This window comes from Synchiropus splendidus, chromosome 12, assembly GCF_027744825.2.
Source record: "Synchiropus splendidus isolate RoL2022-P1 chromosome 12, RoL_Sspl_1.0, whole genome shotgun sequence".
Lineage (NCBI taxonomy): Eukaryota > Metazoa > Chordata > Actinopteri > Syngnathiformes > Callionymidae > Synchiropus > Synchiropus splendidus.
The window spans coordinates 9,097,545-9,220,776 of record NC_071345.1 but is presented as its reverse complement, the minus strand read 5'-3'; the positions used below and the strand labels follow the sequence as shown (position 1 = coordinate 9,220,776).

Below are 123,232 nucleotides of genomic sequence, written 5' to 3'. Positions count from 1 at the left end.
GCTCCGCCAGCTTCAGATGGGGGTGGACACCCTATAAAAGAATATGGTCAAGATGGTAGACCAGGATCAGGAGGCCAAGTGTTTTGGATAATAGAGACAGACTTGGGCCAAGAATAGACCGGACCCTGCGTTTACTCCATCAGTGCACTTTGAGTGAATCTGAAACATGACCACGTAAAGACCAAATTGGAGTGAATCTGCTTAGAAGGTGATGGGTTGCAGCCTGCCACCTCTTCAGGACCTGTTGGTCTCCAAGACCCAGAGACGTGCAGGTCAGATCAGAGCCGATCCTTCTCACCCTGGACATGGACTTTTATTTTGTTGTCAGCACTTGATTCCAAAGCACTTTCCTAGTTGGCGGGCTCTCCACTGACCATGGCAATAAATCTGATTCTGGTTCTGATAGAACCTCAAACCTAGATGCTGGCGTTGATGTGGCTGGAAGAGCGGCTGGTCAAGCGCTTAACACGATCAAGGTCAAGTCGTCCATCAATGTCCGACCGATAAATCCTAGCACCCCGGAGGTAGAAGGCTCAGTGATCCATTGAGGAACCAAGGTTCATGACATTATAGTAACATCTGACCGACAGCAACGTTGTGTCAAGCTGCACTAAAGTGCTGAATGTATGGAACAGATGGGGAAGAGAAAGTCACTTTTGTTTTCTAAGAATTTGAAAAGGAAGAAAAGAGTACTTTTTTCAGGCAGGGAACACGCCTCAGCCAGGGTTTACCAATTCAACCTGTACCCACCTAAACGGCGCAAGTAAACTGCTTGCTAGCGGGACACCCTGGACAGGAAGCCAGTCCATCGCACCCTAGCATGATAGGGCTGTTTATATGGGAGCAAACCGGAGTGCTCAAGCAGAGGGCGAAACCCCACAGCAATTTCTAAAACTCACCAACCCAGAGAAGGAAACATGACTCTACTATGTCTCTCTCTCTCACTGATGGCTTTAAACCTGAGTCATCGCCGTCAACAATGATTAACTTCTTCGTCGACTTCCTCAGCTGGAAATCAAACAATAAAGTCCTTCATGATTCACAGCAGGACTTTCTGGGGACTTCTTTCTGTTTCAGGATGACAGCGACGCGCCTTAACTCGGCACGTTGTCATGAGGACTTGCGCCGGTCGAGGCGGAGGCGGGACGTTTGTGTGCTGCCCGCTGTGATGTAAAGTCACAAGTGAGCACTCGACTTAGTCAGAGGCGACCTGGTGAAAGAGCCGCACATAAAAGGATAAAAAAAAAAAGGCTTCAGGTGTGGCGCCGGCACTTGGGTGTATTTACACTTGCATTAGGGCGCTGGCACGGTCTCAGACACAAGTCTGATATCACTGTCGGAACAAAACAGATCGGTATCTGTCAGCGTCGCCGCGGTTTATATCATGTGTTTTACCTCCTCGTCAAACTTGTCAGTGCACTTCGATCTCATTTCCACCTCTTGTTTGTCACATTACCAGACAGGAGAGGTTTCCAGACACGTAGGAGACTTTCTGCTGCTTATTAGTCGGACCAGAGCGACTGAGTAGGCTGCAATCGAATTACACTTTGACTCACGCAGACCACAGGAGCGGGCGACTTTACAGTCAAGCTCACTGTGAGAGTGGTGGATAAGGTGGAAGCTGGCGCTGTCGCCAGCAGCTCCTCATCTCTGTTGCGCCCCGACTGTAATTCTCGTTTGCCGGTTCTGTTCAAATGTTCATCCCGGTGGTGTGTTATCATGTGACCTCTCGCTGGATGAAACGCTCGGCTCTGGAATATAAAAAGAGCCGGACGTACTGAGAGGATAAGTTGTGACTCATCAGAGTGGACGGCAGGCTGAGAGCTCTATGGGAAAGAGGGGAGCTATTTTGAGGCGCTACGACTCAGCGATGTTAGCTTCACACCCCGGGTACCTGGGACAGTAGCTGAAGTAGTAGTAGCTGATATCAATCGCAACTCTTAATCCTGAAGTTCCTGAGTAACATCATGCCAAGCGCTACCTGTTGTGTGCTTGCACCCGAGGGATTGTTGGTTGCTGGCGGCTGAGGCGACTTCCCTCCGCCTCTCTAGCTGCCTCAGAAAAAGCTAGTGAAGGAGCAGGTCTTAAATTAGAGGAGCGCCAACATGGCAGGTCAGAGCCCTTTATCTACAGATAAACGGATGTTGCTGTCCATGGGTGGCGAATTCTAGCGACCGCGTCGACCAACTCAGAATCAGAATCAGAATAGAATAAACTGCCATGGTCAGTGGGGTCCCACCAACTAGGAAAGTGCTTGCTCTGAATGGTTGATTCCCCAGAGGTCTGACACTGCAGATGCTGTTTGTTCCACCCTCAAGCCTTTGAACTTGAGCGGCAGACAGCTCCGCTCTGTGGGTTATGCGTTGCCCAGCTGACGTAGATGCGAGGTTGGGGATGCTGCCACAGGAAACCTCATGAGGTCGGCCCCAGAAGCTACAGCGAGTGTGGAGATGCACAGCAGTCAGGCGCACTTGAAAGGCAGTGGTGCGTCAAGATGAGCCCACATCTGGAATGAAGACGTAGTCTTTAAGGGCTCTGACCTTTTAAGTTCAAACTGGGAGCGAGAGCAGTCGAGTCCTCTGGATGAGGTCTGACCTGAATGAGATCAGAGCAAGAACTAGAGGTGTCTACAAGCTCATGACTGCTTCCTTTACGTATGAAATTCTGCCCTGTTCTATTCAATGTTTCCGTCACCGATGCATGATTCCACTCTTTCTTTACGTTGGTATTGCTGTTCCCCATATAACCACCCAGAGTCAAAAGTTCATGACAACAACAAACATGGCGACTGTGGCAGAAGTATCGATAACATACCTCTTGCACGAAAGATGAAACGGAGGCAGCGTTGTGGGAGGCGGTTGTCGGTGAGGCCCTTAAATATACTGCGACTGGAGTATGGAGAATTTCCGCCATTGCTATGTCATCTTCCTGTCTCATTAGAGCGACGTATCGGGTAGTAACAGCAACACTGCCCCCCATGGTTTCCGGTGGTACTGCGCCGTTTGGTCCATATCTGTATGCTTGTGCAGAAATACGGAGTACAGAAGGCCCCGTCCGTATCCGTATCCGTACGTAACGTTGAGCATAAATGGGCCTTAAAGTTGTCTTGAAGATACAGAACTGGTGGACAGATGTGTGCACACGCAAGCAAGTCAAAATCGAGGCCCGGGGCCAAATGCGGTCTGTCACGTCGTTTTCAGTGGCCCATGAGTAGAAATTAGAAATCAGGTCCAACAAAATTCTTAGATTATACATGTCAACAATGAATCTGAAAATAAAACAGATGGGTGGAGTGACACTAACCACAGATCAGCTTCATGCTAACATTAGCCTCTAACAACACTGTGTTTCAACTCTTCTTCTCCGTTCAAGACTCAACAAACATAAAGACCAGGCAGCCTGAACCTTGCGACCGCCGATGGCAACATCTCCAGACCGAGGCGACCCAGGACCCCCTCCCACCCCACCCCCGCCTTTTAGACAGAAACCTCCTCGCTGTCTCACAGCAGCACTAATTTCATTGCATTATTTACGGTCCTCCTTGCGACATCAGCAGAGCCATTTCCAGGCAGCGACGCCACGGAGACTTTCTGCTCCTGATTAGTCGGAGCAGAGCGAGTCACAGTTACAGCGCTCAGCCGCCTAATCACACTTTGACTCACAGTTAGAAATCACTCTCAAAGTCCACTCAGAAAATCCCCCTCGAAAAAAACATTAGTTTGTCCTTGTCATTACTCGCACAAACACAGCCACCCCGTGTCTGTCACCCTCCTCTCTGAAGGTCTTTGAATGTCACCTACGTTTCCTGCCCAGGAAAACAAAAGAAGGTGGGGGGGTTGAAAATGAATGTAACGCTTGCGTGCAGACGGATATTAGCCTTTTAAAAGCAAAACAAATATGTGTGTGTGGACGTGCCCTGTAATTTGCCTGTTGACATGTGCACTTACAGTGGGGCTCCGGGACCCTGCTAATGACTAGGGCAGGTAAGACTGGAGACAGGTGGAGGACAGTGCCGTCTGACTGGTCCTGAGAGAGAGTGTGTGTGTGTGTGTGTGTGCGTGTAAAAGTGTCAAACACATACTGAGACGTGCAGACAGACACAGTGGCACCTGGTGATGTCACCGATGTTGTCACCCAGCTCTTCCATAATGGACGCCATTCCTTGGCAGACGACTCAAAAGTGAATCACGCAGACTCGCGCTTGCATTGTGCTCTTGCTCAACAAAGGAAATCACCGCGCTGCGTGACACGGGTCCATTCACACTCATGAATGCCGCGGACATTTGCACGCTGTACTTATTTATCTTACACACCACAATTACAAACAAAAACTCCCCGACGTGTTTGTCAATCTGTAAACTGGTCTGGAGACTGTGGAGGCCTGTGAAAACAAGTGGCCCAAAATAGCATGATGGAGGGGAAATGACTCGCAAAAATGAGGCAATAAATCCCAGCAGATTTATAAACATGGGGAAGAGAGGAGTCAAGGGATGGTCTTGGGATGGGAGCCATTTTCGCGACATCATTTCAGCACGCTGTTTATCGTGCTAAAGATGTTAAGATAACCTGTTCTTCCATTTATTAGACTGGATTGGACCAGATGGCCTTTACTACTCCCACAGTCTTGTCTTTTTCTATTTTATATATATATATTTCATGTATATTTGGTTTATTCAGGCTGATTTAACATTGTTTTTAGATAAATAAACAGGAAATTATAGATTGTCTTTTTCTATAAATTTATTGTTTCAAATTATTGCTTGTATAAGCTACAACACAAGAAAATGTTTAATTTTAATGTTATTTTGCGGATAGCAGATAAATAACACAAAAAATATATTTCTTATTGTCAATCAAATAATAATTTCAAAATGCGCATCAATCTTTAATTTTATTTTGAGTCGATGACTTTGATGTGACTTTATTTTAAATTATATTTGACACTTTTTTCTGCCTTTTTCTTCATTTTTTTGCAATGCTGTGCTGATAGAAATTTCATATATTTTCGTGAATCAGTAAATGTTCATTGTTGTCAATTGAAATATTAAATGACAATACATTTCCACATTAATATATATATATAATTTTATATTTAATTTTCTTCAATTCACGGAGAGTAGTTCCTCCTGAACAGAAGCACGCAGCACTTTGTCTCATTCAGTGTCTTGCTCAAGAGCACATCAGTGGTCAAGCCAAGCAGATCTGAGTCACTCTGCCAGCTGGTTAATCACAATGAGGTTAGAAGAAGAGCAGATATGAAAGAGTTGGGAAACAGGAAACTGAGAATCTTGTTTTGGTGCGACAGACGTGAGTGGTTGTCCGGGGAGCGATTCCCTGCAGGACATGAGAAAGAGACTGTGCTGCGTGTCCTTCCTGAATGACGTGGCCTGCCATGGGTCACTATTGCTGGGGAATCAGGAGGAAGACGAAACAATGCAGGAGTCTTTTCATACGGTCAGGTGTGGCTCCTGGGGGGCCACACTTCCTACTCCCACCCACCCACATTTTTATGACTATTAGTTTCGTAGTTACTTTCTGTTCATTTATTTATACTTTTTTTTTAAAACCAAAAATTGTAGCAAGAGGCAAAAATAAATATTTAAATTCTAAATTTATGTATAAACAGTTTAGAAATATTCGGAAACTTTTGGATGAAGAACGGACCAGGCAACGAAACAAGACGTCTCTTATTGAGTGCAGATGTCAAAATTAATATAATATATATTCATGCTTCACGATCACAATAATATAAATGTTTTTCTTTTAGATTTTCCATAAATCAGATTTTTTTTTTTTTAATGTAACAAATTTTGACTGAGACGTATATTTCTTTTTTATGATGAATCCACCACACAGTGAAATGGAAGTGGTGCCCTGAATGCATTAATGCTGAGTAGCATAAAAACAGGTTGTGTAATACGGAACAACCTGGTGAAGTTGCGCATGAAAGCGAATGTCAAATCACACTAAATTCGACAGTGAGCTCCACCAACTCTTTCACACATCCTCCGATAAATTGATGATCAAACAGAATGTGTGTGTCAGATTTGAAATTCGAGGGTAAGGAAAGAGCGCGGGTGACGCATCGCCACGGAAACCCAAACCTGTCGCTGCTGATAAGGAGGCCAGGAAGCAGAGACTCGAGTGAAACGCAGACTGATGTGTCAAAACATGAAAATTGGCAGGTAGGTGAAGAATTCCGCTTCGCCACTCAGGCACCAACGCTGAGGCGCTTTCTGGTTTCAAAATTGTAAACTTTGTCATTTGCATATATCACTCATGTCGTCATGGCGAGTCATGCTCTTCTGAACGGCTTTGAAATTCTATTTTTTCCCCCCTGTGATTACTTCAGCTGAGTTATTCTATGACGTTCAGTTCATTAAAAAATACTGAGTGGCTTTTCTTCATGTGCCACATTTGTGTATTCATTCTACTGTATGTACTACTATATTTATAACAATGTTGTCGTTTAAGTTGCACTTTTCATTTTGAATATTTTTTTTCTCTTTTCCTCACAAACTACCTAATTTTTTAAAACAGAAAAATCACAAATTTTTATTCATCTCGTTTTTTTTTTTACTTGAGGTTTTACTCTGTGATTTTTTTACCTAACATTCCTCATTTTTTAATGTTTTTCTTTATCATTTTAACAATTTCAAAAAATATTTCTACAACTTTTACCTCAATTTCTCTTATTCAATTATTTTATTTTATCTATTTACTTAACTTTTTGTTGTTTCATTGTCTGTTTTTTCATCATTAACATTATTTCCTTGGGTGCACATTATATTACCTTTGATATTATTCTTTTTCATTGACAATTTTATTTCTAATTAAAGTTAATGCAATTTAAATTCTAATGTACACATTCTTATTATTATCTTTTTTTTTTTACTAACAAATAACCATGTACTACACTGGTTGCTATGCTTCCTAAATGTCTGGAGTTTTAGTTATTTTACTGTGAAATATTATATTTATTTATTTTTAATCTCAGTTTGCTTTATGTCCATAAATGTATCTCAGTCATGGTCACGTTCAGAGTCAGTGTTTGTGTTTCACTCCTGCTATCAATGTCTTGTTTTGCCGTCTGAAAGTTGAATCACTATTTATATTGAACTTCTTACTACAAATTACAACTTGGTTGTGAAGTAAATCCTCAGACAAGTGACAGCACTTTGGGTAGCACGAGAGATGAAACCAAAAATAAAGAAGGAATCCAGCTCTCTACTGGCATCACACCAGACTCATAAATGTCAACAGAGTGGCTCATAACTGATTTCAACAACACAGAAGAGACTCGACCAGTTGAGCTGGCGACGGTTTTTGTTGTGTCTATTAGCTGACTGACATATCCACCGCTGTCCAGCACAAGTACAGTGTTTTTGTCTTTATCTCAGTGGGTGGCTTGTCAGTATTCCACCAGACATCTGCAGAGATGTGCAGTAGCATTCCTCTGGGCCCTGAAACTATGATAATAACCCTCGGCCTGTCAACAGGAGATCATGCACCAGCGGGGAGAGGAGGAAAGATGGTCGGTGGGTGGTGGCTTCAGCACCTGAAAGAAGGTAAAACCAACCTCTGATGTTGCTGTCCTGTTATGAATAAAGATATGACAGGGTGGAGGTGTCGCTCGACGTGTTCCTGAGGTGGGAGCTGGGAGCAGCGCGCCTGTCAGGAAGTCCTGCGGCTGACAGGGCGACGGCTGGGAAAAAGCGAGAGTGACATTGATGAGATTAGGAGGCTGTGAAGAAGATCGTTGTGATAGAATGTGAAATATTCCTCCCCGAGTCGGCCGTAAAGGCCAAAACAAAGGCGGAGGTGAGGCTGTGTTAAACATTTTCAGCTGTAATGGGCTATAAACCGAGCGTCCTCCGTTGAGATCATTGTTCTCGTCACGGGGGAGGTGACGGTGAGGCCACGATCGGCTTTAGTCTCGATGCGAGAAATGACCCAAGGCAGGTACAGAGTCATGGGTGGAAATTACAGGGCTACTGCTACCTAGACAATTAGCATAGAGCCCAAAGGCATCTTTAGCCAAAAACACAAGCAGCTCTCCTTCCAGGAATGGACAGCTAAAAACTGTCTTCTGGGGTTTACAGTAAAGACGCGAAAACAACTTTTTTTTCTAGTTTCTAGAGCTTGTGCCGGTCCAGTGATCACAGGGGAAGAGATGACTTGTCATGTTATTCATGAGAGACCTTTAGAGGCGACCCAACGTGTGCGTCCTGCCAAGTTCAAGACAAGTTCGGGGCTCAAAACCGGGGTTGGGTTTTTCCACGGGATTTTGTTGCCTGCATCTGGATCCTCGGTATGAGTCGGACGTAAAAGTACAAACTCATTTGCTTGTTTAAAACGTGTTTGTAGCAGCGTCACCCCTGAATATCACTCTGAGCACCTGGGGCGGGGTTGTGTATTGGCAGGAATCAGGCGATACGACACCAATCCTGATACAGGAGGGACGATATCATGCATTGCTAAATATGACGTATACAAGAAAAGGAAGGGAAAGAAATCTCAAGCAAATGGTTCCAAACAATCGACATTACCCGTTAGCTATAAGCTACATTGGTGCACTGGGTTCGTCGGTTTATTGTGTTCAATGCTATTTGATTTACAGACAGATGTGCTGCCCTTTGAATGCCATCTTCTCCCAGACTGAACCATCGTATTGGTCAGCTGATGCTAACGTTTCAACCCAGGCTAAAACAGAGATCTCGCTATCTATTACAAGCAGCTGAAGGGGGCTGACAAACTACTCGCTGCCAACCAGTGGTCAGAAGCTTCAATATACTAAAAAAATAGTATTTATTTCCTAAATATATGTATAGTGGACGTCAAATATTCATACAGTATTGGGGCATCATGTACAGTGAACCCTTGCTAAAACACGGTTCACCTTTCCCGGCTTTGCTGTTTCACAGATTTTTTTTTGTGCAGTTTTTTTAATTTTTTTTATAGTTTTTTTAGTGCATTGTGTTCTGCATCCTGATTGGCTAAGGGACTAACCAACGTGAACAGTCTCCGCGCCTCGTCTCTGTACAGCTTGCCAAATTTACGTTTGCAATTTTACCCCACGATAAAACCCACAATGTCAACGAAACGTTCTGCACCGGCGAAGGCACCTGAGGACGCGCCCAAAAGGAAGAGAAAGATGCTAAATATCGCAGAAGAAGTTACACTTCTGGACATGCTGAAGGAAGATTGTTGAGCGCCGTTACGGACTAAATGAATTTTCGGTTTTTCCATAAAGAAGGAGGAAAATAACAGTTTTAACAAGGATGCAAAAAGGGTTGTAACTGTCTGCAACAAGGCCATTGTAAGGATGGCGTCTGCTTTAGCTTTGTGGATCAACGACTGCAGGAAAAAGAACACTCCGCTGGATACGTTATCCGCACAAAAGCTAAAAAACGAAAGCACAAAAGCTAAAAAATCAAAACCTGTTTTGGTCTTTGGTTTCGTTGTATATGTAGTTCAGTATTGTATAATAACTGTAAAAAATAAAGCTGACTGTTTCACGGATTTCGCCTATCACGGGTTCTTTTTGGAACGTAACCCTGTGATAAATGAGGGTTCGTTGTATTGCGATATTTGAGTGCATCAATACTTTCCCACTGCTCATCTAGAGCGTCACTAACATTATGGCAGCGTCTGAACGCCACTTGTTGAACACCGCTCAAGTTTGTGTCGACCCTGCTGCGGTATGGAATCTAATTTGCCTTTGAAGAAGCTAATAGCAATGCTCTGTTTCAGTGAATACTTTTTGTGTCCTCCTGACAGTGCTCCAGTCCGTGGCTAAATTTGTTGACCACCAGACTGTTGTCGGTCGGCATCACATGCTCAAGGTCGCGAAGGCTGTGTGTGGTTCAGGTCCGAGTAACGCACGCGCCTCGGGGGGGCTGAATCATACGGACATCCTGTCGGACGGTTGAGCCAGACGCTTCCTTCGCTAATGTTCAAGAATTGAGCCCGAGGCGTCGTCTTGAGGAATATTACTGATGTTACTCTCACTCCTGTCTCAGTGGAGACACGGTCGGGGAATTGTCTGCCTCAAAGCTTGTTCTTCTCGTCCGGCTAACAAGTGAGTTTACATGCACTTTCCACCTCTGGGACGGCGAGTGTCATGCGTGCGGAGACCCAGTCATCAGCCTGCTATTCTAAGAATGTCCTGTCAAATATGAGGGTGTCCAAGGCGGCGATCCAGCCCGGTTCATAGAGACATACACCCACGCCTCATCCAGGTCCATGTTGCCACATGCGAGTCCCTCACACAACACCAGAGAGGAGCAGAAGAAGTGTTCAGATACAGAGGCATTAGAGAGGAAGGAGGCGGAGAGCACGGCTGAATAGAAGGTGATGAATGACATGACTAAAGGCAAGGGAAAAAAAGCGAAACAGTGACAGAGAAGTGGATTTTAAATTACACGGTGGCTCATGTCAGCAGCCATAATTAGTAGCTTAGTCAGGTGTGGTGAGCGGGACAGGAAGACGGACCAAGCACGACAGAAACGGAGAGGGGTCTGCGAGGAAGCCAGTCGCATACGGGCCACTGACAAACACGCAGCGACATACGAGGCCGTCGCGTGTCGAGCACGTGCACGAGCCGTCTGAAAATTCCGACAATTCACCAGCGAGGTGGCAGCCTGCCAACTCAAATGTTGACGGTGGATGAAAGAGCGGAGGGGAGTGGGGTGAACGGCGGGGCTACATGACCTACATGACAAGAATCCGCACACTCCGGAGCTCGTCCCCACTGTGCAACAGAGAGAAACAGCTGGAAACAAGCAGCCGTCTGACTTCAAACACCAGCCGCCACGGTTTTACATGCACTTTCATTTGGAGTAATGGCAGTGAGAACACAAGGAAGCATTTGTTGCTTGTCTATAAAGATCCCTGAACTCTTTCCGTGCTTTGAATGTCCACGTAGAAGATCCCCAATCATCTGTAACTTTGGAGGATGTTTGGCTCCATAACCAGACGTACGTGGCCAAACAAATAAAAGCCTTGATACGGCGCACAAAACACTTCATGGCCTTCCCTAAACTTCCCTCTTCTTCAAGTTTCCAAATAAAAAGCAGCTGTTTTTAAAGCAAAAATAAGCCATTGTTTTGTTGAAGGCACTGTGGTACCAGTTCCTCCAACTTTCTTCAGTGAGTATACAAGCTAGTCCCGAAACACTACTGCCACCTGCTGACCCATCTAGATCAACTGAAATTGACTTTTAATTCTATAGTTAAAGTTGAATAAAAGTATGACAATAAAATGAGCAAGAAAAAAATCCCTATCTGGGAGCAACGAGCAGCTTGCTGGAGGTCTGCGCCCTCTGAGTGCTTTTCCAGTCAGACTTGCCTTGCTATGAAGGCGGATATAATGTGTCCATTTCCAATCAAGGTACAATCAGAATTCCAACGTGCTCCGCGTGCTTCACTCATTTAGGGTGTGGCGCACTCTCGCAACCTGTTTAACATCCAAGTAACGGGCAGTACAGTTCCTCAAACATTTCCTTGAAGTGTCACAACAACAAGTGAGTAGCACATTTCACATCCACATGCACTTGAATGGATGGCAACCTGGGGTCGAACACAGTGTTTCGTACAGTATAAAAACTGTTGTCACTTCACAGGCCAAAGAAACTTTAGAGCTACTTGAGCCAGCGACGCAAGCAGCCGAACAGAAACCAAAACAGACAATAAACTTTCATCGCAGACATAAACAACGAAATGACTCGACTTCCGGTCGACGTGTGTTCTCGACAAACATTTTGTTCGTTACAGCGGCTTGCCGACGTCAAAAAGCAGATGTTTTTGGACAGACTGTGTCATCGGTGGTGATCGGTATTTGTCGCATCTATTTATGATGCAGCTTGATCTCGATAAGACAAGTTTCACTTTGAGTCACAGATCGAAAGTGAGTTAAGTGTGACTGACTGATTGTGCGATTGTTTTCAAAGGGCGAACACAATAACGTTCCAGCGCACCTGATCGAGGTGATATTCATCTTCTGTTTATTTGTAACCATCAAAATGTTTTCGACAAAACAAGACATTTTCCGTGTTTCTTTGAGGGAAAACCACACGGACAGTGTGACTGAAAGTTCATGAGCGGAATTAAGGGGAGAAAATGTTCTTTTCACCATCCGAAATGACGCTTCGGTCAGGATTTGTGTGCGACTCCTGACAGTCCAGACAAGCCGTGGCACTGTGGAGCACCAAGCTTCCCTGTAAACTTGAACATGGCCCTCTCAGCCCGGTGCACCTTGGACTCTTGAGGATCTACATGACTACTGGAAAAACTCCCGCTAAAATGAAAAACCCAAACATACTGAGTCTTGCTTTTATGTAAAAGGAAAACAGATTACATGTTTACCACTATTTACGAGCCCCCCCCCCGCTCCCCTATAAGCACATCATCCTGAAGGTATGTCCATGTAGTGAGTTCTCCACAATGATGTCACTGCTATCACCTGTGCCGAGCTTTCCACCAACCGCACAGGTAAGTCTTTCCCCAGTCAGAATGACGGATGAAGAGACTGTCAGAAAACGAAGATGTATTCGTCTGATCCGGACATAGCTGTGTGACACCTCCCTTGGAGAAAGCCTCATGGCCTGGGGGGGAACAGCGCGACACACACAAACACACACTCCAAGGAGGAGTCATGGGGCAAAGAAGAGCAGGGGGAGGGAGTACCAGAGAAAAAAAAGGAGTGCAGCTCGCTCTCAAACACACACCTTCACGACTCCTGAGTAAGAGTGACACACACTCAGTTGAGCAGTCACTCACACACACACAGGATATTGAGGTTCGCTGAGAGACCGTGCGAAGAGCGAGGGACTGGACGAAACCGCGCACAGCCACTGGTTGCTTTCACTCAAGCTGCCTTATGTGTGGCTCCTCTCAAGGCTTAACAGTAAGTGTCCATCATCCTATACAACTTCTCCGGACTTGTTGGTGCTTTAAATCGTTGCGGGGTCTAGATGCATCATTCTGAGACTGAAAAGTCAAACCACCTGGAGTTGCATTTGTAAAACGCCCCGGTGACTTGACTCATGACTAGATTTGGAAGATGTGTTCTGCTGTGTCACTGGGTTCAGCGGTTTCGAACTGAGCTGTCACACTTGTGACACTCATTCTGTGGTGACACACTCTTGAGAACAATATCAGGGAAAATTGACTGCATCAAATCTCCAAAATCCACAGATGTGTTTTCAGTTATCAGCCGGCGCTATTAGGAGTCAGCACTTTTTCAAACGTAAGCCGTTTATTTCAAGTGAAGATCTTATCTTTTGCTATCTTAAACAGACAGGAAAAAAAGTTCTGTGAAGAGATACCAGAGCATTGTATTTGATAATCACATTGTTTCGTTCTGACTGACAGTTTCATGTGGTCACCTCATGACTCAGGTGGCGGTGAAGCTGACCGACATGTTCTCGAGTGAGGGAGAAATAACAGAGAAGAAGGGGTTGTGCGCAGTGTGAGAGCCAAACCTCTTTCAGTTCAGAGGAAGTCTGGTTGATTCAATGGAAGTGCTGGTTTCCTTGTGAAAGTGGTTCTGCTGCACACAGGAACCCCCCTTATAGCTACAGGGTAGCGACAGGATGTGTGGGACAGTGGGGGCGAGCGAGCATGAGGGTCCTACTTTGAAGTTTGTTTGTCCGGTCCGGTGATATCATTACGTGCTGACTTGTCTTTCGGTTCTTCTCCAGGCCACCTCTTCTCCGTGCAGCTCTGTCATGTTGACATCTGAGGCATCCCCGCAAAGCACAGGGGTCATTGTGGCAGTGGAGCCCGAGACCCTGGATTCTAATATGACCTCGTGGACTGAGGTGGACTTTGAGGAGAAGTGCACCTACATCGTAAAGGACCAACCTCAGGAGGAAGAGTCTGAAAACAAGACCAGGGCAGAGAGATCCTTACCCAGAAACCTGTCCCTGAAGCGCGGCGTGAACTCAGAGGTACAGTGTTTTTGCTGGTTCTTTTTAGAGGCAGAGCTAATTCCGATTATTTCCTGACATGTTTTGCGTCACGCCGACATCCTCTCGTCCCCTCATCCATCGTCAGGCGGGAAATACTTGACTTGTTGTTGTCTAATTTCAGCCTTTCCTCTTACTTTGTATTTGCTGAGGCAAACGGAGACAATGGCCGAGCCCCTTCAGCACACAGCCTCGGGTCTTCATGATTAGTAGCTACCACAGATTCCCAAGCCTTTGTCCCGGCACACAATTACGCCGTAAAGTCAACCGCTGGCACCCCACCTTATGGATAATCTGGATTAAGTTTGCGACATTTTATTTGCACACTAGTGGTTTATGGTTAACCTGACGGGGGGGGGTCACAGATAGCGAGATAGACCAGCTTGTCTTCAAGCGAGGAAGGCTTCCTTTATGCGTGAGGGTTTAGTGTCGAGGGTAGTAGTCAAACAAGATCAGAGGAAATAGCCCGGCCGGGCGTCTGCCGCAAAATACCTGCGCAACAGCATTGACCTTCTAATAAAGACCGTCTGCAGACTGGTTGACACCAAAGAGGATATGTTACAGTGAGGCGCCTTAAAGGGACCCGCGAGGCAAAGGCACCTCCGACACAAATTAAATATCCGGATAAATTGTGGATGAATTCAAGAGAAAGACCCTCCACTTGCAGCCCGAAATCCTTATCATTGCTTAAAGGGATTTATTCTCGGAGCTCAAGGTGTATTCGGCTTAGTCGGGGGATGCCCGTGACACCTTATCCTCTGATCCCCGCCCTGAGGGTGTGAGACACGGGGGTGAGTTTCACACCTGGAGGTAGCAGAACAAGAGTAGTGGTGAAATTTTAATATGGCAGAGAAACTTGAAGAGTGATTGGCTTATGAAATATGCAGCATGTGAAGGAGAGGCCGCGGTTCTCCCAAAGCCGAAGAGAAACACTGTTGAGAAGATTTGTGACGTGATCGTCACACTCTTATTAGAACCAATTGTTTTATTGCTCATTTCCTCTTGCTCAGTGAACTGACCCTCTTTTCCTTTGTAAGATAAGCAACGTTATTCCTAGAATCTTCCTCTTTATACGCACTTCTGATCCTTTCCAACGAACAAAACGTTTCATGATTCCGTGCCTTCTGTTTCCAATAGGTGCTTGGAGTGTCCAGCAAGGAGTTGATACCTAAAGGGACGAGATTCGGGCCACTAGTAGGGGAACGATACACGGACGAAACGCTGCCACGAGATGCCAACAGAAAGTATTTCTGGAGGGTAAGTGAGTTTAAATGCCAGCTAACCGTGCGGTGGGCCTGAAAGTGAGTTGCATAGATATACATCTGTTTGCTGGTTCACACACACACACACACACAGAGACAGCTGTTTCGTTTCAGTGACGTAGCGATTCTCGCTGAGCTTCTCACTGCCAGTAAACACACAGTGCTCATGTCTGCGCTTCCCCAGGCCGACTCTGACTAAGCAAGGAAGTGGGTTTGAGCCTGAGAACTGTTTTTGCAGCATCAGGCCAGGCGTCATTTCACGTGCGGTCGGGTTCGCACATTTAAATAATCACGTTGGCAGCAATGTGTTAGCAATCAGGAGATGAGCTGCCACGTCTTGATGGAGTTACGTGGCTCCAAAGGCTCGATCACTCCAGCGGTCCCTGCATCACTTATCACAAAAGTCTCCTCCAAACGTTTGCTATACTTTCAGTTTTGGTAGCGGCGCTCAAATTTCAGACGAATGACCATCCTACTTTCATGGTTTCATATTAAAAGGCCTGTTTTCTCATAAGAGAAAGGTTTCAGATCTAACCACTGCGCCTTTGTCGTTGCACCACAGTTGAGGTTTGAGGTTCCTTGTGTCTTATCTAAACTTTTTTTTCTCTTATCAACATGTCTCCTGAGGTTGAGCCAGACTCACAAAATTCTGTGTGCCGTGCAGCATTAGGCGCATATAATATCTGTTGTACCAGCACATGAAACCTCTTGCTGTCACACACATTCCAGTAAAGCCTCAATTCTCTGACTCACTCAGGTCTTTTCTGAGGGGCACCTTAACCACATCCTGGATGGTTTAAATGAAGAGCAGAGCAACTGGATGCGGTACGTCAACCCGGCTTGCACGGTGGAGGAGCAGAACCTGGTTGCCTGCCAGAATGGTTTGGAAATTTACTTCTACACCATCAAACCTCTTCGGCCTGGCCAGGAGCTCCTGGTGTGGTACTGCAGTGAGTTCGCCCAGCGCTGCAACTACCCACCCCTGGGACAGCTGGCGATGGACTCCAGCGGTAAGTGTTTGCCGCACTTAAACAGCCTTTCCTGTGCCCAAACTTGTCATTGTAAAGCAAAGTCCCAATCAAATACCTGGCCCGATGACAAACTCTTTGTGTGGGTGTTTAAGAAGTTACTCAGTTACGCCCACTGCCTTTTGTTCGAGCGCAACACAATGGAGGAGAGTTGAGTCCTGAAAGCAGAGAGGAGCAGTCTCCAGGTGTAGGCACAGTGCATCTGTAAGGTGACACCAATTTTAGGACTTGGGGCAGTGTTTCAGTTTCCCTTTTTTACTTCACATTGAAACACAGCTGGCATCCCAGTGACACACGGAACCTTTGCAGACAATTAAAAACAAGGCTGCAAGCTGACAGTCAGCGCCCACCAAAACATTCATTTAAATTGATGTTCACACACTCCCACACGCACACACACAAAGGAGTGTCTCCATTGCTGACAGCTTTCTGACGGCTCTTATTTATTTGGCTCTTAAGGAGGAAGTGCTCCAGTGACTACTTGAACTTCCTGACAAGGCGATCTGCTGACAGATTGATATCTCACTGAGTGTCTGCTGTTTGTTTGCTGAGAGTTGGCTAAGAACAGGGGGAGGGTAGCAGGGAGGACGTAGTAGATAAGAGCTGTCTTTGTGAGTCAATTTGAGGAGTAAAGTTTAGGCCTTTTTAACCGTCTTCACCTGTCCCGGAACTAGCTCGAGTGCTCACACCTCGAGTTTAGAGATACTTAAAGTCAATTTGTTTCGCAGCTCAGGCGAAAGGTAGTGAATCTGTGTATTGTGGCCCCTTGTGGTTGGAAATAGCTGCAGGTCTAAATATATCCAACCTATTCACCTCTGCTCACCGCTCTATCTGCATCATGATCGGACACAGACGTTGCTTCTCTTCAGGCATCTGCTTTCATAATAGAGGCGGGTGCCAGAGCTCAGGTAGACACACCTGATTTAAACCCGAGTTGATCTCGCTTAAGCCCACAGCTAAAGAGGGTGAAATGAAAACCATTATTTCCCCGACACTACTGGCATCTCTGGGCTCCTACATCCCAAGATATTTCAGCCTGAGGCACTACACCTTCTTAATTTGTTAAGAACAGGTGCCTCACAATTTTATCCCCCTTTGTGACTTTGAATCGGTCTACTGCACACTAGACCTTCAGGACCTCTACTTCTCCCAGTTATTGTGCTTATGATTTATGGTAACAGAACTAGACTTGAAGCACCAAAATACTAGTCAAAATGTCTCTACAGAAATCCAACTTCTATTAATAAAGCGTGCCCTTCGAACCTGCAAAGTTAGAGTCTTGCTGATCAGCCTTACTAAATTGAAATTAATGTGCTCCCTATTTCGACCCACAGAACAAAGCCAAACCCGGAAGACGGGAGGGAAGCGAGGACACAGTGTTACAGAAATACTCAGAGAAGAGCCAACAAAGACCCACCACAAACCTATGGATAGTCCTCTGTCACAGAGAAACACCTCTGTTTTCCCATTTTGCCCTCAAGTGGTTTACCCAATCCAGTCTCACTCAGATTCTTTCCACGGTCACCTGTACGCACCGTTGCCATCACTGCCGCCCTGTGGCCCTTCTCCTAAAAGGCCCGCCTGGAGAAGTCCTGTACCATCGAGCTTGCACTTCAGCTTTCAACAGAGTCCTGTTATAGTTAAACCTTTCCATGACCAGACTCTGCCTGAGCGCATCTATCCCGATCTGAGACAGGCACCCTTTCTGCTGCCTCACTATTCCCTTGGTCTTAACAGCATCCTACCTCAGCCTTATACCTCTTATAGTGATCGCCATAAACCGTACTTATCTATGCCTTCTCACTTGCTGCCTTTTGACGGATACTCACAACTTTTAAATCCTTTATCTCATGGACATAAAGACTGCAGAGTTGCACTGTCAAACACAAAGCAAGACCTCATTCTTTCACCAACTGGTGAACAGAAAGACAACAAGAACCTCATGTTGAAGACAAACTACCTCAAGAATTCTACTGATAATCTGCCAGTGCATGGAGACTCCCCCAGTACGTCCACATCCAACGCCAAAACAATGGCCACTTCACTCTGCAGGGCGCAGCCCTCTCTAACATCAGGGGGGCGCTCGCCACCGGCAGGCACTGCCGCCTCTTCGGACTGCCTTCCTTCAAAGCCTACTTCTGCCATCCAGAGCAACACGGAGGATGCGATGGATCTCAGAAAAAACAGACAAGTGGGGCAAATCATTGGATACAAGACACTGTCCTACCCTCTCACCAGGCAAAATGGAAAGATACGATACGAGTGCAACGTCTGTGGAAAGGTCTTTGGGCAGCTGTCAAACCTTAAGGTTGGTACAGAACTTTCATTCAGTTTAAAGGTTGTAGAGTGTATGTCCCTGTCAGTTCAAAATACTAACTTATACAATGTGTTCCTCAGGTCCATCTGCGGGTACATAGTGGAGAACGTCCCTTCAGATGCCAGACCTGCAACAAGAACTTTACTCAGTTGGCGCACCTACAAAAGCATTACCTGGTACACACGGGAGAAAAGCCTCATGAATGCAAGGTAGTGGCACTTCTCTCCTCTCCCAAGCTTGTAAAACAAGTGGAGAACTGATGTAGCTTCCTTCCGTTTCCTTTCAGGTTTGCCATAAACGATTCAGCAGCACAAGCAACTTGAAGACACATCAGCGACTGCACTCAGGCGAAAGGCCTTACCAGTGCAAGCTCTGCCCAGCCCGCTTCACTCAGTTCGTACACCTGAAGCTCCACAAGCGCCTTCACACTGGAGAGCGGCCTCACCGGTGTCCTCGTTGCCCCTGTGCCTACCTCCACTACTGCAGCCTGCAAGTGCACCTCCAAGGCTTTTGTCCTCTGTCCCCAAACGCCTCGCACAGACACTCCCCGGAGGAGCTGCATCGTGTCAACTCCGAAATTGAGAGGTTTGACTTGAGCGAGGCAGCAGAGCAGCTCGAGGCCATGACTCCGGAGACCAAGATGGACAAGGTTGATGTCATCGAACTAATACAGAACATGGAGGAGCAAACTTCTGGACTTTGGGACGGTGCCCGGGGTACGAATGATCTGGGCACTTTCAAGCCAGGAAAGAAGGGCTCCCTACCTTTGCATCCGACAAGCATCAAGCTGGAGTCAGGCTGCATGTCAGAGCCCAAACACAGCCTTGCTAATCCAGCTATATAATCCTCACAGGTCAAGTCAGCAGCTGTCTGTTACTGCCCCATTTGAAGTAAAGCCTTCTCTCAATCATAGATTGCCTTGTCCATACCGAGCAGAAAATGTAGCGTGTGAAGAATCAAATGTTGACCAGCGAGGCCTGGAAGACAGATCTTTATCATTAATTTATTCTATTCTTAATATGAAAAACTGCTCTGTGTTTTAATCTGTGTTGAATAAATGGAACATATTTCATAAGGCTGAGAGACCTTTTATTTCATGGCGTCATCATTCGAGATGCATGACTGGGTAGTTTCGGCTGTAGTTGACTTTCCCTCAAGCAAATGAGCGTTCGTAACGGAAACATCCTGTAATACGGTTTGAACGCCAATTACGACCGAGCCCAGTTCACACGAAAAACACAAACAAAAGCTGCTGAGGCATTTCCTCATAGCTTAATCAAAATCTTTGCATGTAGTTTCATTCTTCATCATCGGTGCAATGACAAATGATGCTTGTGGCTTTTCTTAAGAAAACCTCTCATCTCTGACTGAAACAGCGGCAGAGAGCTACTGACACTTTCATTCCTGGAGTACCTGCCCACTGCTGCTCTCTGGTCCTCAAATGACTACTTAAAAGGGTGTCGGGTGGCGTATTGTTCAGAGTGGTCATGTGATGATGCGCGACCATCCTGGGTGACGCTGATCGGCTGGCATGGGTCGCTTACTCAACCCATAAAACTTAGCAGTCATTGTTCAGCAGAGACGAATGACAACGCACTTCTAGGGTTTTTCATTTTGACGCAGTCGGTTTGCTGACCAAATATGATTCCATTTGCACACACAGGTGCAAAGGGGGTGTGTGTGTGAGATGAATGTCATCAAGAGTGGAAGATTGTTCGCATGTATTTCTATTTTAAAATATCACTCTCCCCTGTCACAGGCGAGTCAAACAGTGCAACAAGTTCATGTTGATATTAAACCTGACGTTCATGACAGCGAATTGTTTTTGGCCAACGCAGTACAATCCTATCATTGTTATTCCAAACGTGTTTTCAGCAGATAATTGGGTGTTGAACAACGTAAGAACCCACCAAAGCACTCAACAACCAGACGTATTCATCCCTTTAATCACAGTAAATACGGCCCTTGAACCAGACATCACTCGTTTATTGTTCATTTCCAAATAAGAGCTTTTTCGGCCGACAGATGACCCGACAAAAAGCATTTAATCCCATGAAGTAAGGGCGTTACAGAGAATTTAGGACTTGCTGAAGCCTTCGTGCCGCTAGTCACATGATGTTTCTTTTCACGAGAAAAACTAGATTCTGATTTACTGCTCTTGTTTTTACAGTGAAATGGCTGAACTATCATTGACTCAACAGAAATAACATCTCTTAAGCTCTACTTTTGAAGTATGATGTCTGTTTTAATGTCATTATATTTATGGAACGTTCTCCGTTTCCCCCACGTGAAGAACAGTCTGGTTTCCACCCACAGTCCTAAAATACGAGTAGGTTAATTGATGGCCCTGGACCTGGGCAAAGTCCCACAATCGTCACAAGGCCAGAGTGATGAAACAGCTCATTTGGAAATACTCCAATATTTTGTCTGCTTTTCTGCACGTAGCGCTTGTTCCACCAGTCTATACCACTTACATCTTCCAGGATAAGAATACATTTGAATGTTATTGTGAGTTCTTAAATCTGATAGTTTTTATCATACTCTCTTGATCATTGTTGCACAAAAAAAGCAAACTTGAAACAAATGTATTGCATTATTTCTATATATTTTAAGCCTTTAAAACACTCTTCAGGCTCTTTCTCACACTCTCCCGTCCTTAAGTATATCAAGGACTTTCACAGTCCAGCAAGCATCGTCCTCAGCTGCTGAGCTTCTGGGCCAGTGCTCTTTGAACTTTAACCAGTCACTGTCGGCCTTGGAACGGAGTCACAGTTTTACACTTTAAAACACTGCACAGAAAGACTATGAGCTGCCATTACACAGGGATGAAAATAGCGTGACGTGATTTTACACATGCTAGCAATAAAAACTATTTACTGTAGGGAGATGCCAAAATAAAAACGACTTTTGCTTGTCCTAATTTACTGCATTTATTTTCCATTTATAGAGGAATCACTCTGCAAAAAAAAAAAAAAAAAAAAAAAAAAAAAAAAAAATATATATATATATATATATATATATTTTTTTTTTCCATTTATTTCTTTATTTCTTTTGAAGAAATGAAGCGAGGCTGATTTACTCGGTGGTTCCTAAACATAACCCAGCCATCTTTTTTTGAAGGCTGACCTGTCCAGGATGCCATGCCTCCTGCCCTGGACAGCTGGGATTGGCAATGAGAAATAGGAGGTTTTACCACATGTAAGACATTTTAAATCGCACAAATCCTTGGTAAACACAACAATAAATAAGTAACCGCCACATCCAGCTGATATGATGTTGAATTATTGACATCGAAATATCGGGATACATGTGAGAGATGCATTATTCAGGCGAGGGGAAACCAGAGCGTTGACGGTGGACGATGGCCCTTTAAGTGACGTCACGTCTTTTTGACAGGGGGCAGGCAGCGGGAGAGGAGAGGATGCGGAGAGAGGCTGAAGGATGCCCCCAATAATGTCAGCGGCGTGTTCCCTCTCCCGCAGATCATGATAAACAGCTCCGGGCCGCTCGCCCGCAGGATGCCGTCGGCGACTCGACGCAGCAGCTGCTGGATCGCCTGGTGTCAGGCGGGGCTGTTCGGCGTGTCGGCTCTGGTGATCGCGGCCGAACGGATCGCTCGTAAGTGTCGGACCCCACGGCGCTGGCTGCCTGCTCGCATGTTGTATGAGGGCGAACCGCGTCTCCTGGCGCTTAACACCGCAGGTGTACTTGAAACGCGCGTCTGTCGTGCGGCCGCGCGGGATTAAGACTGCGATCAGCCGACATGCTTCGTGCTTGAAAACCGCCAGGTCAGATGATGCTTAGCTCAGATGTGAACAATGAGCGCGCTGGCTGAACGCTCCGTTTCATGAGGCCAATGTACTTGGGGTGACCCGGTGGAGTCCAGGGGTCAACCGCGAGGATCCAGACTAATGCTGTTAGAATCCACCTCCGCGGTGAAGCCTGCCCTTGCGTCATATCGTGCAGTCCCCATTAGCAGGTTGTTAATAGAACACATTACAGTCCCAGCACATCTGCATCAGTGCGAGCTTGAAAGAATCCCTGACTAAGCAGATCAATGGGCCTGGGACAGGAGAGATGATGCTGGAGGTGTGATCTTTGGACCTGCACGGCCCAAACACTCTGGTCTCTGTTCAGTTCTCACGATGAGAGCGGATTGGTTCCAGACTGGCCTCAGAAAACTTGGATGGAAAGTGTTGTCAAACATCCCACGTGTCTAGAGGAGCGGTCAAACTCATGGCCCGTGGACTGAATCCGACCCACCCAGTCATGGTCAGCTTTGAACACATGCACAAATTCAACCACTAAAACTTGAACTAGAAGCAGGCCGAAACGATGCGCTCAGGTTTTTGTATTCTGACTGGATGTTATGTTGCAAGCCAACATTATAACTGTTGACACTTCATGCAGAAGGAGGCGAATAATTGATGTATCCTGAAACCACACTGTGCTAAAATTAGCATCCAACAATAAAACAGGAGAGTGACGTCTGTTTTGACTTTTGCACACTACTAGAACAACAAAGCGGTTGAGACGAGGCTACGCAGCTAGATGTTTGATGTTGGGAATGCACGCTGCTGAACTGTGAACACACCGCGAGGCGACACTCATTGATTCAGAAGTGCTGATTTGGACTGAGGGTTAAAGTTCACCTTTTGATTGAGTTGATTTATCTTACACACAAAATATTTAAGGCGCGAACTACGTGTACTGACAGTCCCTGGCTGCGTCGCGCTTCACTTTTGGTGGCGCATCATGATTTCTCCTGAAGCGTGTGTAAAAATGATCAGTGGACTTTCTTGTTCAGAATATTGTCCAGTTCTGTGCCCTTCAGGTGTTTATTGTTTTTTAGATGAGTGAGACACAATAATCGAAGCGTAGCGTTCGATATCCTCTGTGCTAAGTGGCTTTGCAAAGTAGCATCAGTGAGACACCCGGCATGTTCAGTTTGCCTGTGATTTGTAGAATGAATTCCTTACATTAATATCTTCTAGAAGCCCCAGAGAAAGATGGTACATTAATGTTACAGCCGATGAACCCCTTCGATATGCTAACGAAAGGTGGAGCCTGAACATGGGGAGGGTTTAAAAGTCTGAAAGATATGAATCAATAAATGTCTAGATGCTAGGAGGTTCTGTACACTAACCCTGATACTACGCAAGGGAGTTCAGGACTAACTTCCCCTGCAGAAGACCAGCGTTCCTTATCGTCTTTGCTGAGGGAAACTGGCCTTAGTCGGATCCAACAAACCCTGCACTTCCTGACCACTGTTATTTTGCGTCTTCTGCACAGTCCAACTATCTGTCAAATTGTCCTTCCGGGATGTCGGCACAACTGTTTGCGAACACATCCATTCCAGCTTCTTCCAACCACCCCACCCTCTCGTTCGCTGTCCTTTACTTTGACACATGGATGAATAGATCCATCAATCCTCTCCGCCACAACTCCTACACAACGCTTCTCCGTTCTCCACTTGAACAAAGTAAGCGTCACTTCTGACCGCCGTGGAGAATGACGTGCGTGTCCCTTCCCTGTGTTTAAAGCAGCTTATATAACTAAAGTGAAACAATTATAGCCGCTCCAGTGCCAAAGGTCAGCTCATCATTTCATTGGAGTTGCCTCCTCTCAAGGGGAAAGGCAGTTCACAAGGACTTTGCTGGCCTTTGCAGTTTTCACTAGTTTCCTGCTCTCAGTTTCCGTTTCTGACGGTGGAATGTATTGGTGTGCTTGCAGTGATCTACTGTTTAGGGTTCTATCTGTGGAATGAAGAGACGCAGTGGGCTGGCCTCACTCTGGGACTCTTCCTGCCGGGCACAGCGGTGCAGCTCTTAAGCGTGAAGTGGTACTACGATGACGGCGACGACAGACGGTGTTACCTCTCAGTCATACACATCCTGCACTTGGGTATCTTCAAAAGGTGAACTCTATAACTTACCTGCGTTCAGATGTCATTTTTGTCCTCATGCCTCCCTCCGTTGGCAGGTTATGGGACTGCATGAAGTCCGTGTTGAAGTCCCAGGGCTCGGTGGCCGAGCTGGGTGCAGCTGTCATGCAGCAGGCAGATGTTGCTGCCCTTTGGCTGCTGGAAGCGCTCATCCTCACGCTGCCTCAGAGCCTGTTACAAGCATATGTCGTGGTGTCTACAGACGTGGGCATCGATTCTCCAGGTGGATTCTAGCATGTTCTAACTCCCTTCTTGGTGTCTCAAACCAACCATTCCCATTTTCTCCTCCTACAGTGGCCTATTGTTGTGGTCTTTGTGTGCTTTCCATATCCTGGGCTTTGGTTCTGTACAGCCGAGCTTGCTGCCTGATCCGACCGGGCCATCTTGCCATGCCTCCGGCCGCGCTGCTGTGCCAGCTGGTGTGGCGTGCCGGGATGCTTGGGGCCAGAGTGACCTGCCTCATGTTCTTCGCCAGGGTTTTCAACTGGTGGGTCTGCGGAGTCGTAGGTGAGCAAGTCTCCTGACATGGGTGGATCACTTGCAACCACTGCGTTGATATCTATGGCTATTGATCTGCAGGTTTCCATTGGCTGACCGCCTCCTTCTGGCTGGTGTCCCAGCAACCTGACATCTGCACCGGACCCTGGTGTTGGCGAGCGTTCAACGGCCTCATGGGTCTAGTCCACGTCTTCCTCTTTCTAAACGTCAAGGATGGACCGTCGCGGTTCCGCATGGCCAGCTTTTATGCGGTAAGATAAGAGCCGTTTTTGCACACTCACGTCTTACACAAACAGACTTGCGCACGTGTGCTGCCTGCATTGTCATCCTCACCTTGACTCCTCAGCTTTCAGTAAAGCTGTCTGCAAATGATGGATGGTGTCACCTTCTGTCCCCCTTCAGTTTATGTTCATCGAGAACGCCACGCTGCTGCTGGCAGCCTCTGACTTCCTCAGCGAAGTGTCCCGGGACAACCTGACATTGCCCGCGACTGTGCTGTGTAGCTTTCTAGCTGGTGAGTCGTCTTCCTTCGCAAATGAATTTCATTTTATTGCCTGTGATACAGGGGCTGTGGAACGACCATCTGGCTTTTCATTGTAGGCTGTGACACTTTCAAGGCGATTTAAACCGCACATAATAAATACATCAATAATACCTAATCAATAATGCGACGCATTCACCTGAATTATAAATGAGCAAAGCAATGTGTTAAGCTTGATGGATGGCGACACTGAAACAAATTACATAACAGGGTTGGGATTCCAACTGCATTAATATTTTGTGAGTTGAGCCGTTGTTCTTCTACAGTGAAGGTTGTGCCCGTGTGCTCGGTTTACAGTCTCTGTGGCCGCGGCGCTGATGGTTAAACTGATTCCAGAGGGCAATCCAGGACCCTCGCTCATAAATACGCGAGACAAACCTCTGAGTTGGAGTAGCATGTCTGTTTCTTGAGGGACATTTTATCTTTCTAAACTATCTGTGTCTTGGAGGACACTGAGCGCGGAATCATTCCTAAATATAGGTAGGGTAATTTTGGACTTGGCGTAGCACTTCGATTCATATCATAATCCAGTAACACTCAGTGGAGCTCAAGCTGAAGTAGTTCGCAGTTGCCCAGGAGAATCAGGATGGTGCCTCAGAAAAGCAGTAGCCACATTTTCATACCCCCTACATTTGGACCTGTTAGTGGGTTATGCTGGAGGATGGAATATCGATACATTATTTTAGTGACTTATATTCATACTTGCTGTCCACAGGCGTCTCCTCGCTTGTCCTCTACTACCGGTTCCTACACCCCAAGTCAACGGAGATAGCCCAAGGCTCCAATCACCACCACATGAGCAGCACCTGCATAGAACAAGGAGAGTCCTCTTTCTCTTTGGGAGACAAAAGCTTGCCGGCCCCTTCCATACAAAACCATGGCAGCCTCTCCTTATCGGGTGTTGCCGGTTCGCTTCTGGAGCACTCCGGTACATGTAGAGGTCGCCCCAACAGCGCATGCCCTTGCTACCACCACCACTGGCTCCTGATACGGTTGGCAATGAAAACGGGTGACTTGGGGAAGATCAACAGAGCGTATGGGGCAGGAGGTGCGGCGACAATACTGGACTTGGAGGAGTACAACCCAGAGTTTAAGAGTCACGAAGGACTAACCATCACAGCGGGAGGCAGCTGCGAGGGCATATCCATCTCTGAGTCACAGGGGAACGGCATTGTGCCACTTTCAGACTGCAAAGATGAGTTCCAGACGGTGAGTGAGCCTTCATCATTTGAAAAAGCAGAGGACGACAGCCTCGAGATGGAGAGCCCGCTGGAGTCCCCTGTGTCGGACTTCAAGCGCAGTTCACCGGAGGGCAAATCTGTCTTCGGAGACAGTCCAGAACCATACTTTTGCCCCACAGAGTCCAGTTCTACGCTCTACTTCAGCGCTGATCCTCAGTCTCCGAGCAGCGCCAGCAACCCCCGTCTGGACAGGGACATGGGGGGACTGGAGCAGGGCGTGTGTCTCAACTCTGTTCCGAGTGATCCGGCCCTGCACAGAGATGTCCGCGGACTTATGGGACGAGTTGGACCCCGATGCACCTCCACCCCCAGACTTGACTCTGGTGTGCTTGACTCGCCCTCCAGCGTGCCCCACCTCACAGGCCCCAGGAGGCAGCTAATAATGTCCCGACGAGATGAGGATGATAGTTTTTAACACGACCGAATCCGGGAAGGAGATTATCGGCGCGGATCTTAATTGAAGGGGATTTTGGAGGACTTAATTTTCAGCTGCTGGATGTTAGATGTAAGATGGAAGCCTGTCACATACTTCACCACTGTACGTCTATATTTAGCTCACTCTTGGACGGTGTATATGCAACAGATTTGGCGAGAGCGTCCAGATATCCTGTACCCATGATTATCATTATTCCGAGAGCAATATTCTTGCTATTTTTAAGCAAGTTTATTTCCCATCCAACACCAGGCTAAAATGCTAATTCGTGCAAACGGCGCTCATATTCCACAGTCTACATTGGCTCATCCAGTTGCCTCAGATTTTCGATTTAATGAGCTTTATATACCTTGAAGGTGTTAAAATAAGACTAAAGTTGTACTTGTTATTGATAAGAATGAAGCTATACAGGAGTGTCTTGTCATGTCTTCATTTTAGGTGCAGTTCACCACTTGTCGAACTTTTAAAAGCACAAGTTTCTTCTATGCTGTATGCTGTATTGCTGTGATATTTTCTATTATTGCTGTTAAACAAGCTCCTCGGAGAATAACAAGCTGTATTTTTTGTTATACATAAGAGTGCGGCTTCAATATCGACTTCCAAAAAAAAGTGTGCTTTTCAATATCATTCATATAATCAACAAATGCCCATGGGATATTTGTGATAACTTTTTTATGTGTTGATTTTTTTTTTTTTAAAGGAACACATCTTTTTTGTGTTTTCTGGTTTAAAAGCGATGATTTTCACAAACTTATGAGTGACTTAACGCTAAGTTTATACCATGATTGTCAGCTGTGACTTTTGAACTGTGAAGTGAAGGCCACTGGTGGCTTTAAATAAGCAATAAATTGCCTAAATAATAACCGTTTTTGTTGATGCTTCATAGCTCTGACTTAAGTTTTTGTCCTCAAATGTCAGCAATCTAAAATTGTTCCATGTTCCTGATTTTATTATCTTTATCTCACTCTGAGATAACGCTAGGGCGCAAGGCGTGTGACCAATAAGGATGGCTTCTGTGTTTACAAATGATGAGCCAGAACTCTTCTTCACAGCAGAACGTGCTATTATCATCAGTTGCTAGGAGACTATCACGTGACGCTCGAACGCCACAGTCCTTCCTGTTTCATAACAGCCATTATACAACATGAGCAGTGGACAAATATTTTGAGTGTAGGAGAAGTTAAACCTGGTCAGCATCCGCAGTGACTCAGGTCCACTATACAGAGGGTTGGGCTGTACATGTGTTACAGCACCTTGACCAACAAGTCCAACACAGCTGATCCAAACTCGTGTGTCCTCACCATGAAGGTCTCAGAGTCGTTGGAGGTGTGGACTCTGAACTGAGCTTCAGAGCCGAGAGCCTGCCTAATGCTTATGATGGCTCTTTTCTGCGGCAGATGCCAAGAAGCCTAGCGCACTCCATCCCACTGTTAGTGGCTCTACACATGCCTGAACCAGTGGGACTCCACCTGCTCTTCCCAGGCGACTGTAGCTTTCAAAAGCACCACTTGCTTTGCTGACTCAGGTGTTAGGAGCAAAGATGTCCTTGCAATGTAAACGTCACCTGCGCTATAAGGTCCTTGAAAATCTCACCCAATGATAATAACTTCAGTGTTCAGTCATTTGTTCATGTCAATTTTTCCATGAAATCACGTTGGCATAAGAAGCCGAACTATTGTAACACATTAATTCCAAAATGTTGTGTTTAAAACAAGCAGATGCTACAAGATTAAGCTAACTTTGATCACAGTTAGCCTGCTTCATGAGTTTTCCTCTCCAAATTGCCAAACTGACATTCATTGTATGGACGAGGAAGTATACTTTACACAAACAAGCGCTGCACTTGACACCAAAAGTGGTGAGAATAGTCGCGAAACATACCTTTTTTTTCTCCCACTTCTGCTTCTCCCGCAGAGGTATTCGCGTCGCTGGCCCTTTAAGAAGATGCGCATGCGCGCACTCGACCGACTGTTGAGTCAACTTCGCAGTCAGAAAAATTCAGATTTATAAAATAGTCTGGAAAACGACTCGGGATCAAACATGGCGTTTCGAAGGCGCAACAAAAGCTACCCTTTCTTCAGCCAGGAGTTTCTCATACAGAACCACGCCGACGTCGTCTTCACGTTGGTGATCTTCATCCTGATTGGATTGATGTTTGAGGTGAGAGAAAGTTCTTTTCCGTCCTCGGTGGCTCGGCGGCGCTGGAGCCAGCGGTTCGTGCACGTCAGTGAGACGCTGAAGTCGCTGCTATGTGTCTTCAAACTGCCTCTAAAGTCCCAACTTTACAGACTTATTGTTGGAGTGGAGTCACTTTCCGACTCACTTTTCAGCTCTTAATAGTCAGAAAGCTGAGAGGACGATCCTCGCAAACACTTTAAAAGCAACTTCTTGATCGTTGAACGCCGCAGATTCTGGAATTTAATATCAATAACAGCGTTTTGTTTCCAAGTGTTGTTTTAGTACAATAAGTTGATTGAATTGTACGGAAATGGTGTGGCAAGAGATTTCAAATTAAAAGCGTTTGGCAGTCATTCGTACGCGGACAGTTTTATTTTGGGTTTGGCAAACGGAAGTGGAGCGGTGTCTTGTCGGACTCTTCACGCTAATGGTTAACTGCCACGTCTCAATCTTCGAGCCGGTGCTGTTCGCTGGCGTCTAACTGACTTGTGGGGGTTTTGGTTGCTGCGTCCTTCCTCGTTTTCGCGAGCGCAGCATCCCCGCGAAACGTTCATAACCAATATTTGCGTAGTTTGGCCGAAACCTAACGGACGATTGCACAACTGCTCGGGTGTGAAAAGGGGAATTTTCTGAAGGTGGAAAAGTTTTGTCAAGTCTTTTTAAAGTGACGTCCAAACGATGCACAGTATGTGACAGTAGTTTTGTCTGTGTGTATTGTGTTGTGTTGGTCTGCACTCATGTGTGAGGGTTAGCTGGACTCCAGCTCAGTCATCTGGGAGAGACTCGGATGAGAGCCACCGCTCCTTCCTATCCAGAGGTCGCAGGGTCAGTCGCTTCAGGTCAGACCCCGGAGATCTTTGCCCCCAACCACGTGACCCAGAAAGAGAATTAAAACTTCATTTAGATACAAATAATTAAACAATAATTTTTTATTTTGGTACATTTTTTCGGTATATAATAATAATTTCAGATTCAGAAAAAAATTGCACGTTCAAAATTAAAAAGTGATTTTTTTTTTAAATTAAAAACAAGAATAATAAAGTGGTAAGGGTTACACACAGTCAAAAAAAAATGCTTTCATTAACAAATATAATTCAGATAAATTTCATTTTTCTACCCTTTTTACCCATAATTTTAGGGACAATAAAATAAGATTTAACATGTTGTTTGAAAATCATTAAAGAACTTTAAAGAAGAGTGAAGAAGTAAAGCAACGTCAACAGAGAATCCTCTGTGGTATTGAGCTTTATGTGACTTATGAGTCCGTTATCTGTATTTCACCATGATGTTAGTTTGGTCATCAAACTGAATTAAAGTCATCACACAGCCAAAAAAGAGGAAGCAGGAAAGCACGAGTCATTCTCAAGTATCGTGATTTGCTTCTCATCCTCTTCCTCACACCCAGACTTCACCTCTCTCACTGTTATTTGGCGCCTCACGAGGCCACTCCAGTGGGTCTAAGTCTAATCTCCTGTGTCCAGGCCACAGCCAAGACTGCCATATTGTTCATCCAGCCTCAGTACAACGTCACCACACAGTCGCCAGGTTTGTCTTCTCACTTCTGCTCTCATGGACGTCCGAAAGTCTAACAGCTGCTGCTCGATGTGTCGGCAGAGGGAGAGCTGACCTTGTACCATTACGGATGGAAGGACTGCGCCACCATCCTCTTCTACTTCTTCATCGCCATCATCCTCCACGCTGTCGTGCAGGAGTACCTGCTGGACGTGAGTTGCAAACACAAACGTGGCCGTCTGGAAATTATTATTATTATTAAGTTGCCTAACTACATATCAAAAAGTGAGAAAAAAACTAGTAAATGTGCAACATTTAAATTACCTTTCATCATCTACAGTATTTTAAAACTAAATATGTGAATAAAGTTATAAAATATGTAGAATTTATGGTGAATTATTTATTTATTTTTCTTTTAAACAGGTTTGGCTTTATTCAAAAGTAAAATTAGAAAAAAAATGACCTTAATATACACAGACTTTCTCTATAAGTATAAAAGTGTTTTTGTTTACTTGGATTTGTGGAATTAAAGTGTTGGCCTTAGTGAGTTGTCTGAAAATATCATTAAAATCAAGTTTAAAAAATGGGTAAAATGGATACAAAAATACAAAAAAAAAAAAAATGATCAGAAATTTTATGCATAAAAAATGTAAAATGAATGGTGAATGATGAAAGCTAGCGTGTAACTTGAAGTTCAGCATGTGAAGTGTTTATTGATTTACAGAATATATGATCATAAATGGTGTGTTGTGTTTAGCTTGTGATGAAGTTCTTCAGCAGTTCTGTGCTGAGCTGACCAAAGTTCAGCGTTTTCTGTTGAAAACCAATCGTTGAGGTTTCAACCGGCGCTGAATGATGAGTGAAATCCAACCTGAGGCCTGAAAGCGGGTCAGTGCCAGCGTCTCGGAGCCGTCTTTCAGGCAGAGCCACTTGAGCTCAGACCCAAAATAGAATCGATTGTCTTTTCCTCCCTGCAGTTATTTTTATCTGTGTCACGTTTGTGGAGCGCTGCCAAGCCGTGACTTGTTTTTGTTCTGCAGAAAATCAACCGCCGTCTTCACCTCTCCAAGAGCAAGAACACCAAGTTCAACGAGTCGGGTCAGCTGTGCGTCTTCCACCTGGTGTCCAGTGTGTGGAGCTTCTACGTGCTCATCACTGTGAGTGACGCTCCGCAGCAGCAAAATACAGTCAAGCTTTATGGTCAATATTATTATTATTATAAACCACGAGTGACGTCTGTGAGTGGGTCCCATATTTACTCACAGAACTGATAACTTGTATTTTGTTATTATTATTATTGATGGATAATGAATCACTGTTGGTGGGGGAAAAAGTACGTATTGTGGCAAAAGTTTAAACAAAAATAGGTTGATTTTTTTAAATAAATCGACTCATAATAATAGCATAAAAATATTGTACATCAGATTTATACATATATTTTCTGCAAGTATTGTTTTGTGTGACAGAAACTCTGCAACACTGAGGGTTAAAATGTCCCCAAATAAGTAGAAATAAGTCAACATACAGTGTTCAGAAACAATACATGATATTAATATTAATTATGTAAAATAAGAGGAGTGTGCTAAAATGCTCGATCAAAAGGTAAAAAAATGAAATGCTATCATTTAAAATAATAATCTGGCGTCACAAAATAATGGCAAGTGACTCAAATAATTGAATAAAAAATATAATGTATAATGCGAAAATAAAAGGTTTATAATGCAATACAAAAGTATTCATTTTAATAACTAGCTGGACCAGCATTTTTACCCTTGTGAAGCCCTGAAACGTCTCTTCTTCTCGCCCCACGTTACTCTGCAAGCCAGCGTCACTGTATCACAATGCTAACTTGGAGTCTGGTTTTATCGTGCAGGAGGGGTATCTGTTGCATCCCAGCAGCCTTTGGGAGAACTACCCTCACGTGCACCTCAGGTCAGTTTTGTCGAACGGCGTCATTCACCTGAAAATGGAGGTCTCCAACTGTGTGTGTGCTGCAGGTTCCAGGTGAAGTTCTTCTACCTCACTCAGATAGCTTACTGGCTTCACGCGCTGCCCGAGCTTTACTTCCAGAAAGTACGCAAGGTCAGTGACCCGGGAAGCGGAGGAGTTCTGGCGTCCTCCCAGACAAGCGCCTTCTTTGTGCTGACAAGTGGTGTGTGTGTGTCTGCAGGAGGAGATCTCCCGGCAGCTGCAGTACATCTGCCTCTACCTGCTGCACGTCGCTGCGGCCTATTTGTTAAAGTGAGTATTTTTAGGTGCCGTCAGGGTGAAGCTGAAAATAGCCTGATAAAAATGGAGGCAGGGAAATGAAAAGAAGCCGAGAGACTTCACTCAGAACCGCTTGAACCGGTCTGATAAACGCGTGTCACCTTCTGTCCGCAGCTTGAGTCGGGTGGGTCTGGTGCTGCTCTTCCTCCAGTACGTGTCGGAACTGGGCTTCCACATCGCCCGGCTCTTCTACTTCACCGACGAGAGTCACCAGAAAATGCAAGTCACTTCTCAGTGAGTCACAGTCACGTTCTCTGCACGCTGACCTGTGAAGCTCCCGTCCGCTCCAGGTTCGACGTCTGGGCCGTCAGCTTCGTCTTCACCAGGATGTTCACGCTGACGCTGATGTTCCTCGCCGTCGGCTTCGGTCTGGCTCGCTCCGAGAACCAAGGCTTCGACCTGGAGACGGGGAACTTCAACACGGTTCTGATAAGGCGAGTGCTGTTGCTCAGGAGGGCTCCCTGCGGAGAGCGTGTCAGAATTACTCAGGAGAAATTGTTTTATGAGCGAACAGATGGATAACAAATACTGTGATGCAGAAGTCGCTTGTGGGAAAACAAATTTCAAATGATTAAAATGAAGACAACAAGATGTACATGATATATTCATATATATATTTTCGAAAATTATGAATAAATATTCACTAAAGTTTATGAAATTATTAGAACAAAACAAAACAGTCAATTAAAATTATAAATAATAAAATGTGCAAAAAATGGAAAATCATTTATCAATATTTCTTCACAAATTATTTTTGAGAAAAAATGTGAAGTACAAAGTCATATTTTATACAAAACAAAAAAAAACAAATGTCACATAAAAAGTGTGTGATTTCAGAAGATAAGAACGTATTCAACATTTGAAACTGAGACAGTATGTGGAGGAGAGGAGGAAATCGGGGGAAAGTAAAATGAGATATAGATTTTTAAAAATTGAATTGTGAACAAATGACTACGATTAAAATATGGAAAATCATAAAGGTGCGCTTGCAAACCTGAATAGTTGGGATATAAGGTGGACGACAAGGGAAAGAGCCACAAGATTAAATGACTTCAAAGATGAGTTGACTATAATGTGACATTCTTTGATGTAGTGTTTGTAAGTGGACTGTAAGCTAACTGGGTCAGTGAGGGCAGCCAGCAGTTGTCGCAGACGCACTAAACCCCGTGTACACCACCACAAGGGGACCCACTTTTTAAACATGCACTCATCCCAGATCCCGTCCAACGATGTGAAAGCCAAATTAATCCTCTTTTCATCTGTCATTTTTTTTTTTTTTTTTTTTTCAGGATGACCGTGCTCCTGCTGGTGTGTCTGACCCAGTCTTGGCTACTTTGGAAGTTCATCCGTTTCCAGCTGAGACGCTGGAGAGAATTCCGGCACGAGCAAGCTGTTCGCAAGAAGAGCTCGAAGCAAACGCTGCGGCCGGCCAAGAGGGACTCGGGTGAGACGCCGTCGAACAATCCTCCATTATTCCTTTGCCATTCTAACCCTGTTTAAAAGTCGCCTTCCCGGAAGAAGACACAAATTCCCACAGCAGTGGAGACAGTGAATGCAACACTGTGACATCAGTCCACCCTCAATGAACACTGTTGTTGTTGTTTATTGTCATTTATTATTGTTGTCATTTAGGAAAAAACAAATCCTCCTGAACATGCCAAGTTTAATGAGTAAATTTTGCTATATGCTATGACGACCTACTGGTTACATTGGTAGACAATTTTTCAATCTCCTTTTTTGGGGCAACTTAACACTCAAAACATCGCAAAAACCACCCAGCACATTTCTCAAAATCATTTGCAGCATCACGAGGTCTTAAGGCCCAGTTATGCTCAACGTTACGTGTGGTGTTGGTGTCACTGATCACATGCTTCCATGCGTTCTTTACCTTGGTGTTCACCAATATATCCACCACGGGGCGCAGCGTAACGTTTATGACGACAACAAAGTCCGAAACCAACATGGCGACTGGTGAAGACGTATTGATCATGAGCCTCTTGCACTAAAGAGGACACAGAGTCAGTGATGTCGGAGGCAGTGGTCGGTGAGGCTGTTCAATGTTTTGCAACAGGAGGACGCAGAATTTCCCCCATTGTTATGTCTTCTTTTTGTCCTATTACCAGTGTTGGGCAAGTTACTTTAAATTAGTAACTTACAGTTACCTCGTTAAAAAGTAACTCTGTTGCTTCAAGTTACTCATTACTTTCTAAGTAAGTAATTACTAGCAAAAGTAACTTTCTAAAAACTATACTATAGTGGAGCTCAAACACAATCATATTAGAAATATTAGAAACTTAGCAGCGTCTGCTTCGGGCTCTTTTTCCACGAGCGAGGTCGATCGACGCGTGCACTTTCTGAAGATGTTTCGCCAGATTGGAATCGCTCCTTTTGGATGTGCATAGTGTTTTCAAGCCTCCACAAAGCTACAATATTTCTCTGGTCTTTTACAGCCAAAAATGAAAAATAATGAGAATATTTCCAGGAATATCAAACCTGGACCGATTGCAACCATTATTTTTTTTTCACGTGCGCGGCGCTGCGTCACGTGACTAATGTGGGCTCTATGTCCACCACGTTGGTAATTTTGGCGAAGGAACATGTGGTACCTGGGTTCTCGACCACAATCCGTTCCAGACGGCCGTTCGAGAAGCGATTTGTTGGAAATGGATTGGAATGGATTTTTCCCATGACAATGAATGGGAAAAGAAATAATGCGTTCCAAGCCTTAAAAGAGGCTTTTGTAGGAGTGAATGTAGAGTGTCTGCTGCAGGTGCGCTGTTCCTCTATGTGTGTGGCCGCTGCATGTGGGAGGGGTTGCCGAGTGAGTGACGTCTCTCCAGAAGGGAAGAGGTGCCCGGTGCGTGTCCAGCTCTGAATGTGCGCTTCTGTGCAGTTTGGCTGTGACAAAGTCATAAACCAAGTAACGCTGTGTGAGCTACGTATCGGGTGGTAACAGCAACACTGCCCCCCTCTGGTTTCTGGTGGTACTGCTCTGTCTGGTCCATATCCGTAAGCTTTGTGCAGAAATACAGAGGAAATGAAGGCAGAGCACCGACCGGATCCGAATGTAACATCGAGCATAAATGGACCTTAAGGGTCCAATGAATTGGACAAATGGGAGCTGTTTTTGTTGTGTCCCAAAATGGCACGGTATGTTCTGACTTGTCTCTGTCTTCCTCCTCCAGTGGGCTACCACGAAAACGGCATCCTCAAAGCCGAGAACGGAACCTCCCCCCGCATCAAAAAACTGAAATCCCCATAAGTAGAACTCAGTGACTGACCTGAACTGTGACCTTGGCCCTGCTGAAGGTCGCTCATCAGCACAACCGGGGGGAGTCGGCCGCCGCTGCCATCCACACTCGGACCGACTCTGTTCTGAGACGGTCCAGGACTGAAGACTTGTATGCTGGAAATCAAACGGATAAAACTCTCTATCATCATCATCATCATCAGTATTTTCTCCTCTGACAATGACAAGTAACAGGTGTTTTGCACACAACTCAAGTACTGTACCTGTTGTTTTCATGTTGAGCCAGCTCGCTCCTTGGTGCCAGGTCCACCTGCACGTGCCGTGACTGAGACAGGAGCTACTGTAGGAGCGCCGCTCTCTTCTGGGTCACTCAGCCAGTACACACAAAAAGGGATCTGGACCTGTGTCCTGCATCACTGGGCGTCTTCCAACTCTCCTCAGTACTCACCTTCCAGTCATCCAGTGCATTGTATATTCCCGCATGTCATTCCATATCTTCTCTATTTTTGTTAATTACTTATTAAATATGCCATTTTCACAAATGAGTGCCGGCTTGTGTGGTATGTTTTGAACATGAACTAAGGTTTAGAGAGGTAAACGAAACCTGGAAATGTTGACGTTTGCGTCACAAGTAGCTTGGGAAAATCACGTAGTAGTTTGAAACTAGTGAACCGCCAATTTCAAGTTTAATGTGCTGGAAAGAAAACATCAAAGTAATGTGTATGTTTGTCCCTTTATTAAGCACTAAGGAAGGTAAACATATGAACATGTACAAACATGTTTATGCATAAACATAAACATGCATATTATGTATTAATAATTTATTAATATAGCACTTCATAAATCGTTGATCACAGAGTGTGTTACAGCGGAGAAACTGTTTTGAAGATATTCCATATATAAAAGCCTGTGAACTTTCAGATCCTCTCTGCTAGATCGTTCCAGAGTTGAGAACTGTCTCCTCTAGATGTAGAGCCGAAGCCAGTTCTGAACCAGCAGGGGGCGTAAGAGATATTTCTTGTTGATCAGAATCAGAGCTAAAAAGATTGACGGCGAGGATTCCACCAACTGGGAATGTGCTTCGGTGCATCGTGCAATAATGAACAAAATACACAAATAAAAATAAAATAAGGTCATAACTTAAGATGTAAAGACAATATTTAGCAAAAATAAATAAATAAATAAAAAATGGTGGATAATTTTACATTAAAAATTAATATAAAAAACTAACAAAGAAAAAAATAAATAAATAATGAGATCAAATCAACACACCAAACTGTACGTGCAACAGTAGCAAAAATATTACTATTATATTCTGGACCCAAAGTTGATTAAAAAAAAAAAAGATGTTAAATAAGTAAGCAGCATAGTGTTCGGCCTTTTATTTGGAACATGTGCCTATTGTTGCAGTTGGAAGTGCGAGGGTGAAAAACTTACTGACTCAACAGGAACCATCTACTTATTAAATATTACACATGAATAGCAGCTGCCAAAGCTTCAACAACCTCCGTGCTTCGAGCTCAGAATGCTGAGTGGGTTTTACCGCTGTGTCTTCAGGTGGAGGGGATCTTTCCGTTCTCATACACGTCCTGTGCCGAGACCACGTAGTGGTCGGCGCCCGTCAACACGAAGCGCTGGTCGAGAGCTGATAAATAAATTCATCATCACTTATGACTATCTGATCCCATTATGATTAAAATAAAGAGAGGCAATTAACAAATAAAAAAATATAAATATATAATGGAATGGAATTTTACAGAAGAATTTAAATAAGCAACATCATCTCAAAGTAGGCATTTTAATGTAGTGGTACATGGAATAAAACTTCATCTAATACAATGAGATTTTATATATATTAATATATATTTTGGAAAGAAATATAAAAACATAACAGTGAATTGTTGTGTAAATAGATGCTGCTCTACTGTTGTGTATGTATATCTTAGAAAATATTAATATAACAACAGGTAATTCATACACAAAAGGTGAGAAAGTAGCATTGAGAAAAATATTTGAAAAAAATTATTGTAAAACATACAATATTAGAAACATTTTGTATGTATATTAAAGACCCAAAACAATAGGGAGTTGAGTGTGTTTGGTTGGGACTCACCCTCCACAGTGGTGCCAACGTTGAGGTCCATTGGAGTGTAGAACTCTCTGGTCCCAGGTTTGGGGATGGTCGTGTTCTGCATCAGCATGTCTCCCACCACTCCAGTGGTGAGACTGGGCTTCTCAAAAATGTCCATGGTGTCCTTGGACAGGTTGTAGGACAGCAAGAAACGCCTGTCTTGATCTCTGGGGTCCTGTGAGTCCTGCAGTGGGAGCAGAAGACGAGCGGGTCAAACCCGTCCGTAGGTCTCTAGTGTGAGGACAAAGGTCTCACCAGCTTGGCGGTGTAGCGCAGGACTTGTTGCTCATTGTCCAGCATGTTCTGCATGTTGCCTTTGGAAAGACTCGGCAGGCGGGACAAGCAGAACTGGAAGGAATCCTCAAGTGTCCCCAGGTCCATGTAGGACGGGACCACCTGGAGGAACAGTGGGCCTGGAGTCATCACGTTTCCAAATGAAACGCTCAGAGAGAGTGTTCCTTACGCTTTGTGGAACAAAGTCCTTCTTCTTCGCCACCTCAATGTTCCTCATGGGGATTTCTGGATAGCACCTCCGGTAGTACTTCTCGGTGAAGTCGTCACAGCTGCAGAGAACAAAACGGCGCCCCAGTATGGCCATGGACTGGCCGACCTGGAAGTCTTCGGGGGAGTAGTACTCCTCCACCTCTGCGGGGGAGTGGTCCAGCATGCAGCGGGGGATGGCGTCTGGAGAGGAATAAACCCCATCACTGAGCGGGAAGATCAAACCTTGATCTGCCGCGTCAGAGGAGCAGCTTCAGGGAGGACAGTTGCTTCACTGACGCCAGGAGCGTTTGGACAGTTCTGCCTGTTTCTCTCGTGTATGAGTGTATGTCATTGTCCTTCAATAGCGTCAAGGCCTTGACCTTGTGGGATGGATTTGGGATCACATGACTGGACTAACTGCATGAGAGTCGGCTCCTGTTTTTACTTTCTCAGAGTATTTATTATGAATGAAGTCATTATTAATTATGTGAAATGTATGTGAAAAAAGTGTCGGGAGTCAATTATTATAATAAATATTATTATTATTATTATTATTGTTGTTGTTGGTTTACTAGGGATATTTCTAAAATATATAACAATATATTTTAAATATATTACAAGTATGTCTAGAAAATAAAAAAATAATGGGTTTTTTTACTGGCTAAAATGTGCATAAATAAAAATTAATAATTTTCATTTTATTTTATTTTATTTTATTTACAGGACTTTATTCCAAAGCACTTGGCAATAAATTTGATTCTGAATCAAAGTACACTCCACTTTGGTCTAAACAGAGCCGGTTCCTAAAGTCACACTGACGCTCTTCCACAGCGTGAGTGACCCAAGCCAGAGCAGCCTCCACTCACCACACTCCGGCTTCATCTTCTTGGGAAGCCTCTGTCTGCGCAGCAGCACGGGGAAGTGATCTCTGCGAGTGGTGCGTTCAAAGTCCTTCTTGATCTCCACCGTGTCGTCCACCAGGTAGTAGCAGATGATGACGGGTCTGCTCTCGCCGAACTGGGTGTCCATGTCGTCCATCATGGCGTAGAAACGCAGCACCTGCACCAGAGATTCCAGAGAGTGAACTGTCAGAGTCTTGAATGAAAAGATTCTGTTCTGTCCTTATTATTAAATACATCCTTCCTCGGTTGCTCTTTAATCTGATTTTTTTAACTTCTTGATATTTACTGTGTCAACACTTTTGAGAAAAAAAAAAAAAAAAAAAAAAATATATATATATATATATATATATATATATATATATATATATATATACAATTATTTTTTACTACACTACTTTTTGCTCCGAAAATGATCAACAATGATTCAGATTTAAGTCGTCTTTTGTCAAGAATAATCAGTTTAAGATTGAAAAAATGTTTCTCTTTGCTTCATAATAATGTCGATCATCTTTATATAAAAAGATAACTTTAAAGATATATGTTTATTTGTATCAAATAAATGTTTATATAATATCAAAGATATGTTTATTTACTACAATTTTTTTGTTTTATGTTATTTTATTTTTTCCAGCATTATATACAATATTTCCAAGACCAAAAATTTCAATCCTATCATATCACTCCAAAAGAACATGACAAAAAAAGGAAATCAAAAAAACAACTTTTCAATGTACCCGTTTGTCTACGACCAAAGATCGTTGCAGGCGGTCCAAGTCCGAAGGCGAGATGTGGAACGGCTCCCTCTCCCTGCGGTAGCTGGTGTAAGGATCCAGCGGCATGGGCTCGGGTTCGTTCAGCGTGATTCCCTGACTCTTCATGAAGTTCTGAAAAAAAACCAAAGTATTGACAAACAGGCTCCAACAGCACCACGCAGCCTTCAAGCGTACCTTGGTGAACGTATCGCACTGGGTGACCCGATACTTGACGCCGTACACGTCCAGATCGATACTGAGGTTCAGATCTTTCCAGTCGTAAAAAGCTCCACTCTTATTCTTGGGAACCCGCTGGCGCTTGAGCCGCTTCCCCTGAGGAATCCCGGAGTTCTCCACTGCTGGCTCATAGATGCTCATGCTGTCGTCCTCCAGGAAGTAGTAGATGACCACCGGGCGTACTCGGTACACCTCGTCTGAAGAGTGCTGGATGTCCTCCTTAAAATTGGCGAAGAACCTCAGCACCTACAAACACAGGCATGTCAACACACCAGCACTAAAAGCTGCTGAAGTGACAGTCTCCACCTTTTTGTCAAGGATGACATGAGCGGGGATGAATTCATCGTACACTCTGTCGTCAAAACCGCCGTACATGAAGTTGGACGTCTCCTTGGACAGCAGAGTCATCTCATGGTGGATCTGCTCCTCAGTTAACAGGGTGTCCTTTCCGATTCCCTGCAAGAGGCACTGCGGCAGAGCATAGCCGTTCTTGTACTCCAGAGTCTGGGCTCGGTGGAATTTGGTTTGCTGGTCAGAAGAATTGAAAAGAGTCAGGTTTTTTTCAAAGTCACGACTACTGTCCGTTTCAGACGCTAATTCAATTGGTTTTAGCCACCAATAACAAGAGATAGAGCTGTCAATAGATTTGAATGGAGAGAATGAAAAATGGTGTATGAGCAGTTATGTTCATGAATAACATTTTTTATTGAGGTATTGAACAATAAACAATGCTAGCTGCCCGCACTTATGTGGCTGTGAGAAACAGGAGTCAGTTCAACACAATGCTAACAGCTAATTGGCCAGTTATGGTTTGACAACATAAAAGTGTGTGTTTATTTTAAATAAATTCAGTAGGTATTGGGACTAGGGGGATATTCACTTGATAACAACATTATTTTACTACGTATGAAAGTAAAAAAAAAAAAAAAAAAAAAGCCTCTCCAAAGAAAGCTAGCTTCGCTGGGCGGCTAAAATGAATATTTATGTAAAATTATTCGAGTATTCATGCGTAATAACATATTTTTTCATTGCAAATTGCTATTGTTCTAACGTGGAAAACATAATCATATTATGACCATCTATAGCAAGTATTATCGAACAAATTCGAGTCCAATGATCATCAACATTTATTATTAATGAAGCAGAGACATAAATGGTGTGAAAGACAAACTCTCAATATCTATCATCAAAACTAGCTCCATCTACTAACTTTTACAACTTCAATTATTACTGCACAGGACCTGAATGGATTAGCTAAAGTTAAAAAGAGCCCCTCTACATAAATCGTTTCTCACCAGCAGATTGGCTGACTTGAGCAAGGGAGGGATGGAATCTTACCGACAGGTCCCGGAAAGTGTACCCTGGTAAAAAGGGCAGTCCGAAGTTGTTGGGGTACCAGGTCATCTCAGGTCGGACACTGTAGCTTCGTCTTGTTGTTTACACAAAAGCATCAGGTTCACAGACGCATCTACCGACTCCTCTCCTGAAGACTGCTCATTTCTTTTGTTGGATTCGTCTTTATCACCTTTGATTCTACTCTCCTGGCTTTGATTCACCTTCAGCACCTTTGGTCAGTCGCCAGGCTGTGGCCGTTTCTACTGACTTTTATGTGTCAACACTGTGCCGCTTCTAGCATTTGGGGAGTTTCAGAGAGTCAGATTTCTGCGGTGTAATTCACGAAGCACAGACTCGCTGACATCGAACAACACTGTTTATTGACGTTCTTATTGGATAGTCCTCGATACATGAAAAGTGGGCGTGACCAAGCTCTAAAATCAATGCGATTCGCCGTCACCTGATGAGAAAACAGAAAGTTATCTTCATTGACACGTCAATGGAACTACTAACTAGGGATTACCAGTTCCTTCATCAGGCTGAGTGTTGGGCCGAGTCACTCCAAGTTTGTTGCGCACCGACTCGAGCGTCTCAGTGGGGATCTCATTAGAGATGGACTCCAAGTACTTCAGCACATAGTGGTCGGCATCGGTCAGCACAAAGCGGTGACTGAAAACTGATCCAGAGAGAGTGGAATTCAAGGTCACAGCGACTGACTGGAGCGATCTGGTGTCTCACCCTCCACAGTGGATCCAATAGCAAAGTCCGCTGGTGAGTAGAACTCGGGGTTCTCCACGGAGCAACCTGGCTTGGGAACGCGAGTCTTTTCCAGGAACTTCCCGCCCAGGATGCCGGAGTTACGGGTGGGTTTTTCATAAATGCCGATCATGTCATTTGAAAGATAGTAGGACAGAATGAAGTGTCGACCTTCGTCTTCTGGATTGGGGGAGTCCTGGCAGCGGAGGAGGCGGCGGTTAGAAACCCTCACTTTGTTTCTTGCTCTGGATGGTTGTCTATATAGTCTATATAATCATTATCCAGCTGCTTTAAAGGTGCGAACACATTGTTCAGAATATTATTATAAATGATTTTCTAACATCTTCAAGATACACTGTCTGTAACTTCACTAGATAAACAGGAAGTGGAAGAAGAAGTAAATGTTTTAGTGTAACTTGAGGGATTCCACTTCAAAATTAATACTTAACACAATTTTAGATTCATTTATCCACTCTAGACATGTGACATTTTGCCCAAGATTTCTTTTTGCACTGTGACTGGGAGCAAATGCTTTTAATCTGAGGAAAGTTGCTTTCAGGAAATGACCAGATAGTGAGTTTCAAGGAGAGTTCAGGCGGAGTTTCAGCTAAACCTGATCTCCAGTAGAAGAGCAAATGAAGGTCTCACCAGCTGAGCGGTGTAGCGCAACACCTTATTGCCGTTCTCCAGCATCTTCTGCACGTTCCGCTTCGACGGCTTCGGGATCAGAGACAAACAGTTCTGGAGTGAGTCCTCCAGTGAGCCGAAGTAGTTGTAGGGCGGAACCTCCTGGACGTGGAGAAATATTCAGACCACAATGATCATTTTGGACCATCACGCTTTCATACCTTTTTCCTGTCCTGGAGCACGTCCGCCGTCTTCTGGACTTCCAGGGTTTGCATTGTGATGTCTGGCAGATTCTTCTGGTAATACTCTTTGGTGAAGTGGTCACAGTTGCACAGAAGGAAGCGGCGACCCAGCAGCTCCAGGCTCTGGCCCACCTGGAAGTCTCTCGGTGAATAGTACTCGTCCACCTCGGCTGGTGAAAGCTCCAGGACACAGCGAGGGAAGTTTTCTGGAGGTGTGGAACACCACATGTGACATGGCTGCTTTAGACCGAGTGAGACGTGTGACTGGTACCGGACGCTGCCTTCATCCTCTTGGGGAGCCTCTGCCGCCGCAGCACCACGGGAAAGCGATCCCTGCCGCTGTTGGGCTGGTGGTCCTCTCTGATCTCCACAGTGTTGTCCACCAGGTAATAGTGGATGGTGACGGGTCGGCACTCGCCATCCGAGTCCTCCCATGAGGCGAAGAAGCGCAGCACCTGGAGACACATGAGCCACGAAGCTCATCCTCGCATCACATTCACAGCTGAGGGTGCTTTCTTTACCTTCCTGTCCATCGTGAGGAACTGGAGCATGCGATCGAAATCTGTTGCTGTTTGAGGCGTCACCGGCTTTTCTGGTGTTTTACTGTGAGAAACCATCGGCATCGGCTCAGGATCGTTCAGCAGGATGCCTTCGCTCTCCAAAAAAATCTGGCGACAGCAGACCACATTGTCAATAACATCTCAACCATCTCATCAGAAATGTCTTCAGCTCACCTTCGTGAAACTGTCGCACTGTGTGATGTGATACTTGACGCCGTACACGTCCAGGTCCATGCCAATGTTGAGGTCCTTCCACAGGTAGTGATCGCCACTGTCATTCTTGGGCACACGCTGCCGCTTCAGTCTCTTCCCCTGTGGGATTCCGGAATTCTCCACCGTGGGCTCGAAGATACTGATGCTGTCATCCTCCAGGAAATAGTACATGACCACATTGCGCAGACGGTTCTCCACCTGTGAGGCGTACAAGACGTCCTCCTGGAAGTAGGCAAAGAAGCGCAGCACCTACCAGCACAAAAGTGACATTTACACAAAGAAGAAGAAGGTTATAAAGAATTGTCCTTACTTTTTTGTCCAGAGCAACGTGAGCTGGGACAAACTCCTCGGCCTGGCTCTTGTCAAACGAGCCGTAAGTGATGCCGGGCCTCGCAAAGGACAGCTCCGACATCTCCTGCTGGATCAGCTGCTCAGACAACAGGGGCTCCTGACCGATACCCACCAGGGGGCGGCGTGGTAGAGCAAAGCCATTCCTGTACTCCAGAGTCTGGGGTCGGTGGAACTCTGTTTTCTAGAGGTGTTAAAATGAATGCTGTCATTTTATTAGTATCAACGGTTCTTCATTTTGCCTCATTTAGAGGCGTGTTATACTTCTATTATTCGTTTTTGAATTGCTATATTGAGCTTAAGTGTCTATTTGAGACAGCCTTATTTTATTTCAGAATTGTATTTATTTAAATGAATCGCTGTATTTGTATTACATTTTTGAAAACAGCCTTGTTTTATTTATTTGACTGTATTGCTTTGTTTTACATTTTTGAAGACAGCTTTATTGTATTTATTTAACTGTATTGCTGTATTTGTTTTACATTTTTGAAAATAGCCTTATTTTATTTATTTAACTGTATTGCTGTTTGTTTTACATTTTTGAAGACAGCTTTATTGAATTTATTTAACTGTATTGCTGTATTTGTTTTACATTTTTGAAGACAGCCTTATTTTATTTATTTAACTGTATCGCTGTATTTGTTTTACATTTTTGAAAATAGCCTTATTTTATTTATTTAACTGTATTGCTGTTACATTTTTGAAGACAGCTTTATTGAATTTATTTAACTGTATCGCTGTATTTGTTTTACATTTTTGAAGACAGCTTTATTTTATTTATCTAACTGTATTGCTGTATTTGTTTTACATTTTTGAAAACAGCTTTATTTTATTTATTTAACTGTATCGCTGTATTTGTTTTACATTTTTGAAAATAGCCTTATTTTATTTATTCAACTGTATTGCTGTTACATTTTTGAAGACAGCTTTATTTTATTTATCTAACTGTATTGCTGTATTTGTTTTACATTTTTGATAACAGCCTTATTTTATTTATTTCACTGTATTGCTGTTTGTTTTACATTTTTGAAGACAGCTTTATTGAATTTATTTAACTGTATCGCTGTATTTGTTTTACATTTTTGAAGATAGCTTTATTTTATTTATCTAACTGTATTGCTGTATTTGTTTTACATTTTTGAAAACAGCCTTATTTTATTTATTTCACTGTATTGCTGTATTTGTTTTATATTTCTGAATAATGCACCTGGCCTCACTGGTTTGCAGATGTGCTTGACCTTTACTTTTGGATTTCATTTATGAAGCACAGTTCACCAATAAAAAAAAATGGATTTCAAATCGTCTCTTCTTACTGTATTCAATTGATCAGTCATGCACTACATTTTTTTTATATCCTAGAACTCAAATTCTTTATCAGGAGATCTTCAGCAGATATGACATAAAATGCGATTAATTCGATGAATTAATTACAAAATCCTGTAATTAATTCGATTTATTTTTTAGCACTAGTTAAAACGTTCAACTGCAGCTATGTGCTATGAAAATAGCATTAAAACATCTCTCATCAATCAAAAATGTCTCACCGGCAAATTATGTTTGAAAGCACATTGTTTATTTCGATTTTCGTGACTTAATAGATAGAGATATCAACAAAATAGCCGTTTTAAAATAAAGGGTTTGCCATTTAAATATCGACATATGACTAAAAGTTTGCCATTTAAATATATATACTCATGCACCACTACATCGAGAAGAAAACTAATTTTGCTGTTTTTTATTACCCTAACTTCTGAATATTGCAATAAAAATATAACATATATTAACTAGACGCCCATGGTGTGCATGAAAAATATTATATTAAGAGCAGAAACACATATTTTTTTGTCTTTCGTCAGGTGTTTGTTTTGTTTTCCTCGCTCACCCCGTCAGTTGTTAGCACTATGCTAACGCGGCTAGCTAACACGTATTTCCAAAGTTAAACGAACGCAAAACAGGTCACTCCATATGAAACATAACTGTCACAGGAACGATGCACATGTAAGACCTTGAATGAACACATACATATGAATTCAACTGTCGTAAATGGGACATCATTCTTACCGTAATGTCCCGAAACGTGTAGCCCGGTAAAAACGGAAGTCCGTGGTTGTTTGGATTCCAGGACATTTTGTTCAAGTCGTGAGTGAACCTGCTTACAAAGGGTTATATGTTAAACTAGAAAAAAAGAGAGCGCGGACGGCCGAGTGCAGGAAAGTTTATGGTTGCTATGGAAACGACAGGGCGGAAGTTGACTGAGCACATTATTCTTTTTTTATTCCTGTTATTTTTAGGTCACTCTACTATTGTAAAAGTGATTGTGTTTTCTGTTCAAAAGAAGCTCCCTGTTCAATGTATTGTATTTTTCAATCGTTTCTTAACATATAGTGTGACCACTGGGTGGTGACAAACACAACGGGATTCGTAAAACCTTCACATTCACACACACATCATTGTAAAAACCTGTATGACACATGACCTGTAAAACATGTCTGTATTCCTCCTCGTCGATTTGTCAGGTTGTATCAGCATCTTTCTGCGTTTTTTGTCCTGCAGAACAGCACTCAAACACGAAACCAAGAGAAGAGGAACAACAACAACAACAACAAATGATTTTTGAACACAGTTTATTCCAAACACAGGAGCCGTCCTGCTCTGACTTCCATCATCCATCGGCACAATTTCATTCCATTCCAACTCACACACGCACACAACAACAAGAGCGTTGACTCTGTTGATTTGAACAACCCCGTGCTCACTCTTTCACTCTTAAAAACACCACCCTTTCACCTATCATAGCATTTGGACATGAGCTGGGTGGGACGTAGCTTATATGGTGGAGTCAGCGTCTGTAGCAGTGAGGGGTCACGTGACTGATTCCATGAGCGTGGCTTAATATCTGTGTAACTACTAGACCAGAGGTGCAAAAAGTCTGACTCTCGTTCACTAATAATAGCTGCATTCTTGACACTGTAGCAATACAAGGCACTGCACTGTGAATTACTGTCTCAAAAACAATAGTTAAAAAAAAAAAATCTTGACCTCTTCGAGGCTCTTGGATGTTTTTATTACTTTTCTTAAAATGCTGACATAGCTGCTAACAAGAGCGTGTGCGACCAACGCCGCCATCTTGTTGCCCATCGTAGTGATCTCAAAATGTTGATGGATTGCCTCTGGTGAGAAGCCTAGTGATACTGAGTTGTTTCATCACCTCTCCAGTGAGTCCTGGCTCTGTCCTGAGGCCTCTGCCCAGGGGCCCCAAACCCTTCCCTTCCCTTCCCCTCAGCTTCTCTGAGAGCTTTGTGTTTCGGCTCAGCTCTTTCTTCACCAGACGCTCCATCATTCCCTCACTCACGAACAAGACTCCACGACACTCACCTCCAATGTAGACACGACCTGTCACACCTTTTTGACTGAGAACCATGGTGTCTGACTGAGAGGAGCTGATCCTCCTGATTCCAGGGCGAATGATTTCTATAACTAGATGCAATCTAAAACATTCTAACAATCTTAAATGATGATGAATGTCAGTCAAAGAGCAGCATCTTAATTGAATAATTTAAATTTCCTATTACAAGTAACGACTGAAAAATGTGCATTTTTGATATAAAAAAATGTGGTGGAACATATAAGTTAATGTGTTTATCTATTAAAAAAAAGACACAACTTTGTCTCTAAAATCAAGAGCGAAGCACCAAATGATGATCCAGAAAAATAAACTCTTGACACTTGTCTGTTGATGTGGGTGGTTAATAATAGTCATTAAAAGCACAATTCTTCAAGGGAAACATCAGAAATATGAGGAGGTTGAAGTCATAAATCACTGCTGGTAAACAGTGTCTTGTTCACGAGTGAGTGGAAGTTGGGGTCTTGGGAAGACGAGAACGTTTCTTTGTCGCACTCTGATGTCAAACTTCTTTTATTTAAAGTGCGCTCCTATCTAGCTGGGGAATGTTCGGGGACCATGACGGATCCAAGATGGCGGCACACCTGCGCAGCTGGAGCGGGCGAGTGACGGACAGCCCTCCTTAGGAAGCAAGTACATCAACCAGACATGGAAACACTAGGATTGCATCCCTGAGGCGCCAGACAACCTTCGCCAAGTATAAAAATATCTCATAATAATCCATGTCAGGAACAACAACAAACAAAGAACATCAATAAACTATTAAATATAATAAAATATATTTCATAAAGTGTTGAGATGAATTCATCCAGACTTTTGGTTTCAGGAATAGATTGTCTCACGTCGTCCTTCCGGAGTGTTTGCAGCTGCCGTGGACCCAGCAGGGCTCGGTTCTTCAGTCATCATGGAAGTCTCTGTCGGCCCAGTGAAGCGGGTCGCCCCTCTTATGACAGGTCCCTGGAGTGGGTCAGCGCCACCCAGCACTCAGAGGTCAGCTTATGCAGACAGGAGCTTATTTCGTGCGCAGCACCGAGGAAGTCCCCCTCAGTTAAAACCCCATGAGTGTTCCGCCGCTGGTCCTTCCAACATCAAGTCAACTTCAGTAATACCGATTCAGGCTCCGCGTCCCGGGAATGTCCGGCTGCCCGTTCATCCAGATCTCCCTGATGATCCGCTCCCGCTCCTCCAGCCGCTGCGCTCGCTCCAGCTCCTCCGCCGATGTGAACACGTTCATGTTGAGCGTGCGCTCGAAGCGGCGGTGCCGCCGCGCCGACAGGTCTGACGTGGTGTCCCAGTCCGAGTCTGAGTCGCTGGAATCGGAGGAGGAGTCGGCCGGGCGCGGGCGCTTCTTGGTTGGGGGGCGCTGTCGGGGTGGACAGTCGGTGCGACAGGAGATCTGGACCACCAGAGCGAAGAGGGTGAGGAAGAGGCCCAGACAGACGCCGCAAACGAAGAACAGCGCCGCCCTCTCGGGGTGACCTGGTACAGCAGGAAGAAAAAAAAAAGCTCTAAGATCACTCCATGATTCGACCCGAGTCACTGGATCACCACACCAGTCCAACAGTTCCGTGTGTGGCTCCTTGTACCTGATATGTAGGTGTACGCAGCCAGAGCGTTGCTGATAAGCGGCATGTTGGAGCTGGTGGTGGTGTTGATGATGGGGTTCATGTCTGGGACCCGTGGGGGGGTCACACCTCCTCTGCCGGGCTCTTGGGCTTTCTCCTCTTCCGGGTTCGTCTCTCGGATCCGTTTCCTGTCTGCTGAGTCAACAAATAAAGTAGCAGTTATGATAAAACCACACAACAGAGCTTTACTTGTTACTTTCCGCTACGCTTCACCTTCAGCGTTAGGCCCCGTTTCGCTACTAGATGGCACACTTCCGATTCTTTGGTTGAGAAATTATACTTATCTACTCACCTTTTATCCAACGAAAAAAATAGATTGAATTAAATAACTAAAAAAGCAGAACTTGAGTGACAAGAACAAAAAAGGGTCACTGATCAGGTCAAGAATTTGAATCATAATTTAATAATACTAGTCCTTTGCTACCTCTTAAAGTACTTTCATTTCTTCAGTATTAAGGATGTTTTTCCTTTATAATTTTATTTATTTACTCACATTACAACATTTGTAATCTAAAAAGTGAAAATACCAAGTCATTTTTTACTTTTGTAAAACTTTTGTGGTCCACAAAAAAGCTTTTTGGCATGGAGGTCTACTGGATGTAAAATCGTCTCTCCCACTTCCTCCTAAAACTGTAGATGAGATGGACAAGTAAGATCAGATCTGCACCCCCAGGCCTGCTACCTGAGCGCCACCGAGTTTTTAGGTTGCGGTCTGATAAAGAAACAAATGATATTCTTCCAACAAAAATCTCTCCAGACAACGAAGTCAGTGGGAGCTAACAGAGTCGGCGAAAGTCAGCCCATGTTCGCCTCCTATTCTCTGGTTCGGTGGCCACAACCTTCAGCCAGAGACAGGAAGAGTGTGGTTCTACGAAGCAGTTGAGAGAGAGATTTACCAGAACTGCAGAGGCATGACAAAGACACTGGTTTACTCATTTACAGTAAGTCTGGTGTTTTGTCTGAAGAGCAGACCGGTGAGTCAGGAACATGTTTTTCAGATTACTTGGTAGGAAACAGGTTTATAAATAACCTGATCGCACAAAGAGATACAGCGAAACTCTGCTGATTTACTGGATAACGGCGCTTCCTCCTCCGACTCGGTCGTGCTGACTCAGGCCATCAGGGAAGCGTAGAGCCACATGGCCACTCTGGAAGCAAAATGTTTTCCGAAACAGCAGCAGATGTTCCTCCCTCAGGTTGAGGGCAGATGAGTAGCTGTTGCTATCATTGGACTCGACTTCCACTGTCACTGTAAGCTTGACTGACGTAGCAAACGTTCCAGTGAGAAGGGCCGCCAAGGCTTCATGTGGTCTCCAAGGCAGGGCCCGGGGGCCATATGCTGCCCCGGGACTGTATTTCTGCAGCCCTCACAGGGTCAGTGTGAAACTATGAAACTGGAAAAAGTTTCAGACAACTAACTATCAATTGTGTTTTGCACACATTTTACTACTCAGACTAGTTCACCTCCAAATATCACTAAACTTAATTTTCTCTTTTTTGGAAGTGGAAATAAAGAAATACAAAAGAAAAAGAAATAAAGTGCATTATCATTATTTGTTGCATAATTCTAAACTTTTTACGTCATATTAAGGGACTTCGTCAAAACAGTCTGCTCTATAGCGGCACTCAGAATTCACCATGAAGGTCATCCAGTTCAAACCATAGACTCCATAGTCCATTATATCATAAGCAATAACGTGTGATGCATGGAGGAAACGAAAGCAACAGCAGGAAGCATCATGTGATTACAGTGGAACCAATGACGGCCCTTCGTCTTCTCATGCTGGTCCAGCATCAAGAGTGTGTTTACAGTTGACACGCGAGCCAGCAGCGTTTATGAGAGGGCACCTCGGCTATTGTGGAGGAACGGGTCGTAAAATAAGAGAGAACACAAAGTCATGACTGTGAAAATAAGATTCCGTGGAAAACAAGCGATCCCTGGGAAGGTCGGTGGAAAAAAAAGACGACGCGGGGGAGCCATGAAAAATGATCCAGCATGAGTCATGTGAGGTAAATACAAACGTTGAGTAGGCATAAGAGTAAGAAGGCGCTCCACTCCAAGTGCCAGAAGGATGCCTTTTTTCTCTCCCTAAGGAGTGAATCCACAAATAAGAGCTGAAACCCTGTTCTGCACTGACACAAAGGGAGCATCCAGGAAATGCTACTTGAACCCGCATGTCCTCTGACACCACATCTCCAATGAGAAACAGGTTTTTCCTGGGGAAGGAAGCGGAACCATTCATGCGTTCACCCTCTCATCTCTTCATTCTCTTGTCTCCGCTGCTAATCAGCAGCGCCGGTAGCTGCGTGGAGCAATTAGTGCGCTGGACAGAGGCCACCAAACTTCATGAATACAAGCTTTGTTGAGCGCTCCTCCTCACTGGCGCCTCCTCATTGTTCGCTCCTTAAAACTGCGGTCACATATAAGAGCGATGGTTGGAGTATTCCAGGACAGATGGTTGTTAAGCTGCGGACCTGCGGCTCAGCGGGAGGACATATGGAAGCAGTTGAACTTGTGTGACATTATATATAAATACAGTTAGGATTTGAGATGTGAGTTATGGTCTGCGATGATGCCTGGGAGGCCTCCCCGGGCCAGAACCTCTCGGCAAGGGGCTGTGTGTTCAAGCAAGTGTGTGTGCGTCTCCTTCGCTCACCTGGAACAGCGTCTGGTCTCTTGACTGGGGTCCCCTGTGGAGGGCTGTCTCCCACTATGTTAGGGTCATGGGCGCTGGGTGGAGGGGAGTACGCCGGTGGTCTGGAGCCCTGCTCCTGGACTAACTTCTTTGGGACTTGACATGGAAGAAAAGAGAAGAACGAGAATCAGAATTTTTATTGCGTGAAATTGTTGTGGCTTCAAGTCAGGGGCAGGTCGGAACTGTGGCGGACCCTGAACACAATTTTTAAGGAGCTAAAAGAGGAAAAACTCCCCATTTTAGGTTGCTAGGTCTTGATCTCCAGTAGGATGGACTCCCGTACTTTACACCTCTATAACCCCTGTGATGGTGAAGCTCAGAGGTGGGCAATTAAATCTCCTAAAGGGCCACATGAAAAACTATAAGAGTTGTGAGGGGCCATCATCGAAAGAAAGACAGCGATGACTACAAAACATGATGGGAAAATATCCCAAATATATACTTCAGTAACAAGGACAAAATCAACCTACGAAGATGAAGTGTAAGTTAGGATATTAAGAAGTGTAAATATGCCATGAAACCTATTGAAATATTTCATTTTCTGTCCACTTAATTTCAATATAAAGCAATTATGGACTAGTTGTTCAAGATGAAAGACAATTTATTTTAAAATATATTTTCAGTAATACTTCAATGTATTTTTAGGAACAAGAAAAACAAAAATGCCCAATGAAAAGAAGAAAATGTAAGTCTTAAAACAAGAACATGCTATATTTACTGCTGAAGTGGTGGTGGTGACTAAAAGAGAAAGAACAAAAGAAGGCAGTAAAATTAAGATATACTAGTTACAGTTTTAGTCTGACGTCAAACGGGCCACAAAAATACAGGCACCGGGCCGTATATGGCCCCCAGGCCGCACTTTGCCCAGGTCTGATGTAGCTCATGTGAAGCCTCTGTCAAACGTGGAACAGAATTAATCCATGTCACTGAGCAGGTTGTGACACACCCGAGACAAGCGAGCTGGGTGCACTCCATTTCATCACCACACCGCCAACATGAAGACACATCTGAGACTGAGCCCAGGTTTCCAGCAGGTGTGTTCGTGTAGCTGTAACACATCCCCAAACTAGTAAATTTCAGACTCTGTCCAGCCACCAAAATCACTGCCAGCCAGAACCCATCAGTCAGTCGACACCAGATCTGCCTCAGTCCTTATCTTTCTAGGCAAATCCTTCTCATGTTTGGAGGGTTGACGACGGTTACTGATACCGAAAGTGTCAGCGTGAAAAAGGCTTGAAGGCAGAAAAAGGAACATAGACCATCTGAGAGAGCTGGAAGCTAGCAGTGCTAGATAATGCGATGTGGCCCTCAGTGTTGCAGAGAATATAGTTCAGATTGGGTCACAGACTCACTTCCATCTCCGTAGCTATACATTGTGTTTGTAGACAGTATATGTTTAATTCCACACGCTGCTTTCACTGACCTCCACTTCTTCACGCCACTTTCTAATTCAAACATTTTCTCTGATTCACGCTCGACCCTGCACTCATGTTCCCGAAAGTCGACCCCCCGCCCACAATTCCATCCCTTGCAGCGCTCTCTGAGTCAAGGAGTCTGCTGGCCCCCCTGAAAACACAAACCACAAACCGGTGGTCGACTGCATTCCTCTCTGCTCACATGTGGTTTTGGATGCTGAGACACACACACACACACACACACACACACACACACACACACACACACACACACACACTGCGTCCGATCGAGCGTGATTAATAACTTCATATATGACGCGGGCAGCTGTCAATCACGTCGTCATTTTTTATCACCAAAATATTTCAGAGATTATTTCGTCACTTCGATGAAGCATGCGACTCCTTGTTTGAAGTCTTACAGTGAATGGAACTGGTTGTTATCCAAGAGCAATATGGAACTCCTTCAAATGAAGCGCATGTGAAGTCAAATTGCTAGTTTAAAGCCTTCAGCGTTTCCAAGAGCAAATAAAAAGCCCCGGGATTTTGGCGGAAACCCATTTTTCTGGCCGCTGCAAACCACTTACACTTTTGACCCGGCGGTTAGCGACGATAAAAAAGGAGCCTAATTAGATTTTTACACATTCATGTCAAAGTATCTCACAGCAGTTATGACTTAAAGAGACTGTGGTGTACGCAACACGTCTTGAGGGGGAAGAAGGGCTTAATAAAGTCACTTCAGCGGCTCGTATCTGTTACAATAAAAGCTCATTTATGCTCAACGTTCTGGATATGGACAACAATTTCTGTCCGCGCTCTGCCTTCACGGATACAGAGCAAACAGAGCTGTACCACTGGAAACCATCGGGGGCAGTGTTGCTGTTAATATCCGAAACATAGCTATCAAATGCGGAAATTCTCCGTCTTCCAGTCGCGATATATGTAACGGCCTCACTGCAACTGCCTTCTTCAACACTAGAGGTAAATAGTTCTTCCACAGTTGCCATGTTTGTTTTAGAGTCTGTTGTTGGCTGTAGACAATCTAATCCAATCCTATACTTTACAAGCAGCTTCATGAAGCCCACAACAGTATTGGAATTAGCCCCTGATCCAGGTGAGGACGGACGGAAGCAAAGGATTGGCACAGTCATGATGGCTCTGAGTCAGGTTGAAGAAAGAGCAGAGCCAAAAGACAAACCCAAAACTAACAACACGAATGACAAGGTTTGGTTAGAATGACTTCCACCCAGGCATAAATGACAGAAACTGGTCTATATGGCTTGGCGAGAATCCTGATACTACTAGAGCTCTACGTCCAACCACACAGGACGTGTTTGTGCATCTCCACTGACCAACAGACACATGTCTGAACATCAGTTACAGGAGAGGACATCAGCGTTGGTTTTGGCAGGACTTCCCTGTCTCTGATATCCAGACTCACAAGAGAGCTGATTCCTTCTTGCTCCTTAAAAACAAGACGTGTGTCGCTGCGGTGAATACATTTAATATCCCACTGAGTAAGTTAATAGTTTGGCTGCGGAGACGAAGAAGTGTCTTGGTGTGGTGGAGTTGGGACCACAAGTTGGGAAATAGTAAATTGATACCCGGTTATTACGAGAGCCCAGAAAACGAGTGGAACTTATCAATGATTCAGGAACCGCTGCATCTTTAATTTAGGGAGATGGAGAACGGCTACTTGGGATTCAGCTACACAAGTGTGTATTTACGTACTTCAACATCACAAAACCTTGTGTGTCAGAAGCAACACAACATCAGAGCAACACATCCATCACGGTTCTTAGATGTCCACACGCATACCACCCACCACACCCTCAAAACACGTGTAGGCCAGGGTCAGAACCATGAGGGACATTTGAGATAAAACATTCTAGGAGATCATTGCTACCGAAACCATGCGCTGGAATTAGCTAGCTGTTTTTGTCGACAGGCCCATCTTGTTGGCTCTTTTTTGAGAGATCATAAACAGCCATCAAACCCAACGTAGGTCACCATTTTGCCACCAAAACTACAGCTCTTCAGGTTCTTTACTTGAGACCGCCAGGTGCCCCCGAGTTGTGTATGTAGTATAGCAGGTGGCTCAGAGAGAGGAAACAGAAAGGTGGGTATGCAACCAAACCCAATCCCTTGTCGCTAAATGAATGAGCTTCAGTCACAGATCGCCAAAAACCGACTGAGCTGAGTGCCTTTGCTAGCTAATCCTGGCTTTATCTGCCAGTCCCAGACGCTAAGCTAATGTGACCAAAGTCCAGAAGACACAAGGCCAGTGTCTATGTGTGGACCTGGTCTGAGCTAGTTTCTTGATGACAGAAAACACTTTCTGGACTTTGTTTCATTCAGCCTCCCAAAATGACTAACTGGCGTTTTCTATGGTGGGAACTCGACACCAGGGTCATAAAGTGACGACTGGTTCTCTAAAAATAATCGTAACAAGTTTGACTCCCTCCAAGCCGCAAAGCCACAGGCCGGGTGGCAGCCAGCAAGGAGAGGCACGTAAATCACACTGTTATAATGACACGCTCGTGAAAAAGGCGGCACAAGCGAGTCCTCGGGTTTCTTAATATACCCGCCATGTTCTGACCCACGCTGGAGAGGACTGGATCGCCACGAGAGGCGGGAGTGAGCGGCCGGAACAAAGAGCGGTGTTGACACTGGCGGAGTTTTGTTTTCACTGTACCCAGTGTGTGATGTGCTGAGCGAGCAGAAGTCATTTAGGACCAAAGCCCGACCGAGCCGACCTGCATATAAAGGAGCTAAATCAGAGCTCAAAGCAGGTCCAATAATCTGGACTACACAAACTAGATCCGAACTTAAAATCGACAGTCTGCAATTACAGAGCCGAAAAGAGAGATCACTCTTCTCTTGTGGCTTTTGTGTGCAATGTTTAATCCCAACTGTCACAGAGTCCAAAATAAATGATACCGCAGCATGGTTAGGAGTCAAACCAGACCTGATGTACAGGCTACTGACATCACAAGAACTAGAGGAACATGAAAGGCAAACTGACCAGTGGCAAGACACACAGTAATACGGATAAAGTTACACTAACTAGACACAGAACAAGAACAAAACAAAGAACAAGTAGAGGAATAAGACAAGAGAAGAAGAAGAACTGAAACAAAAGAACAGGATTGGAGACAGTAGGAAAAGAAGAAGAAGACTAAGAAGAAAAACAAAATCAGGAACAGGAACAAAAACAAGAAAAACAAAAGACAGAGAAGAAGAATAAGTTCAACAAGGAAAACAACATGACGGCCGAGATCAACAAAAGAGACATAAAAAATAAGAAGAAATAAGATTAGAAGAACTAGGGCAAGAAGAAGATGCAGAACCATATCACAGCATTTAAGAACAAGAATCATACTATGTAAGAAGAACAACGTCCAGAAACCCAAGCTAAAGAACATGGATGAAAAAGGGCTACAACAAGACCAAGAGAAAATAATTACGACCAAATAACTTTAAAACACAAGATTAAATTTAAATATAGAGAAAATATTTGAATAGACAGACAAGAATAATAAGATTTAAAAAAAAACAGATAATACAAAACAATGTTGCAAATATATAGTAATTAACAACATAATAATATATGAATTAAAGGAAGTATAAATGTAGAATATAAAAAAGAATGATGAATAGAAATGATATATGCTAACTAAGATGAATATGTGTAACAGTAGGAACAGGGATAGGCCCGTGTGAGCGGACTGGATCTCATCATATGCTCACAACACTATAATAGATGACCAGTTTAACACAAAGAACATTATGGAAACTCCAAATCCACTGAGTTGCCAGTGGGATCTGCTCCCCTCAATCCCCCCATAAAAGCTTCACTGGTGCTCATCTAAAGAGACGAGTGGAAATCCGGAATGGTCTGGAGTCTGCGGTCGTGGACGAGGAGAAACCCCAAAATAAAGTCGTGAAGCATTAAGCCACTGGATGCATGTAGTGGAGCTGATGAAAGAGTTTGAACCTGAAGATGTTTAATGTTGTATATCTGGATAGTGACACAGTCTGGTGGAGTTTTTGAGGCTGCATTCCAGCATGGAGAGCACGAAACCACACAAACCCCCGTCCTGGTGCAGGGAGCCCCCTGTCCTACTTTAGATTCATCCGCAAACCCCAGAATCCATCTCTCATTTATAACTCGCCATCACTACTTCCTGCCTTCACAGCTGTTTTCAACAGAAGTGAAACAAACTGGAGGATTGTTAGTTAGTAAATACGCTGGTCAGCCTTACAACAAGAAGGTTGCTGGTTCAATTCTGGCACCAGGCAATGTGCTGGCATTAGGTACTCTGGTCCATAAACATACGAAGCTAAAAAATTATGCAAGAAATGTAAATATTATAACTAAAAATGAGAAATAAACATGAAAACAATCATTACAATTAAACTTATGGTCAACATTTGCAGTTCTTTTAATGACCTTGAATGACCATAACATTTCCAGAGGAATTGTCCACAGCTATAAATACATCATTCACTCTTCCCCTCATCCGTCCAAAACATGTTATTGGCGCTAAAGATGACTCGTGACTCTTCAACGCCTGCGGTCCAATCTATCTGCCCTACTCCACTCCCCACGTCATAATGTTTGTGTTTCCATGTCTTTAGCGGTCGGGGGAGATGTGGGAGAGACGGTCAGCACAACCTCATCATTACCGAACGTTCCACTGGGTCAACAGGGATGTGACCGCCGCTGAATCATCAAACCACGCCGGCCCGCTAAACCGGCTCCTCCATATCGCAGTTATGAGGTCATGCGCCGGTCGCTTCTGATTGGGCGAGAGAAACGCTGAGGTCGGCTGCTTGTGAAAACAGTCTGAAGGGAGGGAGGCGACTGCTGACATGGAGAGATAGCGGCGGGAGGTTTTAATGAGAGAAACACGCCGGGAACGTTCAACAAGTATGTCAGAACATTTGTCCAGCTGAGATAAACAGCGACACTATCTTTGGACAAGACGACAACTGTTCATCAACCCACTCTACTATTTTGTCTCAGAGGAGAAGAAAAATGTAAGACATGTTAGGGGGCAACATCATTATGACCACTGCGTTATCCAAACAAACGGACCTACTGTTTGTTCTAAGGGCCAGCTGTGAATGCTAGAGTAGTCCCAGCACTGGTGGCTAACCATGACCCTGACATTGATCACCACAGGTACTCATAGTGTTATGTTCCGCGTCTCTCTTGTGCTTTTTATTTGGTTATTTCCTGTGTTTGTGTGTGTTTCATTGTTTCTCCTCAGCTTCACAGCAGTGCAGCTGGATCCCATTCCGCTGATCAGACTCCACTGATTCCTACACCTGGGTTCTAGTCTGCGCTGCCAGATGGTTGCTTTGCATCCTCGCAGTAAACACTCTCTCGACCCTCCGTTCTCTCGTGCTCCTGTTGTACATTTCTAAATTCCGTGTGTGCTCGATCTTCTTTCTACCACCTCCTTAGTTGGTTCTCTTCGCCGTGTTTTCTGCTTTCCCGCTTCTTTCCATTTGTTTGTTTGTGAGTCCTCTGTATAACTCACCTTTTGCTTTTCTCTCGTCCTAGTTATATCCTTGTGTGTGAGTGTAGAACCACCACCAAGCACTTTCAGTTATTTGGCCTCATGAGTTTACTTTGTGTGTTTGTGTTCTTCCCGTTAGTTAGGCATGATTTATAATTCGCCTCTTTTCTGTTTCAGGTTTTTTCCCCTGCGCTTGAGGGTATTTCCCGTTCCGTGTTCTGGTATCGCCGCCCTTGGTTCTGCGTACCTTTTCATCTTTTGAATTCCTGTGTAATCGCTAATAAATATTGTTAAACCTACTCTCTTCTTCTGTCAGCTTGCAACAATTCGGCAATGGGGTCTGACCCCATAGACAGTCATGACAGACAGCTTTACACTAAAGACGCCTTTGTGTGAGACCCAAAAATGATCGAGGATGAAGGTATAGAACATCCACCATGGCTGGCTCTATGGTGTTAGCTTTGTATGAGGAAACCTAGTGGAGTCAAGAACTCAGTGAACCTCTGTTATACATCACACTACTCAGAGTTTTTCATAAACAACCCACGATGACTAGCATGTGTGACTGTCCTTACATGGCCTGTGATTCAAAGCACTTTACCAGCCTGTCTCTAATGTTGGTCTTTGACTCCTCATAGAAGTAAATCACAACCAGGTTCGCTCAGACGAGGCATAAACACAGACAAAATGATACCTAAAGAACCCGTCCATACACACACACACACACGAGACAGGAGATGTGTTTCATCTCAGCGCGTTGACAGTCCAGAGCCGGATTAGAGGTCCGACCTGGTCGGGTCTGTCGTCGCTCTCATCAGCTCCAAGATGGATGACACACACGCGTACGGTGATTACACTAACTGCTGTTGAGTCTTGAGCGTGACCATCTAAACAGAAGTCAACAACAGTGGTGGAAGAAAGAAAATCCAGAGGCGAATCGTGAGGACATCTGAGGCCCAGCAGCCCTGTGATAATCTAAAAACACTCTCACTGCTGGTCTAATTTTATCCGGGCCCCCGGAACCAAAAGCTCCTGATGTTAGATTGTAGGATGTGACTGTGCATTAACAAGCTCACTTTATGTGTTTAAACTGATAATTATTAACCAGATTTCACATGAGGTGGGAGCAGACTTCAGCTCAGTGTCGTCCTCCACTGAGCTGAATATAAACCACACTCCAGTGCCTTGTCTGGGCTATTAATAGAGGCAACCCTGGAAATAGATTCTTGAGTGCAGCTGCTATCACTACAATGTCCAGCTGTCTGTGCTTAAAAGAGAACAAAAGGAGAGTCCAGAAAAAAGAAGTCTTTCCGCTTTCCAAGAAGAGAGCGCACCAGAGTGGACACCGGCCGTGTGGCATCAGACTGATATGAATCTGTGTGTCCTGTCATGAACTTCAAAACAGCTCGAGGCTCCACAGATGGGGCTGCAGGTTACATGAGGAAGTGAGTGGTGAGAGACCAGGGAGACAGATGTGATGAACGATGCCGCCGCCTGTGGCACTTCGGTAACGCTGATGTTCACTGTCCGCTCACGCAAAAGTCCACAAACAAACTCTAATAAAATGCTGCTGCAGTTCATTCAAAGGGTTGCAAATGTGGTCACCAGTAGTGTGGTCATGTGAGGACATTGGAAGTGTGCTCATTGTCTCACTAACCAAACTGTTGCACGCAAAACAAAACGTTTATTTAGTGAAGAATCCAATGGTAAAATGTTGATACACTGTAATCTTATATTATTCTACAAAGTCTTTCTCAGCATAGTGGGTCATTTTGTAGTCCTCCTTAAATAATCTTTCTGAAGGGGACAAGTCCTGCTTGACTGACAGCAAGGTAGCACTGTCACACTTAATTATATATTTGAATAAACTGCAGAAAACTCCCCCTATGGCGGGAATATCTCAGAGTAGGAGGCCAAAATCTCAAGGCCTCTAAAGCACAAGGGGGAAACCCTGTCTACATTATAGATGTGATCTATTGGTATCAAAGAACATCTTCTGTGATAATGGAAGTTTTTGCAGGCCACATAAAATGCCTTGGAGGGCCAGATTTGGCCCCCAGGCCTTGAGTTTGTGACTTAGAAAGGACCATTTTTTCAAACCCAGTATGAGACCAATGCTACAGAGAAGGATGAATGGATGACATATTGGCAGGAGAGCTTCAGAAATCTAGTGGAACTGAAGTAACGTGAAAGAAGTTTTCTTAGTGTCCAGCGGTGCTGCAGATCTGTCCGAGATCAAACATCTGTTTCAATCTGACATAAACGTTGAGGGGAGGGGCTCGTATTTGACAAGAAACAGAGCGGCCGTACATCATCACACAGGTCAACGCTTGACACCTCAACTCAAACACATTGGACAGAACACCTCTCCAGCAGAGGCCCAGACCCAGGAACGAGGGCTCATGCAGCAGGCGGCAGATCACTTTTACATAGAACAGACACCGAATCACTTCACAAGTCAAACCCACAATCCGTCTGCCGGGGGAGATAGGAGACTTAATAGTGGCAGAAAACCTTGCATTTACAGATGTTTGGTTAAATTAGAACTCCACCATGAAGAAGGAGGGGGAGCGGACCACCCCTGAGATCACCAATGGGACCTTAACAGGGAATATGTCACATTGACGTACATTATAAGACACATGAAAGAGAATAGAGGTTGATGTAATTGTTAGCATACGCGCTAACAAACCTTAAACGCCGCCTTTTACACAGTGAAGATGTTAAATGCGATGTTTAACAGTGCGAATTAACCTGAATTAAAGGTTAAAAACATGCTCACTCAGCAGTTTTACTCGAAGAATAAAATGTGATTAACTAGAACTGCACCGTGATCAAAGGGTTTATGTTATTAGAAACACTGTTTTGAGCCAACATTTATTCATTTATTCATTCGCTGAATGGGGCCGCATAGAGCAGGAGCAGATCCCAGCTACTGAGTGAGAGACGGGGGACACGATGGACAGGGTCAAAGTCAAAGCCGACACACAACCACCCACAAAAGTCATGTTTTGATTTTTAATTGAAACTCAGTTCAACACCAACCTCAATTTGTAAACAATACAAAGAAAACTCTTTTGTTCTTCAGAACTCCGCCTCTTAAATGATGAACTGTAAGGCAACATTGTCCGAACCGGTTTGGACGGTCGCTAGCTAAACAAACACATCTTGGAGGTCTGGGCTCGAGCTGGCGGGAGAAAGCCGTTGCACATGTCGATTAAAGACAAACACACAAACGGAGAGCGACGTCCTGAAGCTCTAGAGATGGAAAATCCCCATCAGACACAAAGGGGTAGCTGCTACCCAGTTTGTAGTCCATGCTAATATTGTAATGGTTACTCAGCAAATAATAAATTCAGTGGTGTTTTCTGGGATGTACTATAAGACGGCAGCTTTTTGACTTTAATGGGCTTCGGGAAGAGTCCATTCATCGTGCGCTTTATCACCCAAAAGTATCCTCCACTTGCCAACAAGAGAGGTGAATCAGAAACAGATGTAAGTCAGGAACACACGTTAGGTTCCCACACACTGGAGGCTGAACTACACCACTATATCACACGTGAATCACATGAGAGCACACAGGCTCATGCCAACACCAGCGACCAGATGAATTACCGTGGCAGCTACACATGGACCCGCAGCACAGCGCTGGACTCGGGTGTAACGTTGCAGGGAGGAAACAGATGCAGTGAGGAAAGAAAAGACCAAATGCCATAGAAGGGCAGAGAGTCGCTCTCTGGCAGTCCCGGTCGGAGCAGGAGAGGAGAAGGTTTTGAAGGCTGCATCAGCGGGTTCTGGCGCAGGATCACAGCGGCCAACTTTATTTTAAATAACAGCCTGGAAGGGTTCTACAGTACTGGGATGGGCCGGCAGTCGGAGAGCTGACGTCGGCTATTTCGGAGGACGTATATTTAAAGCTTCGGAGACATATGTTGTAATCAAGTTCAACATAGTGTAACAGCCACATTACGATCCAAGTTGGGCAGCAGGGTTCAAACTAATACTGTAAATCACTATCAAAGCACCGAGTGAATCATTCCTCTCAAAAAGCAGGTTTAGTTTTCAATAAAAACCCATGCCATTAGGAGGAGAAATCCTAGGAGACTCATATCAATCTAACAAGATATACGGCAGTATTTTGGGGATCTCCAGTAGGTGGTAGGCTCATGTGTATCCAAACATGCATGAAACTTTGTGTTTTTATTTTGTACTGCTTTGTTAAAAGCAGCGAGTCAGAGAAGGAATGAGATTTGTTACAGTCCTATCAATGGACATTACAACTTAGTTACACACCCTGGCTAATATTATCAAAGTAAAAACACAGGATGTTGAAGTAGCGATAAAGCTAATAACTGCGATAACATCAGCGTCTATTGTGGGCTGCTACTTTGATATAAGGACATTTCTCATTCAGTGCGGATGTTCCAGACGGACATGGTCGACAGCTTTAACCAAAATAGAAAGATTTATCTGCGCTGTAATAACAAGGAAAAACTCAAAAAGGAAACTCAGTCTTGTGAGACTTTATTTTTTACCAGGAAACGATGTGTATCAATGACAAACTTCCTGCTACCTGACCTCTTGACCTGTGCTTTGACTTCAGCCTCTGATGGCTGGGACCTTCGACCCGGTTATCACCAATCTATTGATCACTGTTGCCTCAGGTCAGCCTGGTCGTCTTTGCACGTGTTGATAAGTCAATAGGCGTTTCTACTTGCGAGTGCGATTTCAGTCTTGGTTCTGAGAGTTTCAGCCGGAATCAATTGTTTTGCTGAGTCACGCGGACTGATTTGGTCAGAGCTGGACAGATGTGAACTCATCACGAGGACAATGATCATTTATGATAGTGACTGCAACTATTCAGCATTTATCTGGCATGTCTCTTTCAAATAGGACTCACAGATCTCCATTTAAATTCCAACATTAAGGGGGGAATACAACTGTTTTAACTCTAAGTTCTCTCACAAAAACTTAGCTTAAAGCTGCTAATGTTGAAGAGAGCCTCCAGCAAAGTAGGAGGCTTCCTTGCCTCTCGTCTGCATCTGTTTGGAACAGACTTTGTAATCGAACATTATATTACAGCTTTTTTCTACTTGAGTTTATCGGAAACAACCATGATCCCTCCTTCAGCATCCTCAGAAGCGTACTTGCTCTGTGTCTCGCTCCGAGTCAACGCTGCGTCTGGTTAACATCTGCCCCGTTTGCAACTCTCTCTGCATTGTAAAATCCACAGACATCATTAAGTTCCTCTGCTAATTTTACAAAGCCGCAGCAATGAAACGATTAAAGCAACACAAGCCAGAGTTTACGATTTTGCCACTGGCAGGGTTTTATTAAGAACGTTTTAATATAAAACACTGCGTTAACAGCAGAGGGACTCATTGAGCAGACATAATATGGATCTTCAGCCTCCTGTTTTCAACTTTTATGGGATGAATTTAATTGCATTTGTATCCAGACGTTGAGCAAGCAACATTAAAATGACATCAGCAGTGCTCTGCTTGTTCAACAGACCCTTTAAGATGTGTACATTACAACAATGTCTCCCAATGTTTGAAAAACACGTCCCTCCACGGACAAACTCGACTTGAGTCCTCCGAATCAACTCGCTCTCGTAACCGTGCAGCACATGTTCCCGGGCTCAGCGGTCGCCGCATCTCAGAACAAATTGAGCTTAATGGGGGTGAGCCAGGGTGAGCCAAAGGGGGGAGCGAAGAGAGGGGTTGTAAAAACATACCACATGCTCCCCCTGTGCCAGTTCCACTGATGGGAACAGCGGCATTGTTGCATTCAGCCACGAATAAATGCATGTAATATATTCAGACTGCGCTGGGGTTTCCATTTTTGGAAGTGCTTTTAAAGCAGTAAACAATCCTGGGAGCTGAGATTTGGTCGTGGAGTTCTGGGGTTGGAAGGGTGAAGCTATTACTGGCGACCTTCCGCGCAGTAATACACCACTATAATTCCACATATGAACCACATAAAGGTTAAAAGGACGAGATAACTCTTGAACTATCAGCTCACAGAAGGTTTGGGATACTGAGAAACACTCATAATATATTTAATATATGAAACTCAATTTTCAACTTACTTTTCAACAATAACTCAGAATGTGGTGTGAAACATATGCGTCCTTTATGAAATGGTCCAATACTTTCAACCTTCTTGGTGGCGGTGGTCTCCTCTTACACTTGAATGGGCCAATAGAACAATGACAACACGTCTAGTCGATATAATGAACAAATTTCATTGGTTGGTTACAGTCGTTGCAGAGTTTCTTTATTTATTAGGGGGACACTAAGGAAATTTGACTTATATTTTACTGACTGTCAGTACATTAGCGTGGCTACCTGGAAGGCATGTGAACTAAGAAAGAATGACTTCACTTGGGAAAATTGAGTGTCTTTCAGTCTCTTATTTGTAATAGAATTAAATGTTTTGTCAATATTTTATGACTCCAAAGAAGAGTAAATATTTAATGTATTGAATCACAAGTCATGCTGCACAACTTTACCTTAAATAAACAATTTCCGAATCATCAGCTAACTGGCCTCAGATGCCATTCAAAGTCTTCTCGAGCAGTTCACCGTCAATATTTCAAACACAGTCACGTTCAGGTTTCAGGAGACAGACTAGTGGGCAAACAAACGCACCTTTGGCAAAGCTGTGACAAGAATGTGTGTTATGGTATGCGCCCACGTCACTCAGATCTCCCTGCTTTTCTGAGTTCAGTTCAACAAACAGATACGCTACCACACACTCACACAGAGTTGGACTGGACGAGCTTGCCTTAAATGGTAAAGACATTTTTCAGAGTTGCCATGACTTGCCAAAAGGGCAGCAGCCAAGAGGACGAATCATGTGCAATAAACGTGGCGCTGCTATGTCAAACAACATTTGACGTTCCACTTTGCCCTGAATGTGTTTCATTTGCGAATTATCATAAGTGCATGGACCAAGTAGAAAAACACTCAGAGAGTGCAAACCTTGGCCAATAAAGAATATATTAAAGAACTAAACTAGAGCACCAGAGTGTCCTTGAAAGTGTGAATATCTGGGGTAACACTTTAGACACTCATCTATAAGCACCTAAACTGATGGCAAAAAAATATTCAGACTCCCAAATATGAATCCTTTGTCATCTTGTCCTGCTTCAGACCATCCCTGAAAATTTCATCCAAATCTGTTGATAATGTTTCAAGTTATAAGACAGACAAACCAACACTGTGGAAAACACCAGGGTTGGTCATAGCCTGAGACCATTTGATCAGGTCATGCTATTTCACTTTGGGAACATTGATTTTCACAGACTTTACAGAGTGTTTTCACCTCCCAAATGCATCTGCTTTGAATGTGTGTTGACCAAGAACGTGTTCAAAACTGGAATGTACACCGCATGTAACACACTTATCCTCCCAACTTAGCCAGGTCACAATGACCAGGTTGCCCTGGACCTGTTAGTCCGAACTAATGCTTTCATCCAACAGAGATGCCAATGATAAGCTCATGCTGGGGAGCATTCTTTTCACACACCTTCAGAACCTCAAAAGGATCATCGTAACAGACAAGAATTTTTCACCTCCTTATCCCGCCTGACCTCTTAAATCCAACGGGATCCAGTTGGCCTCACACAGACGATGATACAGTTGAAGCTGATAAAAGAGTCACATGGAGGAACCAAACCACAAACTGTTAAATGAGAAAAGAAAACACTTCCTGTCATAAATATAAAAATGTGTGATGGGCTCTCTCCGCCACGCTTCTAACATCTGCCTTCTATATTCGACTGCACAGTCATTGCTCTGGTTCCTGTCAGTGGAATTGCCAAGATAAGCTAGCAATCCTCAGGTGGTCTGACTCTGACTGTAAATCAAGCAGGTTGATACATGCAAATATTAACAAGAACAGCGTCCAATGAGTTCTAAACTGAAGTTTTGTGACATTTTTGTGTGGCATTTCATAAGGTAGGATAAGTAAGGCTACATTTTGTTTAAAAATATGGACTGAAGTCGTGGCGTGTTTATAGCTCGAGAACCAAATTTCGCCACAAAACAAGCGCTACGGGGATTAAAATGCCACAAAACCCTGTTAAAAAAATGACTTGATTTTCATTGTATATAAGGTACAAAATAGTAACGATGGTCGCTCCCTCGATAAGAGTACTGCAGACGATAACAACCTTCAAACAAGAGGGTGACGGAAGGAAGTACCATGACATAGGGGTCATGGTGGAAGACTCTAAAGACCCTAAATCCCACATGCTGTAAATTCAGCGTCACAGGGATATATAGGTGTTCAGCTGGTTGACACTGAGATGCGGGGGGAAGCCTTTCACTTCTGCGAGCAGCTGCATGAAAGTGATTTTTCAAGGAAAGTTTTAGGTGGCTGAGGTTAGGTCGGTGTTGGTGTTGGTGGCGGGGAGGGGGGTCACATCTGCTTTGTCTATCAGGAGACCCATCATCCTCGCCTTTGACTTCAAAGTGACACTTTTTTGAGAGGGTTCTGAAAGGAAGGAAGAAAGCAGAGGAGGAGGGAAGTCAGAATTAAAGAAAATAGGAAACACCAACAGAGGGAGGGAGAAGCGGATTTAAGAAGGAAGTTGGACGGGAGCCAATCAGATTTAATTGTAAGGTCACCAGAAGAAAGCATGGAAGGAGAAGTTAAGAGAAAAGTCGACAAAGTGGGACAAAAAGCAGAGGACATGTTTGAGCTGAGGTCAACTTCTAATGGAACAAAGTGATCTTTAACTGGTATCAAGTAAAATGTAGATGCTGGAAGTGGCTTTTACCTCATGCAAGACAGACTTCACTATTGCCGTCATAAACAAGTATTAAGAAGCTGAGCTTCACCTAAGTGCTTAACAATGATTCTTCGTTCACCTTCTCAAGAACATCCTCCCTCCTCATGTCCTCCTTCACCATGAACCTCATTGACCTTCTTCTTCTATCTCAACAAACTTGGTTCACCACTGCCTCCCTAGTCAACCTGGCCTCCATATCTTCTTCTTCACATGTCACTCTGATACACTAGTGTCTGACCATGTCCTTTCTGGTCACAGTCACGGCCACCTGTACCACCCAGCCTGCAGCCTCTTCTTCACTTCCCCTGATTTATATCCACTACTCCAGATCATATACTGCAAATACTTACTGTCTACCTCCCTCCGTCTTCACTCTGCTGCTCATTGACTTTCACTCCATCTCTCCAGCTTCTCATTCACCTCCTCCATACTCTCACCACACATCACTATATCATCAGCAAACACCACGGTCCACAGGGACGTGACAAAACACAACAGAAACATCACAGTGAGACAACACTTAAATTCTCAGTCTGCAGCAGCTCCGTGGGTCTTCATATTCGAAGGTCAGGACAAGGGCTGGACAGAAACTGACTTGTCATTTGTCAGCATCGAAATGAAGCGTTGGACTTCTCAGACTTCAATTCTGAAGTAAGTTAGCATTGAACTTCGAGCCTGTAGATGACCAGCGGACCCCTGCCCATCCATCTTCAGCAGCCAATACCACTTCTATATATGCAGAGCACTAACATGATGAAGGAAGTGTAGCTCCAGCTCTCGTGTTTTCATAGCTGACCTTATCTGATGGTGTGGAACATTTCTGTCAAACATGATGTCTTATCTCAACGTGGGAAAAGAGCTATAGGAGCACAAATCAGATGGAAAGAATCAGAGACAAGATAAGCCAATTAAGATGTAAAGCCTTCAGCAGTCACTTCAGCACCCAGAGGAAATCTTAACAGCTAATCTGGAATCATAAACACAAATCTGCGCGTAAGCCGGAGCAAGCTGGAGTCGTTCCTGCTGCTCGGTATCTTTAGCCGCCCTCCTCTCATAACTCCAAACCACAGAGTAATTCATAAATTACAAACAAAGAGACCCTTGTGGTTTTGGGAGGGACGCAGGACTTGTGTTCTCGTGGAGCGGCGCTGCGTCAATTAGAGGGAAAAACCTGGAGAGAAGGTGTGGAGAGAAACAAGCTCGCACACTCGCAGAGCTCCATAAAAACAAGGCCAGCATGTTTACAGTGCGTTGCATTTCCAAGTAAACAACTTTGTCTTTTTGCTGCTTCTGACTGCATCATTGTCGTGAAACCTGAGGAGGTGTGGGTCACTGCAGGGGGCGCTCACTTTAATGCCAAAGAGTAGTGTGCCAACCAACATCCCCTGATCTGGATCTGTAAGGACTACTGTCATCAGTGGTTGTTGAAATTGCATAGAAAGTTCAGACACCTCAACAGTCAATTGTCCTGCATTGAAATTCCTCGATGCTGTGTTTTTATTTATTCTCTTCTTACTACAGGAAGTGAGATCCAGAACTTCATAATGGTTCAACCAAAGAAGAGGTGAAGAAGCAGACTGTCAATCCACAATTTCCTCCCACTAACTCGGGGTCAGGTCGTGGGGGCAGCAGCTTATAGAAAGGAACCCAGACCTCACTTTACACAGAAACCACTTTCAGGTCTTCCGGGTCCTAATCTTTCCACCTCTCTCTGGAAGCATCCTGACTACATGCTACCTCAGCTTGCTTCTCTCTGAGGAACCACGAACAGACACGGATCCACAGGTAATCCGAAGCCCTTCTGACTCCTTCTTCTCTAGCGACTGTCTCTATGACCGAAGTGAAAAAAACAACTTTTAAAATCGACTTAAGCAATGTTTTTCTTCAACTCCAAATGTCTTGACCGTTTAACCAAGGCTTTTAAATCCTCCCAGTGAGGAAGCCCGACTCCCGTCGAAAGTAATCATCACCACCTATTAGTGGGACTCGCTGCCTGTTGCTTTTACTGTACCGTGCGCTGGGTAATTGCAGAGTGGCTCGGCTCCAAGCAGCCGTACGCAGCTCATCAACGATGATGGAAACGAACACAGCAGACCTTCGTCTGTAAAGGTGATCACATGCTATTTCAACATCTGTCTAATCCTGTCAGTCGCTCTTCAAAACCTGGACTAACTCGAGTGACAACAGCAGCTCATCTGAAGGTGCATTTAAAACACCTGAACATGTCCATTCACAAGCTTTAGTTACTGGTTCAAGTTAAGGCAGACAGAAGAGCAGGTGAGACTTACAAACACATCGCTGAATGGAAAATCCTCCAAGTCCAACTTTCCCCACACAGTGTGTATTTTTGGGCCTGTCTTGTCAAACACTCTCCCCTCCTCCTTCTCCACCAGCAGAGCTGTGCCTCGCTTTGCCGTAAAAACAAGGGCTCACGTGAGTAGTCCACTGCGGTTCCAAACAGAACCAGAATCCAAAAAGTTTTCTTCAAAAGTAAGGAGAAAAAAAAGGTACGGTCCCTTTGGAGAGTGACGTTTCCTTCTTCTTCACCACAGAGATGCAAAGCTGCTGCTTAGTTTTGCCTCCAACTTTTCAGAGCGAGAGGTAAACCGGCTTCAGAGCAGAGGAATGTGACAGGCGAAAGCAAGCGAGAGGGAGCGAGGGAGAGAGAGAGAGAGGAAGGAAGGCATGAGCAGTGTCCACCTACAGAGCCCACTACTGTGTGAGTTAGAGAGGTGGAGAGGGGAGGAGATCCAGAGAGGGGGAGGAGGGCGCGGGGCGAGGAGGAGAGAGACTTTTCAGCTTCAGGAAATGACTTGAGAATTTCATTCAGCTGAAATTGGAAATCTGGCGAACCAGCGTGGAGGAGGTTTTCTGCTGCATTTTTGCGGTGAAACAAATCAACAGCTTATTAGAGTTCTTGTCCATGGTCAGACTGGAGTCAGTCACAGAATGGGATGGAGGGATGATGGACGGGAAGAGGAAGCGCTCACGCATTAATACTGGGACCAACAAGTCACATGGAAGTGGGTCTCAACACTGCACAGGACTGCTGCGAAATGAGTGTCAGACGTGAAGAGATGGCGTCTCCCAAATAGATACAGGGGTTGGCTGTAGACATAGTGTATAGCTAGTTACTTCACATTTAAACGTCTACCTCTTAAGGGTGCAAAACTTGTTGGGGGTTATTCATACTAGTTGACAGACTCACTCAAGTCCTTAAGTCACCCCCACGACAAGCAAGCCGGACAAAGAGAACGCAAGGAAACAACTGCCCACTGCTCAACTGAGTGATGGACAGATAGAAAAGCAGACAAAAAAACACAAAATTTTAATGTAATAAAGCAACAGGTAATGCTATTCCAAGGGCCCAAAGCGGCCTCCAGGCCAGTCTTTGGACACCCCCCGGGAGACAGCAACACAGTTCAGGGTGATGAAATTTAAATTATGAGCAAAAGAAATCATGTGAAATTATAAAACCTGAACAATTGGATCGCTAGAGAATCAACACACTAAACAACATGACTACGAAATAAAACAACAACAAACAGAAGGCTAATAATTTGGCTATAATTAGTAAGGATTGAGGAGGTTTAACAACTTTCCGACCAATCAAAGCATGACAACTGTGGCTGTTTACAGGACCTGCGTTTAACAGCGCTATAAAATAAATGCACAGCAGAGTTGAGGTTTTATACGTTGGCAGACTTTTTAGGTGCCCTGGGAATTTCTTAGCTCAAATCCCACCCCACCCCCCTGGCAGCCAGCACACACACACACACATGCACACACACGCACACACGCACGCACACACACACACATGCACACACACGCACACACACACACACACATTCATTCCTGCCTCTCTGTTTTTCTCCCTCTTCATCCACCGCAGGATGAAAACTGAAACCAGCCACAGACTGAAAAGCATTAGTCGACCCCCCTCCTCAAAGAAAACCCTGATTGGGAACACTTAGCATAAAAATGAAAACATTATATTGTTTAAAAGCGAGTGCATGATGTCATCACCAGCGAAGAGAGGGGCAAACCAAGCGGAGCTGAAGCAAGCAAGGAGAAGCTGCTTATTTTGCACTTTCCACAAACAAATTTGGGGAAACCACGGAGAGTTTGTGCGCATGTATTTGTGCACAAATGTCTAACATGCAGCTATTATTCCCGCTTTTGTGGAGGAGACAAACAGCCCTGAGCGCCTGGCAGAACATTCCTCCGCTCTGGAACACACTTCCTATGTGTTCGGTCGGAACAGTTGCAGGGACATAATTGGCTTTGACCAGAGGCCAGAGACTGACGGCACCAAAATATCTTTGTTGAAAAGTGCGTCCATGTCTGTCCAGCAACAAGAGTTTGTGCACCATTGTGGCGGTCTAAACACGCAAGAATTAGCTAGCTAGGTAGCAAAAAAGGTTTGTAAAACCGATCATAATAGAGTAAAATACAGTCATATAAAGGTTTTGGGATGTGAGAAACTGTGTAAAAGAATGTAGCAGGTGGTGCCCCAGGCTTTGGTAGAATGTTATGACGCCATGAAAACACAGCGCTAGAATCGTTTAACTAAGGAGAGAACGTGACAAATTCATGCTGATCTTTGCGAAATGACTCATCTTCAAGAGGCCCTGATGTCTTTATCTGGAGCTCCGTGAAACCTGCCTCAGCTGAGTTCATCAAGCTCACATTCCGTCATACTTATCACATAAGTCCTTTTATCTCTCATCCTCTCCTGCTGTGGCCGACACCAACCGCCACGTGACGAATCACAACACAGCGCAATTGAAAATCATTAAAGTCTTAATTTAGCAGTAATTAACCAGCCGGAACGACATGTAAACGGCCTCCAGAGTCGCGGAACGGGCGAGTGATTGGTCTCTAGTCGCCGTGAGTCATAGATGCTGCGGTGAGATAAGCTTTTGTTTCGCACTAATGGACGGAATCTTTGGCAACTGGAGGCTAAATAAGGGATTAGCACCAAGAGTCAAGGTAATTGGTTTAGCTGATAAGGAGGAGGCAAAGTTGAGGGTGAAGGTTTGTGTTTCAATCATTTTAGTTGAGCTTTTATGAGAACGTTTTAGTGATACCTTGGAACAAAAACAGATGTCAAAGTCACGGTGCGCAGGCCAAACGGGGCCTGCCAGGCAATTATATGTGGCCGGCAGCATGCAGAGCTAAGTTCAACTAAGTCCTCCGACAACAAGTGGAAGCAATAGTTACACTCTCAGCATCGGAATTTTTTTTTTTATTGACTGCCACTTACATACAGAGCGGGTAAAGAAGCGAGTGCAGGCAGGATGGAATGACTGGTGACGACCGCTCAGAGTCACAGAAAAGGTACATTCACACCGTGATTTAACGGACAAAATGACTTTGTTTTTACATGTAAAGTCAAGGTAGAGGCAGTCGCAGGTGCGCTGGAATATGGAGGAAGGGGATGTGACAGAGATGGGCCGCAGCTTTAACGCATTTGAGATGACACAGTTCAGGCAACATTTGGGGCTTTGGAGCTCAAATGTTACAGTAGCCTACGCAGAAATGGAATATTCCTCAACTAGACGAAGACGTGAAGTGGAAGAAAACTGGATCGGAACGCTTGAAGATTCTGAACTTCAGCGTCCAAATTAATGTATTAAATGTACTTCCACAGTAGACAGAGTGTTCTGATCCACCATGTTGATGTTCCATGAACCTCAGACCCGCCCTCTGCAGAGGGGCGTACCTTTTGCAACGCGAAACCAACAACTACTCTGGTGCAAGAAGCAAGACAGTTGTGTTTGGTGTGAATTCACCATGAGAGTAAAAGGGAAGCTAAACAGGACAGGACTCCAACGGCGGATGGTTGAGTCAAACTCAAGCCTTGAGGGCCAAATACTGCCTGTCAAGTTATTTGTATGGCCTGCAGGAGCTTTGAGCACATACTAGCTGGCTAAATATTACACTATTTAAAGTACCCCAAACGCCCAATGTATGTTAGCGATATAGATACTGACAATGTAACTGGGAGTGACCAGAGAGGAGAAGATCAGAAATAAGAATATCAGAGGGACAGCTCATGTTTGGAGACAAAGTTAGGGAGGACACATGGCTTGACCGTCACGGATGAGTGAGGCCATAAAGAAGATAGGTGGATGGTTGAGAAAGGTAGAGGACTTGCTCTGGCAACCCTGGATGGATTAGAGGATCCACAGCAAAACTGGACGAGGGAACTGGGAGACGAAGCCATAACAAAAAATATCCTGTACTACCACTTGATCAAATGAAAACTATAGAGACATGAAGGAGGGTATGACCATATAAGGAATCCTGGTCCCTCTATGGTGTCATTTAGTACAATCCTTTCCACGCATGTTCAAGCCCTGGCCAAACACTCAGCACGTATTCAAGGGACTAAATGAGTCACCGCAATGTTCCGGAGAAGTCGTAGACTTAAAGACCACCTCATTATTAGTGTCAAATCGTCCACTCTAATTGAATCTAATTACACTTCTCGCAGGCTTGAGATCATGTTGTATTTGTAACGTATGACCACACTACTCGTCTGAGGTGTGTGTGTGCGCTACATCTGGTCAATGAGAGGTCAATGAGAAACGGCTTGAGCAGACATCAGCTGACTGTACATGCTGGCAAAGCACAATCCACAAACCCTGGCATCACCACGGCAACACAAGTTGGCGCCAAAAAATATTCTTTGATGTTCCCCGTCTTGTTCTGGACGCGGCACCAGAAGCAACTTTTACGTTTCTTATGTGAAACACTGAAATGTCTTGCTTGCGAACCTTTTATGGGTAAAAGCGCACGCACACACAGACGGGTCAGGTGAGGTCACGTGCTGTGTGTGTTCTCGCGCCCGCGTTCCTGAGAGCACCAGCTGCTGCGGCTGTTGTTGCGCACTTTCTGCCTAGTCAGGTTTGTGTTACGAGGTTGGGGAGGATTCAGAGGGGCCGCCTCATTCCTTTCGTCTCCTCAGTCTAGCAACATCAACAAGGTACACCAAGATGTCAGAGGCCATTGTGTTCCGGGTCGCTGGAGTTTAATAACAGAAGTCTGTAAAGGAGCTCTTGTATTCGGCTCAAGACAAAAACAGCTCTCAAGTTTTGGATACAAAACAGTCGTGCGAGAGCTTGTGTGTATAGTACTTCAAAAGTCAGTCTTGTTTCAACTCTTTTGTTTTTTTAACTTAGCTTTACACCTTCAGTGTGGTGTGTATTCACAGGTCAACTGGCAGCTCAAGGAATGAACCATGATACATTCACAGTCCAATGCTGCGTCAATTGCTGGTGTAGCTTGGGAGCCTGGTGAACTTGGTGTTGCTGTTGTCATAACTGGCATCACATCATACATTTCTCCAGTGTTTAAGAATCGTAAAATACATTGTAATTGTACGTTCAGATTCATTATCCACTAAAAACTTCATTGTAAAACATCATGTTTGGTTGAATAGATGCCTCATCGCACCAATAACTCTTAGATTTAAGTGTCAATTTAGCACACTTTATTTCCAAATCACGAATGCCTCTCATTTCGTGATCGAAAATACTAAATTCATTATAATAACATTTTCCTATGGGGTAAATGGAGCGCCATGATTCATAAATCAATAATTGAATAATTTAAGTAAACAAAAGCAAAAACATAATAATTATAAAATAAAAACATGGCATGATGCCCACAGTCAAGTGACATAATTATAGAAAAATATATTATTAAAAAAAATAATCTAAGCTGAAATAAAAGTGGAAATATAAGTACAGTTTTTCCTTTCATATTTTTCATTTAAAGGCTACTCTGCAGACAATCTGTTAGTCAAAGTGTAGAATCTTAACGTCGCAGACTGTGTTCTGTCAGTCCGATTTTGGGGTAGAATTGTGGCTGTGTGAGACAGTGAGTGAGGACTAGAGCATACCAGAATGCTCCCAGATGTTTGGAGCTTTCTGCTGGCTAACAAAGGAGTTTTTCAGGAGAACGTTTTTCACGGTGGCAGCCTGAACAATACCTTAAACATCCAACATTATTTTTTTACAACGCACTTTCATTGACTCTTGTTGCGTTGATGGTTGCTTTTGTTTTCCTTCTGAAGTTGTTTTGCATTGTCAGCAGGCGTCATAACAACGTTTTTGATGCTTTGAGCTCTGCAGCAGACAAATGAACATCAGAGACACAGTTGCAGAAGGTCATCGGCAGACATCTCTTCAAAGCGTCAGAATCGGAAGCTGCCTTGCTGCCCCGAGCCTCGGCATCCATCACCCTCCAACAGCTGCTCTCAACTCAACATTCAAAGTTGATGAATTATCGGCAGCAGGACACAACTTGACTTCTGCTCTTCCCTCACGTCGACGTCACAGACGTCTCAGAACTTCGGCTGCACTCCGTCTGCAGTGATACTTTCTAAACAAACAAACCACAGGGACTTCCTCCTGAGGGAGCGGCCAGAAATGAAGCCTGACAGAAGCCACTGCAGCATGTTCGTGTGTGTGCGACCCCACTGGAGTGATGAGGGTTTCAGGCCATTTGCTGCAGTGTTATTGCTCAGGACCGAGTCGGACCCGGCGGCTGGGTGAGGAAAAAAGCAGCCCAGGGGTTGATGGCTTTATAAATCACGGACGAGCTCTGGAGGCTGATACCGAACTTGTGCCTGTGTGTACGGCACAGACACACATACTCATAAAACACAGCCACCTCGATTGTTTTATTTTTGGCAGCCACAAACGTCTGTGAAATACCACTTAGGTCATAAAGGGACAGTAAAAGTGCAAGTGTGCTCACACCTCATCAGACGGCTGACTCACACAACCCACTTAGAGGCTGAGTTCAGCGGCGCTAGAGAGAGGAAAGAGGCCTGGAAAATAATACCAATAAATGAAGGATTAAGGAAACTTTCCTGCTCCTGTTCTACCTGATGATATTTTGCTTTCTTAGCTGCAAAGTGATGTGTGTTGCTGTAGCTCTGAAACGCATTCACCATCATAGGTTTTACTTCAATATTTGTAGAGAACAAACTTGTGTTAGGAGTTACATTTATTGATGTTTCAACACCATATATCCATTCGAATCCTTCTTATTTAATTTTTATTTTTTTGTTCAAGTTTAATGTCACATATGCCTTCATTAAGTGACAATATCATCTAATTTTACATAACATTACTTCATCTTGTTTATGAGGTAAAAGTTGTGTTTTTCTCTTATTTGGATCTTTTATTACTCTATCTGGTGCTGCTTTGGGTCAAATGGTCACTCCTTTCTACCTTTTTACAATTTTAAAGCATCCATTTAGAAACTTATTGTTTTTAAATCATCTGTATGCAATTCTATTTATTTTTATATATTTATTATTTATATGATATAGATTATATTTATTGTACTATTTTCCATCCATCTATTTACTGAATAAAAATCTTATTATATTCAGACTTAATTGTAATTCTTGTGGAGAAAATGGCATATTGTTTCAATTGACTTCAGTATAATAGACAAGTTTATATCCTTAATGTAAATTCTTGATGTAATTTCTTCATATTGTTTCTCTACTTTATGATAGTGAGGTTTCCTGTTTTTTACTTACCCTATGAATAATCGTTATCAATCATTATTATTACTTAATTTTTATTTCTAGTATTTCAAAAATGTGTGTTATATTCAATGACTTAATTTGTTATAACTCATTTTATTTGCCTATTTTTATAGTGACTTTTACATGAATATATATAAAATATGTTGTATACTGTCCATGTATGACATGTATGATAAATATAGTCATATTTTATTTGCTATATGAAGCACACTCTTGCTGGATATTTATACTTAAATGTCTTGATCTTGATTTCATTCTTCTGTTTAGTGAATTTGTCTTACTTTCTTCTTACTTCCTGTACCATGTCTTTAAGTATGACGACTGAAGTAAATAAGAGTTGAGACAAAAGAAACACAGGGGAGTGAATATAAGTGCATTGTAAAGACAAGCCCACGCTGAGAGCAGCCATCGCTCATGCCCAGACAAGAGTGGGGTCAAACCTGCGCGCACTCCACCACCACTGAAAGAGAAAATTACCCCTCTGCTGGAGCCCGGGGCGAGCGGTGGCTTCACGTCTACGGCGGCCAGACAGATTAACTCCATTTCAAGTCCCACCACAGCTCAGAAGACCCATCTCACAGCACGTTCCCCCGATCTGTCGAACATTTACAGCATCCCACATCCTTCCTCTCTCCGTCTCTGCCGTCTCTTCCTGCTGCAGCTGAGCCACAGAGCGACAGATAAGGAAGGTCAGAGCCAGACCCAGCCAAACAACTTCATGCACTCCTGTCGGCCTGTAAACCTGAGAACCAGGACACTTCCGACCCTCGCCAGACATGTAGCGTAATAGATAGGAGAACGCTCTTTTATTTTAGGGTTCTGGGCGTCAGGGATTGATGCACACAGGATGCTGGAGGCGTCTGGGTAACTTATGTGCCTGTGTCTCTGAGAGGTAATGAATTACAGCCTTGACCTGTCAGGATGAGTCTCGACAAAAGCAGCAGATAAAAAAGCAGTTTATCAGTCGCCTCGATCTGAACTACTGGGGAGAAACAAAGACTTGACAGACCTCATACTTTAATTCCTGTCAGAGCTCGGTGTCATTCTAAAACCACACCATGAATCAAAAGCTAGATACTGAATCAATATTACCAGGTCTCTGCGTCATTTAAAAGCCCTTTACTCTTGCTGCACTGAAGTGTTTTGAGTGATCCAACAGCGCCCTCTAGAGGAAGCTGATCCACATAAACGGGGTAGTGTGACTCACCACAGGTGTAGATGACGCTCAGGTACTTCCTGGTTCCAGGGTAACAAGGATCCCCGAAGTCCCTGGCGGAGGCTCGAACCTGGCAGCTCTTCTTGCCCTGACAGCGGGAGGTGAGAACCTGCAGAGCCACCGGGGACTGACAGTCTGAGGGAGGAGAGGAAGAACAGGTTTAGGTTGACTATCAAATCTGACTTAGAAAAAAATGAAAATTATCATCTTTCTTCAACTGGAAATGTTTTTATATTTCCATTAATCTAATCTAAAAATATTTTTTCTTCATCATTATCCACTCCAACTTTCCACCGCAGACCTCTGGACTCTCCGGGTGGCACAGAAAGTCAGAAGAGGATGGATTCCTTTCCTCTTTATACTTCAGCTTCCTTCCTTTTACACCCATAATATCCAGCAGGGGTTGACATGTTGACCTGATGTGGCAGCCAACCTCAGGAAAATGTCCCATAAATCAAGATCTGGAGGTTTACTGATACTCCAGAGACACAGCCAGCCAGCCCACACCAGCCAGGAAATAAATCAAGAAAAAAGAAAACACAAAGTTTAATTACTAGTGCTAAAGTATGTGTATTTAAAAATCATATAAATCAAATGCAATTTTCAAAGAAAGTTAATAAAATGTATGTAGAACAATAGAAAAATGTGGGTCGCATTCCACCTGAAACAGTATGGAATAAAATAAAGATGAAGAAATAAAATGAGATTTAAAAAGAGAGAGAAAGAGAAAGAAATAGAAGAAGAAAGAGAAAGAGGGACATTAACAAGAAAAATATATTTATTATAATACTCACATTTTAAATTCAAAATAAAAATGAGGAACCTAAATTTAAAATAAATGAAAAAAAATCAATCAAAAAATACATAAAATAAATGCAAGGACATTTTAATTTGATTAGATTTAAGGAACTAAATAAAAAAGAAACACCATTTTTTAATATGGTAATATAAATAAGAGAAAGACAACAAAAGAAGATACTGAAATGAAGACAATCCCATGCATATAAAATAATAATATATGTATTCAAAAAAATCTACATAAAAGCTGACACTCATAAGATGATCAAAAATATATTTAAAGAAAAAAATTAATTAAATGGCAAAGCAATGCGTGGAAAAGAAAGCACCTTTGCGGTTGAACCATGATATGTGTGTCAAGATTATAAGTGGAGTGTGGCAGGAATGCGAATGGGTTCCACATGGACGCCTCTCAGACCCCCGCGATCCATCTAACCCCAAAGAACACATCGGGAGGAGACGGGCCTTTGAAAGCGGACACTGGGTCTTCACTCCGGCAGCCGAGTGAGGCCCCTGAGACCCAGATCAGAAAACAAGGTAGCCAGATCTGGTTGGTTATGGTTTGGCTGACATGTTAATGGTCCCAAATAAATCACGGGGAGTGTCAGAGGGTAAATGTCACCATCAGGAAACGACGCTTTAAGAAGTTAGAAAAGTCAATCACCAGTCGGAAGGTCTTACATAGTTTGGCTCCTCTCGCCGGGAAAGGCATTCCACTCATCAGCTCCGGTGAGGATGAGAGAGACACTGAGAAACGAATATTCTCACACATCTGAACCTGGAAATCTCTTAAACATTTGGTGGCCAGAGGTGAGAGAAATTCTTCCCAGCAAATCGAGTTGCACCTTTGTGCCTTATCTTCCCTCCACTGTTCTCCATGGTAGCTTTGCTGGATGTGATTTTAAAATAAATTGGATGACACCAGTGTTTGCCGCAGGCATGTTCTTCTGCTGATCAAATCTTGCCTCACATCTCAAGAGTCACGAACGTCGCCTTTCATTGGTCAAACTTGACAAGTATGGCTGAATTCGGCCTGAGAGAGGGAGAGACCTGTAAGTTCCGCCAGAGAGGGACGACCAAAATCCTGTCTTCAATTCTGTTAACAGTCTCATCTGAGGAAACAACTTCCCTTTAGCCTCAGGAAACACTCCACTGATTATCAATAAAAAATAACTGTGTGAAATACAGATTGCAATATGTGCTGTGAGGTGGCAGAGAGGTTACAATTCTTCTGCTTTAAGTGTAACCTGCGGGAGACCCGGGTCTGACATGGATGTGCTGAAGATGTGCTCTGACCTCCAAGTCGAGTGTGCTGCCCTTTTCTTTAACATCACAGCTGCAACTTGACTTCCCCGTGAAACTTGTAGTCCTAGTTGAAAGCCCACCATCCGCTAGCATGAATTGAACACACAATTCCTGAGGTAAACAATGATCTGAAAAAGCTCAACACTGTTGACTTTGTTTTCTGGTTTTGCTTCCTCTCCTCCAGCCAACAGCCTGATGATGATCCAAACTTGTGCTGTGTCTATTTCAGTGTTCATAACGCACAACCTTGTGACCTCCCAGAGCTGCTTAAATTTGCTCTCTATTTTTTTCCTTCCCACAGGGCTGGTCTGGACCGGCACGCCACGCTAAGACCTTCCCCCTTCGCTGAGGAGTTCACTGACTGACAGACCCCCATTAGTTGGAGCTTTGATTTCCTGACCGGATGCTTAGTTGGACGGGGGGCCCGCGGAGGTGTTCTGGACTGGTGGGGGGGGGAGTGGGATTGAAGGCTGATAAAGACTTTAATAGAGGGGAGACTGGGAGAAGGTTAAGATCCTAAACCCCTGACTTGACAAGCAGAAATTTGTCTCTGCTCAAGAAGAGACAGATCGGTAGAACAGATTCCATGTTGTAATAATCCAACGTGGAATTAGAACAACATTGATGTAACACTGCTCTCTGATCACTTCTACAGCATCATATTGAACCAAATATCACCATGTATTTGGCACAAGAAGTTTGACTCTGCAACGGGACCAAGTTGTTTTGACAGTTAAGTCAGCGACCTTTCGCAGTTTCGCAGTCAAAAAAATGCAAAGGGATTTATGTTGAAGGGCTTGCTCGGGCTTTTTGGAAAGCTGCATGACACCTTGAGAAGGGAGAAGACATGATCTACAAGGCAGGATTTCAGCAAAGATTTTTTTCAAAGTCTGCCACAAGCTCTGGCAGAGATTGTTGCCGACGGTGAGGGTGTTGAAACCACAGGACGACAGATGGGCAAAAAAGGAAGGTTGTGTTAGTTTAGCCAGATAATGTCACATTGGCGATTACAGAAACAGGAGCCTGAGCGTGTTGAGACTTCACAAGGTTATCTCTCGCTTATGACTTCAGTGTCAGGTGGTGTTAAGGTTCGTGGGGCTACAGTCATGTCTGTTGTTTGCATGTTGCAGTTCCTATTAGCTAGATGGGTTAGCATGCATGGTGAGAGGAACAGGACCTCCAGATTGAATGCATATTCCACGGCCTTTTGCATGATGGTCAGACATTTTCATATTGCTAGTGTGATGGGGACTCTGAGTTGCCATAGAACCCTTGCCAAGGTGTCCCACAGCTCATAGTTACAGTTGAACACCAGTAGCTTGTAGCATCTTCACTCACCCAAGTAGCCCACTATTGAGCCCCAAAATATAACAGGCGATATAACATATAACAGGTGGCGATAAAGAGCGATACATCGCCAATTACAGTGCTGGAATGTGGTAGTTCAACTTATCGAAAGTTGCATGCTTTGGGATTCTGACACCGTCCCTCCAGCTGTCACCACCTTGACTGGTCATCCAACACTACAAACCTAGTTTCCAAAAGGATTTTGGTACGTCTGGCTGTGGAACAGTAGCTAGGCAGTGGAGACAGAGACGATACCGTCATCCCAGAACACACCTTCCAGTCAGGCTGTCTGAAGGTGCCTGCAATGCCTAGTCTGGGATCACCTGAGAAGACCCTTACACACGCTGCCCAGTAAATAGAAACTGATGGTTTGTGACCTTTTCTTGCCCCTTCAGGAATATTCTGATCCTTCCCCTTGGTTCAGAACAATACTTCTGTAAAGTTCCAGCCAGTGAAAACAGAGCCAGGCGAGGTCGGACCCCCACTTATTAGCAGCCTTAAAGACGCACTCAAGAAAACATACAAAGCGGGCTGAAAAACCTCCTGTACCCCTGACCTTTCACCTCAGACACCTCCATGTTGGTGCCCCGCACCCAGCGACAACCTCAACAGCATGATCAGCAGGATGCAGCTCACTCTCACTCTTGGCATGCGAATGATGGTAACACTTTCCCGCAGCAGTGTTCCATAACAGTCCACCCACCCACACACACACACACACCTTCCATTCATTTTGAACCTGTCATCTCCTCTGACTCATCCACGACACGTATCATTTGATAAGGAGCCTTCCTTCCTCTCAACATGTCGTTGCTAACACTACATAAACACAGTCAGACGTTACAACAGAGAGAAGGAAACTGCTCCCTCCCCAGCTCTTTTGGTAGAAAAATAACAGATTATTTGATTCTCCTTTTAAAAAAAGTTAATTCAAGTGTGTTACTCATGTGAGTCTTCAACTTCACACTGATTCCTAAATTCAAATCTAGCAATTGCATTCATTTCTTCTACAGCAAGACAAATATAACGTCATAAGACTGAAAGAGTTGTGTTACAGAGTCCAAGGCTTCACGCTACCAGCTGGAACAATCCAGGGTTAAATCTGAACTGCAGCTGTGCGCTTTAAATGTCACACGCTTCATTTCAAAGTCCATCACGCTCTCGTTTGAAGCCAGAGCTGGTTTTCTCATGTCTTGTCATGAATGTGAAAGCGCTGTGGCCTCCAAAGGCTGCTAGCGTGAGACCTGGCGCGCCAAGCAAGTAGGGAGGCGCAATTTAGATGTCAATTGGTGAGTGTGACGGTAATGGGGCGGTCGGCGGTCGACGGACGACGACGACTCGGACACAACCCCTCGCTGTGAGAATCCTGCAGACTTGTGGAATTTCAGCAGGGCCGCTAAAACCAGGCGTCAGATCAAAGAGGCTTTACATTCTGGAGCACGTGCTTGTGCTGCCCATTCACGATTCCCCTGCTTTCAGAGTCAACAATGTTGGTCATGGAACCTTTCACATGCTCACCATGGGAATGCATCTGTATCTGAATTCCAAGAGATCCACTCAGAGAAATCACTACCACACATGAGGGGCAGTGTTGGAGGAGGCATGTTGGAGATGGAGATACCAGGTAAAGGGGAAAACAACCCGTGAGGTTCACGGATGGATGGAGGATATGATGAGAATCTAGAGAGGATAATCCATTTAGGAAAAGGTGGAGGATTTGACACAGCAAAAATCGCCATCGTCTTGTCCATCGCCATGATGCATTACGTGTTATCCGTTTGTTGTGTTGTTCCCACTTCATTTTAATAAGGTTGGTAAGGTGAGATTTCACGTGAGATATCTTTAAAAAGAGACCATTTTTCTAGTGGCGTGGCAGCCCTTGGCTAGTTTATGAGTGGTGGAAACCCTGGTATAAGAAGAACCTTGTTTACCAAGTGAAGGAGACATTGGTAAAACGTTTTATTGAGCATCTTTAAAACCATTTTTTGCTCTACCACACATGTATCAAAACATATTTGCGTTCTCGAACCAATGTTCCGACAGACACTGACCATGGTTACAGCTACAATGGGACTTTTAAAAGGCAACATTGCTGGCTACAGCGTGGTGTGGCAGCTTTGAACCAACCAGAATGCTCTGATTCACTATGTATACCGTCCAATATGGTTGGTCAAAGAACAACAAATTCAAATTCAGACCTACTTGTCCGACTTTAGTTCGGGACCCTCCAGCAAGTTTGAATCACTTAAAAGCAATTTCCTCACCAGACGTGCCACTTGTTTACACAAGTGGTACGAGTGCAGTAATGAGTCGTACCTGAGCGCTGCAGAGAAAGTTTTAAAAAATCTCTCAAAGCCAGTAAATTTCAAAGGGAGCATAAAAGTGAGAGACGCCGTGCCACCTCTGACTGGAGGGTGTAAAGAGGAGGGAAACACATTAACAGATAATTAACATCGTGGGTCTGCGCTGTCACTCAAGACCACCACACTTCCTGCTCCCGGTGACACAGGAGCCACATCAAAGATGGACCAGGGGGGAGTCCCACTCCCCGGTCTGGTGAAGTCAGATGAGCCTGACAGTCGATGTGACATGTAAAAACACACAGGTGGAGATATGACTTGACAGGTAACACCACTTGTCTTCCCTGCTAATCTGGTCTTTGTACAACTGTAACAGTAGAGCCTGCGACAGTGAGAGAACACGGCTACTGTATTTAAGCCCAGTGCGAAACTGGATATGAGACCAGCCTGCTGCTCCCGCCGGCGTGTGGACTGTAGCACAGCAGAATGCTCATAAAACTCACTAGAGTCCTGAATAAAAATGACAAAAGTAACTTTAGAGATGACTGGTTTAAACTTATACAGATTCCCACAGAAATAAATCACTGCATTCCAGATGAAATTGTGAAAAACGAATTAGGACATAGGAAACTAAAAAATGAAAGTAGGTGTGAGTGGTTTTCTCAGTGGACAAAGAACAACAACTTCATTTCAAACAAGAAATTGAACATACTCTATATCATCATTAACAACACTGGTAATAAAACAAAAATAGCTATTGGTTAAAACAAGTGAAACATGAAAAAAATACTGCAACCAAATTCATTTACCAAAAGGAAGCAGATTTGCCGTAGCAGGTGTCATATGGGTAGAAATAATGTCTTTGTTTTTAACATGCAATAAATGTGCATGAAACACCGCCTACACAGGAGAAATCACAACAATGAAAAAGCACCAGATATTTTTCATGTAGCAGATTGAACTGTAACAGTAACTGTAACTAATTGGCTTCCAAGAACCAAGAACTTACATTTGGTCGAATGTCCTACTGTGCTCATTCTCCACAAACCATGTCAAAGTCAAGGAGCAGGGGCCAAATCCAGTGTGTAAAAATCAGCTCAGCATTGAATAACATTGTGAAGCGCTCTGAGAGAGCAAACTTCCACCATACAGCTTGAGTCCTCCCCAACACAATTTCCCAATGTCAAAGTATCCTCTAAAAAACTCCTGAAACCAGAAAGTGAACTGGATCAATCCCAAAACTGACTCATGAGTTTTTCTGCTTATCCCAGACTCAATTCACGTTTCCTAAAAATTTTGTCGGAATCCATGCATGAATTTTAAGTTATTTTGACCACAGATACACAAACAAAACAACACCATCGAAAACATAACCTCCACAGCAGAGGTAATAATTGACCCATATTATCATGACCCCAGCAGAATTCTAGAATTGTACATGACAGATAGAATGTATTACAGTGCCATAACTTAGCCAGACCTCATGTTGAGGAGCTGCAGCTACAGTGACTGTATGCGTTACACTCCAGTCCAATCTCCAACACTGAGGTAGGCTACCACAGAATCAATACACTGTCCTTCACCTTTAAGCATCTTCCACAGTGGAAGGCATGGGCAGACACAATACTCCCTCCCTGTGCTGCACCTCATCTAGTGGCTGCTGCACAACTTTGATTTGAAAACTGTCGGAGAAGACACTGCTTGAAAGGGTTTATACGTGGCCCTGTCTTGTGACTAAAACCCTAAAGAACCCTTTAAAAAGAGCGCGGTCTGGTTCACAACAACTGTTCCCTTCTGTCCCTCAGGATGACACCATCAATAGACTCAAACTAAAAATGTTCTGCAGTTAAAATGTAATCTCCTGTTTTGGTATTTCCTCAACTATATACAGCACCAGGGCTTAAACCTGCCCACCCCTTGCTATCAGAGCACGTGCTGCGAGAAGTCTGAGGCACCAGATAAATAACATGACATCAATCTTGTTTCACACCCGGGCTTGTCCGGCTACTTATTTACAGGTGCAAACGTCGGAGGACACTTCCGTGTGCACATTAAGAACACAAAAGCACGACATAACAAATGGGCAGAGGAGCGGAAGAGCAGAGGCCACCACGCTAGCTACTGTTGAACTTGTCATTGATCCAACCAACAGTCATTAACATTCCCCTAAACATGAGTACATCTGGACATCCGACGCACTCACACACACACATGCACTCAAAGGGAACTCAATACTGTCCCTTTTCTACAGGATGACAGAGACATCTGATCTACATTCCAGCCCAATTCCCCTGGCAATGTGTGTGTGTGTGTCTGCTGGAGCTTGACTGCTGGTTTTATGTATCTCTCAACACAAAGCAGTTTGATTTTCTTGAAAAAGTAAAAGTACTTTAATTCAGAGGGCCCCACGGACAGGTGCGTACTTCAGCGACTACGCCCCCCCAAGGCCTCCCCCGGGAGGAAGCACTACCAGACAACGTCTCGGACAAAATAATTAGTCTGGGAATTATGAGCTTGACAGTGTTTGTAGCTCGAGTCCTGACCTGTAAAAAGTCAATAAAGGCGTATGATTGGTGTCATTAGCTTGACACCTCACCACATCAGGCATGTGCTGGTCTGAAGTTGGCCCCAGAGGGAAGCAAGCAAGTGACCAGAGGGCACAGTTACACAGAAGAGTCTGTGTCTGATTAGTCTGTGATAGAAGAAACCTCATACTTGGAATGATGCTACCAATCTAGGAGGCTAACCTCAGTTGTCATCCAACCAACACCATCCATGCGGCTGAGTTCCAGACATTCATAATCACATCCAGAGTTAAATAAGGGCTGCCACTGCATCAAACAGACTGTTTACACTTCCCATTGGCTCCATCAGGGCTACCCTACTTCTGACACCATTTGTATCAGCTAGGTTTGGCTCACTTTCATCTTACCTTATTACTAAGGTCACTGATCAAGCCAACCAAAGTCTTTAACATTCACTCTATGTACCACAGTTACACCGCTATTGAGTACACATTCAATTGCTTTTAAAATGCCCACTGAAGTACAGGTATTTCCAACAGAGGGAACTAACAACTACAACTTGGTGCAAAAGCATCATCACTGAAGGTGGTCGAACAACAAGCTTCTAGCCAGAGTGCTTGATACTCAGCATGGGCACAATGAATTCAAGATAATTAGAGTGTGTCATGACATGGCCTAAAATCTCTGGGTGGAACGCTGTTAAATCAGAATCAGAAACAGAATCAGCTTTAATGCCAAGTCAGTGAGTATCCCACCAACGAAGAAAGTGCTTTGGTACAAAGTGCAATAATGAACAAAACAAAGTATTATTATTAATATTATTAACAACAACAACAACAACAACAACAACAATAATAATAATAATAATAATAATAATAATAATAATAATAATAATAATAATAAGAAGAAGAAGAAGAAGAAGAAGAAGAAGAAGAAGAAGAAGAAGAACAAGAACAAGAACAAGAAATAAAACAATTAAAATAAAACAGCCATTTTTGCCACCTTGACACTGAACTATTGGCACTCACTCAACAATCGCTCTCCGCCACTACACACATGGCATACAGAGAATTTTTGCTCACCCACAGCTGGAGCTCGTCGATGAAGCAAGGGACACTCCAGGGTGCCCTTTTGAGTTCGACCAAACATGGCGGAGTAAACTGCGATCTGCATCCCTCGTTTGCAGCTCAGCCTCATCCTCTCCTCCTCGCACACCACCTTACTCTTGTACTCATCTGGAGGAAGAAAGAGCAAGTGAATTCAGTGCCTTACTGAGGCAAAGAAGATTCAGACTCTGGCCAGGAGCCAACATAGCAAGCTGAACTGAAATGGACTGAGCGGAGTGCGAGGATATGAAAGGGTGAATAAGAGAATGAGTGATATTACAAAAAGCCTACTGAGATTTTCTGTTTAAAAACCAGCAGATTGGTACACATTTAGGAGACAAGCCAGCTGTGATGTGGGTAAGACACATGCAAAAGACTTGTTGAGCTAACAAGCAGTGACCTATTGAGGTGACGGCAGCGTCGGAAGCGATTCATTACAAGCCAAAGCATTATGTGGGATCCATCAACCCCCAGAGCAGCAGTCAGGGAGAGTCCTTGTCAAACACAGAGGTAGAGTTTCTCTGTGGACCTGTAGAGCCACGCAGCTGCATTCCACACACACAGCCACGGTGACCTGTGACTGCCAGCGCAGCTCCACTGGCCAGCAAATGAAAACTCTCTCACATCCATGTGGGGAGTGGAACAGGAATGCAGGGAAGGAAGAGAAACCGCTTTTCCCCTTTCAGAGGCGGTGACACCTTCCCGTCTCACCTCGCCAACACCCCATGTGGCCCTTTTCTCTGGTCCCCTGAGAAGTCACTGGTTAAGTGACAGCGAACAAAGAACTGTTGATTGCTCCCGGAGACCACGGTGTACGGTGGGCAGAGAGATCAGTGGATTAAATCCAACTCCTGGTCACTCTGGTGTGACCTGCTGCGCGGCACTGAGCCACGAAGGAGGACTTGAAATTGGGGTGGGATTACAGCGGGGTTGCACTTCCCCTCTGGACTGACTTTCTTCCTGACACACACAGGGAGGACTGGATAAAAGAAAGTCTCACTTCTCTCTTAACAGGGGTCAGATTATTCCAAAAGGTTTGTTAACTCTTAACACGCCCAAGTTGGGGCGAAATGAAAAGTGAGGTTCTTGGCTTGCTAGAGAACAACAGGTCACTTTGGATATCAGAGAACCTGGCGCACACCAGGTCGTCTTTATGCTATTCAGGTTTCATCTTCCACCACAGTCTTGTTGTTTAACCTCATAAACCTGTACTTAACAGCTTCAAACAGTGATTTAATGTCTATAAACAACTAAGAAATACAATATAGAACAAAGATATGAAGCATTTTTGGTCACTTTCAACCGTTATTTGGCAGAAAAGAGAAGCTGAAGTGTCGTGGGACTCACTTGGTCTGCATTTGTACCGCACCATGAGGTATTTACTGCTGCCGGGACACTGGTCCTCCCCAAACACGCGGCTGTTGACCAGAACTTTACAGCTCCTTCTGTCCTGGCACTCGTCCAGCATTTTCTAAAAGAGCCACAGAGTGACAATGAGTGGGAGACGTTGGTGGTGGGGTGGGGGGCTTGAGACCAGTGGCAGAAAAACCTGAAACCACTTCAAACGATCCAACAGGTGAATTACAGTAAAGGAGAGTGTGGGAGAGCAGAGGAGGAGAGAGAGAAAAGCTCCAGAAAGCTAGGCGCTGTTATTCCTTGGCTTTCTTTCACCTCTCCAGTTTCATCCTCTTGTGGTTGTCTGCAGGACAGGATTCATGCACATTCCACGCTGACCTTCCTCGACTGAATTCCCACTGTTGAAACGTTTCACCTCACAGATATTAAACATCTTATTGTTGTGAACAATTGTTGTCGTTGTCACTATGCCTGATTTAGTCTGGTCATGTGGAGGATTCTCTGTAATGTAACTGAGCTGGACACTGTGCTAAGTTTGGCTGGTTAATATTGGGGATGCAGTATTTTGGTTGTCGACATGCCACTGTTCATTTATTGTGCAGCATACTTCAATTGTTTTTGAGTTGCGATTGCCAATGCTTTTGGGGTGGATGGGCTCCTGTAGTACTTGATGTGGCCATTGGTGAGGTCGTTGAATTCTTGCAATGTTTTTATTTATTTTTATTTTAAAGCAGTTGGTGTGTGAAATTGTTGTACTTCAGATGTGATGGATTTTGTCATTGACAACCCTAAGGTTATAGCTCTTGTATTTCGAGTTGCTGCTGCAGGTCTTTAAAGTGGATTTTTGATCATGCAACTCACTTGTGTCAATCATATATTTGTCTTTTACTGTTTAATTTTTGGTTCGATGAGTTTGGTTTCGGTGGGGTGTTTGCACAAAGCCAGAAATATAGCAGTTTTAATGTATTTTTTAGTGCTGTGGTGGATTTGTTGTGATGTGTAACTGGGTTTTCTGGGGCAGTGCTGGCCATCTTGTTGTCGTTTTCTGACTTATTATTAATTTTTATGTACATATTTATTCAATTATGTATTTATTTTTCACCTCTTGGAAGCAGTGGTTATAGTCCTGTGGTGGTTTTGTTAGAGGTTTGGTTTTTTATTTTAATATTGGGGGCAGAGATTCTTCTACCTGTGGTGGTTTATATTAAAAATGAACATGCAGTTACCTTGACTTTATAATGCTACATTTCATTATGATTTATGTGTCCCTTGTGCGAGGGGTTGAATACATACGACGTTCAAAGGTCAAAAATTCGAGGAATAATCAGGTGTTGTTATTCATTCTTGAAATAACTGTTGGAGCAGTAGATATTTTAAAGGGTCACGAACAGGTGTCTTCAGGGAAGTGCTGCTAATGCTGCTGCAGTTGTCATCATTGCAACAGCAAGTTGGTCCAAACCCTGAATAAATATGTGTTTGTGTTACTCCTGAAATCTAGGTCATTTTACTCCAGTCACCTCCCAATTTACAAGACGAGGCGAAGGCAGAGACCCCATGATTTGTTTTGTGCGGCAGGAACATAACGGCTGCTTCCTCTTGACAAAGTGCAATTTGCTGGAAAACATCCTCACAATGCGTTACATCACCAGTGGTCAACCGATCTTAACCCCGGCCAATTTCGGTGTTGTCCGGGACACTTTCTCTCTGTGGGGTTTGCAGCTCGATCAAGTGTGTTAAACCAGGAAAACCTCGCAGTAAAGCAAATAATGGAAAGAAATCGCAGACAGACTTCAGATTATTTGAATGTTTCCAGTGATTTTTTTCGGGGCGGGGGTCTAAACCTGACACCCCAATGTCAATGTCAATTAGAATTATTATAGTTATTAATAGCAAAATTAAGTACAAGTGGAAAAGAAAGATCCTCATGTGCGGCAGTGAACACGGTCTCACCTGAAGTGCAGTGGGCACAGAACAATACTGCTCATCATCTCCAGCGTATTTGTTGTTATAATAACTCAGGCGATACGACTGTGGACACTGCTGCACGTCCGATGGCTCTTTTCTCCCGTAGAAAGCTGACTGGACAGTGATGGCGGTGCGAGGAGGGCAGCGGACGGTCAGCAGGTCTCCGTCGCAGGCTCGCTCTGTGTAGTTCCTCAACACTTTTGATAGATAACCTGGAAGGAAACACATGCATCTGTCAGTTAATATAGGATCAAATAATGAACTACCTATGCATTACTTTTTAAAGGTTTCACTCTTGCTTTGTGTTCAGGATGAAGAAGAGTCCACAATAAAGCCCACATGGCCGACAAAAACAATAGACCCCGGGGCCTCCAGCATCGACTTGAGCAGGACTTCAGGTCTTATTGCAAATAAGAGTTCGATATTAAACCAAACATACCAGGAGTTATTCCCAAATCTCCACATTATTGCTTCACAGAAACTATTGAACGTCTCAGCCAAGGCTGCTGCGCATTTCCAGGAGCAGCTTGTGAAGCTCAACAGGTCTAGATCAAGTCAAATTTGACCCTCAGTTGCTCGTAAAAACAGAACTGCCTCTACTAAACAGATCCATTTAATCTGTGAAGAACTCAAAAATTAACACGTTCACATAGTTCTAGGGAAAGTGGACAACATTGAGTCTTTTTCAAATCCACTGGCTAGCCATTATATTATGACTACTTAAGCGTTGTAGTGCTCAATTTCTCTTCCTTACTTCCACTAATCGCTAATAAGGGTTTATTTAAATCTCTGCCACCTATTCCCTGTTCATATGTTTGGAAGTACTGTGGTACCTCGGTTCATACTATTCCCTCTACATATGTTTGGAAGTATTTGAGAAGCTTGAGAGAAGTCTCATTTTTTAGCTATTAAGGCCCAGATCCATGCTTTTGTGTCTGTTTACATGATTATTAGTTGATTTCATGTTTTTTTATGACTGAACCTCTAACATTGGAATACTTGTTTTTGCTTTTTAAAATGTATTTATTATTTATCTTGTCTACTTTTTCTATTATTCAGCCGCCCACACTACACCTGAGACACAACCTGGGGTCATGAATGGGAGGCTCTTGCCAAGGGTTTTACCAGCACACCACACCTGACTTTTTATTGTGATTCTATTCTTTCTGATCTCTATCATGCTTTACTGTGACTCTTTGTTTATTTCTTAAATAGTTTTGAGCTGCATCTCGTGATGAAAAGTGCTTTATAAATAAAGTTTCATTCAACAACCTCCACTCTAACGACGGAGGCGTCAGAACGGAGCTAAAGCCTTGTGGGTAAGTGCTAAGCAAACACGTTTACAGCAGGTCAACAGGGACTCACGCACTCTCACCAAGTGATTCAATTACCATTATTTGGCAAGTGTTTGGCAGCCGGGAGGAAACATCATCTCTAGCACGCACACAAATAGAGGGACACACACGTTGTCACCCTGATCACCACAGAGAGGAGGAGTGAGAAAAAAGGTCAGGTCTAAATACAGACAGTTACTGGACCACCACAGCTCGCCGAGAGCAGATGTCCTCGCAAAACCGGTCAACAGATTTTCTGCGTTTATGAGGAGATGATTTGCATTCCTCAACGGAAATAGTAGCTGGCACTTAAGTAATGGCTGACATTTGAGGATTACTGCCCAGGAAATCAATTTGTGTTTGGATTAAAGCGGCTACAAGCTGTGTTTATTACCCAACTGTACGAAATGAGCAGCTTTGAAAAGCTTTTCACAGTTTAGAAAATGCTCTTACGGCATCAGCACTACAATATCGTTGCTGTCTTGGCTTGGCAGTTCGCTCCACGTCGGGGTCAGCGCTGCCTGCCTCCCCTCAGGAGGGAGGGAACTTGGCATTTCCCTGACTGGCAGCGAGACCACACACACTCACACGCATGCATGCAAAACATCAACACAAACAACGTGGTGGGAACGGAGCCTCTGAAAGCATTGGTGTGCGGTGTTGGTGTAACGCAATCACATTATTAGGGCTGGCTTTTGGCACAGTGCCACCTAAAAGAGAAGCCACAAGTTGATGCAGCGCTCCAGCGAGAGGCACGACGTGAAACCATGGGAACGGTTGGGGATGTGAAGAGGCTGAAACGGAGGTTGGAACTGGGGAAGCTGTTTGCTAAAATAATGGATATTGTAAGACACATCTTTCATTTCCTTATTGGTTAAATCAATGTCAGCAAGCATCACCACACTTCAGTAGGCTTTTATTGCCGCAGCCAGCTTGTAAGCACTGTTTCAAAGTGTGGCGTATTGGCACATTATGGAAAGTGAGATGCTCTGTACCACAAAGAAAACTGGCCACCCATCCAACTGGCATATGTCCTTCCACCAAAGACTTCATTTGGCACCCAGGTCAGACCTTCTATTTCCAGCTCCCAAACCCTATCCCCGGCTGAGACCCGCTAATGGCATGCTGGCCCTACAAAACACTCCTAAGACATTGAAAGTAAATCGATTATCTCACTCTGACCCTCAGGTGTTTTCTGTAGAATCCTTTCCCTCCATTATTCCCACCCTTCTTGCTCACTTTTGAACCCTTCAGAATCGTCACCATTGTTCCCTTCCCATTACGCGATGACTGAAGTCTCCTTTCAAGGCCAACCGCCAGGGCGGGGGGTGAGGGCACCTGTGTAAACCAGCCAACCAATGACATCTTCCCTTCAGAGGCAGAAGGCTGAACAATGCTGATGGAACACCCAGGCGTCTCTCCTCCTCTTTTCTTTTCATTCTCCTACCTTAACTAGTGCTCTGCCCTTTGCCTTAACAAAAGTGGCGCGCTATTATGTCTGCCCGTTTGTTGATCTGGCCGTTTAGAAGAGTGCGGTCGGCACGTTCATGTACAAACAAGCCGGAGTTGCTCTGAATTGAGCTAAAAGGGCCATTTAATCTGCGCGGGGATTTGTTCTGATCACATTCAAAAGCAGCCGCACCTGCCTTTTGTCACTGCCGTACGACACAAAAGGGTCACATGCCGGCTCTTAACCTTTTCCGCTGGGAAGAATGTCCATTTTGTAGTCATTTTTTAACTGCAATCTGAGTCTTTGAGGCGTTTGTAAAGTGTCATGTGATGACCCTAGAATGTGACCTTGTGATGGATGGGGGTCAGGTATGATGGAGATTAGTGACGGGCCGCTGTGTTTTGTCAACATGAACCAGGAGAGGCCTGTTGGGGAAGGATTTCCTCTCTGGGAATCACAGATTAGGCCTTGTAGCAGGCCACATACCACAACTGAGTTAAAGCACAAGCGTTTAGCAGTGATTTAACACGAAAGATCGGACAGAAGCTAAGGACTGAAGTGGCAATTCAACAGGTTTCCTTCACTTTCATTATCAAATGGTGTTCGACGAGAAGGCCACTTGAGGTAAAGCCCCATACCTTTGAACAGCTCAGTGAGCGACCAGAGGTGGGACACAAAAAAACAATTGCCACAAAGAATTTGACTTTGGTTTAACATCACAAGATTTACTTTCTGTGGTGTGTTTTTACTACGATCTTGTACACGATCGGCCTCATCAAATGTCCAAGCTGGATGTGCGACTACTCTTGGATTTGGATCCCATGTGTCGGGTGTCTTTTTAAATGTTTTTTGTCTCTGTTTCCACATACCGGTTGTAATGCTAATGTCGCATGGCGCTCAATCCTCTTTCAATGCCATTTTCGTTTGTTGCTATAACAACAGGGGTTGCATTAGCCTTGCTTCTGTACTACACTGTTTTACTACATTGTTTTACCTGCTGACCCGTGTCTTCCCCCTACTGAGAAAATATCCTGGTGAAAATCCTCGTTTTTTGTTCTGTATTCAATAAAGTCGCCCAAAAACCAGCAACAAAACCACTGCTTCCACACTGCTGACGTCATACATTCTCTCATGTGACAGGTGTTGACTGTTGAGATGAGGGCTCAGGTGTGTTCACCCCAACCCAAATAAATCACAGCGAAGGCGAGCAAAAGCTGGTGGCCATGCAGATCTCATGATAAAGAATTAGATTTTTTTATTCTCCAGGGGGAATTTGGGCTGAGAGCCAACATTTTCATGGTCTACCAAGCAGAAGAGTTTTTCTTCAGAATGACAAACTGACAGCAGGTGGGAGGAGAAACAAGAGAAGGGAGGGTTGTTTGATTTCAGTGCAGGCGGAGAATCTGTCTCTTCTGCTCAGGGCTACCCCCCCTTTTTTTTTTTTTTTTGAAAAATGCAGTTGCTTCAGATTGGCCCTGAGAGGAGGCTGAGCAATGCACAGCTACAGGAAATATCAACGACCTATTTTGTCACGTGAAAAGCAGAGAAACACTGAACACTTTACAAAGTGTTCCTGGATTACAGTCTCACTCTGAAGCCACATAAATAACCCTTCAAACTGATGCCCTTGAATGAGCTCATTAAATGTTACATTATAAAGTCCTACTCATAATAACAGCACAGACACATTCCTTCAAACTTCAAAGATATGTTCGCTTTTCATCAGGTATTTCCGCATTTACAGCCGTGTGCCTTTAATGGCGATATTTTAGCGAAAATTATAGTTGTCAAACCATCAGAAGTTCAAAGAGGTGGAGCCTGTTGCCGAAGAAGGAATTCCCTTTATGTGGGGAAAGCTGGGGAGAGAGTGTCGCTTTCCCTCAAAGATGCAGGCAGAAAACTCACTTCTCCAAACCATCATGAAGACAAGAAATGTTTCTGGCGATAGCAAGTTCCTAACCCTACAGTTTGAACTCATACTAAGTGTACAGACTTTAATAATAATTTATTCGATTAAAAAAATTAATCTAGTTAGTGAATTTGTGATTAATGGTATAAGAATATTTGCCACAAAAAGCCACAATTTTCAATTTAAATGAATTTGGTATATTTCCGAATCAAATAATGGACCCATACATACATTTTAACAACAAAATATTGTTTATTTTGCACCGGTTTGACAATGGCACAATAAATCACGACGGTGGCTATATTCAAGTTTTTATATCACCTTATTTAAACTAAAGCTCTTTTAATGTCTTCAAAATATTTGTCTATTTTATAAGAATTCTGGAAACCTTTGCCATTGTGTAGTGAAAAACATCCCTGAACAAAAGCAAACTTTTGTTTGCTTTTGTTCAGGGCTTCCTCCATGTTTGTTGTTGTTGTTATCATCCTAGCTGCCACGTGTCTTGTGCATCAGTGTGATCAGTGGAGCAGGAACTCCTGCACTTACAAAGGTTCCCTGTTGTCTGGAGAGCTAACTGTTTAATTAAATTAAATAGATTGGCATACTGAATTTGTTTACTGTGAAATCTGTGACCTTGGTGTGTTTCCTAACACTAATTTGGGTGGCTTTTATGCACCATCTTTTTCGAGGTCTACACACTTCCAACCGTTTCCACTGAGCAAAATCCATTCCAGTTCGAGTCTCTCTGTGATCAACATCACTACAAAGTACTTCTGAAGTTGTAGGTAACAATGGGCTGCACCTAATTTGTCATAAACATAAGCCTTAAATTGTGCAGTCAAACGCTTGTGACTGGTTTGTTGTGCACTTCTTTAAGCTCTAAATATAACAGGTAATTATAAAGGCTTTAAACAGAGAGTTCAAAAATAGCATTCACTGTATATTAAGTTGCACAACTTTCGGCATGTGGCAGCAGAACCCTGCAGGCCAGATCTGGTGGCTTTAAGTCCTGTAGTAGTTAGTGTTCGCCGCAGACCGCGCACATATGACAAAGGCCTGCAGCACAGTGTGTGACCAAACAAGCAGACCTGTGCTTGGAAATGATTTGTGGTCAACAGTGTCGGAGTTACAGGACACAAATGGAGCAAAATAGTCTGTCAATGAAACGAACGGTGAACATTCTTCTGTGTACAACACTTTAATCTTACTGCTCAAGTTGGGTATTTCACCTACTTTCCAGGTAATTACACCACAGAGAAACATGAAAAAGTGGGATTATTGACCTGACAGAAGACACCCTGAATGTTCATATCTGTGTTGAGAGAAATATTGTTTGCATAAATGTCAGTAAACGTGCGCCAACTTGCTGCTGAGAGAAGAAATGCAGGTCGCATTCGGTTGCATTCAAGTGACTGCTTGTGAATTAAAACACATGAAGTTTATGATTGTTATGACTGAGTTAAAAGCATGAATCATTTATTACAGCTGTTCATATTCTCAAACAGGATGCACACAGTCCATAATCCACCCTTCACTGTCTATGCCAGGACTAAAATTGAGACATAACTCTTGGAGTTCTACTTTTAAATTGAGCTGCTAATGAGCAAGGCAGAGTGGTGGTTGTACCTTCCTCCCCCTGCAGACAGACACCGGAGCCAGAGCAGCTGAAGTAACCAACACCAGACACACAAACGCTCCACTAGCTGCTTCTTCCCCTCTCTCTCAGATGGATTATCTTCCTGACACTTACAGGCGTACACAACACAATCTGCTTGACGTAAACAACAAAAAAACCCACACTCATAAACACACTGCTGACCCGTGACCTCTCTGGGCTGCAGTTTATTTGCTTATGTGAGACCCGGTTATTCGCTTACCAACCCTGTTAAAAGCTTAAAATCCTGTGCCCTGTCGGTTGTGTTACAAACAAAGACATCAAGAAACAAATAACTTCTAAACTATTCCAAAATAGTATTACTGAAAACAGAATAAGATCAGATATGATAGTCCTTTATTCTTCCCACAATGGGTGAATTGGACCATTCACAGCTGGTCCAGGGTCAGGTCAGGGGGGCAGCAGCTTCACTGAGAGGCCAACACTTTCCTCCATTCCAACTCTTCTGTTAGAAGGCTAAGGTGTTAGCAGATGAACAGAAGGACATGATCTCTCCAAGGTGTCCAGGGTTTGGCCCTGTGTACTCCTCGATGTAAGACATACTGTACTTAATCCCCAAACCTCAAGAGCACAGGTGAGAGTGTAAAATGGCAGATTAAATGGAGATCTTTGCCATTTGGCTCAGCTCTTTCCTCATCATGGCAAACTGAAGCAGAGTCCTTATGATGCACCAGTAAGTGTCCGACTTGGACCAGATATTCCAGTCCCATGGTGTCGGATTTAGAAGTACTGATCCTCAACTCTGCCCCGCACATACCAGGATCTGCATGGATCAATTTAAAACAGAACTCCGGTATGTAATTCAGCATCACCCTGGCTGTTATTTTGACCTAAAATGTTACCTCCACAGTCTTCGTCCACTTGTGAACTAGCAAGACTCAAATGTTGGTTTAACTTTGAACCTGTGAGGATCAAACCACATCCAGAAAAGTCTTCCAGCAACACTCCAGGGGATGAACTAACCCTGAGGATTTATCTTTGTATGCATTCAGGGGGCTTTAATGAAATAACCTGATCACATCGCGACAAAAACTGAATCAAAGCATGTCAGCAAATGGTCGTTTGCAACCCTGCAAAGTCGAAACAAAATCAGCAAACATCAGCAAAAAGGCAGATGTTGTTTTAGATAAGAGGGGTCAACACTCCCACGGCCACCACTGGGAGAGTGGTCACCTCAGTGTTTGCTGCATAAGCTCATCCTGAGGGGGTGACGTGGTATAAAACATCTGCCAGGCCTGGAGATGGCCTCACGGTAGGACAGAGGACACTAAGTCCCCCCTGGGGAGTCCCCACAAACTAACACCGGTCCCACCCATGCCCTCCACTGACCTCTCTTAGCGCGTGCCTATCTTAATGACCCCTCTGGTTCAGAGGTCACCGGGCAAGAGGACGCTTCTACTCTGAATCCGAGCCTGTTGATTCTTAAAAAGGGGCCGTGAAGGTGAAGGATGATGCAGCGAGGGGAACCCCCTGTCTGCCAGACACCCACAGAGAAGAGAATCTGTGTGCGAGAGGGACACAAGGATGCAGCCAGAGTTGAGATTTGTCACGTTAATGGTCACTTTTACTGCCAGAGAGCTTCAATGGTGACCAGAGTGACCGTGGTCCTGCAGACACCAGACAGATAGATCAGTGTGGAAGCATCAGGGGCCGCAGCAGATGCTCCTCAAACATGGTGGAATAAGAATAAGAGTTCGGCCTGAGGCTAAGGAAAATGAGCCCTTGACAGTCGCACAAAGGGCTCTAGCTGAATTTCTTTGAACGGACAAGCCTCATTATCACAGAATTCAAACTTGAAATTACATCATTTAGGGACGACAAATTTTGAGAAGTGTAATCGGACCACACAGACCGGAATTCAATGCCCTGCTTGATCATTAAGACCAGAGAATAATTGAGAACAATTGCGTTTATTGATCACACCCATACTTCGAAGTATGAATTATGAATGGTGCTCTGGGTTCATATACAATGGACATTGACTGCGGTACAGTGACCAAGGTGAACTTCAGCTCCAAAGGCCAACACATACCCCTGAAAACCAATTTGCCTGTATTTTCATGATGTAAAAAGCGTAAAGTGTCTTTGAGTCTCTAGAAAAGCATGACATAAAATCAATTATTATTATTATTGTTGTTATTATTATTATTATAAGGGAAATTCCAATTCCTCTGCGTCAAAAAGAGACTTGTCTGGATTTTCGAAGCCAATTTAAGCACCTTAAACAACTCTGTTTTTCAAGACCAGCAACTGTGGTTTTCCATCGTCCATCATAATAATCCCACAGCCTTCACTCACTATATTTTCTCAATCACCCTGCTCTTTGTCAAAATCACTTCTAATGCCTGCACAGTGCGACTTGCTAACCTCCAGGCTTTGAAGACAACAGAGGCCTCTGAAAAAAAAGTTGCCTTTAGACGTAGTGGTGACTCAAAACCTGAGCCTTCAAGAATTAACAAGATTAAATGTGGTGCTTTTCTGTGGAAACAAGCAACAGAGACACTCCAGAGAGTTTAAAGGACCCTAGATCCAATTCCATCTGCAACAGTAATGGCAAAAGTATTAAATCCTGCTTTCCTCTAATCACAATAAGTGTTACTAAGTCTGTTTGCGGTCTCAGTGGGGCAGCATCCAAACCCCAGAGGATATTTGCAGCTAATGTGCTTGATGTAGTTCATGTGCCATTTAAGCTAATGGATATTTTCATCTCATTACCTGCATGTGGGTGGTTCTGTTGTTGGTGTGTATAAGAAGTGACACACACATGGATCTGCTTTCAACCGAGGGAATTCCCTTTGTGAGTGTGGGGGACTTAGAATTGGGCATATGGAGTGTAGAAGTTCCCAGGACGCCACTTATTTGTCTTTCATCTTCACCCACTGGATGCCACCACGGAGAGTCTTCCATCTTCGCCATCGCTTGAGTCTCCCCGGTCCTCCTCATGCCCACATTCTCCACAACCATGAGACTCATTGGTTGTCTTCCACCTCCAGCGTTCTTGGTCCATATGTCCAAACCCCGCTAACTTTGTCTCCAAACATGACCTGTCCCTATCTCAGATTGTGACCATACGATCTTCATCTCTGCAACCATACACCACCACAGTGACCACTACACTCCAACCTGTTCCACACTGCCTGCAGTATCTTCTTCTCCCATCTTTGAATGAGAACCTCAGTACCTCCAGGCTTGTATCAGTGCAGTAAATCTTCAGAGGCAACTATCGTGAACACCCACGACGGCTTCCTTCACACAAAGCCAAATTATGTCCTTAACAACAGAAGCAAAAACATATCAACCATCTTTCCTGGCCAGTATTTACGAGTAGTCAAGTGAAACTCTGATCAAGTTCTTGCTTGCACAGATTTCAGATTCATTTTAAAACGATGAGCTCTTTGCTTTGAGTTAAGTGTGAAATAACGGCAGTTATGAAAACACACCTTTTATGGGTGGAGGTTTCAACAGAGGGAGGTTTGTGTGCCCCGAGACTCCCTTAAGCTCTTATTATTTTAGTGTTCTTTTGATATAATGGGGGTGTGGTCAGTGTTTTATGGTCTTTCAAGTGTCTCCCAATCCACACGCTGTGATTGTACCTCAAAACTTGGTTGATAAAAAGACTATATTTGACCTTGTCATCTGATTTAGGGTGTTTTGAGAAACCCAAGGAGGGAATATAGTAGATCCCACCCCTCTTTACCTGACCGTAGGGGCTAGAAAGCAACAGATTAGCGCTGCTTTGGGGAGCGGACCGATGTAGCGTGTTGTAATGCAGACTGTCAGTCCAGCGCAGTTGGGGGGCGAGACAATGCCTCCTTGTTCAGACCGGCCCTCCTGCGCACTACCTCTCCATCCATCTCTCCTTCCCTCAGGGCTTTTTCATTAAATATGTTCTTCCTGTCTGATACAGAGCAAAAGGGGCGAACCTCAGATTGAAGAATTGAGAGGTATTAAAGTCGATGCCAGATCGAGATGAACATGTCAAGCGTTGGACATAAATCAGCTCGCAGGAAGCAGAAAGGAGACGGAGAAGGAGACAGAATGGAGGAGGAGGGGCATCAAAGAGTGGTTAACATTCCCTGAGAAAGGTGTGCGTGCTGCTGTCTGCTCAAGACTCAGGACATAATTCAGGGCTGTGAACATAAGGAGGCATTTGCCTCAGTACATTGCCATCGGTCTCCTCATAAAGGTTCAATATACAGTCGTTTTAGAGAGTTTTTAAAACACTGAGTCATTAACTGCCCAGGCAAAACCTCTATTTGGTGCTATTATAATTCTAACATATGATATTAGAACTGGACACTGTTGCATGGATTCGCATTAGGCCTTGATCTACCTTTTCCGACAAATACATGGAGTCTGGGTTTACCAGGTTATTTTGTTCAGAATGACTCATGCTGATCCTTAAAAGCTAATGTTTCAAATTTGAACTGTCCTCTACGCGATGAAAATGCATTAGTCACTAGCTGCCTGACATAGTAATGGCTGCCGTGTTTCTGCATCTTACTTTTGTACATTCACACCAAACGTGTCTCTTGTTTCACAAAAGGAGTCGCTAGTTTCTAGTCAACTGTGAAGTCGATCAGTGGGTTGATCACTGGGGGTGGTTCTTCAGTTAGTGGAGCATCAACTTGGCATACCGGGGGCGCAGAATTATCGCCCTGAATTTTCCCCTCTCTGCACAAGTCATCCTAAAGTCTGGCCCCGCAACTTGTTACTGGAGTTAAGCGCTTTCAATTCAGCATTTGAAACAACAAATAATGTCTGTTCTCGCACATACTCACGCCTCTACATAGACTAGAAATTCAGTTGCTTTTGGCCATAGGTGTGAAGGTGCAGTAATACATCATGAAACCAGCAGCCAAATGATTTCTCAGCTGATCCAGTACTGCATTATTGCAATAGCCCATGTAAGTACATAATCATGGTATCATTATAACATTTACTCAACATTAAAACTGCATTCTAAAGACGCTAAAAAGCTAAATTCTACGACTGTGTTAACTCTATAACAATGACTCTGAGCAACCTGAAGATGTGCCTGGAGTTTAAAAGGTATAAGCTGTTGTCTGACCAGTGTAGGGGATCCCTACATAATGTTGAATAAAAAAAACAATTGACTCATCACAACAATGACGCTCAGGATCCGTAGGACTTGTTACCCCTGACCTGTTAGATGTCTCTACTCCAGAAGACTCAAATTACACAACTCATTATGTAGCCATAAAATACACTATTGTAAATAAATCCCCGCAGCCGAAGCTGTAAATCATCCGGGTACTATTTGGAACAATTTAAAAGTCTTCAACGAGAATGTAACCTGCAACAACAGGCTCGAGCGCTTAACTCATTCTGCGTGTCACTTTCATTCATTCGTCATATTTATTGTCAAAACACAGCACCTGATCTAAGCTTGGCAGACACCGGCACGCTGCAGTAATCCAGTGTCACTCAGGAATCTTCTCCACACATTTCATCTTGTGAAAGAGGCAAGCACAAACACACACCTCAAGACCAACAGAAAGGACGGGCGAGCTCGATGGGTTGGGACTTAGACCCTGGTCTTCTTCACTACAACAATCATTAACACAAAACCATAGGGCTGAAGTTGATGATGAAGATGATCGGGCGGATCACGCGGTTCAGGGATTGGATGGGTCTCTATGTAAAACACTCATTAGGTCTTCCACGCCGCCTGGCTGGGCGGTTTGGCTGGTGGATTGAGAAATCCAGTTTATTATGGGTGGCAATTAAAACTCCTTCTTTGGTGATTTATGGGGCAGTCTGGGCTTAATTTAGCCGTTCCAGACCAAAATCATGTATGAGACAGCTGCTTTTACTTAAAATTACAGTGCTTACACTGCTGATAGAGCTCAGTTACAGAAACATGATATTAAATGTGTAACTGCAGATACTGCTGAGAGGGAAAACATGCAGAAGATGGATGAAAAGTCACTCTAATAAAGTCATATATAATAAAGCCCATACCCCACTAGCCTTGGTCTTTTTCTTCTCCTAAAGTTGTGATCTTTTCTTGGAGGTTTCATCTTTGAAAACCAAGTCTTTAGGATTGACACGACTTGAGTTCCGTAAGCAATGGACTACAGTCATTCTGATGTGTCTTTCAGGATTTTAACACGGCAAAAACTGTCAAGTCTACCTCCATGACGATTCATCTTTAAAAAAAAAAACATTTTTGATGCTGTGGTGGCTACCGTTTAAGCCTTGGTGGTGTGTCACGCTAGTTTACATGTGGCGAAAACCCTGTGCTTGACAAATATAATTTCTTGCTCATAGAAATGTGTGTGGCAGAACGTGCCATCCAATTCTTCATTTGAAAAATCCTATCGCAACTGCCTGATGTTGTTGTCATGGCCACCGGCAGGAACAGAGTGAGCGAGCTTATTCTTTCCCGGAGGCACCCCTGTGCATATCATTCAACCTGATGATTGTTCAGTTTCCAGTAATTACAAACTGGACAAGCCAAAATGCTTTGGACCCGAAATGAGATCCAGACTTCCACGTACTACGAAAACCTTGATCGGTGAAGCCCATGCCAGGAGACGAGCCTCAAGAGAAGACAATTATAGGATAAATGAAACCCTGTCGCATTGTTTGCTTACATTTCTTCAATGTAATCGGGGCATTTTGAACACTGCAAGTTCCATCTAGCAGCGTGGATCCCCTTGGAAGGTCCTGGCATTATAGTGATAGGTTCAACCAAAGTTTGATAAGTCAAAGGAAATGTGACACTGAGACGCCCGGAGTGCAGGCGTCTCGTGTATGAAAGGTTGGGTATGTGCGAGCTCAATTCCCACTGCAAGTAAAACTTGGCACAACATGAATTGCCGTCTAAATTGCTCCCCCAGGAAAGCACAACAAGTACATAAACATACACATAAAACTCAGTTTGACATCACATGTGCTTTTAAGTAAGTGTGTCTGTGATGTCGACGATGAGAGATGCGTGTTTGCAACAGGAAACAACTCTGCCCATTTAAAAACCAATTTCAGGACATAAACAATTTCCACGTCCCGGCAGAACAAATGCAGAGGGCTTCGACTGGAGGTGTGGAGTGATTTTATGTTGTGACGTTGATGTACTCCGTGCGTAACCTCTGTTTTTATAGACCGACTGTTACCACAACGACAGTGTAAACACACACTTGACAAGATATGTTTCAAAACAGATAATGGGAAGCCTGAGAGAGTGAAGGCCTGGCACATGAGATATTGTAGCGTGTGCTGATTAAAATTACCTTTTGTCTTGCTGCCAGAAAAAGTCAAAAAAAAGACTAAGCTTCCTGACTGAGGTAATGCTCAATTTAACAATGTAGCCGCCGGGGCACCGTGGCACTGAATTAGGTCACGGTATGTGGGTGAGGGGAAACTTCTTTCCAAGTACACTTACAACCTGGGATGGTCAAATGGAAAACTTGTTTTTATTAGTTACAGTCTAAGAACTCAAAGATCAGACCCAGGAAGTCTTCCTGATCAGGTACTGACTCTGAAGTCTTCTTCATTTAGTCTTCGGTAAGGCTGCACGATATGGCCTAAAAATCTTTGTGAGAGCTTGGCTCAGTACAGGGGAAGTTTTCTGGAGTATTGTTTTGTCATTACGTTGGTTAGGCTGACAATCAGAGGCTTACCTCATCCACAAGTGTTCAAGAGGAATGTTACGGACATGTTACGTCCTCTCTTTTTCAGAGGTTCTTCCTTGTCTGCCCACACTTACAGCTAACAACAAGGGGGTGGTGACGGAAAAAGGACCCCCTATGCTGACAAAAAATCCTGAGGAGAACAGCCACGAAAATAATCTGTAACTTTTTATTTATTCACAATTAATTGGTATTGACAGTCCCGATATCTTTAAGCCTTATACTCTAAGTTTAAGTCATTTCTCGATCTTCCCCAGTATGATGTTGGCCATAGTTTGTCTCGATTACCAAGCCATACCGCGTATTATTATGATAATCGGTTCTAAGGATGGTGGTTGGACAATTAAACAAAGACCCAACAACAACAATTCCGGGGTAGAACTCTTGAAGGGAAGCATCCCACCCATTCACAATAAGAGTGAGGAGGCTAATGCCAAGCCTTTCCCTGTCCGCCACATCGTCTGCCTTCTAGACAAAACAAGTGGGAGGTAGGATTTGTTTAGACAGCGCTCACCTGGTGCACACGCACACAAAAACAGTGATCAGCCAAGCCCTGTGAGCTTTAAGGAGGCGGGGAGCAGACACAGGCTGGGGAGCAGATGAATGCGGGAGTAGGGGGAAGGGAGCGAGGAGAACATGGGGTCAATGGGCTACTCTTATTGAGAGAAACTACAAGAAATCAGAGCGGATTAAGACGGGAAAGAACTCAAGCAGCCGCTCAGTTATCGTTCGCGGGTGCGAATGCATTTGAGGAAAGGAGTTGGTGGTCTAATCCAGCACATATCAGGTAGTAACTGAGGAGGATATGTGAGTCTGAGTGACTGCAGCTGACTGAAAAAACAACACCGCAAGATGAAGACTTGACATTGTTGCACTTCTATTCAGACAATTGGCACAAGATGTCATGGGCCAAAAGGAAGATGACAACATCCGGTTTAATAGTAACAGACAAATTGTCAATGTCTTTCAATGTTTAAGATCTGCATGGTGAGAGGAAAAATTGTGTTGAAAGTAGCTTGGGTCACCTTCCTAATCTGACAGAGACAGTGCTGCTTTTATAGACCCACGACAGTGGCCAACTACGCTGGAGGGTTGGCACCGGCGTAGAATGCCAGGAATAACTAGACGCCAGGGCTGGCAGTGGTCTGCAGGAGCAACCGTAGGAATTTGAGAGCTGGCAGGAGGTGACCACCATTCCACGGGCACCTAGAACTCATTTAACCTGATGCAAATTGTAAGCAAATAAAGTGGGAGAAAAAGGAATTCCTGCAGGAGCAAAAACATATAAGAATGCTTGTTTTGCTACTTGTACGAGCTACTTTAAGTGCACACTTAAAGGATATATGCCCCCTTGGCTCTGTTACACATTTCCTTCTGTTGCTGAAGAGTTGTTCTTAAGGCTTACAGAAGTTACAACTCTGCAGAGGTTTAGTGTGCCAAGTAGGGATGGGCGATATGGTGAAAAATTATCACGATATAGTTTGCCATTTTGGCAATAGCGATGAAAAGGAGAAATACCGATTCAGAATTTGTTGACTGTCGCTAACTAATGTTGGGTTGTAGCGTGTGTGTGTGTGTGTACTTCTGTTTATCGAACTAATCATGACGTGTAAAATTCTCACCATGGGGATTGTTTTCCGTGGTAAACCATGTACGATGAGTTATAACCCATCCCGAGTGCCAAACAGAGACTTCCGAGGAACTATTCTCGGCTATGATAAATAATGAGAGCGGAAGCGTTTTATTAGTCAAATTTAGTTGAGCCACCCTAAACTCAAATCCTAAAAAATCAATTAAAATGTTCAATATAGTTTAACGCTTAAGTGTTGTGGCTATGTTGCAAATATTTTTAACTTCCTCTAGTTCTTGTGGTTTAGTTTTGGATTTACTTTCACGCTACAAGTGACAATTCAAAGCGGTCTCACTTTTGCGACTGTGGTCTGCATGAATGGAGAGGTGTGACAGGAGGAAACAAAGGACTTGATGGACGATGACTCCTCCTCACGACTACAGTTGTGTTGACCCCAGTTAACCTCTCAGGCCTTGAACCCACAACCACCTTTCAAAGGAATGTATGCAACTGTAACATTCTATCAGACCCTCTGGTGAAATCAAATTGACAAAGATACACGCCTACGAATAGTGTTCACTGTTGTGCACTGTAGCATTGAGTTGTGGTAATGTTATTACAGGGATCAATTGGGATCACTTGCAATAGAGATTGTACTTCTTTTGTCAAACACCAGATAGATCCGAAATTGGGCAGCCATGATGGTGCAGGGCAAGTTGACAAATCTTGTCATTTGTTGTACACTAAGACTCATCTGTATTCACACACTCAACATGGTTGCCAAGTAGTTCAAAGCCATTTCAATATTCGGTCTATTCCCTCACAGGAATCATCCTTATCCCATATATCCTCAGTGCCTACTAAAGTTTATAGCACAAAACTTATACTATAATGACCTGCTCTTGCAGCACACGGGGTAAAGAATGCTCCAAAAAAATCTTGTGACTGACAGATGTTCACTCCTCTGTCACTAAGATACACCTGTCAATCAAAGTCCGTCTCCAGGGAGACTCCAGCTGGTCGAGAATGCAGTCACTGAAGGAGGCCTTTGTCCCGGAGGTATTCTGTGGGAGTCTTCTTCTTCTCTGGCGTAATTCATGCCGTCGCTTACTCGGCATTTTCCGGATGTCCGCTCCGCATCATCCTCAGTGAAAAAAAAAGTCAGAGCCAGACCCCTGGCACACTTCAAAGGCGACTAACCAAACAATAGGCGACTCAAAAGTGTCAAAGATTTCAGCCACTAAACTCCCTCCTGTGACACGCCGTCCAAGTCATCGGGCCTGAGCCAGGGGGTATTTGGCAAACTCCTCCAAGCAGGGTAAATCTGGACTCAGTCGCTCTTAAGAGTGTTCCCCTTCTTGCTTAATTAACCACCATTTGATCGACTTATTAAAGCAGCAACCTCCATCAGACAATTAGCGGAACCCTGTTAACAGCCCGGACGCCGCCGCCGCCGCCGCGCTCTTAGCAGCTCATTAGGCGGTCACATGACCGCACTTCCATACGTCTGCTGCTCGCTTCCAGCCATTACGCCCATTAGAGGCCAATTAACACGCACACAAAGCTGCCTTCCTGTTTTACGGCACTGTAAACAAAACCTGCAGGGTGGCTGTGAGCACAGGGGACCTGAGGATTCTAATGCTGCATGAAATATAACACTGACCTCATATGTTGCTATGTATAGAGTTGCTCCACATGAATCACACACGCTGCCAGATCTGTTTTAAAAACACACATTGATTGGAAACTAACAAGAGAGCAGCGTAAAAAGAAAAAGAAATCATGAAATAGTCATCTTATATTTGATATTTTAGTTTCACACATACAGAGCGAAATAAATAAATAAATTAACCTACATATACTTGTTTCTCTCTTATTTTAAGATCTTTATTAAAATAATAATAAAATAAAAAAGGCTTAGAATACAAAATGTTATCATAATATTTATTTAAAAAAAGAGATTTTGCTGTTGTGAAACTTGCAGCCCCAGTTTGGTCTATTTCTATATATTTATTTTTCATTTCTTTGTTTTTTATTGATAATTTTCTGGTATAATTAGCTTTCTGAAAGTTAAATCATGTAAAAAAAAATAGATGTCACCCAGCAATTTATAAAAATGCCAGTAGATGGCAATTAGTTAACTAAGAAAGAATTGTCCAATTATTGTTTGCATTTTGCTAATTTATCAAATATAACGGCGCACATTAGAAATTGAAGTAAGTATTCCAGGTGACTGTACAATAAGTAAGGTCAGATTACTGAAGATAACAGATTAAAGTCGCCGTTAATATCAAAATAAATGCGCATAAACTCCAGAAACATTAGCTGGAAGGCTAACGTAGCTGGAGTGCCAGCTAAGGTAAACCTCAACTTTGAGCATGCGCAGATGCCATTCCATTTCTTTAAAAAAAAAAAAAAACTTCACTTCACTTCTCCTATCGCTGTAACTTAGTGTTGACTTTTCCACACATTCTATACGATCATAAAGCTGAGAGCAGACAAAAGCTGGTCACACATTAACCCCACTTCCACGTCCGTCAGTTGCATCACTGGGATGCTGCAAAGCAACAGTGACAAAGTGCTTCAGTACACTTCTCAGAACTACGTCAGACTCGGCTGTTGGAGCCACTCGGCGTCTTTTCCGCGTGTTTATGGCGAATATTCTGCAAGTTGTTGCACGTCAGCGCGAGAAATAAACCAGAAACATGTGAGTGGTTTAAAAACCTGCGCCACAACTTCTCGTCACGAGTGCTGCGCCTCCGTCCAGGTACTACGGCTGCAGCAACTTGGACACGCAGCGAGGTGTTTCAGAGAGGCGAAGGAGACCAACCTGAGATGTCTGAGGAGCCTTTGGCGAGGTCCAGCACACACGTTATTCCCAGCAGGAGCGCGACACTGACGGCTGACAGAGTTCCATCTGAGAAGAACATCCTTGAAGCCTCCTAAAGTTTGAGGGTGTCCTTAAACTGTCCAGGCGCGTTTCAGCTGCTGTGGACGTCCATGGTGGCGACCCTCATCATCCTCCCCAGCAGCGAGTCCGCTGAGAGCTGCTCTGAGAAAGTGCGTGTTGTGTTGTGGAGGAAAACCCACCTGGAGGAAGGAGGCTCCACTGCAGGGTCTCAGAGACCACCAGGCGCTCAGGGGCGCCACCTCGAGGGAGCACAGTTATCACTAACACCGTGTTTGCTTTCACACCCCGACAAAGTTTAGTGTTTGTTTGAAGAGCCTCGGAATTCTAAAACATCTCATAAGAAACCATTCTTCAGCGTCGAATGTGGCAAAAGTTTCACGGAAAAAAAGAAACAAATGAACAACTACAAAAAAAAAAAAAAAAAAAAAGAACATGTCAATTCCTTTGTAGAATTCGATTTTACCCCGCACGAACTGAAAAAAAAAAGTTTTATTCGATTCAATTTAAACTTAAAATGAGCCATAAAATGATAATTAATACTTTGCATTGAGGGGGAGAAAGTATTCGCGATGAAAAATCAAATAATAATAATAATTTTAAATTTTAAATTCGAGACGTGTAAATTAAAAAAGAAAATTAAATAAAGAAAATGACAAAGAAAACAAAATAATAAATTAATATATATATATTTTTATTATAAAAACATTTACTTTTAAAATGTCTAAGAACCATTAACATCGAAACAAAAAGGCCAAATAAACTACTAAAACGTATAAAAATGTTTGAATAAATGTATGAATTAGCTTAATGTGCCATTTCAAATTAGGTGACTTATTCCCTGTTGCTTGCTATTGTTATTTAAATGATCGCACTTAAATTATATATTCATGGCCAAACATCCCAAATTTGTGTGACATGGCACCTTCAGACTCAATATAGTTCACCACCTACTCTGACCCAAGAAACTCACGGCGGAACAGTTGCGCCATCTCCTGGATGAGGGACAAACATGCAGGTATAAACGAAAAGCGCTCTTTTTTGTCCTCGCTGGGTTCCGTAGTAGGAATTCACATGTGACAACAGAAGGTCAAACATGGCTGTCTGCACCGGGCGGCTGGATAAATGTCTATTTTCTTTGAGATTACTGCGAAACATCAACCATCAAAATGAACGTAAGTATTTAAAACGACTAATTAAACACTTATTTACGACTTAGTCTGTTGCGTTATTGAAGCGTTATTGAAGCTAAGCTGCCGTTAGCATCAACTATTTCTCTGAAAACTGTGGAATGAATGTTGTTTTCTTCTCGCTAGGTTCCTTGTCCATGTCCGTGTGTCGTCTCTCCTCTGCGGGTGACAGTCAACAGCCTCCTAAATTCACCCCTCCGCCTAAACCTGTCATCATTGACAAAACACAAACGGTGGCGTCTTTGCGGAAGTACGTACACCGTTACTCCATGCTTCAGTGTGGCTTTTTACACGTCGTTGTGTGTCTGATCCAGATTCCTGAGTCCCGAGTTCATCCCCCCGCGACAGAGAACCAACTCCCTCAAGTTCTACATGGAGAGGAAAGACATGATCCGCAGGAGGACCATGATCAGCATTCCTGAGTTCTATGTTGGTGAGAAAAGCATTGAAAGAGTTTGAAACTAAATGTCAAGAGAGCCTCTTTGTGTAACTCATGGTTCTCCCTGGCCCCTTTTGCGACGATTTTAATTGTTTTGGACTCCTTTAATACATTTGTGTAGGCAGTATCCTCGCAGTGACCATGGCTGACCCCAATTCTAGTGGGAAAACAAATCGCTTTGTCGGCATCTGCATCCAGAGAGGAGGGAATGGTCTCGGAGCGACGTTTGTCCTGAGGAACATCATCAATAACCAAGGTGATGAATGTTGTGAAGTGAATTGTGCTGACTGTTCGTGGTCTGCAAAGTCATTGTCTAACTATATAAACCTGTGTGATGCAGGTGTGGAGATCTGCTATGAGATGTACAACCCGCGCATTCAGGAGATTCAGGTGCTGAAGCTGGAGAAGAGACTGGACGATAACTTGATGTACCTGAGAGACGCGCTGCCCGAGTACAGCACTGTGGACCCCAACATGAAGCCGGCGCCTAACTCGCCCACCGGAGAGGTGCACGTCAACACGGTGAGAGAAACCTTAGCCTCAACACTCAGATGCATTGAATAACTAGCTCGCACACGGTGGCTCGACTTTCAAACCTGCATCACTCTTCTTCAGATGAAAGTGAAGATGAAGCCGAGACCGTGGTCCAAGCGCTGGGAGCGCCCCAAGTTCAACATCCAGGGGATTCGCTTTGACTTGTCCCTGTCGCCGGCGCGGATGGAGCATGCGCAGAAGTGGGCTCAGCCGTGGCTGGAGTACGACATGCTGAAGGAGTACGACACGGAAGAGCTGGAGGAGAAAATCTATGCTGAGGTCCAGCAGGGGTTGAACAAGCCCAAAGATGTGTGCTGAACTTTGCAGACTCAAATCTTCCTCATGGATGGACATCAGCATCCAGACTGAGACAGTGAATATGGGACACTATAAACATGATACATGATTATTCATACGTCTCCTCAATGATGGTTTTTTTTGTCACCGTTTTGGTTGAATAAAATGAAAGCATTTATGAAGATGGGAGATTTATTTTGAAGCCTCAACCCCACAGTGATATGGCAGCACAGTGTAGTAGCAGTTGGTTTGAATCCACCTTGTGGGAACTCTGGTTTGGAGTTCTGTTGAACATACATAATCTCTTCATTTATACGGATTTCCTTTCCCCAAATAATAATGTATGGATGTTAAGTGATGAATGTAAATTGTTCACGGGTCTGCGGTTGTTGAGGGGGTGAGCACTTCTGAATGTCCCCCACCTTTTGCCCCAAGTGCCCTCAGTTTAATGGAAAAAGCAGAAGAAAATGTACCGCTGATCCTTTGACTAGTCTTGTTTGGTTCTATATTTTGGTAAATCTAAATTATAAGTATTCCAAAAATATTTTTCCCCAAAAAATTATTGATATTAAAACATATTAAATATTTGACATTTAACGTTCCATGAATTGCATACTTTCTTCTGTGTGAATTTGAGACTTTTCTTGAAATGTTAAGTCTTTAATATCTAAATTTCAAATTGTTTTCAGCCGCCATCTTTATTAATTAAAATTTCAACTTTTTCAAATGACTCGCGTCTTTCAGCGAGACCCTGGTGATGTAGCATCTGACACTAGGTGGCGCTATTTGCTAAAGCAACCCACTCCATTCCCTGGCTGAACGCGCCTTCTATCCTTAAACGTTTTCAGGAAACTCCCTCCGCTGCACACAAACAGACTTTATTAGCTAAGTAAATGAAGTCAGTTGTTGGGTGTGAAACCCTAAAAAAAAAAGATCCTTTTCTGAAGAATTGCACTTTTCCAAATAAACCGGGCAGGAATCCAGAGCCCAAGCGAGGACACCCAGTAGAGTTTTACTGTTGTGGATGGAAAATTGTGGTGCCATGATGGTATGTTAGCGCGTCAGTTGGGCAGCATAAAAAAACCCTTTAGAGTCCTTCATGTTATGTCTGCTCCGGGTGAATGTGTGTGTATAAACACTCTGGATGAATCCCTGCACTCTAATTTCTCCATATTACAGGATGAGACGCGGAGAAAATGGCCTCTAATACTGGAGTAGCAGATGTTTACCGAGCTCATTACGGACCACACAGACGCTCCGAGATGAAGCAGCAGAAAGATCAAGAATGCTGATCAGCTCTGCTCAGATCCGGGTCGCTTTTGGATCGATTCAGGAGGCTGGAGATCGAAAGGGACTTTGCTTGTTTGTCAGGGCCAAAGTTTAGCACCGTCATATTAAGCAGGGCTGGGACCAGTCATGATGGACGCAGGCGATGACGGACGACGCTCGACTCCTCGACTCTCCAGAGTGTTTTTAAGATCTTGTTTTCCTGATTCTCTTCACACTGTTGCCGTGTGGATGTGGCCTCTCCGCCCAGTCTGACCTGCAGCGCTGAGAAACCCAGCGTACAGTAGAGCGGCCCTGTCATTACGCTGCCCACCGAACCAGCCGGCCCTTTCACCTTCCCTGATTGATGTCCAGATGTGGAGGCGGCGACAGCGAGGTTTATCCTCCAGCGCCTCGCCAGGTCTTTATAAGCGTTCCACAACAGCCTTACTGGAATGGAGAGCCAGTTAAAACCGCAAAGTTACTCAAGTCTGACTTCAAGGAAACTTCCTGCCTGGCTCCCTCTGTGTGTTTTCAACTGTATGCCCTCAGGTTGACTTCTCTGCACCTGGAGTGAAGTTAGAGCCTCTCGGCTGGGAAAGAAGATCAAACGCCGGCTAACACACACACACACTTTCTCCGCGCACACACTCCTCCATATCAGCAGACAGACAAGACACCTAAAACTCTCCCGGACCAGTCAGTAAAAGACACGCTCAATTTCAATCACAGGTTCGTCCGCAACATCGGCGAGCCTGATGAGAAGCTACCACGAAGGTCAGTGCTGGAATTTTCAGGGAGGGAGACCTAATCCCGCTTCCTGCAGTCTTCATCTCCTTCAGATTCTCTGGGGACACTTTAAAAAGTAGCCAGTTTGATGGATAGGAGACGGCAACTCCAAAGGTTTTCAGATGATCTTCCTTATTTTTGGTGTCACTCGTGGTCCATATTAGCAAGGCAAAACTGCAACCAAACAAATCCCAGTTCCCCAGCTGAGAACCAGCCAATGTTATGTCTGATGCTAAAGAGTGTAACATCGCTTTTCGTGGCTTCGTCACAGTCGCTCCTGTCCAGGTCGGCTTTTCATTCAGTGGATTCTGATACTTGGGTCCCAGAGTGAATTCCGAAACACTGGATACGTGGCTCAGTATGGACAGTGGAAACTAATGACATCACTCTGCTGTGTGTCCCATCTCTCTCCCAAAATATCACATTATGATGGAAATGAAGGAGAAAATAGTCAAAAACACAAGTACAGTGGTACCTCGGTTTTCGGACGTCCCGGAATCCAGAACTCGAACGCCGAAAAAAAGCTGGAAAAAAACATAACGTGCGCGGACCGATCAGCTGACCCACGACGCGCTTTGTTATTGTGTATAACGCAGCCTCTGTATGCAGACGTGTCCCGTTACATTTACTGACTGTTTTTTCTTCATATTGAGGTGTAAAACCTTTCCTGTCTCCGCACTGGACCGTGGTAGAGTGTCACAGGGGAGGTGCTCGCTCTCCGAGGCTGGAGCGCTCACTCCAGGGTTTGATGTCCTGTTGTGGGCTGGAGCTGGGACAGGGATGAGGCGAGTCTGGGACAGAGCTAAGTTACTTGGTTTATGACTTTGTCACAGCCAAACTGCACAGAAGCGCACATTCAGAGCTGGACACGCACCGGGCACCTCTTCACTTCTGGAGAGACGTCACTCACTCGGCAACCCGGAGGGGTGCGACAAGAATGTTGGAGGTGGACAAAGAGAATGGAACCACTGAGGGTCATGGGTAAGGTGACTGATGACAAAGGTGCCACTAGGGAGGAAGTAGAAGAAGAAGTACTTGTTGTTAGGAATGAATCTTAAATGAGCTTGTGCTCACTTTCTTTGTTCAATGTCAAGAATACTGAGCACTGCGGTCTGATTCCAAGGTGATGTGAGTGCGAACGCTTCAATCCTGAAGACGTTGGTTTCAGCCTCTCCATCAGGCAAATGTGCGTGGAGTGTGTGACAAGTGCAACAGGACACCCGGCCACCCATCGGCCTCAGGTAAATTACATCCTGTCACCGCGTGTGTACACGTGCGACTCCGTGTATATGTGTGTGTGTGCGCCACGCAGGGCCACCCGTAGTCGTCGGTAAATTACACACTTGAGTTTCACCATATGTTTCCAGTGAAATGACACGACCGTCTGCTCTGCTGCGACAGTCCCGTGGGCCTGACAGACTCATGCTGCCATGCTGCTCTCTCTCTCTCTCTCCCTCCTGCTCTTTCGCTCAGACAGCTGTTGGGAAACAAAACGTGACGTGCAGTCGACTCCTGTACGTGCGCATATTTTAATAACTCGACGGTGTGTGAAATGGGGTGTGGCAGCACCGCCAGCGACAGGCTGTCGTTGACAGCACGGGACAGGAATCTGAAAAATCCGGAGATAAAGGAAAATAGTTTCACTGAGTCCAGGAACCCGCGTCTTGATGTAATCATTAGAGTGACATTGCTACCAACAAGTTAGCTGGTAGCAATGTCCGGTGAGGTCTTTATCCTCTAAAACAGATGTGGGTATAGTGTGGCCCTTCTCGCTGGTCAGATTGAAACTGAAAAAGAATCACTGAAAAAAATAATAGAATAAGTAATATGTCAGGCGATTTGAATTCCAAACACCCACGCACGAACACATTTGTATCTCCGTCCTTGTGAGGACCTCTCATTGCCATAATGCCTCTCACCTGAAACCTAAACATCCAAAACACATGGCTAACCTTAACCAGGACACAAACTAAGTTTTAATCCTGAAATTGAGGCTTGGACTTGTGGGTCCAGCCAAATGGTCCCCATAAAGGCATAAGGTCCTCATAAGGATTGGGTTTTGTCAAGAAGTGGTCCTCTCAAAGGCTTATCGCACCATCCTTCTGGGGACATCTCAATGACATAATGCTTACCCCACTCTCAATTTAAACAACCAAAACACATGGCTAACTTGGACTCTTAACCTAAATTAAACCCTGTTATAATAAACTACTTCACTGAGGTTTTAACCTTCTAAAGCTTGTGAGGACAGGGCAAAGACAAGAAGGTGGCTCGTCAAGACTCGGTCCTCATAAGTATGGCAAAAAATGCCAACACGTCATAGTCATAATATTATTTGAAAAAGGAAAAAAAAAAAAAAAACTCAACTGACTCAACTGATATCTGAGTCAGCTCTTATCCCAGCTAGCTGGGGTGAGAGGCTTGGGACAGGAGGCCAGTCTGTCACAGGATAGATGGCAAAGGGTCTTCAGTTCTTGCACTACTGACTAAAAAGCATTCTGTCACTCTTGCGGGCGACAAGACTGAGATTTGATCTGCTTAAACTTGTCTGTGTTAAAGCTACCAAAATGCAGATTCCTGCTTCCCTCATCAGCTCAGAGGGCCACAGTTTCAGTGGAGAGCAGTCAAAATCCCACAGGAAACTGTTTATTTCTGCTAACATGGTGTCCTTCATTTGCAAGACAGTCCTCCATTGATGGCTATCTGACCCGCATTGAGGAACACGAGACGCAGATTTGGTCATTTTTACGCCTCCAGCAGCAGCAGCAGCAGAAGTGTCTTACACAACTATTTCTTTCGTCATGTGACACTAGATTTGCGAACAAATAACTCTGAAGCAGGGAAGGGGTCACAAGTGTGAGTCAACGGGACTTAAAAGCTCAAGACTGGGTTGGTGCCTATCAAAGGTTGTAATGGACGGAAGGTTGTAGCCCTGCAAAAGTGTTACGAGGGAAGGCTGGGGTCAGCATGGGATCTCCCACTGGTCAGAGGCCTCACGGCCCTTTTGCACAACAAAGTGGGTGTCGCTTCATGACGGACCACACAGCATCGACTTTTGATGTGATGGGGCGGAATATAGAAAGCGGCAAAGAGATTTAAATTTGTATATATATACTTTAATTTCTTTCTGATGGTAAACAAATACATATATTCCCTACATATTTATTTTTTCATTATTTGATTTTATTCATTATTTTTCTTCCTCCACCTTGACCCATCCTGATCATCCTCATGCAACACAGGGGACCTCACCGATGGTCTTCTGCTCAGTTTTGAATTTATTGATCATCATGGAGCAGCTCGGTAAACCAGGCAATCGGCTCTTACTTCTTACTTATCTCATTTTCCATCAGCAGTATTGATCTCGCTGTACGGAGGGATGATTTACGAGGTTGTTTTTCCTCCCATTTTCCTCCCAGTATTCCGGCACTTGTAGGAATTCAGAGCTTTGTTCTCTCCAAGAGGCCTCAGTCATATGACCTGAGGAACATTGAGAACGGAGCTGAGAAGAAAATCATGCTTAAACCCTGGGTGTCACAGAACAATCCAGTCAGCTGTTTTCAGACTATTTAAAAATGGTGTGCCAGCAAGACCCAAACAAAACTGTGTGAATTTTTCCTCGGTCATATGCAGAGCGTTTTCTTCTCCGTCTGCACAGTGGTTCAGATAAGAGCCCTCAAGGCTGTTTAATACATTCTTCACATTGACTCGGCATCACCTCGTGTTCTTGTTTCGGTCTGTGCTCTGTTGTTTTTATGCCAAGACTTGTGAGCCAGGTCACAACACGGCACATTATTCCTTATGACGGACTGTTTGGTCACGATGACCCCCTCTGTGTCTGCTTTGAAAATATGGCTTTGATGCCTCTGCGAGTCGTGGCGCATCCTTCCCTTTAGGGGGCGCCCTCATCTTTGCCTGCTCTGCACAGCTGGTCCTCCTCTCCCTCCTGAGCCCTAATAGCAGCCCTCGTCCTGGGAAATGGAACGGAGGAAATCCCAGAGCTTTCGGCCTGCAACAATGACAATAAAAAAATAGGTGAGGAAAAGAGGAAGAAAGGGTTTCGGCCTGAGATGAAAGGGGGAGGCTTAAGAGGAGAGCACACTGAGGTGGAGGTAGACGCCGCCAGATGAAGGCGAAAGCTCGGGGAGGAGGAATGGTGTCGGTGATGGTAATAAACGCTTGACTTTATTAACCTCATTTAGTTGAGAGGCTGAGAGTGAGAGGGGAGGAGAGTCGTGTTCATACTGTGAACGCGGGGCTGGAGTTTGCTAATGAGTGCCGCAAACGCACACTCGCACACACACGCACACACACTCTTGCTTTCGCTCATACCAGATTCACCTTGATCTGATGCCAAGTATGCAGGCAGAACACACACTCACAAGACCGGCTGCTGCTCGCCTCATATCCTTTTTAATGTCGTATCAAACAGCAGCTGATAAGTCCCTTTATCTGACATTAGCATAATAAGGACGAGTAAGTGTTGTGCCATACTGTATCTTTCATGTCTCTCAGCCAAGCCACATGGATGGCCATCTGATGCCGCCGCGTCCATCGCACAGCAACACCACAACTAGTTAGGGCCAAAGGAGAAATGTATCGCTTGGTGCTAGCATTTGGTCTGTGTTCTGCCACACACTATGATCTATAGACACGTTTTTACCTCATTTAACAAAACATGGTGCCCATGAGAGGGTGGCCATTTTTTGGTGGGTTAAGGTTTTGTACTTAAATTTGAACCGCATGGTTCATGTCAAGCAGACTAAAAATAAAAAGCCATTTATAAAAGGTCGTGATCTACAAGAGCAGTGTTTACATTCAACATTATCATATCGGTTCATGTTGAAATTAGCAAACAAATGTTTCATCCGTCACCCCACTTCTCTGTTCCTTGGACGACTCAGTTTTAGAGGCTTGAATGTCCCTGTGGAAATCTGCGGTAGAATAGAATACAACAAAGTCAAGGAGGTTAGAGTGTGTGACTTAGAGGGGAGTCGCAGCCATTGCAAGGGAACGACAATCTTGGATGGAGTTGCCATGTTTTGTTTCAGCTTCTCCGACCAACAATAAAATGACTGAGCAACGTTAGCGCCCCCTTGTGGTAGAAAAAAAGAGTTTGATTGCATAGTTTGCTGCAATATATGGTGGTGGTGGTGGTGAGGTGGGGGCAGATTAAAAGGCGTGACGGAGCGTCAAACTCGACAAACATTTCAAACAAAATGAATATTCACTTGACAGTCTGCATAAATGACATTCTTCATGTGGAAAAAACAATTTATGCACAGTTTCCTATGTCCGTTCTAAACATTGCGGCGTAATTTTAAGACTTCACTGCAGTTATCGTCAAAAACATTCCTCCACCACCGACTCACAACGTAGATGGTTGTCTTCTTGAAGCACAGACATCCATCTGCCTCAAATTCCCTTTTAGAAACAGACTTTTTTGGGGTATATTCCAGATTCTGACCTCTGTAGGTCATGGGTTAATGGGTATATAGCTTTTGGCACACTTAAACGTTTACATTTTTTTCATGAATTTTGAGTTCTTGACCCCGACAATCCAATACACGCCAGATTTGCCCCATGTTTGCCTCGGAGTTTCACACATGTGGGTGTGGTGTTGCCCCTTAAGAATCTAAACCTCATCTCATTTTGTAGTCTCAAAAAAAAACAAACAAAACAAGTGCGCCACCAACAGGCGCAGTACCTGAACTCCTCTTAAGTGTATCAATACCTCGTCCTGGTGCGTGTCACTGGATAGACTCGGAGGTCTGCCTGTCCAGGTGAGTTTCTCCCCCTGTTGAAATAAGCAGTCGTAAGTAGCGGCGTGTCTTTCACGCTCCTTGGCTCTGTAAGTCCCAGACAGAAGCAGAAAATCCCTGGCATGATCCTGAGAGCAGCTTCTCCATTCATCCATTACACACGCTGACCACTTACGACCCGAGATGGACACCAAGAATGCACGCTTAGGACACTTGCTGAAGACGAATGAGTGAAGATGCACTCTGAACTATTGACAAATGGCGTGAAACACACACACACAACAGGGATGCACTTAGAGTGCAGTGAAGATGGATGGTGTGGTGGGTCCACAGTGAAGATGCTCCCTGAACTGAGAACTGAGGCGGAGGTGACAAATGATCCGGGGACCCGGTGGGAGGACTGACCTCCTGCTGCCGCTGGCAGAGCCGGCTATTTTCTGATTTGTTAAAGGTTAAGTGAGCATTTCTTCACCTTCTGTGGCCGGCGCATTGTAAAACCACGATTGAGCCATTGAAGTGGTCACAAATTAACCTGAGGAGACACTAGTCGTATTTAAGTAGCCCGCTTTTATCACCACGTTATTTCTGTGAACTCAATAAAAATATATAGAATTGACATAATTCTTGACGTCAATAAAAGCTCTGTGGAAGCTGTCTGAATTTAAAGAAAATAATAAGAATAAAAAAAAGAATGAAAATAATCATTCCCAGTTTCAAATTATTGTATAAGTGATGGAAATTAAGGAGAAATATAATTTATTTTGTCATCAAAAGACAAAAAAATCTAGTTTAAAAAACAGAAAAACAAAACACTGCAATCATTATAGTTCAAAATAAATAAATAAATAAGGGAATAAATCAATTAATATTTGGGAAAAAAAAGTATAAATGGCAATAATAAAAAAAAATGTACCAGCAATCTACAGTATAAAGTCAAGTATAAAATATTCATAATTAAAATAAAGAAAACTAAATGATCATTCTAATTTTAAAAAATGTAGTGGATATAGAAGTCTTGAGAAAATGAGTAAAATTCCAGGAAGTGATTTTCCTGCATAATATATATTTAATAAATTGGAACAGAAATGTGTATTTATGAAGACTAAATAAGGAAAAATGAATGATATAAAATGCATCTGTGCGTGCGCTACACCATCTTCACACAGAGAGAGAAATTTGTTCAGGAATGCTGCGAGTGGTGCAGATGTGAAGATGATGACTCATCGGTGGAACAGTTCAGGGATTGATCCCTAAAGCGCTGTGACCGGTCATTGCAGGCAGCTCTGGACCGTTTGTCTGTGTGTCAATACCAAAACTCATTAGCCATGTTCCACACACACTCACTATCATTAAACTTTTGACCCTGTTGTGTCTGTGACTCTTTGACAAAACTGTGCTCTTTGAATTCCTCGACGACTGTCAACGTGGCGGTCAGCTCCGTCGGACTTCAGTTACCTGATAGATGGTTGTTACCTGTTGCCTTCTTCTCTTGTCTCACTGCTGATAGTCTCTGACACCCGAAATGATGTGTGGTCAGTGCTGCGGCAGGAAGGTTCTGATCCAGCTTCAGTCAAGTTTTTCTCCATTTGCTTGTGTAGAGTTCCTCTGGGCACTCTGATTTCCTTCCACAATCCAAAAACAGAAGTCAATTGATGGCTCAGTTTTGAGTGGTTGTCTGTCTATATGTGTCCTGTGAAGTGACCTGTCCAGGGTCCCGCCTGCCTCACACCCCAGGTAGCAAGGATAGCAACTGCGGTAGCCAAGTTGGACTCCAACTTAGTGCTTTTGGGTTAAAAAATTGTGCCTCCTTCCTTTATAAATGTATTTTTTCCTTGACTTTAGGGTCACTTTTAGGGGTCACATTTAAAGCCCTAAAGGCCCATTTGGGTGTTTCATTTTACAGCATTTACCATCCCAATTTGGTGACCTCATGAAATTAGGTTCACCTCCATTTTTCATAAAGGAACATTCATCTCTCTCTCGGGGTCTTCGACTGGCCGTCAGGACCACCAGCTGACAAAGCAGCAGGCACCCTAAAGACACCTAATCTGTGTGGCGGATGTATCAGTCGGTTCTGCCGATCAATAACCATGAAGTCGAAAGACAAAAAACAGAGACGTTCAAGATGCCGAATTAAACATATCGGCGCATCATTCCTTTTTAGGCTAGAAGTTTTAGGTTAACTACTAAGGTCCCTCACTTCTTCATTATGACATTCCAATTTTAGTGCCGCTCTAACTATTGAGCAGGCAACCCAAATAAAAACACGACCTCTCAGGCGGATGTGCCAATTGGTTCCGCGGCTTCGCCACCCATCAGTAAGACCGTAGACCCGACAATAAAACCCTGGGACAATAAACATGGCCATTGAAATGTGAGACAACCTGATAGACATAAGCCAGCGGGTCGATATCGTGTGTTGTCCGGGCATGTGGGCGTGGAGTCGCTGGTTTCCGTGGTTTTATACAGCT

At 44.1% G+C, this 123,232-nt stretch overlaps 7 protein-coding genes and 1 long non-coding RNA gene across 13 annotated transcripts; 5 read left to right on the top strand and 3 right to left on the bottom strand.

Annotated features, from left to right (window-relative positions):
* Window positions 1-12,702: 12,702 nt before the first annotated feature.
* On the top strand, window positions 12,703-19,882 carry prdm1c (PR domain containing 1c, with ZNF domain). The gene is made up of 7 exons (XM_053882077.1): window positions 12,703-12,906; window positions 13,703-13,951; window positions 15,107-15,226; window positions 15,989-16,241; window positions 17,594-18,567; window positions 18,657-18,785; window positions 18,863-19,882. The coding sequence occupies exons 1-7, from the start codon at window positions 12,880-12,882 to the stop codon at window positions 19,418-19,420; spliced, it is 2,310 nt and encodes a 769-aa protein (XP_053738052.1). The 5' UTR covers window positions 12,703-12,879; the 3' UTR covers window positions 19,421-19,882.
* A 2,081-nt stretch (window positions 19,883-21,963) lies between these two features.
* Window positions 21,964-28,079, top strand: xkr5a (XK related 5a). The gene is made up of 7 exons (XM_053882116.1): window positions 21,964-22,194; window positions 24,310-24,493; window positions 24,559-24,743; window positions 24,815-25,027; window positions 25,100-25,269; window positions 25,421-25,532; window positions 26,275-28,079. Exons 1-7 carry the CDS (start codon window positions 22,062-22,064, stop codon window positions 27,213-27,215), a joined length of 1,938 nt encoding a protein of 645 aa, XP_053738091.1. The 5' UTR covers window positions 21,964-22,061; the 3' UTR covers window positions 27,216-28,079.
* Window positions 28,080-29,193: 1,114 nt separating this feature from the next.
* On the top strand, window positions 29,194-36,988 carry tram2 (translocation associated membrane protein 2). 2 transcript variants are annotated; one of them, XM_053880507.1, is made up of 11 exons: window positions 29,194-29,393; window positions 30,893-30,956; window positions 31,026-31,135; window positions 31,964-32,080; window positions 32,797-32,855; window positions 32,921-33,005; window positions 33,094-33,164; window positions 33,306-33,410; window positions 33,482-33,625; window positions 34,481-34,635; window positions 36,377-36,988. In XM_053880507.1, exons 1-11 carry the CDS (start codon window positions 29,274-29,276, stop codon window positions 36,451-36,453), a joined length of 1,107 nt encoding a protein of 368 aa, XP_053736482.1. In that variant the 5' UTR covers window positions 29,194-29,273; the 3' UTR covers window positions 36,454-36,988. The 2 variants fall into 2 exon arrangements, with proteins under 2 accessions (XP_053736482.1, XP_053736481.1); XM_053880506.1 differs by having other exon boundaries at window positions 32,921-33,164.
* Window positions 30,461-42,446, bottom strand: LOC128768009 (EF-hand domain-containing protein 1-like). 2 transcript variants are annotated; one of them, XR_008416211.1, is made up of 11 exons: window positions 42,285-42,446; window positions 41,253-41,474; window positions 40,905-41,192; window positions 40,692-40,841; window positions 39,922-40,114; window positions 39,036-39,256; window positions 38,828-38,968; window positions 38,555-38,756; window positions 36,473-38,086; window positions 33,458-33,652; window positions 30,461-33,383 (listed from the first exon to the last, which is right to left on the bottom strand). XR_008416211.1 is itself a non-coding variant. In XM_053880501.1 (9 exons), exons 1-9 carry the CDS (start codon window positions 42,348-42,350, stop codon window positions 37,995-37,997), a joined length of 1,575 nt encoding a protein of 524 aa, XP_053736476.1. In that variant the 5' UTR covers window positions 42,351-42,446; the 3' UTR covers window positions 36,039-37,994. The 2 variants fall into 2 exon arrangements, 1 of the variants encoding a protein (XP_053736476.1); XM_053880501.1 differs by lacking the exons at window positions 30,461-33,383; window positions 33,458-33,652 and having other exon boundaries at window positions 36,039-38,086.
* Window positions 42,447-42,606: 160 nt separating this feature from the next.
* On the bottom strand, window positions 42,607-47,422 carry LOC128768008 (EF-hand domain-containing protein 1-like). The gene is made up of 10 exons (XM_053880500.1): window positions 47,089-47,422; window positions 44,990-45,211; window positions 44,641-44,928; window positions 44,428-44,574; window positions 44,178-44,361; window positions 43,886-44,112; window positions 43,686-43,826; window positions 43,020-43,233; window positions 42,805-42,957; window positions 42,607-42,741 (listed from the first exon to the last, which is right to left on the bottom strand). The coding sequence occupies exons 1-10, from the start codon at window positions 47,152-47,154 to the stop codon at window positions 42,722-42,724; spliced, it is 1,662 nt and encodes a 553-aa protein (XP_053736475.1). The 5' UTR covers window positions 47,155-47,422; the 3' UTR covers window positions 42,607-42,721.
* Window positions 47,423-47,655: 233 nt separating this feature from the next.
* On the bottom strand, window positions 47,656-110,647 carry LOC128768010 (protein eva-1 homolog A). 4 transcript variants are annotated; one of them, XM_053880502.1, is made up of 8 exons: window positions 110,407-110,647; window positions 91,969-92,195; window positions 90,010-90,133; window positions 88,639-88,791; window positions 79,273-79,416; window positions 52,713-52,847; window positions 50,017-50,190; window positions 47,656-49,909 (listed from the first exon to the last, which is right to left on the bottom strand). In XM_053880502.1, exons 1-8 carry the CDS (start codon window positions 110,504-110,506, stop codon window positions 49,530-49,532), a joined length of 1,437 nt encoding a protein of 478 aa, XP_053736477.1. In that variant the 5' UTR covers window positions 110,507-110,647; the 3' UTR covers window positions 47,656-49,529. The 4 variants fall into 4 exon arrangements, with proteins under 4 accessions (XP_053736477.1, XP_053736478.1, XP_053736480.1 ...); XM_053880503.1 differs by having other exon boundaries at window positions 50,017-50,187; XM_053880505.1 differs by lacking the exons at window positions 79,273-79,416; window positions 88,639-88,791; window positions 90,010-90,133; window positions 91,969-92,195; window positions 110,407-110,647 and adding an exon at window positions 70,780-71,506.
* On the top strand, window positions 58,700-59,968 carry LOC128768012 (uncharacterized). The gene is made up of 4 exons (XR_008416212.1): window positions 58,700-59,206; window positions 59,282-59,351; window positions 59,440-59,543; window positions 59,869-59,968. It is a non-coding gene; the product is annotated as an uncharacterized LOC128768012 (long non-coding RNA).
* An 866-nt stretch (window positions 110,648-111,513) lies between the features above and the next one.
* mrpl19 (mitochondrial ribosomal protein L19) lies at window positions 111,514-113,126 on the top strand. The gene is made up of 6 exons (XM_053881452.1): window positions 111,514-111,659; window positions 111,801-111,924; window positions 111,989-112,107; window positions 112,235-112,369; window positions 112,454-112,635; window positions 112,729-113,126. Exons 1-6 carry the CDS (start codon window positions 111,581-111,583, stop codon window positions 112,963-112,965), a joined length of 876 nt encoding a protein of 291 aa, XP_053737427.1. The 5' UTR covers window positions 111,514-111,580; the 3' UTR covers window positions 112,966-113,126.
* The last annotated feature ends 10,106 nt before the right edge of the window (window positions 113,127-123,232 follow it).

What these genes read in the sequence shown, in the direction of transcription:
- prdm1c (XM_053882077.1), top strand. Translation starts at nt 12,880, where the DNA reads ATGTGTGGCTCCTCTCAAGGCTTAACA. An exon ending in GCTCCTCTCAAGGCTTAACA is followed by an intron (nt 12,907 to 13,702) that starts GTAAGTGTCCAT and finishes GTTCTTCTCCAG; the next exon opens with GCCACCTCTTCTCCGTGCAG. An exon ending in AAAAGCCTCATGAATGCAAG is followed by an intron (nt 18,786 to 18,862) that starts GTAGTGGCACTT and finishes GTTTCCTTTCAG; the next exon opens with GTTTGCCATAAACGATTCAG.
- xkr5a (XM_053882116.1), top strand. Translation starts at nt 22,062, where the DNA reads ATGATAAACAGCTCCGGGCCGCTCGCCCGCAGGATGCCGTCGGCGACT. An exon ending in CACTTGGGTATCTTCAAAAG is followed by an intron (nt 24,494 to 24,558) that starts GTGAACTCTATA and finishes CTCCGTTGGCAG; the next exon opens with GTTATGGGACTGCATGAAGT. An exon ending in GCATGGCCAGCTTTTATGCG is followed by an intron (nt 25,270 to 25,420) that starts GTAAGATAAGAG and finishes GTCCCCCTTCAG; the next exon opens with TTTATGTTCATCGAGAACGC.
- tram2 (XM_053880506.1), top strand. Translation starts at nt 29,274, where the DNA reads ATGGCGTTTCGAAGGCGCAACAAAAGCTACCCTTTCTTCAGCCAGGAG. An exon ending in TACCCTCACGTGCACCTCAG is followed by an intron (nt 32,856 to 32,920) that starts GTCAGTTTTGTC and finishes TGTGTGCTGCAG; the next exon opens with GTTCCAGGTGAAGTTCTTCT. An exon ending in GCTGCGGCCTATTTGTTAAA is followed by an intron (nt 33,165 to 33,305) that starts GTGAGTATTTTT and finishes TTCTGTCCGCAG; the next exon opens with CTTGAGTCGGGTGGGTCTGG.
- LOC128768009 (XM_053880501.1), bottom strand. Translation starts at nt 42,350, where the DNA reads ATGACCTGGTACCCCAACAACTTCGGACTGCCCTTTTTACCAGGGTAC. An exon ending in ACACTTTCCGGGACCTGTCG is followed by an intron (nt 41,475 to 42,284) that starts GTAAGATTCCAT and finishes TCTTCTGACCAG; the next exon opens with CAAACCAAATTCCACCGAGC. An exon ending in CGTTGGCACCACTGTGGAGG is followed by an intron (nt 38,087 to 38,554) that starts GTGAGTCCCAAC and finishes TTTATTTATCAG; the next exon opens with CTCTCGACCAGCGCTTCGTG.
- LOC128768008 (XM_053880500.1), bottom strand. Translation starts at nt 47,154, where the DNA reads ATGTCCTGGAATCCAAACAACCACGGACTTCCGTTTTTACCGGGCTAC. An exon ending in ACGTTGCTCTGGACAAAAAA is followed by an intron (nt 44,929 to 44,989) that starts GTAAGGACAATT and finishes TTGTGCTGGTAG; the next exon opens with GTGCTGCGCTTCTTTGCCTA. An exon ending in GAGGATGAAGGCAGCGTCCG is followed by an intron (nt 44,113 to 44,177) that starts GTACCAGTCACA and finishes CCACACCTCCAG; the next exon opens with AAAACTTCCCTCGCTGTGTC.
- LOC128768010 (XM_053880502.1), bottom strand. Translation starts at nt 110,506, where the DNA reads ATGTTCTTCTCAGATGGAACTCTGTCAGCCGTCAGTGTCGCGCTCCTG. An exon ending in AGGCTCCTCAGACATCTCAG is followed by an intron (nt 92,196 to 110,406) that starts GTTGGTCTCCTT and finishes GTTTCCTTCCAG; the next exon opens with GTTATCTATCAAAAGTGTTG. An exon ending in GCGGTACAAATGCAGACCAA is followed by an intron (nt 88,792 to 90,009) that starts GTGAGTCCCACG and finishes TTCTTCCTCCAG; the next exon opens with ATGAGTACAAGAGTAAGGTG.
- mrpl19 (XM_053881452.1), top strand. Translation starts at nt 111,581, where the DNA reads ATGGCTGTCTGCACCGGGCGGCTGGATAAATGTCTATTTTCTTTGAGA. An exon ending in CATCAACCATCAAAATGAAC is followed by an intron (nt 111,660 to 111,800) that starts GTAAGTATTTAA and finishes TCTTCTCGCTAG; the next exon opens with GTTCCTTGTCCATGTCCGTG. An exon ending in GAGAGGTGCACGTCAACACG is followed by an intron (nt 112,636 to 112,728) that starts GTGAGAGAAACC and finishes ACTCTTCTTCAG; the next exon opens with ATGAAAGTGAAGATGAAGCC.